The 144,179-nt window shown below is 39.1% G+C and overlaps 1 protein-coding gene across 1 annotated transcript in view; it reads right to left on the reverse strand.

Moving 5' to 3' along the window:
* Nucleotides 1-143,294: 143,294 nt before the first annotated feature.
* LOC127078504 (uncharacterized) overlaps nt 143,295-144,179 on the reverse strand; it is a 1,227-nt gene continuing 342 nt past the window's right edge. Inside the window, exon 1 of the mRNA XM_051018950.1 lies at nt 143,295-144,179. This exon is cut by the window's right edge and continues 342 nt beyond it. Coding sequence (XP_050874907.1) covers nt 143,295-144,179 — 885 coding nt within the window.

Below are 144,179 nucleotides of genomic sequence, written 5' to 3' on the forward strand. Positions count from 1 at the left end.
AATATCATTCATTCATTTTGGGAGATGGAATGTACATTCCATCAATCCCCTAAATCCAATGATATTAATTTGACAAAGTCAAATCAACCTTGACCAAGACCCAACAACAAGAGTCAAACATAAACAAAGTCATCACAATTGGTCAACAAATTCATTTGGCATTTATTCAATTTAAAAATACTAAAATAGTGCATTTAAATTAAATATGGTTTGTCCAAATCCTAAAATCTCATCAAAACACCAAAGAAATGGCCATGACATTTATCATAGGTCAAACAAGGTCAAAGGACCTTGGGGAAAAATTTTCATAATTTTTGGACATTTAAAAATATTTTTAAAAAACAAAAAACAAATGCAAAATCAATTAATTCATGAAAAATATTAATAATGATCCAAAAAATAATTTTAATTCAGAATATGAAAGAGAAAAATATTTGAAATTTTTTGGTGAAAGTCCCATATTTTTTTGGATGAATATTGTATTTAATATGAATTATTGAAAATAATGCAATTAAAATGAAAATTCAGAAAATCAAAAATACGTGGACCACTTGATCTCCCTCATTAATTGAGGTCGCAGATCAAGTGGCCAGGAGCGCGCTATCTACCATAGTCCTTAGTCAGCGCGTGGCAACTTTGGTAATTAAAACCAATGCCTAGGATTAAAACAAAATGAATGAATCATGTAGTTCAGAGTCTTGCCAATGCATTGCTGGAGCCAGAGCTCCGGTCATCTTCTCCGATGGACCTCACCGGACTGGTCCACCATCAATCGTCACCAAAATTAAAAACAAGGACATGATCTTAAAGAAAAAATGGCACTGAGCTCAAATATGGCCTCAATTCACTCTAACTCCAAGTATATTGAGAGATACATGGAGTTGAAATTTGAGGTACATGAACTGAGTTGCTTCGATTTGGCCTCAAAGCAACTCAATCTTCTTGCCTACATTAGTAGGACTTCAGACAACCAAAGAATCAATAGAATTGAGCAAGAATTTAAGAGAATCGAAGAGTTCAAAATTTCTGGAAAATACCTCCAATGGAGGTCTGGATTCAACTGATATTGATCTTACTTGTGCTTGGTCTCACTCCACTTGTTTGCAGAAGAAGGATTAGATGCTTGAAAGGTTATGGATTCCTGGAGATTTGAATTTCAAAATAGTGGAAATTCAATCTCAAATTCAAATGAGTTTCTCAGGATTATCCTTTGCAAAGTGAGGGTTTAAGATGGGGGATCAAAGCTGGCGCGAACGTGTGTTCATTTCTGAGCAATTGAAGCTCTATTTATAGCCAAAACAGTTGATAATCGCACACTTCAAATAACTTTCCAATTTTGGCAAATGGTGATGCAAGGGTGCATGGGCGTGCACAGACCCATGAAATCATTTCTTGAGGTCCACAAATGAATATTGGATTGTCTAAATTAAGCTTGGATTGCAAGGCAAGTGTGCATTGATGTTTGAAGTTTGATCTTTGCCAAGTGATATCACCATGTTCATGCCATGCGCAACCTATGGATTCCTTGTCCAAAATGTATGAATTTGAGCTCTTTGGAAAGGTGAGATCAAGAGGAACAACTTTAATGTTCAACACTTTTTCATTTGGATCTTGGAACTTGGAGAAATTTAAGGTGGGAGTTTGGAAATTTTTGACATATCAATTTTTTTCTAAGTGTCAAGCCATATGTCTCAATATTCCACCTTGCTTGACTTTTTATATGAGCTTCAAATGAGAAAAGTGTATTCATCAAAGTTTTATCTATCTCAAAGACCTTCAAAATGGTCACCAATTTCATGTCATTTGGATTTAAAGTGATAGAGTTATGCATTTTTGAAGTTTGGAAAAATCACTTTATCAATGGTATAAGTCAAAAGTGACCTATAATGTAACCTTATATCACATGCTCAAAAAAGTTGAATTATCTCCCACTCCAAACATCAAAGTTGAAGTAGGCACATTGAATTTGATTATTAAACTTGTAAATATTTCATATCATAAAAATTGATCAAGTTATGGTCTTGGGAAGTTGACTTTCAAATTAGGGTTTAGACAAAATGACCTATAATGTTTCAATATAGAAAATGATTTCCCAAGCAAAACTAGCTCTAGGTATAAACATGAAAGTTGTTTGGAATGTCATTTAGAGTAAGTTTTCTCTTGGAATCATTTTCTTATGGTGAAAATTGTAGGAGATAGGGTCTAGGGAGACCCAGTTTTGATTAGATGAATCCATCTGGCCAACCACCATCAACCAACTTGCTAACTTCCAATTCTCTTGACTTTCTTGGCTCATGGTAGATCATATATGCATAATATGATGAATTTTGAAGTGTACCTTGAGAAATTTGATCAATCGGTGAGATAGCTTGTTGGAGAAGTTACTTAAGATACCCAGTCAAACTAGGGTTTCCAAGGCAAATCACCCTCAAACTCTCGAAGAAAACTTGATCAATATAATATGTAGAGGATAATGGGAATAATATATGATGTTCATAACCATTATTGAATCAATTATTGGTTGTGCTCCTTGTTCATGAGGGTCTCAAACCCTAGATGTGAACTTGATGAATCAATGAGATCATGCCCTTCCTACAAAAGAGTTAGACAAATGCAAAGACATATTTTTGGTATTTTGGTTAGTGAAATGATAAAATACAAGTATGGTATAATCACAAAGTGCTTGGTGATCTCTCCCAAAACAAACCCAATGAAAGAGGGGTAAGGAGGATGCCAAGACATAATCCCAATGCTAATGCTTATGATGGAATTACATGAGGGATCTTAGGGTCAAAATTGGGGTCTTACACTTTTCCATTGAGAAGCAAAGTTCATTCTCCATGTTGATGTTGAAATGATGGAAAATCTTTGTCAAGAAGTGTGCATATGGCAAACCCTCAGCATATTCATCATGAGACATCATATGAGAAAGAATTGTATGCCCCTAATCAACACGAAAGTTATTTTTAATGGCATATATGAGCATCATTTCCGGATCTGTTATAGTGCAATGATTTGAGAATCTAGGCACAATAACATAAACTAGAAAATAGTGCAACATTTTATCATCAATAGAGAACTTAGTTGGGGACCAGTACATACGTTCTGGGTGATCTCCTCCAAAGCTCTTCTTCCTCTTGTTGTAAAACTAATGCTCAGACAAACGACTAAACCTATAGTAGAAGGCATGTTTGCTATAGTCTTCCCATAGAGCCTTTGTTCCAACAAACTTGTGACCACCGGTAGGAATTTCGAGGATAACACTTAACTCAGCAGCCGTCATGGAGATTGGAACTCCCTTCACCACAGATGTTAGTTTCCATTTCTTATTCACCATGTTGGAATATAATACTTTGATCAATTCGGGGTAAAAATTTGTATTATAACCGATGAGGTCACTCAATCCCAATTCCTCAAAAATAGTGGAAAAACTGAACACATCTTCAGGAAAAGAAACAAAAGAGCCATACTTTAGTTTCATGATTTTCTTTTGGAAGAAGTATTTCTCGTACCTTTCTTGTTGACTCTTGGTGGTGAAAAGCCTTGACAAATCTAAAGGGCCTCTAGAACTAGAAGCCTTGCCTTTGCCTTTAGATTGAAGTTGAGAGGCCATGAAGGTTGCTTGGAGAAAAACAAGGGATTGAAGGAGAAAGCACAAGCCTTTGAGTGTATGAGACAAATCGTGTAGCAATGCTGAAAACTTCTTGTAGAAAGGTGTGATTTTATGGTGATAAAGTGTAGTAATGATGGGAATATGAAGAATCAAGTGGTTGGACCAAGAAAATAAAAAGCAATGAATAGAAATAAAGTGACATAAAGACTATTAACAAGACTTGGTAAATAGCATGTACTTGAAAATAGGAAAAAGAGAAGGAATAGGAGAAAAAGTAGTAAAAGACAAAAATAAATAAATGATACACGGTATAGTGTATCAGTAGAAATAGCAGGAAGCACATGTAAAGGAATATTTGGAAAGAAATCATGCGCATGCTGAACAAATAAAATTAAAAAATTTAATGACCAATCGATTGACACTCGTGGACCAATCGATTGGTATAGTGAAAAAGTTGGAAAAAAAGAGAACCAGTCGATTGATGCTTGGAATCCAATCGATTGGTTGATGAAATGAATTTTTAAAAAATAAAAAATTTAAAGAACCAATCGATTGACAGTAGAATGTAATCGATTGAATGAACTTATTGTAAAACAAAAAATTGAGAAATAAAGAGGGACCAATCGATTGACACATGACCATTAATCGATTGACACCAAACAAATTTTGATAAATGCTTAAAATTAACACATCAGCAAACATACTTATTAAAATAAAAACATTTTCAATAACATTAAACAAGTAATAATTAATTACTAAATATTATGAGAAAGAGTTCATGTACCTTTTGTGAACCATTTGAGAGTCTTGATTCAATTAAATGTCATTTTTGCTTAAAATACCAAGATCCCTTCTGATTTTATAGAATGCATCTCTTGCCAATGGTTTAGTGAAGATATCTGCGAGTTAATTTTGTGTATCAATGAAGGATATCTCGATGTCTCCTTTGAGAACGTGATCCCTTAGGAAGTGGTGACGAATGTCTATATGCTTGGTTCTTGAATGCATTATCGGATTCTTTGAAATATTGATGGCACTTGTGTTATCGCATTTGTGAGCAATGCTTCCAAGGTTTATACCATAGTCGCGAAGTTGTTGCTTTAACCAAAGAATTTGAGAACAACAGCTACCAGCGGTGATGTATTCTGCTTCAGTGGTGCTGAGAGCCACACTCGCTTGCTTTTTACACGACCATGAGACTAGAGCATTTCCAAAAATGTGACATGTTCCACTCGTGCTTTTTCTGTCTGTTTTGCATCCTGCATAATCTGCATCATAAAAACCAACAAGACTACATATACTATCTCTGGGGTACCATAAACCAACATTGGATGTTCCTTTGAGATACTTCATTATTCTCTTTACAACAGAGAGATGAGATTCCCTTGGAGATGCTTGAAATCGAGCACATAAACAAACACTAAACATAATATCAGGTCGACTAGCATTTAGATATAACAAGGAACCAATCATACCTCGATATTTAGTTATGTCAATTGGTGTTCCGGATTCATCCTGATCAAGATATGTCCCTGATCCCATCGAAGTGGCTATATCTTTGCAAGCATCTATGTCGAATCTTTTGAGAAGTTCTTTGCAGTATTTAGATTGATTGATGAATATCCCATCCTTTATTTGTTTGATGTGCAACCAAAGGAAGTATTTCAACTTATCCATCATGGACATTTCAAATTCTCCTTGCATGATTGTTGAGAATTCTTCACATAAGGATTCATTTGGGGATCCAAATATGATGTCATCTACATAAATTTGCACTAAGATAGTATGATGGTTAATTCTTTTGATAAACAGAGCAGTATCAACTTTACTTTTTTCGAACCCGTGTTTGCAAAGAAAATTACTTAACTTATCATACCACGCCCTTGCTGCTTGCTTCAATATGTACAAGGCCTTTTTGAGTTTGTACACATGATTGGGATGTTTGAAATCTTCAAATCCTGGAGGTTGACATACATACACTTCTTCAAGTATGTATCCATTTAGGAATGCGCTTTTGACGTTCATTTGGTACAACTGAAAATTCAAAGAACAATCATATGCCAACAATAATCTAATTGCCTCTAATCTAGCAACCAGGGCAAAAGTTTCTTCAAAATCAATACCTTCTTCTTGATTATAGCCTTGGGCTACCAATCTTGTCTTGTTCCTTACAATGATACCATTTTCATCTAACTTGTTTTTAAAGATCCATCTAGTACCGATAACATGCTTACCTTTTGGTTTATGAACTAGATCCCATGCTTGATTTCTTTCAAACTGATTAAGTTCTTCTTGCATGGCTAGAATTCATTTATCATCATCTAAGGCCTTTGTGATTTTGGAAGGTTCAATTTGAGAAACAAACTCCATGTTGAGACATGCATCTTTAAGATTCAATCTTGTTGCAACACCTTGACTTATATCTCCAATGACTTTATCAATTGGGTGATCCCGATGAGTTCTCCATTCTTTAGGTAGATCATTATCATTTGACTTTTGTTGATCTTTCTCATCTTGATTTTTGGATGATCATCATTGTTTCCACTTGAAGTATCGTTTTGAGGAACTTCTACAAAATCATCATCATCATCGTCACATAAAACAATATCCTCCTTGGAGGGGTTAGATTCATCGAAAGTAACATGCATAGATTCTTCAATTTTTATATTTCTTTTATTATATATTCTATAGGCTTTACTAGTAAGAGAATATCCAAGAAATATACCTTCGTCGGACTTCTCGTCGAACTTACCTAGATTGTCTTTGTCATTGTTGAGGACAAAGCATTTGCATCCAAAAATATGAAAGTAAAAGATGTTTGGTTTCCTTCCTTTGAAGAGTTCATAAGGGGTCCTTTTCAATATAGGTCTAATAATAATTCTATTACTTACATAACATGTTGTGCTTACCGCATCCGCCCAAAAATACTTTGGAAGATTTGAGTCGCTCAACATCGTTCGTGCAAGTTCCACAAATAACCTATTTTTTCTCTCCACCACTCCATTTTGTTGAGGAGTCCTTGGTGCCGAGAAATTATAAAATATTTCATGTTCTTCGCAAAACTCTTCGAAGGAGGCATTTTGGGATTCTCCACCATGGTCGCTTCTTATGGAGGCAATAGTTAGCGATTTCTCATTTTGGATTTGCTTCGCATATTTCTTGAATGCCTTGAATGCATCATTTTTCTGCACTAAGAAGAAAGTCCAAGTGTATCTAGAGTGTAAGACCCCAATTTTGGGCCCTAAGATCCCTCATGGCCCACATCATATCATATCATGGCCTCAAGGATCATTGCATGCCCTAACTTCCCTCCTAGTGGGTAGGTTTGCCTTGTGAGTGTGGTTCTTGATCACCAAGCATGTCTTGCATTTGTATATCTTTGCTTTTCATGTGTTTACTGACCAAAAAGTACAAAAATATTGTCATTTAACATTGTTGCTTGCAGCTGAAGCAACCATCAGTCAATTAGGTCAAAATCAGTCAAAGTCAGTCATTGCAGTGGATGGTGGCCATTCTTGCAGAATTTGGGCACCATGATCAATAATCAAGAGTTCATATGACTTGGGACATCATTTGGAATCAAGTTCTCATGGAATTAGGGTTTGGAATTCATCAGAAGTGGTTCAATCATGCAAAACCCTAGAAAAGTCAACTGAAAGTCAAACTTGGTCAACTGTCCATTTAATCAGTGATTTGAGGATGGGATTTGGTCTGAGAGGTCTCATTCATGCCTATATAAGCTTCATATATCATGTCAAGCATCCACAGTGAAGAAAATAAAGTCAGACAAGAAATTTCCCAAAATAGAAAGTGGACCTGTAATTCTAACTGCCAAAAATGGAAACTTCTTGATCCTCAACTTGCATCATGATACAAGCTTCAAATGAATTTTTGCCCAACATGAAAGTTGAAGATCTTGTTCTCCCATTTCCAAAAAGTCCAAGAACTCTCAAATCCCATGTATGGTTGGCAAGATATGATCAATTCATTTTCACAATTTCATGAACTTCAAAGGGCCATATCTCATGAACCACTTGGCCAATTTTGGTGGGGTTTTTTCCTACAAGCTCCATTTGTTCCCCTCTTTCCAAAAATTCATTCATCATTCATCAAAACCACACCCTGCAAAATGGCATTTTTGGACTTGCTTAATTAATTTCAAGTGGTGCAAAAAGTTGACTTTTTAAATGAGGGATTTTTAAACAATTTGGCCATTTGGGAATTGTTTGGAATGACATTTGAAGTTTGTTCAGGGCCCAAACTCGGCCAGACTTCACACCCCATGTGCAAGTGGATGCAAAATTAGCAAAAGGCAAATTTGGTTCATTTGGGATAAACAAGCTTAGCACATCATTAACCAACCTTAAACAGTGATATATAACTTCATTTTCTGTGAATTGGAACCCTAGCAGCAGCCATCTATCAGACAAAAAACTCATTTTCTCAAAATCACTATTTTCTCATCTTTGCAATTTCTGCTCAAACTTCCAAAAGAACTCGAGCTGTCTTGTTAGTTTCCTCATGTGCTCACCATTTTGAGTTGATTGCAAGCTTCATTTTCCTACTGGAATAGCATTTCGAGCACTGTTTCATCCAAAGCTCCATCAATGGTGATTTTTGTTTTGAGCATCTTCAGAGACTGTTGAGCTATAAGTCGTTTTCCAGTCATCATTACCAACCACAAGCTCCATCTGTTTCGAGCATTGAAGGCCAAATAACCACTACAACTCAACTGTTCTTCAATCTTGGTAACATTTCGAACCTCTCTTTTTTCCAAATTGTGCCATGCTTTAGATAGTTTATGCCTTGCTGATTTTAATGAGCTATGGATTGCATGAAATGGTTGGATATTCACTGACTTACATGGATTTAAAGTTTCACTCATGAACTTGTTCTTGCTTCTTTCTCTTTTGTGAGCTCGAATTAATGATAATGGATGCTATATTATGAATGTACTTGGTTTGCTGTTTCGATTGCCATGCTTGTTGTTAATTTCTGGGAACAAATTTCTGCTGCGATTTTCTGGATATGATGATGAATACTGTAGCTTGAACCCTAAACACTGTTGTACTGTTGGAAACCCTAAAATTTCCCAGAACCGTTGAAACGCGCTTGGTCTGTTTGGTTAGTTTGTTTTGCATGCGCAGCATTGTTCCAAAGCCATACTACCTGTTACTGCTTGACACGTCTGGAAACCAAAACTCACCGTTTCATTTAAGTTGGCCAATATTTACCATACTGCCACCGTGCCTAATTTACTTAATTAATCATGTGTTAAATAATATTTATTCATTATTCATTTCATTTTGGTTCATCATCTTACAAAAATCACAATTCACTCATTTTAATTCCAAAATTCATGAAAATTTCAGCATTGTGTCCTGTTTGATGTCTACTATTTTATCATGATTTTTAATGATTTTTTGGTTGGCTGGATTTTTAATGGCACTAGGTTTCTTGACATGTATGCACATTTTGTACCTTTTGCCAATCCTTTTGTGAAATTGTGATGATGTACCCAATGCCCCTGAAATTTTTTGTGGTTAATCTACACTCATTCATGTTTGTTTTGATGTAGAGTTCTTGAATTTATCATATGTCGTTTGTGAGATATGAATTTTTGAAGTAGGGTGTGACAATTTGTGTCACGCCAATGATATGCAAGTTCATGATTTTTGTTGACATGCTTCCTGGCTTCCAATTAATGTGAAATTTTGCATGAACCTTCTCTTATATGTCTAGTTTATGTGTGAATTTTCCTGGAATTAATTATGCCATTTCCTAATTGTTTGAGATTTTTCTTCCCTGCCTAGTCAATTGTTGACTTTGTGTGATACATCTTGCCATTTCATTTGGGAAATTCTCATACCTTATTGGATGATCATGACATTTTACATGTGCATACTAGACATCTTGAGCTTTGCATTGGTGTTGATCCCATCCATTTCTCATCTGTTTTCATTTAGTTATGATTTTTTGAAATTGATACATGTATATTTGACTTCTTTGGGCATGATTGAAATTGTTTGGACTTCCTGATTTTAATTGACCATCTCCCCATGATTCAATTGAGCTGAAATTTTATATGCATGTTATGTTATGGATTGTGATTGAGCATGAATTATTTGGTGATTTTTGGAATTGACTATGTTTGGTTTTGAGCTAAGTCATGTATATTTGACTTCTTTGAGCATATTCAAATTTGCTTTGACTTCATGATTTTCATTGACTGCCTTCCACTTGTCCAATTGTGATGAAATTTCACATGCTTACCATGCTAGGTGTTAGGATTGATTATGAATTATTTGGTGATTTTTGAAAATGTTTGAGTTGACTTTTGATGCAAGTCTTTTTGTTGACTTTTATGTGCTCTCTTTTGCCATGCTTTGCCTTCTTTTGTTTGTGAAATGATGATGATGCATGATATGAACTTGAGACCAATTGGGCTTGCTTCTTAAATGTTTGAACTTGATTTTGGTTGACTTTCCTTTGCTGTTTTGACTTTCTCATTTGTTTTTGACCTTAGGCTTGTCCTAGTGGTCCTTTGGGCTTATGATTGAGTTCATGTTTCAGGTTAAGCTACAAGTGCTTCAAAGAAACCATTACAAATTTGATTGAGCTTGATTGTATATCATGAGCTAACCTTTGTTTTGTAGGTGTTGTGACTCATATGATTTGAGTCTTGTGCTTTGCACACCTGTCCCTCTGTGTTGACTGTTGTTTCCCAATTCCTTTTGATTTAAACTGTTGAACTGTGTACTGATCTGTTTGACTATTTTAGGTACCCTTAGTTGCTTAAGTTCTTTGAACTTGCTTTGCTTTGCTATTTAGCAATTTGCTTTGAGGTAATCCCTTGTTCTTCATGTAGTCTGGAAGACCTGGCCTGTTACTTGGCCAGGCAACTGTCTGAAGTCCTCCTTAAGAGGCAATGCTTGTGTGTGTTTATATTTGTCCCAAGCAGGAAAAGTCCTTCAAATAAGGCAATTGGTAGATCAAAGGGATAAGCAACCTATCCCCTACTATTCTGTGAGTCTTCTCCTTGCTCCCATTACATGGTTGTAGCATTGAGATCAAAGCCCAAGATCTATAGAGTCTAATATGTGGAGAGAGTTCCTACTTTCTGAACTCCCACACTCTCTGATATTCAAATGCTCTCCCTGGCCAGGGATAAGAGCAATGAGGCACACCCCTCATATCCTTTCATCTGCTTCACCTTAGCCCCTCAATGGCAAGGTTAAGAGCATCATTAACCTATTCCAGTTGGCTTCAATGCCTAACCCTTTGTATGAGCCTCATTGTGTGGTTATAGTGTGTGCTGAATGCTTTCATTGATTGATCACTTGCTTCATATACACATGCTTGCTTGTATGCTCTATGCATTTATCATCATTTATTGCTCATCAATGCATAATCATCTCATTTGTCTTTGTGACATTATCATTGTTGTTTGCCCATTGAGGACAATTGTAAGACCATTCATTGGCCATTGTTCCTATGATATGGAAGTGAGTATAAGACCATTTCATTGGCCACTCATCTTATCTTTGCTTGTTGAATTTGTTTGATTGTATGTGAGGATGCAATTATAAGTCCCTGTAAGTTGGCATTTGCTTTCCTGTGATCATATGTTGCTTCTGTTTGTTTGTGTGAGGATGCAATTATAAGTCCCTGTAAGTTGGCATTTGCTTTCCTGTGATCCAGTTGCTTTGTTTGTTTGTATGTGAGGATACAATTATAAGTCCCTGTAAGTTGGCATTTGTATTCCTAGGACCATACTGTGGAAGTTAGAGTAAGCCCAGATAAATTGGCATTTGACATCCATGTTTTGTTTCTGTTTGTCTATGTGAGGATGCAATTGTAAGTCCCTGTAAGTTGGCATTTGCTCTCCTGTGATCATAAGTTGGTTTGTTTGTTTATATGTGAGGTTGCAATTGTAAGTCCCTGTAAGTTGGCATTTGCTCTCCTGTGATCATAAGTTGGTTTGTTTGTTTATATGTGAGGTTGCAATTGTAAGTCCCTGTAAGTTGGCATTTGCTTTCCTATGATCATATGTTGGATATTGGTATAAGTCCAGACAGATTGGCATCCGGTATCCAAGTTTCATTTTGTTTTAGGAGATTAGTATAAGTCCATTGAGTGGCCTCTGATATCCATTTCTGTTTTAGGAGACTGGTGTAAATCCATCTATTGGTATCCGGTATCCACCTTTTATTTCTTTGTTTGAGGAGATTAGTGTAAGACCATTGAGTGGCCTCTGATATCCCGTTATGTTTTAGGAGATTGGTATAAGCCCAGTGATTGGCATCCGATATCCGCTTTTGTTGACTTTCTTGTTTGTTTGATATTATCCATTGCCTATTCCAAAGGACACACTTGAATCATCTTCTATATGATTTCAAGAAGTGAACCTTCTAAGAAGTTTTACAATCCATCTTCATCCATTCATCCTCATTATGTCCTAAACCTTTTCACACATTGATTTCAAACTTGACATAGATATTGTGCAAACATCTTCATGTTTTCAAACTAAAAACCTGGACCCCAAGTCCTTGACTTTTTTCAAACTCCATTTCATAATACTTCTTTGAATTAATCTTAATCATACTTTGACTTCACTTTCATAATCACAATCAATTAACTTCACCCATTCACTTGTTTTGGCTTTGTCCATTGTTAATCTTTTCATGCATTAGCCATAGGTTTCAATTATCTTTGTGGTTGATGTAAACCTCACCTTATCTTTAGTGAGTCGACAGTAAGACTTCCGTACTGAAAACAGGGTTAACCCCTCTAGTACGTCGAAGCTATCCTCGCATGGTGGATGTTGGTCTTGGTCGAGTTTTCTCCCATTGATAATGAAAAGCCTCAGTGCTATTGTTTAAAATTGAATCCACCAACTTTTGGAAATCTTTTAGCCGAACTACGGCGTTTTGATCCTTACCTTTGATGGAAGGTACGTAGGCAGCGGGTTCATCCGTTCAAACCCAATAATAAAATTGTATATTCTTTTCTCATCATCCCAATCATGTTTGCACAATATTTATGTCAAAAACAAATAACAATTTTATACAACAAGTGTGAAAAGGGCTCCCTAGGAGTACCTAGGACGTAGTGGGTGCCTAACACCTTCCCATTGCGTAATTTACCCCTTACCCAGACTCTTTGATCTTTTTATTAGTTTTCTACGTGTAAAACTTCTTAGGCTTTTGTTCGCTTTTTAGCCAGTCCTTTGGATAAATAAAAGTGTGGTGGCGACTCGAAAATTCATTGTATCTCTTGCTTATGGTTTAATCGATAAATCATATAGCGACGAATACACCGCTACATAGAGAAACCATCAACAATAACTAAAGCATATACATTACCTCCGAAGCTTCTTGTTCTTGATGGACCAAATAAGTCCATATGCAACAATTGTAGTGGCCTTGTAGTGGACACCACATTCTTTGATGTAAAAGTTGATTTGATTTGTTTCCCCTTTTGACAAGCATCACAAAGTCTATCTTTGACGAATTTTATCTTGGGCAAACCAATAACAAGATCATGCTTTATAAGCTTATTCAAGTGTTCCATATGGATATGTGCGAATCTTTTATGCCACAACCATGACTCATTATTGCTTACCATAAGACATTTTACCTTCAAAGAAACATCATCAAGGGAAATCATAAATATGTTATTAATTCTTGTACCTTTGAGTTTTACCTCATGAGAGACTTAATCTTCAATTAAGCATTCATCTTTGGTGAACTTGATTTTGAAGCCCTTGTCGCAAAGTTGGCTAATACTTAGAAGATTATGCTTTAGTCCTTAGACATAAAGGACATCTTCAATGAATGTGAAAGGTGGTGCTCCAACTTTGCCTAAGCCAAGAATTCTCCCTTTGTTGTCATTACCATATGTGACATAACCCTTGGCCTTCAATGCTAGATTTGAAAATTTGTTAATGTCTCCCGTCATATGCTTGGAACAACCACTGTCAAGATACCAAAGGTTTGAAGTAGTTTTCAAGCATACCTACAAAACAAAATTAAGTTTTGTTAGGTACCCAAATTTCTTTGGGTCCTTCATAATTAGTGCCTTTCTTTACCCATACATAATGCCCACTTGCTACGCTGAAATTTCTAACATAACACACATTTGGTGTATGGTCAATTATTCCGCAATAAAAATAAGTAGGTTCAAAGTTGCTTCTATATCTAGGAACATAAGATTTCTTTTTAGGAAATCTTTTATTTTTAGGATAGTGATGAACAACTTTAGGCTTGTTTAATTTCTCTTTGGATGATTGGTCATTAGCCTTAACAAAAACAATTTTACTGGTACTTGGTTTGGAAAATTTTGAGTAACCAAGACCACTTTTATCATTTGAATATCTTTGTTGGCTAAGGACTTATTCCAATCCAATTTGTCCTTTTTCATATCTTTCAAGAACTCTTTTTAATTATATGATTTGGAAAGAAAGTGACTCACAGTTTTTACATTCGAAATTCCATTTTTCACTAATCATCTTTTGTTTTTCATCGTTGACATCTTTTTCAATTGTCACGATTTTTTCCTTCTAAAGATAAAATTGTTTTCTTTTGAGATGATATAGTTTTATACAAAATTTTGAATTCTTCAATAAGTTCATTTATAGCACCTTGTGCATCACTATCGAAAAGAGAAAAGTTGCTACTAACCTCATATTTTTCATCGTCGGAGTGGTGTGAAGCCATTAATGCTAAATTTGCATATTTGTCGCTCTCCGACTCGAATGAAGAACTTATCTCATTATATTCCCATGAAAGATATGACTTTTTGTTCTTGAAATCCTTCTTTCCTTTAAAGCCCCATTTCTTTGAGAGTTTCGGACAATCTGGTTTTATATGACCTTGTTTTCCACATTCATAACATGTGACTTCTTGTGTGAAAGTGGAAGCCTCCCTTTTCCTGAAATGTTTATTTCTTTTAGCATGAAAAGGTTTGTCATTTTTACCAAAAAACAAGCCTTTTAACAAGGAGCATGAAATTTTCATCTTCCTCCAATGCGGCCTCATCTTTTTCTTCCTTTAATTCAACTTTTAAAGCAATTCCTTTGGATTTCTTATTCTAATTTTCATGCTTTTCAAGTCGTCCAAGTTCAAGTTCATGTACTTGGAGTTTTCTGAATAATGATGCGGACGCTATTGTAGAAAGACTTTTCTTCTCCGATATTGTAGCGGGAAATTCATGATCATCAAGCTATGGATAAGCTAGACATCAAATAACAAGAGTCACCACAGCGCTTTTATTGTTTCCAAGGGAAAAGGGAAAAAGTACGAACAAAACCCAAAAGTAAGAAGTTTTCAAATCAAAACTAATAAAATGTCAGAGATTACAGGTAAGGGGGTTGGTTACACAGAGGGAAGGTGTTAGCACCCAAAGTGTCCTAGGTACTCCTAGGGAGCCCTTTTTGTATACATATGTATTTTGTACAAAATGACGTTTACAAACAAATAGAATGGGGGAACGAGAAAAGAATTCATTAATTATATTTTTGTGTTTGACAAGCCCTTCGGACTTGTGCCTACGTACCAACATAAAAATGAGGGATCAAAACCTCGTAGTTCGTGATACAAATTTCAAAGTGGATGCATTGTTTTTAACAAAAATTAAGTTTGAAAGGCACAAAGGCCTTAAAATGGTTTGAATGAGTTAGTTCTTTTTGACTTTTTGAAAGTTTGAGTCAAGTATAGTTAAGTTTATTTACAAATTTGATTTAAGAAAAGAAGTTTGAAAATACAATGGCATAAGGCCAAAGTTTCTATCTTTTTGCAAAGTGGTCAAAGTTTAGAACAAAATAAGTTCAATCAAAGAAGATTCTGAAAAGGGAGGGAGATATTTTTAAATTTAAGAAATAGGGAGAAGATGGAGGGAATAATCCTATGCACAAAATTAAAAGTTAAGAGTTGAAAAGATCTTACCAAATGGGTAGCAATCCAATAGACAAGAGTGTCAATAGAAACCCAGAATTCCCTTGGACACTTAGAAACAAGCAACACACAAATGCATAATTATATTATCTTGAAGAGCAAAGGCATCAAATAAAGATATCCACATCCAAGCTTTATCCATTCCATGATCTTCTTCAAAATTAGCCCATGTAACAGATGAATTCCACAAGTCACAGGTTCAAAATAACAGCTTCACAATGATCATGTTGCAGATGAACTCAGAAGGATCTTGAATGATATATCAGATGAAGTTTCAAATTGCAAGCACTTGATTTCTCAATAAGTTGGCATTGGCCAAGTCCTTTAGCATAGGAATGTTGCCTAAGTTCTAAGTCCATTGGTCCAAGATCAAGCCAACAGTCCATCCATTTTTTTAGGGTTTTTGTTGTTATTATGTACATTAATGGTCAAAGACCACACAAACAAGCAAAGTATATACAAACAAGATATATCACACCATATGGTCCAAGTGGACAAAGTGAAAATTACATTAACATAAACAATTAGAATGATATGAACAATGGCAAATGAATAAAGGCTAAAATTAAATGACATTAAAGTAAATGACTTGAAATTAAAAGTTAGTTGTTAATGGGTTAGAAGTTAGTATTGTTTTTGCTTTGCTTTTCATTTTAAGACATTCTTTGGAGAACACTCAACCCACTTATCACAAGCATGGATCCTTGAGCCAAGACATCTTCCAAAGGAAGGAAAAAAGGTCAAGTTTCCATATAATACCATGAAAGAGGGGAGACTTACAATCTCACTAACTAGAATGCTATGCCTTTTATGTCACAAATTTAACGCTATGTTAAGCAATCGTCATTGACCAAGGCCCAACAAAAGGAGTCAAACACAAACAAGTCATCACAATTGGTCAACAAAATTATTTGACATTTAATCAAATTAAAAATACTAAAATAAGGCATTTAAATTAAATATGGTTTGTCAAATTCCTAAAACCTCATAAAAACACCAAATAAATGGCCATGAGATTTATCATAGGTCAAACAAGGTCAAAGGACCTTGGAGAAAAAATTTCAGAATTTTTGAAGACTTAAAAGTATTTTTAAACAATTAAAAACAAATGCAAAATCAATTTAATCATGAGAAATATTAATAATGATCCAAAAAATAATTTTAATTCAGAATATGAAAGAGGAAATTATTTGAAATTTTTTGGTGAAACTCTCATATTTTTTGGATCAATATTAAAATTAATACGAATTAATGAAAATCAAAGGAATAAAAATTAAAATAAGAAAATCAAAAAAACGTGGACCACTTGATTTGCCTCATTAATTGAGGTGGCAGATCAAATGGTTGAGCGGGCGCGTTCCATGATGCGCCTGAGTCAAACATCCACACGCTTGGTAATCAATATGTATGCTCGTGATTAAATCATTTTGAATCCATCTAATGGCTCTGGACCGTGCCACATCATTGTCGGAGCAAAGCGCCAGTCATCTTCTTAGGCGACCTTGGCCGGACTGGTCCATTCATCACCACATCATAAATGAAAAAGGAGGACATGATCCGAAAGAAAAAATGGCGTAGAGCACGAATATGACCTCAATTTTAACTAACTCCACATATATAGAAAGATATGAGGAGTTGGATTTTGAGGTATGTCAACTTAGTTGCTTCGATTTGACCTCTAAGCAACTCAATCTTCTTGCCTACATTGGTAGGACTTCAGACAGCCAAGGATCCAAGAGAATTTAGTGGAGTTGAGAGAGAATCGAAGAGATGAAATTTTCTGGAAAATACCTTCAATGCAGGTCTGGATTCACTTGTTCTTGCTTTGGCTCGTGCTTGATCTTGCTCAGTATGCTTGCAGAAGTAGCTTAGAATGCACAAAAAGTCTTGGATCCCTGGAGTTTTGAATCTCAAAATAGTGAGAATTCAACTAAATTTCCAAAGGAAATTCTCAGGATTATCCTCTCAAATGGAAAGGTTTAGTGTTTGGGATCAAAGCTAGCGCGAAGGGGTCCTCAATTTTGAGCATATGGAGCTCTATTTATAGCTGGATCATGTGATATTTGTACCTTCTAAATGAGTTTCCAAAATTGGCAATGAGTGATACATGTGTGCATGGGCGTATACAGGCCCATGAGATCATTCCATTCAATCCATAATTGAGTGTGAACAAGTCTGAAATCATATTGGAGTGCTAGGCAAATGTACATGGAAGCTTAAAGTTTGATCTTTGCCAAATGATGATGCAATGTTCCAGCCATGTGCAGCCCTAGCCATTCTTGTCCAAAATGGATGAAATTGAACTTTTTGGAAAGTTTAGATCAAGAGGAACAACTTTCATGTTCAAAACCTTTTCATTTGGAGCTCGGATCATGGAGAATTTTGAGGTAGAAGTTTGGAAATTTCAACATGTTGAAATTTTTTCTAAGTGTCAAGCCATATATCTCAATATTCCACCTTGCTTAACTTTTTATGTGAGACTCAAATGAGAAAAGCGTCTTCATAAAAGTTGTATCTCTTTCAAAGAAATTCAAAATCATCACCAATTTCATGTGATTTGAATTTGAAATGATAGAGTTATGCATTTTTGAAGTTTGGAAAAATCACTTGCTCAATGGTATAGGTCAAAAGTGACCTATAATGTTACCTCATATCACATGCTCAAAAAAGTTGAATTAGCTCGCACTCTAAACATAAACGTTGAAGTAGACGTCTTGAATTTGATTCTGCAACTTGGAAATATTTTATATCATAAAAATTGAGAAAGTTACGGTCTTAGGAAGTTGACTTTCAAATTAGGGTTTAGACAAAATGACCTATAATGTTTCAACATAGAAAATGATTTTCCAAGCAAACATAGCTCTAGGTCTCAAGATGAAAGTTGTTTGGAATGTCATTTAGAGTAACGTTTGTCTTGGAATAATTTGAATATGGTGAAAATTGTAGGAGATAGGGTCTAGGGAAACCCAATTTTGATAAGATGAATTCATCTGGCCAACCACCATCAACCAACTTGCTAACCTTCAATTATTTTGACTTTCTTGGCTCATGGTAGATCATATATGCATAAGATGATGAATTTTAAAGTGTCCCTTGAGAAATTTGATGAGTTGGTGAGATAGCTTGTTGGAGAAGTTACTCAAGATACCCAGTCAAACTAGGGTTTCCAAGGCAAATCACCCTCAAACTCTTGAAGAAAACTTGATCAATATAACATGTAGGAATCAATGGAACTCATATATGATGCTCATAACCATTATTGGATCAATTCATGGTTGTGATCTTTGTCATGAGGGTCTCAAACCCTAGATATGAACTTGATAGATCAATGGACACCATGCCCTACCTACAAAAGAGTTAGGCAAATTCAAAAACATATTTTTGTATTTTGGTTAGTAAAATGACAATATACAAGTATGATACAATCACATGGTGATTGGTGGTCTCTCCCAAAACAAATCCAATGAAAGATGGGTAAGGAGGATACCAAGGTATGATCCCAATGCTAATTCTTATGATGAAATTACATGAGGGATCTTAGGGTCAAAATTGGGGTCTTACAGATACGGCCGTAACTTTAGGTTGTCATTCTCTCGTCAAGGATCTTAGCACTTTAAGGTTGAGATCATCATTTGTGAAGGTCTTTCCAAGAGTAATTAAGTGATTCGTTAAGTGAACAAATCTTTTCTGCAAAGCAACAATGGATTCTCTGGGCTGCATTATGAATATTTCGTATTCTTGACTCAATGTGTTTAATCTGGATCTTTTAACTTCGGCAGTTCCTTCGTGAGTCTCCACCAAAGTATCCCATATTTCTTTCGCAGTTTTGCATTGAGATATGCAGAAGAACTCGTCCTTACTTAATGCACTTTGAAGAATATTGATGGCCTTCTTCTCATTAAGTATTCTCTTCTTATCGTCTTCATCATACGAGCTTTTGATCTTTGGGGTGCCAACACCATTGACCACACTTGTCAGATTATGCAGACCATTTTCTACGGTTTCCCAGATTCCATCTCCTTGTGCTTCTAAATATACTTTCATGCGAATTTTCTAGAAGTCGAAATATTCTCTAGAAAATAGAGGTGGTTTGTTGCTACTACCTCCATATTTAAACATCGGATTTGCGCTTGCGGAAGCCATCGCCTGGATTTATGGAGCAAGTTACCAAAACTTACTCTGATGCCAAATGTAAGTTAAGAATGAGCCTAAGAGGGGGGGGGGGTGAATTAGGACTTTAGAAAATTTATTCTGATTTAGTGGATAAAGGTTCTTTTCTTTTCTGGATTTGTGAGATGATGAAATCGGTAAAGAGCGGAAAGTAAGGAACACCAGGAAGTATACTGGTTCCCCTTACAATTTGAGAGTACTCCAGTCCCCTTACAATGTGTAAGAGATTTTATTATTGTTAGATCTCCTAAAGCAAGCCTCTAACTAAGTGATCAAGAACAATCCTCTTGAAAATTTAACTTACAAGAAAAGAAAACAATCATTCCTTTTCTTGACACTTATATCCAACAATCTTGGATAATAAGCAACACACCTAAAACCAAACAATCCTTGGTACTTAGGATTTTACAAAGTAATTTTGATTGAATATGAATAATTGTATTGGACAAGATTTTAATCAATTGATTAGAATCTTCTTCTCTTTCAATATGAAGGTTCAAGACAAAATAATCTATAAGTGCTCAAGAATACTTTTGAAGAAAATGATATGAAAATTTATTTCAAAAGTATATGAATATGAAAATATAGATGAAAATAAATGTATAGAGGTTTTGTAAATTGATTTGAAAAAGGTGAATTTGAAATGAAAATATAAAGAGTATTTATAGTATGAATGTATCCGTTCAATCATAACATGACAATGGTTAAAAGAGAAATCTGAGAATTGTTGATGAAAAGATGTAAGGTTTTGTCATGAAGAGTTATGATGAATTGGTGCAAGGAGTGGAGAAACAAAATTCAGATTTTTCAAAAATTTCCCAGCATCAATCGATTGACTCTCATGACCAATCGATTGACATAAACCAAAAACTGAAAAATACACCAAGATCAATTGATTGACATACATCACCAATCGATTGGTCCAACTTTGAAAACGAAAAATGCTAAAATAGAAAGTTTGATCAATCGATTGCAATATAGGATCAATCGATTGACACAGGCAAAACTTTGAAAATTTTCTAAGTTAATTTTTTTTTGAATATGCAATGTTTTAAACATCATTTTCAAACAAAAAATCATGATAGAAAAAGTTTTATAATGATCATATAATGTATGATAAAAAGTTTTGAGCACTAGGAGTATATTATCAAGAATTCCATATACCTTTACTAGATCCATGAAAAACTTGAGCATAGTTGATATAATCTTCTTTTTCCATTCTTTTGATATGGAGGGCTTGATATGTTATCTTCATCAAAAACTTGAAGGAAGCTTGTCTTCACAGGTATTTGGATGTTCTGATTGCAAACCATGTGGGAAAGACTCTATACCCGAGTCTAGAGTGAAAAAACATAAGATAGGACAATGGTTGAGTAGTACAGACTCCCGGGGTGAATACTTTGTAAGAGTAAGTATGAGAACCTCACTTAGAGTATATCCTTTTGCAAATATTATCCCCTGAGGTGTATACTTCACAAGCTTCAATATTTCAAAGGGATCCACGCTCTAAGGAACTTTTAGAACATCGAACCTATGGCCAACTAGGAATGATGGTTGCGTAGTATGGACTCCCGAGGTGAATACTTCATAAGAATCAATATGAAAACCTAACTCAGAATAGATTCTCTAGAGTGAGTTGAAGACCGAAAAGCATTTTTTGTAAGCGTCAAACATTCTTTTGAATCCATGACTCTGAGTACCCTGTCTAGAACCAAAGTCGATGGTTGCGTAGTACGGACTCCCGAGGTGAATGCCCCGTAAGGGTCGGTATGAGAAACTCACCCAAAATAGATTTCCTTGATGAAGTTAATGACCGGAAAACATTTTCCGTAAGCGTTAAACATTCTTGTGTATCAGTGACCCTAGGGGTCCTTTGTAACAAAACTCTAGATCATACCTGGTGAGAACCCTATTTTGGAAAGCAATAAGATTTATCCGTACCTCAGACCTTTGAACCTGTACCAAAAACATTGCATTCATCCATTCATTGCATATGAATAAAAAGTAAAACTCTTAGTTTGTTTCATATTGTTTCAGGAATTCAAGACTTGTTAGCAAAATGAATCCTGAGAGAAGAAGCACTTTTTAGTTCAAATACAAGAAAGTGGACCTAGCCAGCCTGCAGAAGTTGAATGCCAAAGTGACACCGATCAAACTCAACAGCTTTGTGCAAGACTGTGGAAGAATTTTGGACATCTTAGATGAGAAGATGGACACGATGACTGCGGTGACTATTGCTCAGTTCTATGATCCACCTCTATATTGTTTCACATTTTCTGATTTCCAATTGGTTCCTACCTTGGAAGAGTTCGAGAGGATTGTAGGCCAGAATTTGAAGGATCATAATCCATTTCCTAAGTTTGATGAAGGTATTCCTCCCAAGAGGATAACTTTAGCTTTGGGATTGAAGGTTTCTGAGGTTGTAGAAAATTGGGATGTGAAGGGAGCTTTCAATGGTTTTTCTAGAAAGTTCTTGGAAGATCAAGCTAAGAAGATAGAGAAAGAGGGGAATTGGAAAGCTTTATATGTCGTGTTAGTTGTGTTGGTATATGGGATAGTTCTCTTCCCAAATATTGACCATTTTGTGGACCATCTGGTTGTGAGGATCTTTCTCTATAGTAAACATGTACCATTCCTCATAGCAGACCTTCATTATGCTCTCCATGAGCATCATGAGAAGAAGGGAGGAACCATTTTATGTTGTGTGCAGCTGTTGCATGCTTGGTTTAGATCTCATATGCCTGAAGAAGGCCATTTTGTCTCAAAGGAACTCAAACCCTCTCAGAAGTTAGCTTCTCTCACCTCCAATCATGTTAAGTGGTATATCAGGGATTGGGAAACTAAGGATGTTATTATCAGCATTTGAGACTTCCCCAATGTACCTTTGATAGGAACCAAGGGTTGCATCAACTACAAACCTGTGTTATCCTTGAGGCAACACTATTACCCAATGAATGACCCTCCAAGAACTGAAGCTTTAGAGCCTTTCATCTTGCACAGTGCTAAAGCAGATCACCCCATGATGAAGAAGATCAAGAGGTCATGGTAAGCAATTATCAGAAAGGGTAAAGAATTAGGTAAAAGAAATGTCATCGCTCGAGAGCCTTATACCTGTTGGGTGAGAGAGAGGGTTCAAATGGTTAAGCTCCCTTTTCCATTTGATCCTTCTATCTATCCGTTGGTTCCTGAGCCAGAACCCATATTACCTGAAGATATGGAGAAGCTTAATGCCCGTATTAAGGAGCTGGAATTGGAGAATACTGACTTAAGGATTAAGCTCGACCGAGTCTCTGTGGAGAATGGAGATCTAAAAGATAGTCAGCAGAAGAAGGAAAAAGAACTTGAAGTTTCCAACAAAAGGGCTAGGGAGTTTGAGGCAAGGATAGAAAAGTTCGGACAAGCACTCCAAGGTACTAAATCTGTGTTCAAGACGAAGAATGAAGAGTTGGATCAAGCTGTACTCCAGATAAGCTCAACAAAACTCTGGAGTTGACTCTTGAAATGAAGAGGGAAGCACATTTGATTTTTGAGATCCGTGCTCGTGAACTTGAGAACATTATTCAGAGGTAAAAGGATGCTTTAGAATGTGAGAAGTTGAGGACTGAATAGTCAGAAAGAGTTTGTACACGTTGGAATTATCAGTTGGAGCAAGCCGATATCAGGATCCAGGCACTTGAGGGTATGGGTCAGGATGTTGCTTATCTAATGTTGCTGAATGAGTGCAGATACTAGAGAAACCTCTATAGAGACATAGAGGTGACCAAGGCTGGAGACTTGCGCATCATTCAAGACCTTCAAGGACTTTACACTGAGTGGAAGGGAAAATTTCTGAGGCTGTCCAGATTTGCAAATTCAATCATGCAAGAGTTACCTAGGAAATTGCAAGAAGATGATTAGTGCATGTGTCCTGAAAACACTAAGCATCAAGTCTTTAATTTCATTAAATTTTGTAAGATGATGTTAGAGGGGCTGACTACCGACCTTGCTACGGTTCAGAAGGCCTGTATGCCGTATGCATTTGCTTGTATTTGAAATTTGTTCTAAATTAATGAAAAATCGCTTTTGAGATTCATTTTATTGTGTTTTATTGCTTTATTGCTTTGAATACTTGCGAACAAATGTTTTGGTATTTCTGAAATGAATAATTGAAACTAACCAAGAGTTTTCCAAACAAGATGCATCAATACATGCATTCATACATTTTCAAAATAAAGTCTCACTTCGTCCTTTCTATCTCCAGTTTCACGCTGAATCTTCAACACTCGTACAATACTCACGCCCGAGCAAGACAAATGATGGCTGAACAAGAACAAGAAAGCGCTCGAGCTAGAGCTGAATTAGACAAGACCAAGGGAGCATGTCCTAGATGAGAGAAATTCTCCAAGCGTTGACTTTTAGATTTGAAGCTCCACAAGTGACCGTGATTTTAGAAATCACGGGCCCAGCAGTCGAAGTCCTGTAACACCCTTCTAAAATACCCCAAATATGTAATTAAAATAACAACAACAAATATCAGAGTAATTATGCACCAAGGGTGTCACACAACACTTAACAACATAATAACTGTCATGCTCATTATTTAATCAAAATAACATTTTTGCACAATTCGCAGCGGATATAAATCAACTCAACCATTCCACAAACATATAACGTATTACATGAAAAATGGTTCAACAACCGACAATAAACAATTAAAACATCCCGTCCCGATGTTACATCTATCAGAGCACGACCCACTAAGTAGACTACACTAGACTCCAAGCATTAGCTTCTACTCAACTCATTGCTCGTTACCTGAAAAATAGTTGTAAGGGTGAGTTCCTCAATCGATATAACAAACATTATAAATTATCATGTTATGTTAAGTAAATTTATACGTTAATCACCCTAATCGTATCATGCATTCAGTAACGGCACATCAACTCAAATATCATACTCAATAACAACGTAAAATGCAACTCAATAACGACATAAATTGCAACTCAACAACAACATAAAATGCAACTCAAATGAGACTCGACTCGTCATGCATGTGGTACCATTCGGAGTAAAACTCCCAACTTAAATCATTGCCATTTTAGTGGGCATCAAGGCATAAGCCTTCAACTTTCAACTTAAAATTTTGCCAATCCAGGCCAACGTGGTGTGAGCAAAGCTCCGACTTAATGCATATGAATGTACATGGCATACACGACTTTAAACTGTCAACAACATAATAATAATATCAACACAACAACGTTTTCAACAAAAAATCAACTTATAATCAACTTTGGCTCATCAAGCCTACAACTCAGTATTTTCAACAACTTTAACACAACTTATCAGCATAATTGTATCAACACTTCACAACGTAAATCCAACAAAATTACTCATCACGATTAACTATAATAAGCCAATCACCAATTAGGTTCACAACATTAAAATATCAAATTTTCTAATTTCCAACAGTGTTAACCGGTTAACGCCCTGGGTTAACCGGTTAACGCAGGACAAAAATACATTTTCTGGCAAAACGCAACAGTGTTAACCGGTTAACGCCCTGGGTTAACCGGTTAACGCAGGCAAAACAGCATATTTCCACAAAACATAACAGTGTTAACCGGTTAACGCCCTGGGTTAACCGGTTAACGCAGACAAAACAGCAGTTCCTGCGCTAACACAAGACAGAATGCAGAGTTTCCGCATTTTCCGCCGTTGGAGGACTTCCGGACCTCCGATTCAATTTCCGTAAAAAGCTACATTATCGGAAAATCACGACACATACAATTACGGACTCAATTACAGCTTAAACTCAGTTTATTCATCACAATCTTTCAGCATTCAACAATCCCAATTAGGGTCAATTCAACGGTTTCTCACTACCCATGACATGTTAATCTATAATACCCATTAAGCGACGATAAACCCCCCTTACCTGAGATAATCCGGCAATCTCTAAGCTTCAAGCTTTTCCGTTCTTCAACCTCTGCTTTTTCTCCACTTTTCACCTTTCAGCCGCTTCTCTGTTTCACGTGAAAACTCTTTACCAACAATGAACCCTTTTTCTCTTATTCCAACTTATATATTTTCCACTAATTATTATTCCAAATAATAATAATAATAATAATAATAATAATCCAATAATTCAATTTATTTAATTAAATTATTAAATATATTATTAACTTAATTAAATAATCCTCTTATTTAATTCGGGGTGTTACAACTCTCCCCTACTAAAAGAGTTTTCGTCCTCGAAAACATACCTCAAGCAAATAACTCTGGATAAGACTCCTTCATCTGACTCTCAAGTTCCCATGTCATGCTTTCGCCCGCAGCTCCCAACCAAACGACTTTAACCAACCCAATCTCTTTTCCTCGAAGAGTCTTTGTTTCACGATCTTCAACTCGCACAGGCTTTGTCTCTACTGTTAAATTATCTCGCACTTGCACATCATCCATACTAACCACATGAGACGGATCTGAGATATACTTCCGAAGCTGCGACACATGGAATACATCATGCAAATTCGAAAGATTAGGTGGTAATGCCATCCGATAAGCAACTCTTCCAACCCGTTCTAAGATTTGATACGGACCAATGAAGCGAGGAGTGAGCTTTTTAGACTTCAAAGCCCTCCCAACTCCGGTCACAGGCGTGACTCTCAAAAACACATGGTCACCAGCTTGAAATTCTAATTCCTTCTTCCGCTTGTCATGGTAACTCTTCTGCCTACTCTGAGAAGCTTTCATCTTCTCTCGGATAAACTTCACTTTCTCGGTAGTTTCTCGAACTAACTCTGGTCCAAGTACTACAATCTCACCAGATTCGTGCCAACACAACGGAGTTCTACATCTACGACCATATAATGCTTCAAAAGGCGCCATTCCGATACTAGAATGGTAACTATTATTGTATGTGAACTCGATCAATGGAAGATAAGTGTCCCACGAACCTCCTTGTTCAAGAACACAAGCTCTCAGTAAATCTTCCAATGACTGAATAGTTCTCTCTGTTTGGCCATCAGTTTGAGGATGATATGCCGAACTCAACCTCAACTTAGATCCCAACGAATCTTGCAGACTTTTCCAAAATCCCGATGTAAACCTCGGATCTCTGTCCGACACAATACACAGAGGAACACCATGCAACTTTACAACTACTCGGATGTAAACCTCTGCCAACTTCGCAATTGGGTAAGTGATGTTAATAGGTATGAAGTGAGCCGACTTCGTGAGCCTATCAACGATCACCCAAATCGAATCATGCCCTCGTAAGGTAGCAGGCAGCCCCGTTACAAAGTCCATAGAAATGCTATCCCATTTCCATTCTGGAACTTCCAACGGTTGCATCAACCCAGCAGGCTTCTGATGCTCAATCTTCGACTTCTGACAAGTTAAGCACGCATACACAAAACGAGCCACATCTTCTTTCATTTCGGGCCACCAAAATAATTTCTTTAAATCCTGATACATTTTAGTAGCTCCTGGATGAATACTCAAGCTGCTTCTATGACCCTCCTCTAGAATACTTCTCTTCAAAATTGCGTCGTTAGGAATACAAATTCTTTCCCCTAATTTCAACACACCTCTCGCATCAACCGTAAAGTCACTTTTCTCTGATTGACCACAACGATTAAGGATATCTACTAATTTCACATCCAATTTCTGTGCCTCTCGGATACTATCCATAAAATCATTATTAATCTTTAGCATTCCTAGCATCACACTCTGCGGTGTTACTTCGCAAACCAAACTCATATCCCGAAATTGCTCAATTAATTCCAACTCCTTAATCATCATTGCTGACACATGCAAGGTCTTTCTACTTAAAGCATCGGCCACAACATTTGCTTTTCCTGGATGATAATTCAAACCGAAATCATAATCCTTAAGCAATTCGAACCACCTACGTTGTCTCATGTTCAGCTCTTTCTGATCAAATAGATACTTTAAACTTTTATGATCGCTGAAAACTTCGAATCTGGAACCATAAAGGTAATGCCTCCAAAGTTTTAGCGCAAACACTACAGCAGCAAGTTCAAGATCATGCGTAGGATAGTTCTTTTCATGAATTCTCAACTGTCGCGACGCATAAGCAATTACTTTATTATTTTGCATGAGCACACCTCCCAAACCCATCAACGAAGCATCACAGTAAATTATAAACGGTTCCCCCGATTTGGCAAAGTCAAAACCGGCGCCGACGTCAACCTCCTCTTTAATTCATTAAAACTCTCTTCGCACTGAACATCCCACACGAAAGCTTTACCTTTGCAAGTTAATTTAGTCAACGGAAGTGCTAACTTAGAAAATCCTTCAATAAATCTTCTATAATATCCAGCTAATCCCAAAAAGCTTCTAATCTCGGTAACCGACTTAGGAGTTTCCCATTGCAATACAGCTTCTACCTTGGAAGGATCTACAGCAATACCTTTTCCTGAAATTACATGGCCGAGAAAACTGACTTCTCTTAACCAAAACTCACACTTGGACAACTTCGCATACAATTTCTTATCTTTCAAAACCTCCAATACTAATCTCAAATGTTCCTGGTGCTCTCCTTCGGACTTAGAGTAAATCAAAATATCATCAATAAATACTACCACAAAATGATCCAGATAAGTATGGAAAATACGATTCATGTATTCCATAAATACTCCCGGCGCATTAGTCACACCGAAAGGCATCACAGAATACTCATAATGTCCATACCGAGTTCTGAACGCTGTCTTCTGGATGTCTTCATCTTTCACTCTGATCTGATGATAGCCCGATCTCAAATCAATTTTACTGAACACACAAGCACCCACTAATTGGTCCATCAAATCATCTATCCTCGGTAGTGGATACTTATTCTTGATCGTTACTTTATTCAATTGTCTATAATCAATACAAAGCCTCATACTACCCTCTTTCTTCTTTACTAGTAACACTGGAGCTCCCCACGGTGACACACTTGGTCTTATAAACTTCTTCTCAAGTAAGTCTTCCAATTGCTTCTTTAATTCATACAATTCAGATGCCGACATTCTATACGGTGCCATCGAAACAGGCCTAGTACCAGGTACCAGATCAATAGTAAATTCAACTTCCCTCTCTGGCGGCACACTAGGAATTTCATCAGGAAAAACTTCAGGGAATTCTTTCACCACTAACAGTTCCTCTATCTTAGCTTTACTTTCAACCGACAATGTCGCCATCAAAGAAAACATCTGAGCTCCCTCTTTCATCAATTTTCGCAATTCTCTGAAAGGTAATAAGTCAACTCCTTCCTCTTCAGGAGTGGAAAACCTCACCGACTTATGATGACAATTTATATGAACATAATTATACTCCAACCAGTTCATACCAAGAATTACATCCATCCCATCCAACTGCAAACATACTAAATCAACATAGAAATCTTTATCGAAGATCGACAAAGGACATTTTAAACATACCAAAGAAGTAGTTACTGATCCCTTAGCTGGGGTCTCAACAATCAATTCGCCATCCAAAGCGGACAATTTTAAACCCAGTCTTCGAGCACAGTTAGCAGAAATAAAACAGTGGGTAGCACCGGTATCAATAATAGTAATTAAAGGAGTACCATATATGAAACATGTACCTCGGATAAGTCTGTCCTCACAGGAGGTTTGAGTTCCGGTCAATGCGAACACCTTCCCAGTCTGAGATTTCTTTGGCTTCTGACACTGACTTCCAATATGCCCTTCTTCGCCACAATTAAAACAAATCATTTCCTTGTGCTTGCAATCAGCCATTGCATGACCAGTCTTACCACAGCGAAAACACCTCTTTACTTTAGCAGTGCATACATTACTCTTATGACCAGCCTGACCACATTTGAAGCAAACTATACCAGCAGGAGCACCTCCCCTACTAGTCCTCTGAGCCGGAGCAGCTCCTTGTTTCCCTTTTCCCACTGGAGCATCATACGGCTTGCCACGGTTTTGATGCTGCTTTCCCTTGCGGTCACTGACCATCTTGTAATGAGCATTATTGTCCTCTTCAAATATCCTGCAGCTATCAACCAGTTCAGTAAAAATGCGTATCTTCTGATACCCAACAGCCTTCTTAATTTCAGAGCGCAATCCGTTCTCGAACTTGATGCACTTTGAAAATTCAGCACCAGCACCAGTGTAATGAGGATAAAATTTGGACAGCTCCACAAATTTCGCAGCATAATCAGTGACAGACATGTTTCCTTGCTTCAGCTCAAGGAACTCGATTTCCTTCTTACCACGGACATCTTCCGGATAATACTTTCTCAGAAATTCCCTACGGAATACATCCCAAGTAATGTCTTTACCTGCCACGGTCAACCTCTCGTGAGTCTCTAGCCACCAGTCATCAGCTTCGACTGCTAGCATGTGAGTACCATACCGAACCTTCTGAGCTGGAGTGCAATCCATAACACGGAAGATTCTCTCAATCTCTTTCAACCATCCCAAGGCTGCATCTGGATCATGCTTCCCTTTAAACACCGACGGGTTCTCTCTCTGAAAAGTCGCCAAGCTACGTGATCCAGCATCACCACCAGCATTTGGCAAGTTCTGCACAGCTTGTGCCATCGCTTGCATTGCGGCAGCCATTGCAGCGTCATTCCTTCCAGCCATTTCAACTTATCACTACAACACAACTTAAAAGTTAGACTAGTAACAATTACACAATTGTTAGACTGTAACGACACGACAACTGGCCGGACAGACCGACCTGCTCTGATACCACTAATGTAACACCCTTCTAAAATACCCCAAATATGTAATTAAAATAACAACAACAAATATCAGAGTAATTATGCACCAAGGGTGTCACACAACACTTAACAACATAATAACTGTCATGCTCATTATTTAATCAAAATAACATTTTTGCACAATTCGCAGCGGATATAAATCAACTCAACCATTCCACAAACATATAACGTATTACATGAAAAATGGTTCAACAACCGACAATAAACAATTAAAACATCCCGTCCCGATGTTACATCTATCAGAGCACGACCCACTAAGTAGACTACACTAGACTCCAAGCATTAGCTTCTACTCAACTCATTGCTCGTTACCTGAAAAATAGTTGTAAGGGTGAGTTCCTCAATCGATATAACAAACATTATAAATTATCATGTTATGTTAAGTAAATTTACACGTTAATCACCCTAATCGTATCATGCATTCAGTAACGGCACATCAACTCAAATATCATACTCAATAACAACGTAAAATGCAACTCAATAACGACATAAATTGCAACTCAACAACAACATAAAATGCAACTCAAATGAGACTCGACTCGTCATGCATGTGGTACCATTCGGAGTAAAACTCCCAACTTAAATCATTGCCATTTTAGTGGGCATCAAGGCATAAGCCTTCAACTTTCAACTTAAAATTTTGCCAATCCAGGCCAACGTGGTGTGAGCAAAGCTCCGACTTAATGCATATGAATGTACATGGCATACACGACTTTAAACTGTCAACAACATAATAATAATATCAACACAACAACGTTTTCAACAAAAAATCAACTTATAATCAACTTTGGCTCATCAAGCCTACAACTCAGTATTTTCAACAACTTTAACACAACTTATCAGCATAATTGTATCAACACTTCACAACGTAAATCCAACAAAATTACTCATCACGATTAACTATAATAAGCCAATCACCAATTAGGTTCACAACATTAAAATATCAATTTTTCTAATTTCCAACAGTGTTAACCGGTTAACGCCCTGGGTTAACCGGTTAACGCAGGACAAAAATACATTTTCTGGCAAAACGCAACAGTGTTAACCGGTTAACGCCCTGGGTTAACCGGTTAACGCAGGCAAAACAACACATTTCCACAAAACATAACAGTGTTAACCGGTTAACGCCCTGGGTTAACCGGTTAACGCAGACAAAACAGCAGTTCCTGCGCTAACACAAGACAGAATGCAGAGTTTCTGCATTTTCCGCCGTTGGAGGACTTCCGGACCTCCGATTCAATTTCCGTAAAAAGCTACATTATCGGAAAATCACGACACATACAATTACGGACTCAATTACAGCTTAAACTCAGTTTATTCATCACAATCTTTCAGCATTCAACAATCCCAATTAGGGTCAATTCAACGGTTTCTCACTACCCATGACATGTTAATCTATAATACCCATTAAGCGACGATAAACCCCCCTTACCTGAGATAATCCGGCAATCTCTAAGCTTCAAGCTTTTCCGTTCTTCAACCTCTGCTTTTTCTCCACTTTTCACCTTTCAGCCGCTTCTCTGTTTCACGTGAAAACTCTTTACCAACAATGAACCCTTTTTCTCTTATTCCAACTTATATATTTTCCACTAATTATTATTCCAAATAATAATAATAATAATAATAATAATAATCCAATAATTCAATTTATTTAATTAAATTATTAAATATATTATTAACTTAATTAAATAATCCTCTTATTTAATTCGGGGTGTTACAAGTCCAACTTCAGAGGTCTTTACCTTCAACCTTATCTCCATATGGGTTACCTTATGACTTCATTCCTCGAGCAGAGGTAGTGCATAACATGGGGCAATTTGTCCAACAAGCTGTGTCGTTTCCTGTTTATACCGATGCACGCCCAATCGTCCACACTATTGCTCCACCAGTTGCCTATGCTAGGCCTATTCCGCTTTTTGAAGATCAATATCACCTGTATCAGACCGCCGAATCAACTATGAGTGGTGATGAAGTAAGATTTAAAGATTTCAGAGAAGTGAAGGAGAACATGCAAATCCTTGAGAAGAAGTTTTGAGCGTTGGAAGGAGACCACGTCTTTGGTTCTGCTGCCAAAGAAATGTGCCTTGTATCGGGGTTGGTGATTCCGACTAAGTTTAAAACTCTGGATTTCGACAAATACAAGGGGCATACTTGCCCAAAAAGCCATCTCATAATGTATTACCGTAAAATGGCTGCTCACGTGGAAGATGACAAGCTGATGATCCACTGTTTCCAAGATAGGTTGAGTGGGGCTCCTTCCAAATGGTATTTGAGTCTGGATCAAAGTAGGATCAGATGCTTCCAAGACCTATCTAACGCGTTCATCAAACACTACAAATACAACATGGACATGGCGCCTGATAGAAGGCAACTACAAAGCATTTTCCAGCGCGATAAAAAGTCCTTCAAGGAATATGCATAGAGATGGAGAGAACTGGTTCTCAAGTTTAACCACCTCTTGCCGAAAAAGAGCTAGCTGAATTATTCATTGACACTATCCAACCCCAATTCTACGAGAAAATGGTTGGAAGTGCTTCCTTGGGTTTCTTCGAGCTTGTTGCTATAAGAACTCGCGTTGAATATGGTTTGAGAAATGGTAAACTTGTAGTTGTGGCTGGAACTTCAAGTGCTAATCCCAAGAAGTTCTATGGAGGGTTTCCCAAAAAGAAGGAAGGTGAGACCAATGTAGTGTCTAGTGGCTAAGGAAGAGCTCCTCCAAGAAGAAGACATCAACAACAATATTCACAACAGCAGTATGTTCAACAACCTTTTCCATATTAGCAACCTATAGATCCCGCTCAGTACACCCCACAACCGTACATAGTCGCTGTGACGCCCGCCTTCAATCAACAACCTGCTCAGGCTTATCAACCAGCTCCAGTTTATCGACCAGCTCCAGCTCAACAACGTGCTCCTTGTCACGGTGAGAATCGGAGACCAAGCTATTAGATTAACTTGACTCGTAAAACATTGTGTCATACCCCAAAATTTGCCCATTAATCTTGCAAAACATTTCTCGAAGCACTCTAACTTATTCTGCAAGGCACTGACCTTAAAGGAATAAAAGACCCAGCTCACAATGGCCAAATCCAGAAAAAGGCCCAAACTAGCTTGCTCGCTAGGCGAGCAACTCCTTCACCTAGCGAAGCTTGCGAATACCAGAATTATTGGGCCGCATTCTGAGCCCATTAGGTCACAGATGGCCTGCTCGCTAGGCGAGCATATCCTTCTCCTAGCGAACCCTTCGCTACACGCTCGCCTAGCGAAGCTTGCGAACACCAGAAATTCTGGGCTTCATTCTGAGCCCATTAGGTCACAACAAGAGCATTATAAATAGCCAAGCTTCAGTCAGAAAAAGGGAGAACGAAAACAGACGAAGACGGACCGAAACCCTGGCATAGAAACCCTGGAGACCAACTCAGAGAATTCAGAGTAAAGAAACCCTGAAGGCCGCTCATCCGCACCAAGGTTGCATCCGCCCAATTCGACCCGATTTGCCAATCCAAAGCTGCAATTCCATTGCAAACAGGTTTGCGCATCACTACTGTTTTATGCTTTTAATCGGTAATCGCTACATACATAAGGCATCATGATTAAATTTTCGGATATGTAATTTGATTTCACATGTGAATTTAAGTATGCCTGAATATCCTGAATGTTTGTCCATGCTATTCCTGTAATTAAATGCCATAAAGTTCAGGGTGCCGGAGATCATGCTGCTATCAAACTCAAAACCCGTAGCAGCTCGCTAGCACATCGCTAAGCGAGCCTGTAGCGAGCACTCGCTAAGCCTTCGCTAGGCGAAGCAGGAGCGAACGGGACAGTGGATGTTTTGTTTCTTTTCTGTTCTGCCTTATGTTTATCTAATCAAGATTTATTATAATTCTGCATTATTTGGCCTGACTGTTGTGTTTATTTTGTGGTGCAATTTTCAATTGTACTTTATCTCGATGTTCTAACCCGTGTGCTGAATTGTGTAAAGGCTTACACATTCCCGAAGAAACGGCCGGCTAAGTATTCCACTTTATTTGTGGGATACCCTTATGGAGATGGATTCTGAATTACTTAATTTTAATGTGGAGATACATCCTAAATTATCTAGCTGATTTTAATGTATTGATTTCATCGATTTTAATGTGGACCTAATTACTTAATCGATTACGGCTATCTAATTAATTGTAAAACTTTGCCTTTAAATATGTGATCTTGGACCTCTCTTTGTTGCCTTACGGTATTATGGTCATGTCCCGCGAACGTGGGGATACACTTAGCAAAGACCCTTCGGTTAAATCATCATGTCCCTATAAAATAAATCATAGCCCCTCGGATATTGCCTTCGAATATATGATTTTTGTCCCCCGATGACCCTTCGGTGTAGCCTACGGTTAAATGATGATAGTCCCTTCGAATGCTAAGGTATCCTCACAAATGTTGCCTTCAATGACCAATCGATGACCCTACGATGACCCTTTTACATCCAAAGGATAAAACTACTTACTTCTCAATAGTAAGGACAGTTTTACCCTCATAAGGATAGGAAATGCCCATAAAGACCTTGGGTAGGTATAACTCTTAATTGCTTACTCACAATTTAAAAATACTTTTCACACTTCACAAATACTAGAAAATCACCACTTGGTATACATTCATACTAGAATCATTACTGAGTTATATTTTTCTAAACCATTTTCAAAACTAAACAAGATAACCACTTTGTATACATTCATACGAGAATCATTACAAAGTTAAATTCTCTTTTTCAAAACATTTTCTAAACAATTCACGAACACTTTTTCAGACAAGAAAAATAATATAAGTGATCAAGCAATTAAGAGCCCATGGATAACCATGGATACAAAGGGTGCTAACACCTTCCCTTTGTATAATGTACCTCCCGAACCCAAAATCTAAATTAAGGTCTTTCCTGTTCTTTTCCACCTTTCCTTATTGGATAAAAGAAAAGTCGGTGGCGACTCTTGCTAACCGCGACATTTGCTTTCCAAAGCAAAACACATAAAAGTCAGTTCACCGTATGACAGAACTGGCGACTCTGCTGGGGAATAACTTAAAAAGAGAGGTTACCTTAAAAACAAGATCACTTATTCAAATTGTCTGATTTACTTTTAAGGGATTGCTTGGGTATTTTCGAGTGAAAGATCCTACACCCGGATCTAGTGTACCTTAGGTAAGTAGCAATAGATCATCGCGACTATCCGGCGTATACCGGAATGGTTAAAATGATGGCTACGGTTAATGTGACACTTTGGATGTCCTGATGTTCCTCATGTTTACTTGAGGAAAAATTTGGCTTCCGCGTGGTGTCATCAAAGCGTTAACCAGACCTTTAGAACCCTAATTGACTCATCCTAGCCATTAGAAAGTAGTGAGATAACTGACTTCGGTTCCGACTGGGGTTGGTTGAGACTCGATACTACACTCCTTGAGATTGGACTTTAAGGAAACTTCGGTCAACCACTTGGTGTTGCACTGAAGTGGACTTAAGGAAAGGTCGATGATTTGAGATCCTTCTAGAACCCGGTTACTATTCTAGGACAGGTTAAACCAACCAAACTTCAGTGGGGAGGGTACTTACCTATGGAACTCATGCAAGCCTTAAAACCTAGGAATGATTGTTGTGTGACTTGTTTGTGCTTGTTACTTACTTAACATCATAACATCATAACATCATAACATCATAACATCATAACATCATAACATCATGACATCGTGACATTGTACTAACCATTTCAAGGACTTTAAACCTTGAAAACATTTCATACATTGCATAGCATAACATCACATTGCATAACAGGTACTCTAAAGGGATCAGTGTTCTCACGGTTTTCCTCCAAACAGAAAAATGGACCTCAAACAAGCTGTTAAAGATCTCCAGGCTCAGAATGCTCAACTCCAGGAGATGATCTTGAACTTATCCAAGGGGCAGGAGGAACTGAAGGCTCTCTTGCTCGAGAAGGAAAAAGACAAGAAACCTGTGAGTTACATTAACCCAGGAAGAAGGCTTAAAGGACAGGCTGCGGGAGTCAAGATTAGACTTCCAAAGGATCAAGAAGAGGAAACAGAAAATGATTCGGAAGATGAGAATGCTAATCCTTTCAACCATGAGGACGATGATGAAGATTATGAAAATGAACTGTACTCTCCAAAAGAGGATAAGTATAACTTGCTGGAAGAACGCATGCTAGCTATGGAGGGTCAAAAGACGCCCAGTCTGGATTTCGAAAGCTTAGGTCTGGTCTCTGATGTGGTCATTCCCCGCAAATTCAAGGTCCCTGCTTTCACTAAGTATGATGGGGCATCTTGCCCTCAGGTGCATCTGAGAGCTTATGTGAGAAAGATTCAGCCATATACCACTAATAGGAAACTATGGATCCATTTCTTCCAAGAGAGTCTGTCTGGCACACAGTTAGAATGGTACTATCAGCTCGAGAGCTCTGACATCCACACCTGGACTGACTTAGCGACAACTTTTTACAAGCATTACCAGTATAATTCTGAATTAGCACATACTCGGTTACAGTTGCAGAATATGACTATGGGATCTAAAGAAAGCTTCAAAGAATATGCTCAAAAATGGAGAGATTTGGCTGGCAGCGTCAAACCTCCTCTGACTGACAGAGAGTTAGTGGACATGTTCATGGGCACACTGACTGGCCCATTCTACAGCCATCTATTGAGAAGTTCCTCATCGGGTTTCACTGAACTTATATTAACAGGTGAACATGTTGAAAGTGGCATTCGAAGTGGGAAGATACAGGCGACTACCTTTGATCCTCCGGGGACTCCTAATGACATCACTTCCCCTCTGCCTAACCTTGACGAGACTGTTAATGCTGTGGAAGATGCTGATAACGATTGTGACTTGGATAGCTGGATTTTCCCAACAATTGGTGACAGACTCAATAATTGGAAGGCTGAAGACACTATCACGATTTCCTTTAGTCAGGAGTAATTGTTATTGCTATTTTAGCATTTTAAAGCATTGTGTCTATGCCCGGGGCACAATAGCTAATTTTGCAAGGGTTTTGTCATTTTCATAAGCATATTCACATTCAATGAATCAATGGACTTTTCGCATTCAAATATTGCGCTCTTTATCTTTCTTGTCATTTTTCAAACAAACTATGTTTTCTTGCACACACTCACGTAACGAATTGCAGATCCATACCCGCTCTGGATCCTGTTGATAATAGTTCTACTACTGTTCATTATGACTTTGAAAATCCGATCTACCAAGCCGAGGATGGAAGCGAGGAAGATTGTGAAGTACCTGAGAACTTGCCAGACTGGTACTGCAAGAAGAAAAGACTATACAGCCGCATGAGGAGTCAAATGAAACCTAGGTACTGAAGTAGACAAGAAAATTACTGAGGAAAAATCAGGAGACAATATGGAATGATGAATGTCAAGAAGCTTTTGACAAAATCAAGAAGCCTTTCCATGAACCTCCAATTCTGATGCCACCAATTGAAGGAGGACCTCTAATCATGTATTTGACCGTGTTAGAAAATTCAATAGGGTGTGTGTTGGGGCAACATGACGAGTCTGGTCGAAAAGAGCATGCAATATACCACCTTAGCAAAAAGGTACGGACTGTGAAACAAGATACTCACAGCTCGAGAAAGCTTGTTGTGCTTTGGCCTGGGCTGCTCGCCGACTAAGACAGTATATGTTGAATCGTACCGCTTTATTGATTTCTAAGATGGATCTTATCAAATACACATTTGCGAAATCTGCTATCTCCTGAAAGAGCTATCACTGATAATGGTGCTAATTTGAACAACCAGATGATTACTGAACTCTGCACGCAGTTCAAAATAAAACACCATAATTCCGAAGTGGCGACTTGGTAATAAAGCGTATCATTCTACCACAAGGTGATTCTAGAGGCAAATGGACTCCCACATACGAAGGGTCATTTGTAGTTAAGAAGGTATTCTCTGGTGGAGCCATGATGCTTGTTACAGTGGATGACGAAGAGTCCCCGCATCCCGTGAACACGGACATAGTTAAAAAATACTATGCATGTACACCCGGCAAGTCGAAAACCTGAAAAGGCGGCTTGGGCAAAAAAGGGTATCCTGGTGGACTGAAAACCTGAAAAGGCGGTCCAGGCAAAAATTAGGGATTAAAGCGTATGACTATGTCCCGTTCTCGGTCAGCTTCACCCAAGTCAAAGGGACTGAACAAGCCAATCACTTCTATCCGACAGCAGAAGATGAGATGCTTGAAGACATAATGACAGTAGCAAAATTAGAATCAATAGGACTTTTTCTGCATAGCTTTCTCTTCGTTTTCTTGGCAATTTCCTCTTACTAGGATTTCTGTCTCCTTGTACACAAAATTGCCTGTCTATAGGCCCTCTTTCAAAATCAATACAATTTCATTTCCAAAAAGGTGTTTTGTTTACTTTCTCTGTTTTGCTTGCATAAACGTCCATTGATTTAATTTGAATTGATATGTGCATGTGAATATGATCGATGTTTACCAAAAATGCATGCATAAAATAGAAGTAGCAATTACGAAAGACTTCAGGATCAAGGAGAAGGTCTAACCATGCTTCCCAATAAATCCGTTGCTAATTCTATTCCTCAGCAAAGCCAATTATTCCCCGGACAAGTTAATCATCTCTTCCATCCCCAGCCAGGCTTCTGTTGAATATTTCTCCCATCAGACAGAAATCCAATACCCCCAGCTAAGAAAGGATCACCGATACCAGTATCTCCAACCAGAAGACTGAGATTTATTCCCCCAGCGGAGTCCTCGGGAAGAACTTTTCAGATGCATAATTCATTCATTACATCATTTCACAGCATACGCATGCATACATTGTTCGCATTTATTGCCAAAAGCATAAAACATCTCATGCATCATGACATGGCATGAAGCTAACTTTATTTTTCAGGTTAATTATCCTCCTAAGGATGGTATCTTTAAGCCCATCCCGGCCATTTATTGCAAATACAGCATCTACAAATACGATCAGATATAGCCTGGCATACGGTTCATTCTGATTCAGCTCAACATATGACTCCTTCAACTCAGATACGATCTAACGTACGATCCATTATGACCTTCAACTACTCAAATACGGTCTAATGTACGACCCAGTTAGACCTTCAAGTCCTCAGATGCTACCTAGCGTACGGTACATTTCTGAAGTGTAGTCTAGCGTACGACTACCCCTTTCATCATCAGATTCAGCCTAACGGACGGCTCATTCTGCTCAAATACGGTCTAATGTACGACCCAGTTAGACCTTCATCTCCTCAGATGCTACCTAGTGTACGGTACATTTCTGAAGTGTAGTCTAGCGTACGACTACCCCTTTCATCATCAGATTCAGCCTAATGGACGGCTCATTCTGCTCAAATACGGTCTAATGTACGACCCAGTTAGACCTTCATCTCCTCAGATACAGCCTAATGGACGGCTCATCTTGCAACTCAGATACGATCTAGCGTACGATCCATTCTGATCTTTCATCCCCAGCGAAGTCACCCGCCTAATGAACAACTCACTATGCTATTCAGATACGGTCTAGCGTGTGATCCATTCTGATCCCTTATCACCAACAGCGTATAACACACTCTGACTCCCCGGCGAAGTCGACAGCCTAATGGATGACTCACTATACGGTCTAACGTACGACCCGGTATGACACCCATGTCTTCAGATATCGTCTAACGTACGACACAATCTGAAGCCCTCACCATCAAACTTCCTGGATGGCATCTTTAAGCCCATCTCCATCAAGACTAATTGACAAGTGCAAATTTTTGGGGCATTCTAGTGTTCAATAATCTTCCACCTCCAGACCACGAATGGCATACTTGCCATCCTAACTCTCTCGGTTCAAGAATATTGAACAGGGGCAGCTGTCATACCCCAAAATTTGCCCATTAATCTTGCAAAACATTTCTCGAAGCACTCTAACTTATTATGCAAGGCACTGACCTTAAAGGAACAAAAGACCCAGCTCACAATGGCCAAATCCAGAAAAAGGCCCAAACTAGCTTGCTCGCTAGGCGAGCAACTCCTTCGCCTAGCGAAGCTTGCGAATACCAGAATTATTGGGCCGCATTCTGAGCCCATTAGGTCACAGATGGCCTGCTCGCTAGGCGAGCATATCCTTCGCCTAGCGAACCCTTCGCTACACGCTCCCCTAGCGAAGCTTGCGAACACCAGAAATTCTGGGCTTCATTCTGAGCCCATTAGGTCACAACAAGAGCATTATAAATAGCCAAGCTTCAGTCAGAAAAAGGGAGAACGAAAACAGACGAAGACGGACCGAAACCCTGACATAGAAACCCTGGAGACCAACTCAGAGAATTCCGAGTAAAGAAACCCTGAAGGCCGCTCATCCGCACCAAGGTTGCATCCGCCCAATTCGACCCGATTTGCCAATCCAAAGCTGCAATTCCATTGCAAACAGGTTTGCGCATCACTACTGTTTTATGCTTTTAATTGGTAATCGCTACATACATAAGGCATCATGATTAAATTTTCGGATATGTAATTTGATTTCACATGTGAATTTAAGTATGCCTGAATATCCTGAATGTTTGTCCATGCTATTCCTGTAATTAAATGCCATAAAGTTCAGGGTGCCGGAGATCATGCTGCTATCAAACTCAAAACCCGTAGCAGCTCGCTAGCACATCGCTAAGCGAGCCTGTAGCGAGCACTCGCTAAGCCTTCGCTAGGCGAAGCAGGAGCGAACGGGACAGTGGATGTTTTGTTTCTTTTATGTTCTGCCTTATGTTTATCTAATCAAGATTTATTATAATTCTGCATTATTTGGCCTGACTGTTGTGTTTATTTTGTGGTGCAATTTTCAATTGTACTTTATCTCGATGTTCTAACCCGTGTGCTGAATTGTGTAAAGGCTTACACATTCCCGAAGAAACGGCCGGCTAAGTATTCCACTTTATTTGTGGGATACCCTTATGGAGATGGATTCTGAATTACTTAATTTTAATGTGGAGATACATCCTAAATTATCTAGCTGATTTTAATGTATTGATTTCATCGATTTTAATGTGGACCTAATTACTTAATCGATTACGGCTATCTAATTAATTGTAAAACTTTGCCTTTAAATATGTGATCTTGGACCTCTCTTTGTTACCTTACGGTATTATGGTCATGTCCCGCGAACGTGGGGATACACTTAGCAAAGACCCTTCGGTTAAATCATCATGTCCCTATAAAATAAATCATAGCCCCTCGGATATTGCCTTCGAATATATGATTTTTGTCCCCCGATGACCCTTCGGTGTAGCCTACGGTTAAATGATGATAGTCCCTTCGAATGCTAAGGTATCCTCACAAATGTTGCCTTCAATGACCAATCGATGACCCTTTTACATCCAAAGGATAAAATTTCTTACTTCTCAATAGTAAGGACAGTTTTACCCTCATAAGGATAGGAAATGCCCATAAAGACCTTGGGTAGGTATAACTCTTAATTGCTTACTCACAATTTAAAAATACTTTTCACACTTCACAAATACTAGAAAATCACCACTTGGTATACATTCATACTAGAATCATTACTGAGTTATATTTTTCTAAACCATTTTCAAAACTAAACGAGATAACCACTTTGTATACATTCATACGAGAATCATTACAAAGTTAAATTCTCTTTTTCCAAACATTTTCTAAACAATTCACGAACACTTTTTCAGACAAGAAAAATAATATAAGTGATCAAGCAATTAAGAGCCCATGGATAACCATGGATACAAAGGGTGCTAACACCTTTCCTTTGTATAATGTACCTCTCGAACCCAAAATCTAAATTAAGGTCTTTCCTGTTCTTTTCCACCTTTCCTTATTGGATAAAATAAAAGTCGATGGCGACTCTTGCTAACCGCGACATTTGCTTTCCAAAGCAAAACACATAAAAGTCAGTTCACCGTATGACACATTGATATCACCACCGGACTTTTATTTTTCCAAAGGAAGGGAAAAGATTCAAAATAAACCCAAAATAGACATGCATAGCAAATAGTAAAACTAGGAGCAAAGCAAGTAGAGATCGAAGGTAAAGGGTTTGGTTATGCAAAGGGAAGGTATTAACACCCTAAACATCTATAGTACTCTACAGAAACCTTTTGATTTTATCTATGTTTTTAAGAGTTGTTTGCATTTTTTTTATGGGATAATAAAAGGGGTAAAAAATGTTTTTTTTGGAAAGTTTTACTTGACTAAAGGTAAGTCAAAGTTTGAGTTGATATGCTTCATGTGTACTAAAACATTTGTAATTGAAAGATCCATTGACTAAAAGCAAGTCGAAGGTTGTGTTTGAAATGCTTCATGTGTACTAACGTATTTTCAAGTGTAGTTGAAAGATCCATTGACTAAAGGTAATTCAAGGTTAAATGGGTGTTTTAGTTTGAAAAGGGGGTAGGGTTAATGCATGAATGGGAAAATAAAATCAACAAACAAACAGACAATATATGACTAAGAAGTCAACATAAGATCCTTTCCTTTGGATGTAGGTAAATAAAGATACATAAATTGGTAAGCCATGAACAAGCTACTTACATGTTTTTGAAGTATGATGATCATAAACAAGACATGACAAAGTTTTACATAACACCACAAGAGATATCACATGAACAAGTATGAGATACATATTCAATTATCATGGGAGTTTATAAAGGAAATACTTGGATGAAGTGATAAACAATTACAAGATATGGATATAACATCACAAATTAGGATAGAATTATAAGACATGATTTAAACAAGTGCACATTACTCAACACAAGGGTATCAAACCACATAAGACAAGTATCATAATCAAGATATTGGTTATCAAGTCAAGTTGTGACGAGAGAAGGATATTCAAAACATGGATCATATGAACATGGTATGTACAACATAAAATCTTAAATGGATCACTATGCATACAAGTTAAATAAGAGGCAAGAGCACGTTAGGGACAAGTTTCCACCTAAACCCTAATCATGGCATGAATAAGAAACAAGCAAGTGGAAACCCTAATCATCTCCTAACCATTCATTCAAACATGTTTTCAAGGTGAATCAATTTAGACATGATATGAAAATAATCAAGTTTAAACATGTTAAGTACAACAATCAACACTTTAAAGAGTATGTTATGATCATACAAACATTCAACAACAAGGTAAAACAAAAGATAAACCAAAGAGATTGATTAGGATCCTTAAAAATACCTTAAAAAGCACATGTTTTCTATCCAATAAAAAGTGGTAAAATAAATAATATTTTTTTGGATTTTTTGGTATCATCATAAAATATACATTCTTATGAACACATGGCAAAAATAATGGGTCAAAAAGGTTAAGGGATCATAAAGTTATGGGCTTTTGAAGTTATGAAGAAAAATGAACATTTAACAAGTGAGAAAAAATAAACATTACGCTGGCCAAGTTCGAACCCACGTCCTTGGGGTTCCATGGACTTTTTCCAATGCCAACTCAGCTTCATTTTCAACCCCTCTCTCTCATTTTCGTTTTCTTTTTCCCACTATTTTTCCAATCTTCCATCAATCATATCTCTCTCATATCTCAACCATTTTTCATGAAATAAAGATCAAAACCGCATAGAAAAATGCAAGGAACACAATGGTACCATATGTTTTGGCTAATACTCAAAGATGGAGATGCACGAAGGCAAAAACTAGAATTGAAACTTTAGGTTTCATGCAAGATAATTTCACATAAACAACAATATAAATGACATGTAAGCTAATGATCCTTCTTAACACAATAAATGCTACATATTTGCTTCAGAAATCAAAATGAAATGACATATGTATGATGAGTATCAAAGTGCAAGAATATACCTATTGGAGCAAGGTCTAATACCTCTTCAATACTACTTCCAGCTACTGTTTGATGCCTCTCCTAATGCTTATGAGTTCCCAGAAGATGATTGGAACCTTTGGTTTACAGAATGCACAAGCCAAATGAGAGAATGGTGGTTAAGGTTGAAAAGCTCTCAAGAATGGAGTTTTCCTTAGAAAGCTTGGTGTGTGGATAGATGAGGCTTTGTCCTCTATTTATAGGGATCCTTGAGGGTTCAAGAAGCCTTAAATATCATAAAATAACCATGGCTTGTATTGGTTTGCTTGCTTGGTTGGTTCTTGCACAAAACACCAAGTGGGAAGCATGGTAAAAGCATGGGGGACTTAGAGTGTTTTATTGAGATTTGTCTGAAGTGTAGGAGTGGACTTGATGTTTATAGTTGACATGTATCAGAGCCAAAGCCATTTGGGAGCTCAATGGTACTTAATGTTGGGTTAAAGCCACTTTACACAAATGGAAGTGTAACCTTTATGCCAAAAATGGAATGATTCATTGTGTAATGGCTTGGTTGCTTGGATAATGGCTCAAAAATGTGTGATTGTAGCGGGAAATTCATGACCATCAAGCTATTGACAAGCTAGAGATCAATTAACAAGAGTCGCCACCGCGCTTTTATTGTTTCTAAGGGAAAAGGGAAAAGGTACGAACGAAACCCAAATAATAAGAAGTTTTCAAATAAAAATTAGAGATCTCAGGTAAGGGGGTTGGTTACACAGAGGAAAGGTGTTAGCACCCAAAGTGTCCTAGGTACTCATAGGGAGCCCTTTTTGTGTGCATATGTATTTTGTACAAAGTGATGTTTACAAGCAAATAGAATGGGGGATGAGAAAAGAATTCATTAATTATATTTTTGTGTTTGACAAGACCTTCGATCTTGTGCCTACGTACCAACATAAAAATGAGGGATCAAGACCTCGTAGTTCTGCTATAAATTTCGAAGTGAGTGTGTTGATTTTAACAAAATTTAAGTTTGAAAGGCACAAAAGGCCTAAAATGATTTGAATGAGTTAGTTCTTTTTGGCTTTTTGAAAGTTTAAGTCAAGTATAGTTAAGTTTATTTACAAGCTTGATTTAAGAAAAAGAAGTTTGAAAATGCAATGGCATAAGGCCAAAGTTTCTATCTTTTGCAAAAGTGGTCAAAGTTTAGAACAAAAGTAGTTCACACAAAAAAGGTTTTGAAAAATGGAGGGAGAGATTTTGAAATTAAAGAAATAGGGAGAAGATGAAGAGACTACCCTATGCACAAAAATTTAAAAGTTTAGAGTTGAAAAGATCTGACTAAATGGGTAACAATCCAATAGACAAGTATGTCAATAGAAACCCAGAATTCCCTTTGGACTTTTAGAATCACACAACACACAAATGCACAATTATATAAATCTTGAAGAGCAAAGGCATCAAATAAAGATGACCTTATCCAAGCTTATCCACTTCATGATCTTCTTCAAAATAGCCCATGTAGCAGATGAATTCCACAAGTCACAAGTTCAATATAACAACTTAGCAATGATCAATGTTACAGATGAACTGGAGAGATCTTGAATGATGTATCAGATGAATTTCAAATTGCAAGCATTTGGTTCTTCCACAAATTGGCATTGGCCAAGTCCATTAGCAAAGGAATGTTGTCTAAGTTCTAAGTCCATTTGGATAAGATCAAACCAACAGTCCACTTTAAAGTTTTTTTTAGGGTTTTTGTTATTATTATGTGCATTAATGGTCAAAGACCAAAGCAAACAAGCAAAGTATACACAAACAAAACATATCACACAATATGGTCCAAACGGACAAAGTGAAAATTACATAAGCATAAACAATTAGAATGATATATACAATGGCAAATGATAATAGAGTGCTAAAAGTAAATTTCATTAAAAGTAAGAGCTTGAAATTAAAAATTAATAGTTAGTAAGTTAGAAGTTAGTTTTGTTTTGCTTTTGATTTCAAGACATTCTTTGGAGAACACTCAACCCACTTGCCACAAGCATGTATCCTTGAACCAAAACATCTTCCAAAGGAAGGAAAGAAGGCAAAGTTTCCACACAATACCATGGAAGAGGGGAGACTTACAATCTCACTAACTAGAATGCTTATGCCTTTTATGTCACAAATTTAGCGCTATGTTAAGCAATTGTAATTGGACTTATGTAGAAGTCACAACAGTTTGAGGTCGGCCAATAGAATTTTGGTGTTAATGCATGTTGGAAACATAATATAATGGACTATGCTCATAAAACATACCACACACAAAAATATGCAAAAGGTGTGGCCTAATCTCATCCATACTTATGTTAATCTTTCAATCAACTAGCATTCGGACTTTGAGATTTCATTGGCCAAATGAAAATGAATGGATAAAGAAGGGGAATTAGATGAAGAGGGAAAGGGATGAATGAGATCACAAATTGGTCAAAGGAGGACTTTTACCAAATTAATATCATTCATTCATTTTGGGAGATGGAATGTATATTCCATCAATCCCCTAAATCCAATGATATTAACTTGACAAAGTCAAATCAACCTTGACCAAGGCCCAACAATAAACAAGCAAGCTCAATTAAGTCAATACAAATGGTCAACACAATTAAAATGACATTTATTCAATTAAAAATAATAAAATAATGCATTAAATTCAAATATGTTGTGTCCAATTCCTAAAATCTCATCAAAACACTAAAGAAATGGCCATGAGATTTATCATAGGTCAAACAAGGTCAAAGGACCTTGGAGAAAAAAATTCATAATTTTTGGACATTTAAAAATATTTTTAAACAATTAAAAACAAAGTCAAAATCAATTAATTCATGAAAACTATTAATAATGATCCAAAAAATAATTTTAATTCAGAATATGAAAGAGAAAAATATTTGAATTTTTTGGTGAAAGTCCCATATTTTTTGGATCAATATTGAATTTAATATGAACTATTGAAGAAAATGCAATTAAAACAAAATTTCAGAAATTGTAAATTATGTGGATCATCAGATCTCCCTCATTAATTGAGGTGGCAGATCTGATGATCCAAAACGCGCGTTCCACATGCACCTCAGTCAACCGTGTGGCAAATGGGGTAATCACAAGGAACGATCCAGATTAGAACATGAGACTTGGATCCTATGGTTCAGAGGTAAGACACCTCATCATCGGAGCCAGAGCTCCGGTCATCTTCCCCGATGAGCTCCACCGGACTGGTCAAGATGAACCATCACCAAAATAAAAAACAAGGACATGATCTTGAAGAAAAAATGGTACCGATCTCGAATGTGACCTCTAATTATTCCAATTCCAAATATATTGAGAGATATGTGGATTTGAAAATTGAGGTACATGATCTGAGTTGCTTCGATTTGACCTCAAAGCAACTCAACTTTCTTGCCTACATTGGTAGGACTTCAGACAACCAAAGAATCAATGGAATTGAGCAAGAATTTAGGAGAATCGAAGAGTTTAAAATTTCTGCAAATTACCTTCAATGGAGGTCTGAACTTGATGGATCTTGAGCTTGCTTGCACTTGGACTCACTTCAATTACTTGCAGGAAGAGAATGGAAAGGTTTAGAAGCAATGGATTCCTGGAGAGTTGAATTCCAAAACAATGGAGATTCAAGCTCAAATTCAAATGAATTTATCAGGTTTATCCTATGAAAGTGAAGGTGTCGCCTACGCGAAAAACAACCGGCGAGAAAAGACATAGAGCCGCCACCGTGCGATTTATCCCAAAGGAGGGAAAGGAAACGCTCTAAGTAAACTTGAAAAATAGAAAGGAATGGTCTTACGACCAGAGATTGCTAGGATTGGGAGTCGGTTACGCAAGGGGAAGGTATTAGCACCCCCTCACGTCCGTTGTACTCGACGGGATCCACGCTCAAAAGAATAGAATAAGGTTGATGATAAACTGCTCAAAAACTGCACAAAAACTGGAATAAAACATAGGTGAAAGACGAAGGAAACGGGACTCGGCAGGATGTCGCATCCTGAGCTTACGTAGTTTGTCAGACACAAACATCAGAGTCGACGTAGTTCGGGGATATGGGGAACGTGCTCGCTAGGACATCGCATCCTATGCATACGTATCTTCTCTAACCAGAGTAAGAATCAGAGCACTCGTAGCTCGGCTAACGCACGCCGAAACAAAACGCTAAACCAAAGACGCTGAGACGTCAGAGCAAACACACAACTGGAAACAGACTGCCAATGGCTGGTCTTACATCTGACTCCGAACAACCAAACGCAAATAGGAAACGGAATACCAATAGATGGACTCACATCAGACTCCGAACAAACAACAAACAAACGCAAATAGGAAACGGACTGCCAATCGCTGGTCTTACATCCAACTCCACAAAAGAAACAGGAAACATATAGCCAATCAATGGTCTTACATCTGACTCCACAAACAAACAACAAAAGAAGAAGGGTCTCGATTGCAACTAGGCCAAGAGAAAAGGAAGGTCTCGATCGCAACGAGGGCGAGAGAAAAGAAGGATCAAAGTTAGTTGTCAGTTAAACTCGACAAGACATCACATCTCGTGCCTACGTATCTCATCTGAACATGAGAATCAGAGTTGCCGTAGTTCAGCTAAACTATTTCTATTTGTTTTGTGTTTTTAGGTGATCGACGTCACTACACAATCTACCGGACGCTCGACCTTGGGAGACTTACTCACCTGTAGTAGAAGGAGTCAACGTGTCCTTAAGAGGAGGTAAAGTTTGTTTGTGTTTTAGGAAAGCTCACGCAAGAAAGGAAGTCCTAGACGAAGGAACCGTGCTACCTAATTGACATGCAAACGAGAGACTATGCGAAGTCTAGCAATCCTATGGGGATACAATCACACCACACAAAAACATATAACATGAAGTAAACACACCAACAAGGGGGCTCAAACATCAAGGGTGAGGCTTTAGTCAAGGGGTCATATCAACCTCGACAAACAAGTCGGGCTTTAGTCAAAGGGTCATATCAACCTCGACAAACAAGCCAACTGGAAGGGTATCTGAGGGCTCTTAACCACTGACATTGACCGTCAGGGTGAGCAGATGAAAGGTGATGAGGGTAAGACCTCATAGCTCTTAACCCTGGCCTGGGTGAGCTTGAATCAAAGAAGGTGTGGGGGTCTAGAATGTGGGACCCTATTCCACACGACTGACTCTATATACAGGGATCTTGGGTTAGGTTCAAGAGCCTCAGCACGTGGTGCAAGCATAATGAACGACTCAAACGATTAGCAGGGGACTGACTGCTAGTCCCTTCTATCTGCCAATTGCCTCTTCACTTAGGAGGACTTAAGTAACATGGCACAATGAGTAAACAAACACAGTCATTGCCTCTTAAGGAGGACTTCAGCCAAATGCCTGCCAAAAGAAACGACAAGGCTTCCAGACTACATGGAGTTAGAGGATGATTACCTAGGTGGTATACCAACCACAAGCAAAGCACAGCTCAAGCAATGAGCTAAAGCAACTAAAGTACCTGTAAGAAAGTCAAACAAGTCAATATTCACATTCAGACAAACCAAATAGTCAATCAACGATGTTACAACCAATATGCACACAAGGCAAGTCAATAACTCAAGTGAGTTCAAAACCAAGGGACCTACAACACAATAAAGGTTAGTGGACAAAGCAAATTTGCATCTCAAGTCATAAGATTGCGTCAACCACTAGAGCTAATAGCTTGAACCTGAAATACAAAGCTAAAAAGATGAGTACGAACCACTAGTACCAAGACTAGGGTCAAAGGCAAAGCAAAAAGTCAAAACAGCAACCAATATTCAACATGAAGCACATTTATTCAATCAAGAACATGTCCTAAAAAGGACCAGACTCAAATCCTAAGGCAAATCCATCTAATTATCATGCTAAGGCAAAGGCATACAATGGTGTCAACAATTGAGCATCAAGAAGAGAAAATGCACATTAAATCAGAACACACATCCAATAATCATGAAACTTTTTGTGTGATATCAACATGTTAAACCCAATCATCATGCAAAAATCTAGAATTAGAGGAGCTCAATTGGTATGGCAATGAAAATGAACAAAATCAACATCAAAATGTGTAACACACATTGTCACACCATAAATTCATGTGTCTAAAACAGAAATGAAAAATGCTAAAAATGCACAACCAAGCCTCAAAAATCATGTAACCTGTTAGGAATCAGCATACCAAATTTCAAAGCAATTGGACAATGTATGATCATTTCACAAGAGAATTGGTGCAACATGTCAAATTTGCATACATGTTCAAATAACAGCTCACCATTAAAATTCCAGAAATGATAAAATCATGAAATCACAACCACAAAATACTAGACATCAAGATGAACAGGTGGCAAAAATTGGAAGTGAATTGGATGCATATTCTATTTTTTATGATTTTTTGAATTTTCATGAAAATAATGAAATAATATGGGAAAGTAATGGAAAGTGTTAATTGAAAATGAAATGAGAAAAAGCATCATGTGAGGATCGAACCCTGGGCACATCAAAACGCCGCGTTTAAGGCTAATGAAGGAAATCAAAAGTGAAAAACAAAATGCCATTCGCTGGGAATCGAAGCGAGGCACGCCACGCAAGCAAGCCCCAGCACACGTGAGCACAGTCAAACCAACGATGGCCAATGGTTTCGCTACGCAGGCGCCCGGTGGACGTACACCTGGCCAAACCCTAGCATTAATTGCAGGCGGCGGTTGCACTATTCACTAGCGGTGGTTTCCACCGCCTTCTTCGTTGAGACGGTGACGCTACAGTGCATGTTCATCATTTTTTTGCAGAATTTTGCAATATATACGTGGTTGGAAAGCTCTCGTTGAGAGGAACACAAATCTAACATCTATTTGGCCTAATTCTCAACAACAAGCATGGATCGAAGGAAATAAAATTGCACAACCAAACTTTAATCTCTCATAACTCACTCAATACTAATCCAAATTCTATAAACTTTATATCAAAATGATCAGTGACAAAAACTCTACACAACTAGGTCAATAGAATTAAGAAATATGATGATCGAATTCTAACCTCTTGAAGAACAGAATGTTGAAAACAGTGGATTCAAGCTCCCTCCAGCTCCAAATCTTCTCCTCCAACCTTGATATGAAGTCTGGTACACGAATTGGCTCTTGAATTGGCTTGGATCTTGATTAATTTTCAACTTCCATGTTCATCTTCATGAGCTTGATGTGCACAAATCTTGATGGAATTCTTCAAATCAATGCTCAATTCCTACTAAATGACACTCACTGAACCATATTATGCAATAAAAATGAGGTGTTGTGTGTAGAATTTTCAAGTTTGAGATGAGAGCAAAAATGGAGGGAAAAATGATTCTAGATCTAGAACTTGTTAGAATGAACAATTCTGTTATGATTAAGCCTTTATACCACATGCTAATTACTTTGCTAATGATACTTAGGCTTGGCTAATGAAAGTTTAATGCAAAATGAGGTGTATGACCAAATTGCAAAATTCACCTTATGCATGACTCAATCCCACGTGAACAGTAGCATGCATGGTCCAATTACACTTAAAATGAGCTTATGAACATGATAGAATTGGAATTAAACTCATATGATCAACCAAATTCAAATTCTTCATTTTCCCTCCAAAAAGTACATGCATGGCCAAATGATCATGTGACATTATTTCATGCAATGCAATGATGGATTTGGAAAATATAGGTCATGACATGCAATTTGCAAAAAGAGTGGCCTAAATTGGAGTTTTAGATCAAAAGTTATGGCACTTTGAAGTTTCATGCACACTTGGTGATCATTTGCTCATAACTCCTCAACCATTCATCATATACTCATGATCTTGGACTTTTTGGAAATGGGAGAGAAAGATATTCAACTTTCATGTTGACCAAGATTTCATTTGAAGCTTCTTTGATGTTGGAAAGTCAAGTTAAAAGTGGTCTAAAAACTTGCCATTTTTGGAAACTTGAAATTACAGGTCACTTTCCATTTTGGAAAACTTTTGATCTGGCTTCAAATTCTTCAAGGTAGATGTTTGACATGATGAATAAACCTCTTTTGGACATGAATGAAGTGTCTCAAACCATTTCTCCACCCCAAAGCCCTCAGCTGACTGCACAGTTGACTTTTATGGGCCCTAGATGACTTGGCAATGCACTGATGACTTTGAGCCTTTAGCACTTGGCAAAGTTGCTTAAAAATGAACCTTGGCTCATATAAGCTCTTTAGAATACTCATGTGGCCTTCAACTCAAGGAGAACCTTGCCTTTTTGCACAAATGAATTCTCTTTATGCCAATGCTTGTTGATAAGATGCAATGCAATGTGTAATGTTAATGACCTAAAAAATGAAATGAATGCATGGATGGGGGGTGCAAATTTGAGGTGCTACAGCCGCCCCTATTCAATCAACTGAGAACCTGAACGGATGAGAGCAACGACTATCAGACTTTCAAGGTACACCGGGATTGAATACCAAAAGAACCATAGAATTTGCACTCTGCGGGGGATGAATCAAAGAAACGAGGCTATCCGCCAATGGCGGCTTCCACTGGGGATTTGATATTTATCAAGGAAGGATACATGACCAGACATTTACCGATGACTGGGAAGAAACTCGACGTTGACCGACACTGAAAGATGATGTTCGGAAGTGAAACAAGACCAGACATTTACCGATGACTGGGAAGGACTCGATGTTTACCGACATCGAAAGATGATGTTTACCGACATCAAAAAAGGCACGACCAGACATTTACCGATGACTGGGAAGGAACTCGATGTTTACCGACATCGAAAGATGATGTTCGGAAGGGAAACAAGACCAGACATTTACCGATGACTGGGAAGGACTCGATGTTTACCGACATCGAAAGATGATGTTTACTGACATCAAAAAAGGTACGACCAGACATTTACCGATGACTGGGAAGGAACTCGATGTTTACTGACATCGAAAGAGGATATTTACCGACATCAAAAAAGTACGACCAGACATTTACCGATGACTGGGAAGGACTCGATGTTTACCGACATCGAAAGATGATGTTTACCGACATCAAAAAAAGTACGACCAAACATTTACCGATGACTGGGAAGGACTCGATGTTTACCGACATCGAAAGATGATGTTTACCGACATCAAAAAAAGTACGACCAGACATTTACCGATGACTGGGAAGGACTCGATGTTTACCGACATCGAAAGATGATGTTTACCGACATCAAAATAAAATAAAATACGACCAGACATTTACCGATGACTGGGAAGGACTCGATGTTTACCGACATCGAAAGATGATGTTTACCGACATCAAAAAAAGTACGACCAGACATTTACCGATGACTGGGAAAAATGAATCACAACCAGACATTTACCGATGACTGGGAAAAAGGAATCACGACCAGACGTCAACGGACGAATGGGAAGAAACTCGATGTTACGGACATCGAAAGATGATGTCTATTGACACCAAAAGAAAGGAGATAAGGAGACCCACGTGGGGATCAATACGACACCTATTGGTATCGTAAGGATGACATCTACATATGTCAAGATAAGGCAGACACTTGCCGGGGACTACGCTGGGGAGTCAAGCTTTCCTTTCACGGACGGGTGAGGAGATAAACCTCTCTGGGGATTATCAATCCTGAATGCTGTCAAGAGCAACTGCCGCAAATTACAGATGTTGAAAAACGGTCCACCTCTGTTGGGGATATGATCCAAACTGGTTTAACACATGTATGCATATGTTTGAGTTTTCTATGGCGTAATGCTCCATACTGAATGGAAATGCTACGCGATTAATGATGCAATATTCTATGCTTTTCTAAATGATGAATGCATAAAAATATATCCCCCTCCGGGGACTCTACTGGGGAGCTCGAGGAACTCTACTGAGGAACTCAATATCACTCCAGTCTCCACCCTGCTGGGGAATAACACTGCTGCTGGGGAAGGATAATCCTCACAGGGGGTGACCTTCACCGAACTCGGTCCGCTTGGGGACTTCGCTGGGGAAAACAACCAACGCCAACCTCCGCTGGGGAAACAGCAACGTACAGACTTGCTGGGGAACTATCATCAACCCTGCTGGGGAACTAACATCAACCCTGCTGGGGATTACAACAAACTCAACCTTGCTGGGGATTACAACACTTCAGGCACGGCTGCTGAGGAACAAATTACCCACAGACACTAATGTAACACCCTTCTAAAATACCCCTAATAAATAATTAAAACAACCAAACATAATTCAGAGTATATATGCAATTAAGGGTGTCACAACTTGACACTTCACACCGTGTTCCAAAATATCTGGTCATACTCATTTATTTATCAAAATAAACATTTGCATAATTCGCAGCGGATAGAAATTAACAACAACATGCAAGCCATGTAACACATTACAGGTAAGATCATTCAACAACCAACAATGAAATTAAGGTAAAACCTCCCGTCCCGATGTTACATCTACCAGAGCATGACCCACTAAGGAACTACACTAGACTCCAAGGACTAGCTTCTACTCAATCACTGCTCGTTACCTGAAAAATAGTTGTAAGGGTGAGTTCCTCAATCGATATAATAAGCATTATAAAATATCATGTAATGTTAAGTAATTTAACACATATCATCACCCTAATCAGATCACACATATTCAGCAACGGCAATATCAACTCATGATCATCATACTCAAACTCAACATAACCATAAAACACACGTATAATATTGGAATACATCCATTCATATTATACGCCATACATACATATATTATGCAATGAGACTCCATGCATGCGGTACCGACTATTCGTGAACATATAGTTCAACCTCACCGATCAAATCCAGATACGGCTACCAAGCTCACTAGTCCCACTCATTTGAGACCTAGTGACTCACTCACTAATTCCTCACCATGGGAATTAGCTACCACCCCAAGGGCTATGATATGCACGCTAATCACCTAACATGCAAACATCAACAACAATCCACAATACTAACTCACTAATTCCTCACCATGGGAATTAGCTACCACCATAAAGGCCACAATATGCAAGCTAAATCACTTAGTCATGCAAACATCAACGATCATCCACAATGGACGTATGCTCACACTCTAAGCCATAAACAGTCCATTAATAATTTCATACATGATAGATACATTCACAACATTATGCATATCATCATACATCATCAACATATTCACCACACAATTATATCATGTCATACCACATAATCAATCACAGTATTAGCACACTCTACTAATACCTATACTACTCAAAACAACGGGAAATGATCCCTACTCTATCATACATCAGCTAAATTACATTACTCAGCTGAACAACCAAAAACTGCACAACAACAGCACAGAAAAATCACAATCCTGCACATACGCGTACTGCCTAGTCCCATACGCGTATGGCCCAATTCTCAGCCAATCCCATACGCGTACCACCTATCTCATACGCGTATGCTACGCGTACCTCTTCCCCATACGCGTACCAACAGAAACCAACCCACGTTCAAAACATCATCTTCCTCATCCATACGCGTATTGCCTAGTGCCATACGCGTACCAGACCATCTCATACGCGTATTGCCTAGTGCCATACGCGTATGACCAGAAACCAGAATTTCAGATCTGCAATGGGTTTTCTCTGCTACGAGATTCCCCCAAATCCAACCTCCCACAGTCCAATTTTACACAATAATCGTTCATGTCATCTAACACGAATCATACCCTATTCGATTTCACAAATGCTAACATTATTCCATCTAATTCTTACGAATTTCTCCAATTAAAACCCATATTTCGTTCATCCAATATTTCACAATTTCCAGCATACATCATTCTAATCAGAGTCAAAACAATGGTTTATCACTACCCACTACATGTTATCCCATAATACCCATTAACGACGATAAACCCCCCTTACCTGAGTTAATCCGGCAATCCTTCAGCTTCAAGCTCTTCCTCTCTTCAACCCTTGTTCTCTGGCTCTTTTTCCACTTTTCTGTCTCTTTTCCTTTTCACGTGCAAATAACCCTTTTACCAAATGGGACCTTTTCTAATTCCAACTTTTATTCCAATAATAATAATAATAAAATAATCCAATAATAATAATTCCAATAAAAATATTCCAATTATTTAATTAAATTAATAAATATATTATTAACTTAAATTAAATAATTATCTTATTTTATCGGGGTGTTACAACAGACACCTCCGCTGGGGAAGTAGCAACCTTCAGACTCTCTGGGGAACTAACATTCTCAACCCTGCTGGGGAAAGGGCAACCTGCAGACCTGGCTGTTGAGGAAACACCGATCTCGAAACCGCTGGGGAGACAAGCCCTGAACTTGCTTTAGACGACCCAACCTCTCATACTACTGGACAGTGTTGAAAGACCTTTGAACAACCTGTGGCTCATCTGCTTCAGCCAGCAATCAAAGACAGTAACCTACAAAACAGCCAGACATACATGCCCCAGGAGATGGTATGGACAAGATACACCCAAGTGTACTCAACATTCAAAATGATTTTCAAATGTTTTATCTTTCTGCACGTTATTGTCTAGCCTTCATGTTTTTTAGATGCAATGTTTATCAAAAATTCGGACGTTTTTGCAAACAAAACAGCAAAATAAAAACAAGAGAGCAATTTGACTGAATAACGACTTTTATTGATTGAAAATGGGCCTGAAAAGGCAAATACATCAGGAAGCAATTCCTAGTAAGAGGTAATTGCGCCAAAAAAGGAAATAAACTATCCTATTGGCAATGTGAACACGGCATCCACTATTTTCCAATTCTGTTATGACTCATAGATCCTCAATTTCCCCCAAATTCCTTGCTTTCTGAGAATAACGATTGGACCGATCACATCCTTCGAGATGGTAGACACTGAAGCGCGATGAAGTACAGATAACTCAGACTGTAGTCTTCGCTTTAATCCCTCTTTTTCCTGGATCACCTTTTCAGGTTTTCAATCCACCGGGATACCCATTTTTGCCTAAGCCGCCTTTGCAGGTTTTCGACTTACCGGGTGTACATATTCTTTTTTGTTCTTTATCCCTAACTTTTGCCCGAACCTTTTTTCTTTTTTTTCTTGGTTCGCCGGGATGCCCTTTTTTGCCTGGACTCTTTTATTATTTTCATCCAGCGGGTCAATTTATGTGAATTATTTTTTGACTACATCTGAGTTCATAAGGGACGGAAAATCTTCACCATCCATAGTTGTCAGCATCAAGGCTCCACTGGAGAAAACCTTCTTGACAACATATGGACCTTCATAATTCGGAGTCCACTTGCCCCTGTTATCTGTACCGGGAGGAAGGATCCTCTTCAAAACCAAATCACCTGTCTGATAGCTTCGAGGACGCACTTTCTGATCAAAGGCCTTCTTCATCCTTCTCTGATACAGTTGCCCATGGCACACAACTGCTAACCGCTTTTCCTCAATAAGGCTCAACTCGTTGAACCTTGTCTGAATCCATTCAGCTTCGTCTAGCTTGACATCCAGCAGGACTCTCAGAGAAGGAATCTCCATTTCAACAGGTAGGACTGCTTCCATACCATACACAAGGGAGTAAGGGGTTGCCCCGGTCGACGTACATACTGAAGTACGGTACCCATGCAAAGCGAAAGGCAACATCTCATGCCAATCCTTGTACGTAACGACCATCTTTTGCACAATCTTCTTAATGTTCTTGTTTGCCGCCTCTACAACACCATTCATCTTTGGTCTGTAAGGAGAAGAATTGTGGTGTTCGATCTTGAAATTCTGCAAAGCTCTTTCATCATCTTGTTATTGAGATTCGAACCATTATCAGTGATGATTCTCTCAGGAACCCCATAACGACAGATAATCTCCTTCTTAAGGAATCGGGCAACCACTTGCTTGGTAACATTGGCATAGGAAGCTGCTTCCACCCACTTGGTGAAGTAATCAATCGCAACCAGGATGAAGCGATGTACATTAGAGGCAGTAGGTTCAATCTTCCCAATCATATCTATGCCCCACATCGCGAATGGCCAAGGAGAATTCATAACATTCAGAGGGCTTGGTGGTACATGCACCTTATCTACATAGATCTGACATTTGTGGCACCTCTGGGCGCACTTGAAACAGTCAGATTCCATGGTTATCCAGTAATAATCGGCTCTCAACAATTCTTTTGCCATTGCATGACCACCAGCATGGGTACCGAAAGATCCCTCGTGTACTTCTTGCATCAACATGTCTGCTTCGTGTCTATCCACGCATCTGAGCAGAACCATGTCAAAGTTCCTCTTGTACAACACATCATCCTGATTCAAATAAAAGCTTCCAGCTAGCCTTCTCAATGTCTTCTTGTCATTCTTTGACGCTCCTTCAGGATACTCCTGGCTTTTGAGGAAATTCTTAATATCAAAGAACCACGGCTTCTCATCAACAACAGACTCGGCTGCAAACACATACGTAGGCCTCTCGAGTCGATTCACAGCAACGTGTGGCACATGATTCCACCAATGGACTTTGATCATAGAAGACAAAGTAGCCAAGGCATCAGCCATCTGATTTTCATCCCGGGGTACATGATACAACTTCACTGTCTTGAAGAAAGTCAGGATTCTTCTGGTGTAATCTCGATAAGGAATCAAATGCGGCTGGTGAGTATTCCAGTCTCCATTGACTTGGTTAATCACTAGAGCGGAATCTCCATAGATGTCTAGAGTTTTGATCCTTAGATCGATGGCTTCCTCAATCCCCATGATACAAGCCTCGTACTCAGCTTCGTTGTTGGTTACTTCAAAAGTCAATCTGGCAGAAAAAGGTAAGTGTGCACCTTTAGGATTGATGAGTACTGCCCCAACACCATTTCCATTCACATTAACCACCCCATCAAACATCATTGTCCACTTGTCATCAGGATCCGGTCCTTCCTCGACAAGAGGCTCTTCACAGTCTTTCATTTTTAAGTACATGATGTCTTCATCAGGGAATTCAAACATCATCGGCTGATAATCATCAATTGGTTGCTCGGCAAGATAGTCAGACAGAATACTACCTTTGATGGCCTTTTGAGACGTGTACTAGATATCATACTCAGTTAAAATCATCTGCCAACTAGCCACACGTCCGGTGAGAGCCGGCTTTTCAAAGATGTACTTCACTGGATCCATCTTAGAAATCAGCAAAGTAGTATGGTTCAACATATACTGTCTTAGTCGGCGAGCAGCCCATGCCAAAGCACAACAAGTTTTCTCGAGCTGCGAATATCTTATTTCACAGTCGGTAAACTTTTTGCTAAGGTAGTATATAGCATGCTCTTTTCGACCAGACTCGTCATGCTGTCCCAATACACACCCCATCGAATTCTCAGTTACTGAAAGGTACATTATCAGAGGCCTCCCAGGCACTGGAGGTATGAGGATTGGAGGTTTCTGCAAATATTCTTTTATCTTATCAAAAGCTTTTTGACAGTCATTATTCCACCTGATTGCTTGATCTTTTCTTAGCAATTTGAATATCGGTCCGCACGTGGCTGTTAGGTGAGATACGAACCGTGCAATGTAGTTCAACCTCCCTAAGAATCCACGAACCTGCTTCTCCGTTCTTGGTTCAGGCATTTCTTGAATAGCTTTTACTTTCGCTGGATCAACCTCAATCCCTTTCTCACTGACAATGAAACCCAACAGTTTCCCGGATCTCACCCCAAACGTACACTTGTTTGGATTAAGCCTCAGTTTGAATTTTCTCAACCTTTCAAACAACTTCTGCAAGTTCACCAAGTGCTCCTCTTCTGTCTGAGACTTCGCAATCATATCATCCACGTACACTTCGATTTCTTTGTGCATCATGTCATGAAAGAGAGTCGTCATAGCCCTCTGATAGGTAGCACCGGCGTTCTTCAGCCCAAATGGCATCACCTTATAGCAGAACGTGCCCCAAGGTGTAATGAATGTCGTCTTTTCCATGTCTTCTGGCGCCATCTTGATCTGATTATAGCCAGAAAATCCATCCATGAAAGAGAAAACCGAGGATTGAGCAGTGTTATCAACCAATACATCAATGTGAGGTAATGGGAAGTCATCTTTCGGACTGGCTCTGTTTAAATCCCGGGTAATCGACACACATCCGGACTTTACCATCCTTCTTCGGCACGGGCACGATGTTGGCCACCCACGGGGGATAACTGGTAACTGCCAGAAAACCGACATCCAACTGCTTCTGAACCTCCTCTTTGATCTTGATAGCCATATCAGGACTAGTTCTGCGAAGCTTCTGCTTTACCGAGGGACAATCTTCTTTGAGAGGTAGCCTGTGCACCACAATATCTGTATTCAAACCAGGCATATCTTGATACGACCATGCGAATATCTCCATATATTCTCTCAGCATTCCAATCAGCCCTTTCTTGACATTTTCCTTCAAAGCAGCCCCGATCTTGATCTCTTTCCTGGCGTCCTCAGTACCAAGGTTAATGACTTCCAACTCTTCCTGATGAGGTTGGATGACCCTTTCCTCCTGCTTCAATAATCTGGCCAATTCTTTGGGGAGTTCACAATCCTCTTCACTCTCCTTTTCGGCTTGGTAAATGGGATTATCGAAATCATACTGAGCCATAACAGAACTGTTTCTAGTGGAGTCCACGAGATCGATTCTGCACGAATGATGTTTAATGCTTTATTTTAGAAAAGAGTTCAAGAAAGTCACAAAAACAAAAAACATTGCCATTTTATTGTTTTGAAAAATGAAAATAAAAACAGAAAGACAGTGAGCACAAGTTTGATTGCGAAGCGTCCTTTATTAATGATAATCATTGAAAATTCAAACATGATGTGGCCCTACAATGAACCACTACGCCCCGGGCAGAACGTAGGGTTTTTGTGCAGAATGAAAAACAAAAGAAAATTACTCTGTCTGTAGAGTAACTTGGACTATTTCTTCGGCTGCCCAATTGTTGACCATCTCCCCTGGAGCACACGGGCGCACCCAGTTGTCCAAATCACAATCACTGTCACCGTCTTCACTGCCTGCTGCAAAGACATCACCATGATTCATCAATCCAGCGCTGGTGAAGGTACACGGCCCTTTCTGAACACCCTGCTCTGACTGAAGAGGTTGGTAACCAATGCCAAATTTGTCTTCCTTCACGGGCATGTCAACCATCTTGCCCTGCCTTCTGCGTTGCCTGAATTAACAACCTCCAGAGCTTGCTTGTATGACGCGATTGAGGCTCCTGACTTCTTCTGCTCAACAAAAGCCACCTTCTCAATAGAAATAGTCTCGAAAGCTTGGCACAGAGTTTCATGAATCTCGCCATCCATCTCCACATACTTGAAAGAGGATAGATGGCTCACAAGAATGTCCTCCTCGCCACACACAGTCACCACCTGACCGTTCCACACATACTTCAGCTTTTGATGGAGAGTTGACGAAACTGCCCCAGCCCCATGTATCCAGGGACGCCCCAACAAACAACTATATGCTGGTTAAATATCCATCACATAGAAGATAATATCAAACACCTCCGAGCCGATCTTTATGGGCAACGTGACTTCGCCAAAAACTGATCGTTTGGATCCATCGAAAGCACGGACTACAAGATCACTTGGGGTGAGGACAACCCCTTCAACATCAAGCTTAATTAGAGCCTTCTTGGGCAACATGTTCAAAGAAGAGCCACTATCAACCAACACGTGCGACAACATCGCGCCTTTGCACTCCATAGTGATATGTAGGGCTCTGTTATGATTGCGACCCTCAGGTGTCAGATCCAGATCTGTGAACCCCAAACTGTGTCTCGTGCTTACATTTGCGATAACACCCTCGAGCTGGTTGACCGAAATCTCTTGAGGCACGTAAGCCAAATTCAACATTTTTAGCAAGGCGTTACGGTGTGCCTCAGAACACAACAACAGAGAAAGAATAGAGATTTTCGACGGTGTCTGGTTCAGTTGGTCCACAATCTTATAATCACTTTTCTTGATGATTTTCATGAACTCATCTACATCTTTCTCAAAAGACCCCTCAGGCACCTCCTTCTACACTGGTCCTTCCTCAACCACAGCTTGCTTCCCTTTTTCCTTTGCTAGAGCCTCGGCATTGCTATCCCTCAAAGTCTGTGGTGCAAATAAACAACCACTCCTTGTGAACCCTCCAGGTCCTCCCACACTGTCCACAGTCGGACCAACAGTTACAGGAGTTCTATTTGGCAAACCAATGGTCACTGGAGCCTGATTTACCGGTCTGATCTGATTCTCTGACCTTCTGTTATTGCGGAAAGCATTGTCATACTTCCAAGGAACTGCTCTACTGTTCTCAACAGGTCTTCCACCAGAAGCAGTAATGGTGGTAGGAGTACCAACAGTTACCGGTGCAGATATGGTCACAGGAGCACCGATAGTTACGGGCGCATTAACAGTTCTTGGAGCACGTCCAGGACCCTCAGACGGTTTGAAGTAAATGGTGACCGTTGATACCACCCCCCGATCTTTCACAACACGACCAAACTGCAAGCAACCCTCATCCATCAAACCCTGGATATCTCTTCTCAACTTTCCACAACCATCCTCTTGATTGTCACAATCTGAACAACTTTCATCACAACCTGGGAACACTCCCCTTTCAACAGACGTTCTTTTACCACCAACAACGAAGTTTGAACATCATCAACCTAGGCCCACCATGCTGAGGCATAGGATTATTCACAACATTTGGAACAGGAGCAAAGTTGATTGTCTTGGCATCAATCAAATCCTGGACCTTATGATGGAAAGCCCGACAATTCTCAATGTGATGCCCCGGCGCACCGGAATGAAAGTCACAACGGACATTGGCATCATACCTAGTAGGTATCTTCGTTAACGGAGCCATGGTGCGAAGTTCAACAAACCCCAACCTGAGCAGTTCAGGAAGCAATTCAGCATATGTCATCGGCAATGGGTCGAAACGACGATCCGACATTCTCTGTCTTGGCTGAAATGGGTGTTGCTGTTGTTGTGGTTGTCCTCTTGGTTGTTGTTGTTGAGGTTGTGTTGTTGGGATGGTCACAGCAGCAACCTGACGATACTGTTGTCCTCTGTTCATACCCCTCCGATGGTGGACAACATTTGTTTCACCCTCTCTTCTCCTGGGTGCACCTGAAAAAGGTTTCTTAGAATTCGAAGAGCTGGAGGAACCAGGATCTTGAATCTTCCCTGCTTTGATAAGACTCTCAGTCCTTTCTCCGCAGATAACAACATCAGAAAAGCTACCAAATGGGCAACTTCCCATACGGTCCATAAACACACCCTGTAGGGTCCCAATAAACATGTCAGTTAATTCCCTCTCCAACATCGGAGGTTGCACTCTTGCCGCTAATTCACGCCACCTCTGGGCGTACTCTTTGAAGCTTTCACCAGACTTCTGGAACAAGCTCTGCAGTTGGGTTCTGCTCGGAGCCATGTCCATATTGTGCTTATACTGTCTCAGGAAGGCTTCACCCAAATCCCTCCAGCTTCTAACAGATTCTCTTTTCAGGTCCATGTACCAGTCCAAAGACGCTCCCGACAAGCTGTCTTGGAAAAAGTATATCCACATCTTCTCATCATCAGTGTATGCGGATATCTTTCTGTAATAAGCCTGCACATGGGTGCAAGGACAAGAAGTGCCATTATATTTGTCAAAGGATGGCGCCTTGAATTTGTAAGGGATCCTCAGTCCATCAACCAAGCCCATATTCGTGACATCAAAGCCCAAAGAGTTCTGACACTCCATGGCACGGATTTTCTCGGCAAGGGCATCAACTTTTCTATCCCTCTCTTCAGTCCTTCCCACTTCATCGTCATCACTGAGGAGAGTGAACATATCCTCTTGTCTATCAACCAATGGAGCAGGATGGCGAGCTGGAGCACAGGTCCCTCAAATATTAGCAGTCTCTGGAGCGATAGGTTGTCCGTTGATTCTGATACCCCTCAATTCATCACCCACAACATAGTTATTGACGGGAATGGTAGCAGCAACATTGTCATTAATAGGGACTCCCTCTGGCGAATTACGGTTGACAGGTGGAATCACAGCTTCCTGTCTCTGGGCCAAGGCTCGCAGCTCCTCTTGCCCTTGTACAACCCCTTGCATCATATTCATGAACTGGGCCATGTTAGCCCTCATCTCTTCCAATTCAGCCTGAACTTGATCCATGCTTCTCTGTTGATTCAGTCTTGTCGCGTAGCGGTGCGGATGACGATCAGCAATCCTGCCTAAAACAGGAATCAAAATGAGAAAGCTCTTCAAGAATACCTGTAATGCAAGAATGATATGTGTATGATGCGTATGATGCGTATGCTATGTTCATTTCTCAGGCATTCAAGAGTCTCGTCCATCTTTTGGAAAATGGCAACCTGCAACATAGACATCAAAGAAGCACCCTACACTGGATGACGAGCAAAAGTGAAACATCAACAATCTCATCTAGCCATGAGCAATAAAGATCATACAAACATAGCTCAAGCAAAGATTCACATCATCAGAGTATAATAAGGAATCCCATCCAACAATCCTGGAGGTGATTCTCAAAATAAACAACAAGACAAACTAAGAACGTCGTCCTCCAGGAATGAGAGTCTTCAGGTACTGGCACTGATCTATCAACCGGTTACACTCTGAGCACTCAGGTAAAAGAGTGAGCTTCTCCTTCAGTTGCACTTTGAGTTCCACCACTTCTTCTCTGAGTTGGTTCTCTGATGCATGCCTTAGGTCTATCTCTTTCTTCAACTGAGCATCTTTATCCTTAAGCTGCCTTTCCAAGTCTCGTATCTTCCTTTGGTAATTGGCTTCCGCTTTTTGCAACCTCAAGCGCTCATGGTGTTCTTCATTCAACATTGTCTCTATCTCCTCATAGGACCTCTTCTTGTTTCTCAACTTACTAGCACTTTCACCTTGCACTCCTTTGAGTTTGTGAGCCAAATTCAACTTATCAGTTTTGGCTTTGTAAAGCTCCATCTGTATCTCTTGTTCCTTCTCTTTCAACTGGCGGTTCTCCATTAAGGCTCGTTTGTAATACTCAGCAGGGACATTCTCAGAATGTATCAAAGGTGGTTGCTCTTGCAATGGTTCCATCCTATCATAGGGTAGCAACAAGGTCTCAACTCTATCCTTGACCCACTCAATGTAGGCAGGCATAGCAATAGCAAACTTCTTCCCCAAAACAGATCCATCCTTGACACCAATACTCTTCCAAGCTTTTCCCAATTTCTCCAATCTAGCAGGGTCACTCCGTTTCTCAAAGTACACACTCTCAGCTATCTCAACATCTAGTGGCCTTTCATTCATGACAAAACCCAACTGACGAAGAGAAAGAACCGGGTTGTAGTTGATGCAACCCTTAGTTCCTATGAGTGGAACATTACGAAACCTTCCACAACTCGTAATGACATTGCGCACATTCATCCTGTAAGCTTGCCACTTGATATCATAGGAGGTGAGTGACATAATCCTCTGAGTCCATTTACGAGTATTCTGAGTATCCACAAAAGGTCCACTGGTTGGTAGAAAGGACAAGAACCATTTGAGTAGCAATGGGAGACAACACCTGATAGCTCCACCCTTACCATGCCTGTTGTGTATAGCATAGTAAGTGTCAGCTAACAAGGTAGGCACCGGGTTTCCTCCAATGAAAATAGTGATTGCTGCAAGGTCCACAAAGTTAGGCATGCTAGGGAACAGAACAACTCCATAAATCAAGACAGCCAACTGAGCGTTGAAAGCTTCCCAATTTCCTTTCTTTGCTTCTTTCTTAGCCATCCTTACCAGGTACTTCAAAGGCAAACCCACAACATCACCACTTGGTTTCCAATTATCACTCACTTCCTTGATGCTCAAGCAGAGAGCCTTAGCAACAACTCTGAAATCCACCTCCTTTGGCACATCCAGGAAGGGTACTTGGTATCTGATTCGGACATTCATGAGGATGGAATACTCTTCAAGAGTGGGCGCTAACTGGTAGTCCTGAAAGGTAAAGCAACGAAGCTCTGGATCATAGAACTGCAAGAGAGTCTGCAAAGGTACCGGATCAACCACCATCTTCAACAATGCCAGAATATCCCCATACTGATCCTCAAACACCTTTTGATTACAACCGGTCACAAGATTACTCAATTCTTCCAAAGATGTCAAAGGCTCACGGTAAAAGCTGTAGGTGCAAATCTTCCTCTTCAACTCTGGAATGGCTGCCATCTCTCAATGTGAACAGACTCCTGAATAAACCTGAGAAATGATATGCATGTGCAAGTTAGCTTTTTTATTTTTTTTTATTTTGCATTATTATTATTTTTTTTGAAAATAAACATGCTATGATGCAAATGATGAAACCATGATTGGTTGGCTGTGTATCACAAGGCACAGGATCAGAACTTCGGTATGAACTCGGAACCAAAAACCACAGATCAAGGTCATATGGAACCCATACTTCAGAACCAAGTCGCCAACAGGACCCAAACAGAAGTCACCAATAGGACACGGTCACCAACAGTCACCAACAGATCAAGTCACCAACAGTACCTATAATGATTCATTCCCTCCCCACTCACGGGTGTCATCTAGGCCAGGGTAAGGTCAAGAGAAACGTAGGATAAACGATCCTTTCAAGAATATCATCATATGCACACCAGATGTATGCAACGATAATACCCCATCAGAATCTGAACTACTCGTGATATCATGTTCTGCTAAGTGGCACCATACCATCCGCTTCCCATGAATCACTCTATTCCTAGGTGTCCTAAAGTTCACTCATAGCCTGGGTATTGGGCCTTTTACCTCTTGTGATCCCCACCCAACAGATAAACAGATACACAGCCAACATAATGATAATATGATGCATGCAAACATATATGCAAATATATACAATCACAACATAATAATCATAAATTCCATAAATAAAGCAGTAAAAGCAACCAAAGCTATCCTAGAGAGTGCTAGGATTGACTCGCTTAGGGAAGATGGACCAGTAAGAGGTCAACTTCTCAAGTATCCCCAGCAGAGTCGCCAGCTGTCGCCTACGTGAAAAACAACCGACGGGAAAAGACACAGAGCCGCCACCGTGCGTTATTTATCCCAAAGGAGGGAAAGGAAACACTCGAAGTAAACCTGAAAAGGGGAAAGGAATGGTCTTACGACCAAAGATTGCTAGGATCGGGAGTCGGTTACGCAAGGGGAAGGTATTAGCACCCCCTCACGTCCGTCGTACTCGACGGGATCCACGTTCAAAAGAATAGAATAAGGTTGCTGATAAACTGCTCAAAAACTGCACAAAAACTGGAATAAAACACAGGTGAAAGACGAAGGAAACGGGACTCGGCAGGATGTCGCATCCTGGGCCTACGTAGTTTGTCAGACACAAACATCAGAGTCGACATAGTTCGGGGATATGGGGAACGTGCTCGCTAGGACATCGCATCCTATGCATACGTATCTTCTCTAACCAGAGTAAGAATCAGAGCACTCGTAGCTCGGCTAACGCACGCCGAAACAAAACGCTAAACCAAAGACGCTGAGACGTCAGAGCAAACACACAACTGGAAACAGACTGCCAATGGCTGGTCTTACATCTGACTCCGAACAACCAAACGCAAATAGGAAACGGAATGCCAATAGATGGACTCACATCAGACTCCAAACAAACAACAAACAAACGCAAATAGGAAATGGACTGCCAATCGCTGGTCTTACATCCAACTCCACAAAAGAAACAGGAAACAGATAGCTAATCAATGGTCTTACATCTGACTCCACAAACAAACAACAAAAGAAGAAGGGTCTCGATTGCAACTAGGGCAAGAGAAAAGGAAGGTCTCGATCGCAACGAGGGCGAGAGAAAAGAAGGATCAAAGTTAGTTGTCAGTTAAACTCGACAAGACATCGCATCTCGTGCCTACGTATCTCATCTGAACATGAGAATCAGAGTTGCCGTAGTTCGGCTAAACTATTTCTATTTGTTTTGTGTTTTTTAGGTGATCGACGTCACTACACAATCTACCGGATGCTCGACCTTGGGAGACTTACTCACCTATAGTAGAAGGAGTCAACGTGTCCTTAAGAGGAGGTAAAGTTTGTTTGTGTTTTAGGAAAGCTCACGCAAGAAAGGAAGTCCTAGACGAAGGAACCGTGCTACCTTAATTGACATGCAAACGAGAGACTATGCGAAGTCTAGCAATCCTATGAGGATACAATCACACCACACAAAAACATATAACATGAAGTAAACACACCAACAAGGGGGCTCAAACATCAAGGGTGAGGCTTTAGTCAAGGGGTCATATCAACCTCGACAAACAAGCCGGGCTTTAGTCAAGGGGTCATATCAACCTCGACAAACAAGCCAACTGGAAGGGTATCTGAGGGCTCTTAACCACTGACATTGACCGTCAGGGTGAGCAGATGAAAGGTGATGAGGGTAAAACCTCATAGCTCTTAACCCTGGCCTGGGTGAGCTTGAATCAAAGAAGGTGTGGGGGTCCAGAATGTGGGACCCTATTCCACACGACTGACTCTATATACAGGGATCTTGGGTTAGGTTCAAGAGCCTTAGCACGTGGTGCGAGCATAATGAACGACTCAAACGATTAGCAGGGGACTGACTGCTAGTCCCTTCTATCTGCCAATTGCCTCTTCACTTAGAAGGACTTAAGTAACATGGCACAATGAGTAAACAAACACAATCATTGCCTCTTAAGGAGGACTTCAGCCAAATGCCTGCCAAAAGAAACGACAGGGCTTCCAGACTACATGGAGTTAGAGGATGATTACCTAGGTGGTATACCAACCACAAGCAAAGCACAACTCAAGCAATGAGCTAAAGCACCTAAAGTACCTGTAAGAAAGTCAAACAAGTCAATATTCACATTCAGACAAACCAAACAGTCAATCAACGATGTTACAACCAATATGCACACAAGGCAAGTCAACAACTCAAGTGAGTTCAACACCAAGGGACCTATAACATAACAAAGGTTAGTGGACAAAGCAAATTTGCATCTCAAGTCATAAGATTGCGTCAACCACTAGAGCTAATAGCTTAAACCTGAAATACAAAGCTCAAAAGATGAGTACGAACCACTAGTACCAAGACTAGGGTCAAAGGCAAATCAAAAAGTCAAAACAGCAACCAATATTCAACATGAAGCACATTTATTCAATCAAGAACATGTCCTAAAAAGGACCAAACTCAAATCCTAAGGCAAATCCATCTAATGATCATGCTAAGGCAAAGGCATACAATGGTGTCAACAATTGAGCATCAAGAAGAGAAAATGCACATTAAATCAGAAACACATCCAATAATCATGAAACTTTTTGTGTGATATCAACATGTTAAACCCAATCATCATGCAAAAATCTAGAATCAGATGAGCTCAATTGGTATGGCAATGAAAATGAACAAAATCAACATCAAAATGTGTGACACACATTGTCACACCATACATTCATGTGTCTAAAACAGAAATGAAAAATGCTAAAAATGCACAACCAAGCCTCACAAATCATGTAACCTGTTAGGAATCAGCGTACCAAATTTCAAAGCAATTGGACAATGTATGATCATTTCACAAGAGAATTGGTGCAACATGTCAAATTTGCATACATGTTCAAATAACAGCTCACCACTAAAATTCTAGAAATGATAAAATCATGAAATCACAACCACAAAATACTAGACATCAAGATGAACAGGTGGCAAAAAATTGGAAGTGAATTGGATGCATATTCTATTTTTTATGATTTTTTGAATTTGCATGAAAATAATGAAATAATGTGGGAAAGTAATGGAAAGTGTTAATTGAAAATGAAATGAGAAAAAGCATCATGTGAGGATCGAACCCTGGGCACATCAAAACGCCGCGTTTAAGGCTAATAAAGGAAATCAAAAGTGAAAAACAAAATGCCATTCGCTGGGAATCGAAGCGAGGTTTAGCCAAAACGCTGCACTTCACTTAATGGCGTGGCACGCCACGCAAGCAAGCCCTAGCACACGTGAGCACAGTCAAACCAACGATAGCCAATGGTTTCGCTACGCAGGCGCCCAGTGGACGTACACCTAGCCAAACCCTAGCGTTAATTGCAGGCGGCGGTTGCACTATTCACCAGCGGTGGTTTCCACTGTCTTCTTCGTTGAGACGGTGACGCTACAATGCATGTTCATCATTTTTTTGTAGAATTTTGCAATATATACGTGGTTGGAAAGCTCTCGTTGAGAGGAACACAAATCTAACATTTATTTGGCCTAATTCTCAACAACAAGTATGGATCGAAGGAAAGAAAATTGCACAACCAAACTTTAATCTCTCATAAGTCACTCAATACTAATCCAAACTCAATAAACTTTATATCAGAATGATCAGTGACAAAAACTCTACACAACTAGGTCAATAGAATCAAGAAATATGATGATCGAATTCTAACCTCTTGAAGAACAGAATGTTGAAAACAGTGGATTCAAGCTCCCTCCAGCTCCAAATCTTCTCCTCCAACCTTGATATGAAGTCTGGTACACGAATTGGCTCTTAAATTGGCTTGGATCTTGATTAATTTTCAACTTCCATGTTCATCTTCATGAGCTTGATGTGCACAAATCTTGATAGAATTCTTCAAATCAATGCTCAATTCCTACTAAATGACACTCACTAAACCAGATTATGCAATAAAAATGAGGTGTTATGTGTAGAATTTTCAAGTTTGAGATGAGAGCAAAAATGGAGGGAAAAATGATTCTAGACCTAGAACTTGTTAGAATGAACAATTTTGTTATGATTAAGCCTTTATACCACATGCTAATTACTTTGCTAATGATACTTAGGCTTGGCTAATGAAAGTTTAATGTCAAATGAGGTGTATGACCAAATTGCAAAATTCACCTTATGCATGACTCAATCCCACGTGAACAGTAGCATGCATGGTCCAATTACACTTAAAATGAGCTTATGAACATGATAGGATTGGAATTAAACTCATATGATCAACCAAATTCAAATTCTTCATTTTCCCTCCAAAAAGCACATGCATGGCCAAATGATCATGTGACATTATTTCATGCAATGCAATGATGGATTTGGAAAATATAGGTCATGACATGCAATTTGCAAAAAGAGTGGCCTAAATTGGAGTTTTAGATAAAAAGTTATGGCACTTTGAAGTTTCATGCACACTTGGTGATCATTTGCTCATAACTCCTCAACCATTCATCAGATGCTCATGATATTGGACTTTTTGGAAATGGGAGAGAAATATATTCAACTTTCATGTTGACCAAAATTTCATTTGAAGCTTCTTTGATATTGGAAAGTCAAGTTGAAAGTGGTCCAAAAACTTGCCATTTTTGGAAACTTGAAATTACAGGTCACTTTCCATTTTGGGAAACTTTTGATATGGCTTCAAATTCTTCAAGGTAGATGTTTGACATGATGAATAAACCTCTTTTGGACATGAATGAAGTGTCTCAAACCATTTCTCCACCCCAAAGCCCTCAACTGACTGCACAATTGACTTTTATGGGCCCCAGATGACTTGACAATGCACTAATGACTTTGAGCCTTTAGCACTTTGCAAAGTTGCTTCAAAATGAACCTTGGCTCATATAAGCTCTTTAGAATACTCATGTGGCCTTCAAATCAAGGAGAACCTTGCCTTTTTGCACAGATGAATTCTCTTGATGCCAATGCTTGTCGACAAGATGCAATGCAATGTGTAATGTTAATGACCTAAAAAATGAAATGAATGCATGAATGGGGGTGCAAATTTGAGGTGCTACAGAAGGGTTTGAAGAGGGGGATCAAAGTTGGCACAATGGTATCTGTAGTTCTGAGCATAAGGGCCTTAATTTATAGATGAATCCATGTGATATTTGCACACTCTCTCCACTTTCCAAAATTGGCAAATGATGATGGAATGGTGCATGGCCGCGCATAGGCCCACGAAATAATAGCTGAAGGTCTAATTTGAATGATCAGATGTGTTGAAGTTAGCTTAGATTGCAAGGCACACGTGGATTGTTGCTTGAAGATTGATCCATCCTAAATGATATCAGTCTGTTTAAGCCATGCGCAACTGTAATACCCCAAAATTTACCCTTCATTTTTCCTAAAAAAAAAAATTTAAAAAAAATTTAAAAAAAATTTAAAAAAAATTTAAAAAAAATTTAAAAAAATAAAAAAATAAATAAAAATAATAATAAAAAAATAAATAAAATATAACAAATTTTTTTTTTGGACTTGGGTCTCTCTCATTTGAGCCCACAAAGCCATGAAATTCAGTCTATAAATACCAAGGCTTCACTTGAGAAAAAGGAAGAGAAGCAAAATACTCTGGGGTTTCCTTGAAACAAAATCCTGGACAAAACCTGGAGAGAAACCTGACAGAGAACTCAGAGCAGCCTCCAAACCCTGAAGGGAACTCAACTGCACAGAATCACCTCTGCCTTCACATAAACCCTAAAGATTGTTTTGTAAACCTCACGGGTGCCACTCAATTTCAATCAAGCTCTCCAATCAGGTTTGCCCTTATTCCCATTACCTTTATGCTCTTAATTTGGATCATCTGAATGTTTGAGGTATGATGGATGAATTTCATTAGGTTTTTGCCCACGGGTCATAATTATGTATGAATGTATAAATAATGCCTTGAATGCTTAATCGTTTAATTTCTGAAGTGTATGCCACAGGGTTTGAGGTTTCTGAAACCATATTGTTATCCATGAAAAAAATGCTTATCGTGTTTCACTAACCCTTTTGTTGAGTTTTTGTGAGGGCTCACATGACTTTTGCAGGGATAACTTGCGTGGTTTTCCACTTTATTTGTGGGATACCCCCTGGAGGTTCATTCCGATTACCTGTACTGACCCACTTTCTTTAATGATGTTAGCTTGGAAGGATCTCAGGGTTTCCCATTCCTCTAATTGTTGTTACTTCGGATCTTTATCCGCGTGGTACTTTTACATTTTTCCCGCATTTTACTGCTTTCCTAGCTGGAAGACCTCGATAGGAGGCAATTTTTTTTGTTTTTTTTACAGGTTCCTTCGTCAAGGACTGCCTTTTTGCATGCGCGTTCCTACAATGCAAACAAACCCTTCATTGATTTTTCTTCTCCATAACACACGTTTACTCCTTCTACTACAGGTGAGTAAGTCTCCAAAGGTCGAGCATCCGGTAGATTGCGTAGTAACGTCGTTCGTCCAAAACCCAATCCATAACCCCGTAGTTAGCCGAACTACGGCTTGCTCTGATTCTCATTCCAGATGAGATACGTAGGCATAGGACGCGATGTCTTAGCGAGCACACATCCCCCAACCCATAGGTCAGCCGAGCTACGAAGACTTTGATTCTCATATTCAGATGAGATACGTATGCAGTGGATGCGACATCCGCGCGAGTCATTTCTCTTAACCTTTTTAGTAAATAAACACATTAGGTAAACCCACACCCTTTAGACAAAAACCACAAAAGTGGATCCCGTAGAGTACTATGGATGCGTAGGGGTGCTAATACCTTCCCTTCGCATAACCGACTCCCGAACCAAAGATTTGGTTGCGAGACCCCGTCTTGTCCTTTCCTTTTTCAGGTTTACTTCGAGCGTTTCCTTTCCCTCCTTTGGGATGAATAACGCACGGTGGCGACTCTTCTGTCATTTTCTTTCGCCGGTTGTTTTTTTCGCGCACTGTATTTTTCAGGTTGCGGCGGCTGGCGACTCCACTGGGGACATGAGAAGTTGACCTCTTGCTGGTCCATCTTCCCTAAGCGAGTCCCTCCTAGCTCGTGTGATTTCTTGTTTATTGGGTGTTCATGCTTTTGTACATTTATTTACTTACTTGCTTGCATGCATCTGTTGTATCTGTTGGATCTGTTTGTTTGTTTATTGGGATGGGGTGTTCTACGAGAGATAAGCCCATTACCCAGGCTTGAGTGTACACACAGGTTTTAGAGTGGATGATCATGAGGCTTGCGTGGCATGTTGCTACGTAAAGTCGTTCGTGAAGAACCACACCCAGACGAGGTTTCTTTTGGATATATTATGTCCTACGGATGTTCCGTAACGACATGATGTTCCTTTAGAAATCGTCGACTCTGGTGACCATTTCCCGAGAACTCAGTCGAGGCCTCTCCTCCTAGACGTGATTATGTTAGCTCTGGTGGGCGCATTCTCGCTGATCAATCCGAGGACCCCGAGACTGGGAACTTGCTTTAGGATGTCCTGTTGAGGGGAGTCAGTGGAGGTCTTTTATCCCGTAATAATGCCAAACCTTCAGTGGTAAACGTATTATTCGCGACTGAAGGGCTGAAGTTGACGAACTTCTGTTCTTAGAACCTACCAGTGAGGGGCGGGCTAAATTCAGGAAACCTTAACCTCCAACCAACCCGGTTTTCTAGAGCAGAGCTTTGATCTTGTATTATATTCCTCAGTGGTTTTCTCTTCAGACAGTGTAACCCGACAAATGTTCAAGCAGATACAGCAATCCTGATTGACATACCACTGCATTGCATTCACATCATCACATCATTTGCATTCATATCATTTAACACATGTTTATCCTTTTCAAGGGGGTTGAAATCTTCTTCTTGATTCTAGTCGGGGTTTTCTTCTTACACTGTTTATCAAACGAGAGACTGGAATCAAGGGGGTAGAATGCCTTTTGGAATTGATAAACATGTCATTGCATTCGCATAGTCATCCACATGTCTTGCATAACAGGTACCGCCACAGTGTTCTCAGTTTGTTTGGTGTCCCACTAGCAGGATAGCTGACTCAGGCATTCACCGATACGGTACCCGAAGGAATCAATAGAGAGCGATGGAGAGCCTACAAGCAGAGCTCGCCGAGATGAAGATTCGCATGAATCAATTCAGTGATTTAGTTCAAGGGGTGGCTCAAGGACAGCAGGAGCTTAGATTGTTGGTACAGAGGGATCCCCCTATTACTCAACCGGAGACGTTGGTTGATCCTCCAGCTGGAGAGGCTAATGGTCCCAATGGTCCGGGGCCTATCCCGATCCCGCATGTCAACCTAGATCAACAACCCATTCAGGATGGTCAGGATGATCAGTTCCCCTTGCTTCAGGAAGACTTTGGCATGGACCCCATGTTTAAAAGATTGGAAGAAAGGTTGAAAGCAGTGGAAGGACAAAATCTTCTGGGAGTAGATGTTGCTGACTTGGGGCTGGTCCCAGGTGTGAGAGTGCCACCGAAATTCAAGGTCCCGATATTTGACAAATACCATGGCAACTCTTGCCCCAAAACTCATGTGCAAGCCTATTTTCGTAAAATGGTTGCATACTCTGATGACGAGAAGCTGCTTATGTACTTCTTCCAGGACAGCCTGGCTGGGGCATCCTTGGAATGGTATATGAGGCTAGACAGAGCCCACATCCGTTGCTGGAGGGATTTGGCGGAGGCTTTCGTAAAGCAATATCAGTATAATGCAGACATGGCTCCGGACAGAACTCAACTTCAGAATCTGTCTCTTAAAAGCAATGAGTGCTTCAGGGAATACGCTCAACGCTGGAGGGATACAGCTTCCCGTGTTCAGCCTTCTATGTTGGAAAAGGAAATGGCCAACATGTTCATGAATACGCTGCCTGGACCTTATCTGGAGCGTCTGGTGGGGTGCAATGCTTCCAACTTTGCTGATGTGGTCTCTACTGGAGAAAGGGTGGAGAATTACCTAAAGACCTATAAGAGCCAGAGTGGAGGTGGATCCTCATCAGGGGTGAAGAAGCCGTTCATTCAGGGACAGAAGAGGGGAGAAGGGGATGCAAATGCCATATCTTCTTATCAGAACAGGGATAACCGGAGGAATAATTTTCAGAATTATCATCAACAACCGTATGTTGCGGCTGTGACCATTCCAGCTGCAGCGCCACTACAACAACAACAATCACAACGTCAACCAGCTCAGTATCAACAGCAGCAACAACCGGGTAACAGACCCGCCTATCAACAGAGGCAAAGGATGATGGACCGGCGTTTCGACACCCTTCCAATGTCGTACGCTCAGTTGCTTTCTAGTCTTCAACAACTACAACTTGTGCAATTGCGCACTCTGGCTCCTCCTGTTGGTAGACTTCCGGTGGGTTACGACGCCAACGCTAGGTGTAGCTTCCACTCTGGGGCACCTGGCCACAATATTGAGAACTGCAAAGCTTTTAAGCACGTAGTTCAAGACCTCATAGATTCAAAGGCCATCGACCTTGCACCGGCTCCGAATGTCGTTAACAATCCCATGCCCCAGCATGGTGGTGCGAACATTAACATGATAGAGGGAAAAGCCAAGTCCATTAAGGATGTGTTGAAGTTGAAGACTCCCTTGTTGGATATCAAAGGATGCTTGCTGAAGGCCAATGTTTTCCCCGGTTGTGGGAAGGGTTGTTTGGATTGTGCCACTCAGAGTGGAGGTTGTTTGAAGCTACAGCAGGGTATCCAGGCCTTGCTCGACAAAGGTATCCTCCAGGTTGAAGATTTGTCTGTCCAAGAGTTTGTGGAAAGGGTTGAGGAAGAAGGGTTTGAAGATGCTACTGATGAATTCGCAGATGTTGTTCCTGTTAATTTTGTGATTCCCAGTGAGGTCTCTGCGGTCAACGAAGAAGATGGGGATAGTGATTGTGACATTGACAACTGGGTGCGTCCGAGGATCCCGGGTGAAGTCATCAACAATTGGTCTTCTAAAGAGATTATCCAAGTCACTCTTCTTGAAGAGTAATTTTCTTTGTTTATTCATGCATATCCAAGTCTTACGTTCCGCCCAGGGCGTAATGACTTATTGTAGGGCCCGTCTATGTGACACTTGCATTTTTATCATAAATAAAGGACGTATTTTTGCATTCAAATCTTTCGTTCCCTGTCTTTCTATTTTTGCAGTTTTTCAAAATAAAAAAATGGCAATGTTTTGTTTAGTTTCCACTTTTTTCTTTCACACTCATAAGCACATACCATCACTCATGTAGATGCACATCACCGGATCCTATTGATAACGGTTCTGCTATGGCTCGCTTCGACTTTGAAAATCCAATCTTTCAAGCTGAAGAAGAGGGTGATGAAGACTGTGAACTCCCTGAAGAACTTGCCAGGTTCTTAAAACAGGAAGAAAGGGCCATTCAACCGTATCAAGAGCCTACTGAAGTGATTAATCTCGGCACCGAGGACGCCAAGAGAGAAATCAAGATAGGGGCTGCTTTGGGAGATGATGTGAAGAAAGGGCTGATTGAATTGCTGCAAGAATACGTTGACATCTTCGCCTGGTCTTATCAGGACATGCCCGGGCTGGACACAGACATCTTGGTACACCGCTTGCCTCTCAAAGAAGGTTGTCCTCCGGTTAAGCAGAAGCTCAGAAGAACAAGACCAGAGATGGCTGTCAAGATAAAGGAAGAAGTGCAAAAGCAGTTGGATGCAGGGTTTCTAGCAGTCACCAATTATCCGCCATGGGTTGCAAACATCGTCCCAGTACCTAAGAAGGATGGAAAGGTACGGATGTGTGTTGACTACCGGGATCTGAACAGAGCTAGCCCTAAAGATGATTTCCCATTACCTCACATCGATGTTTTGGTGGATAATACAGCTCAGTTCTCGGTATTCTCCTTCATGGATGGCTTTTCTGGCTATAACCAAATCAAGATGGCACCAGAGGACATGGAAAAGACAACTTTCATAACCCCATGGGGCACCTTCTGCTACAAGGTGATGCCGTTTGGTCTGAAAAATGCCGGAGCAACATATCAACGAGCTATGGTAACTCTGTTCCATGATATGATTCATCATGAAATCGAGGTTTATGTGGATGATATGATTGCCAAATCTCAGACAAAAGAAGAACATTTGGTGAATTTGCAGAAACTGTTTGAGCGTTTGAGGAAATTCAAACTAAGACTTAACCCGAACAAGTGCATTTTCGGGGTGAGATCGGGAAAATTGCTGGGTTTTATCGTTAGCGGAAAAGGGATTGAGGTGGATCCCGACAAAGTAAAAGCGATACAGGAAATGCCAGAGCCAAGAACAGAGAAGCAAGTCCGTAGTTTCTTAGGGAGGTTGAACTACATTGCAAGGTTCATCTCTCACCTAACAACCACGTGTGAGCCAATTTTCAAATTGCTGAAGAAAGATCAGGCTATCAGGTGGAATGAAGATTGTCAAAGGGCTTTCGAGAAGATAAAAGAGTATCTACAGAAACCTCCGATCCTTATACCTCCAGTTCCTGGGAGACCTCTGATAATGTACCTATCAGTGACTGAGAACTCGATGGGGTGTGTATTGGGACAGCATGACGAGTCTGGTCGAAAAGAGCATGCCATATACTACCTTAGCAAAAAGTTTACCGACTGTGAAGTCAAATATTCGCAGCTTGAGAAAACTTGTTGTGCTTTGGCCTGGGCTGCTCGTCGACTGAGGCAGTATATGTTGAACCATACTACCTTGTTGATTTCTAAGATGGATCCAGTGAAATACATATTCGAGAAGCCAGCTCTCACCGGAAGGGTCGCTCGTTGGCAAATGATTTTAACAGAGTATGATATTCAGTACACATCACAGAAGGCCATCAAAGGTAGTATTCTGTCAAACTACCTTGCCGAGCAGCCGATTGATGATTATGAGCCGATGAAGTTTGAATTCCCTGATGAAGACATCATGTTCCTCAAGATGAAAGACTGTGAAGAGCCAGTTGTTGAGGAGGGACCTGATCCAAACGAAAAGTGGACTTTGTTGTTTGATGGGGCTGTCAATGCTAGAGGAAGTGGAATTGGTGCTGTCATTACAACTCTGAAAGGTGTCCACATACCTTTCACCGCTCGTTTGACTTTTGAGTGCACAAATAATGAAGCTGAGTACGAGGCCTGTCTCTTGGGTATTGAGCAAGCCATTGATTTGAGAATCAAGACTTTGGACATCTTCGGAGATTCAACTCTGGTGATCAATCAAGTGAATGGTGATTGGAATACTCTCCAGCCCACTCTGGTCCCCTACAGAGGCTACACGAGAAGACTGTTGACTTTCTTCACAACAGTAAAATTGTATCATATACCTCGTGATGAGAACCAGATGGCAGACGCACTTGCTACTCTATCCTCCATGATCAAGGTAATTCGTTGGAACCATGCTCCCAGGATCGATGTTATGCGCCTTGATAGGGTCGCATATGTGTTTGCTGCTGAACTGGTAGTCAATGATAAGCCCTGGTATCATGATATCAAGTGTTTTCTGAAGAATCAAGAGTACCCTGCAGGGGCATCCAACAACGACAGAAAGACTTTGAGAAGATTGGCAGGCAGTTTCTTCTTGAACAAAGACGATGTGCTGTATAAGAGGAACTTCGACATGGTTTTGCTCAGATGCGTGGACAGACACGAGGCGAACATGTTAATGCAGGAAGTTCATGAAGGTTCCTTCGGTACTCATGCCGGCGGACATGCAATGGCTAAGAAATTGTTGAGAGCGGGTTATTATTGGATGACCATGGAATTAGATTGCTTCAAATATGCTCGGAAGTGTTATAAATGCCAGATTTATGCTGATAAGGTGCATGCGCCGCCAAATCCTTTGAATGTGATGACTTCACCGTGGCCGTTTGCTATGTGGGGCATTGACATGATTGGAAAGATTGAGCCGATTGCTTCCAATGGGCATCGCTTCATCCTTGTTGCCATCGACTATTTCACCAAGTGGGTCGAGGCAGCGTCGTTCGCGAATGTCACCAGACATGTGGTTGCCCGTTTCATCAAAAAAAGAAATCATTTGTCGCTATGGGATTCCCGAAAGAATCATTACTGATAATGGTTCTAATCTCAACAACAAAATAATGAAGGAGTTGTGTCAGAACTTCAACATTCAGCATCACAATTCTTCCCCTTACCGCCCTAAGATGAACGACGCTGTTGAGGCGGCAAATAAGAACATAAAGAAGATTGTGCAGAAGATGGTCGTCACGTACAGAGATTGGCATGAGATGCTACCTTTCGCCTTGCATGGGTACCGCACTTCAGTACATACATCGACCGGGGAAACCCCTTACTCCCTGGTGTATGGTATGGAAGCAGTCCTACCTGTTGAAGTGGAGATTCCTTCTCTAAGAGTCTTGTTGGATGTCAAGTTAGACGAAGCCGAATGGATTCGGACAAGGTTCAATGAGTTGAGTTTTATCAAAGAGAAGCGAATAACAGCCATTTATCATGGGCAGTTGTATCAGAGTCGGATGAAGAGAGCCTTTGATCAGAAAGTGCATCCTCGTTGTTTCCAAGTCGGAGATTTAGTGTTGAAAAGGATCCTTCCTCCTCAGACAGATCATAGGGGCAAGTGGACTCCTGACTATGATGGACCGTATATTGTCACCAAGGTTTTTGATGGTGGGGCCTTAATGCTTGCAACTATGGATGGTGAAAACTTCACTTCCCCTGTGAACTCAGACGCAGTTAAAAAATACTTCGCATAAAATAGACCCGCCGGACAGTAAAAAGAATAGTCCAGGCAAAAATGGGCATCCCGACGAACCAAGAAAATGAAAAGGTTCGGGCAAAAATTAGGGAATAAAAATGAAAAGATTGTACACCCGGTAAGTTGAAAACCTGAAAAGGCAACTTAGGCAAAAATGGGTATCCCGGTGGATTGAAAACCCGAAAAGGGCGATCCAGGAAAAAGTTAGGGATTAAGCGAATGACTGCGTTCTGAGTTAGTTCTGAATCTCATCTCATGTCGATGACTGGAAATTTTCGAAAGGTAGGAAACAGTCCAATCACCTTTTTAGAAGGCTGATCATCTGGAGGATCTTGAAGACGGGCAGGTCATAGCAGAATTGGAACCCAATAGAAATCCATTTCACATTGCCATTAGATTAATTTCTGTTTTTATCTTTTGTGCGATTACCTCTTTCCAGGGATTGCTTCCTGATGTAAATGCCTATTCAGAGGCCATTCAATCAATAAAATCATGTTATTCAGTATATCTCTGTTTTCATTTTACTGTTTTGTTTGCAAAAATGACGTCCGAATTTTTGATAAACATTGCATCATGACACATAAGGGCTTTACAGGTACATGCTCAATAAACATTTAAAATTGCTGTAAATTTTAAGTGCTTTGGATCGTCTATTCAGAACAGGTACCCTCGGGGCATTTCCTTAAAATCCCCTGCAGATGACCGTGAATATCTTCCCCAGTGAAGTCGCCAACAGACGAATCTGGTGTCTTATCCCTGCAGAGCTGATCAGAGTGTTGGATTCTTCAATCCCCAGCAGTTTCTCACCATCGTACTTCCCCAAGCGGTTGTTTCAGAATATACACTCCCCAGTAGAGTTGACAGTGCCAGATTGTATACCCCCAGCGGAGTTGACAGTGCCAGACTGTATCTTCCCAGCAGAAGTGGCTGCTCCTTAGAGTTCGAGGCCAGATCGATAATCCCAATGCCAGATCCATGGTTTCTTTCCTTGAAGCTGAACCTCGGTACCGTATCAGTGTTTGCTTCCCCTATTGAGTCATCTCTCGCAGATCGTGGTTGCCAGAACCACTATCGCTTTCCCCAACAACAGGTTTTCAGCGTCGTTCTCTCCCCAGTCTGAATCTCAGCATTTCGTCATTGCTAGAACACCGTGTGGCGGGTCATTTCCCCACATAATTCTTTGCGCTGTGCATCTCCAGCAGCCTTGCTAGGGTCCAGAAGATGGTGATCATTTCCCCAGCAGATCCCCTTGCCTCAGCTTGGCATTCTACCCAGCATTTCGCATCCCTGCATGTAGAATCATATTGCATTGCATCCTTCCAAATCGCGTAGCATCTCCATTTTCATGGAGCATTACGCCATTGAAAAATTCAAACATACGCATGTAAGCATAAAACATTCTCGGTATCCCAAGTGATAAGCTAGAAGTTGTTTCCAGTACTCAGACTGAAGATTGTTCATGACTTACCTTTGTTATCCCCAACAAGTGTCATTGGCCCATGCGCCGCCTCTATTATCTTTCCCTATTTCTGCCGATGCTGACAGGCATGAAGTTTTTCCGGTATTCAGACCAAAGTGGCATTCAGGCCAATTTTCCGGTATTCAGACCGAAGTGCCGTTCAGGCCAATTTCCGATATTCAGATCGAAGTGGCGTTCAGGCCAATTTCCGGTATTTAGACCGAAGTGGCGTTCAGGCCAATTTCCGATATTCAGATAGAAGTGGCGTTCAGGCCAATTTCCGATATTCAGATCGAAGTGGCGTTCAGGCCAATTTCTGATATTCAGACCGAAGTGGCGTTCAGGCCAGTTTTCCGATGTCTAGATCGAAGAAGATTCCGACGTTCAGGTCGATGCAACTTGTGGCATTCAGGCCAGTTTTCCGATGTCCAGATCGAAGAAGTTTCCGACGTTCAGGTCGATGCAACTTGTGGCATTCAGGCCAGTTTTCCGATGTTCAGATCGAAGAAGTTTCCGACGTCCAGGTCGATGCAACTTGTGGCGTTCAGGCCAATTTTCCGATGTTCAGATCGAAGAAGTTTCCGACGTTCAGGTCGACGCAACTTATGACATTCAGGCCAACCTCTCGATGTTCAGACCGATATTAATAATCTCATATCTCCCGATGTTCAGATCGAAGTCATTCCCAGTATTCAGACTGATGAGCGGCATCAGACCATGGTTATTTCTGTGTTACCATTTATTTTGGTATCCAAGTTAACATTCTTTTTCGGTATTCAGACTGACTCTCACCGTACAAGACAGATTCTTCTTTCAAGACCACCTCTTTGCCGATTCTGACAGACATTGTTACTTCACTTCACTTCAGTGCAAATTTTTGGGCTTTTATTGTATTCAATCCCTTGATGCCTCGAAAGTACGAAAGCAGCTGCCATCTTGTTTCCGGGTCTCTAGTTGATTGAATAGGGGCAGCTGTAATACCCCAAAATTTACCCTTCATTTTTCCTATAAAAAAAAAAACGAGAAAAAATAAATAAATAAATAAATAAATAAATAATAATAAAAAAAAAAAACAATTTTTTTTTTTGGACTTGGGTCTCTCTCATTTGAGCCCACAAAGCCATGAAATTCAGTCTATAAATATCAAGGCTTCACTTGAGAAAAAGGAAGAGAAGCAAAATACTCTGGGGTTTCCTTGAAACAAAACCCTGGACAAAACCTGGAGAGAAACCTGACAGAGAACTCAGAGCAGCCTCCAAACCCTGAAGGGAACTCAACTGCACATAATCACCTCTGCCTTCACATAAACCCTAAAGATTGTTTTGTAAACCTCACGGGTGCCACTCAATTTCAATCAAGCTCTCCAATCAGGTTTGCCCTTATTCCCATTACCTTTATGCTCTTAATTTGGATCATCTGAATGTTTGAGGTATGATGGATGAATTTCATTAGGTTTTTGCCCACGGGTCATAATTATGTATGAATGTATAAATAATGCCTTGAATGCTTAATCGTTTAATTTCTGAAGTGTATGCCACAGGGTTTGAGGTTTCTGAAACCATATTGTTATCCATGAAAAAAATGCTTATCGTGTTTCACTAACCCTTTTGTTGAGTTTTTGTGAGGGCTCACATGACTTTTGCAGGGATAACTTGCGTGGTTTTCCACTTTATTTGTGGGATACCCCCTGGAGGTTCATTCCGATTACCTGTACTGACCCACTTTCTTTAATGATGTTAGCTTGGAAGGATCTCAGGGTTTCCCATTCCTCTAATTGTTGTTACTTCGGATCTTTATCCGCGTGGTACTTTTACATTTTTCCCGCATTTTACTGCTTTCCTAGCTGGAAGACCTCGATAGGAGGCAATTTTTTTTGTTTTTTTTACAGGTTCCTTCGTCAAGGACTGCCTTTTTGCATGCGCGTTCCTACAATGCAAACAAACCCTTCATTGATTTTTCTTCTCCATAACACACGTTTACTCCTTCTACTACAGGTGAGTAAGTCTCCAAAGGTCGAGTATCCGGTAGATTGCGTAGTAACGTCGTTCGTCCAAAACCCAATCCATAACCCCGTAGTTAGCCGAACTACGGCTTGCTCTGATTCTCATTCCAGATGAGATACGTAGGCATAGGACGCGATGTCTTAGCGAGCACACATCCCCCAACCCATAGGTCAGCCGAGCTACGAAGACTCTGATTCTCATATTCAGATGAGATACGTATGCAGTGGATGCGACATCCGCGCGAGTCATTTCTCTTAACCTTTTTAGTAAATAAACACATTAGGTAAACCCACACCCTTTAGACAAAAACCACAAAAGTGGATCCCGTAGAGTACTATGGATGCGTAGGGGTGCTAATACCTTCCCTTCGCATAACCGACTCCCGAACCCAAGATTTGGTTGCGAGACCCCGTCTTGTCCTTTCCTTTTTCAGGTTTACTTCGAGCGTTTCCTTTCCCTCCTTTGGGATGAATAACGCACGGTGGCGACTCTTCTGTCATTTTCTTTCGCCGGTTGTTTTTTTCGCGCACTGTATTTTTCAGGTTGCGACAGCAACCTATGCATTTCTCATCCAAAATGGATGAATTTGAGCTCTTTGGAAAGGTGAGATCAAGAGGAACAAGTTTTGTGTTGAACACTTTTTCATTTGGATCTTGGAACTTGGAGAAATTTGAGGTGGAAGTTTGGAAAAATTTGACATATCAAAAATTTCTAAGTGTCAAGCCATATGTCTCAATATTCCACCTTGCTTAACTTTTTATAGGAGCTTCAAATCAGAAAAGTGTATTCATAAAAGTTGTAGCTCTCTCAAAGAACTTCAAAATGGTCACCAATTTAATGTCATTTGGATTTTAAATGATAGAGTTATGCATTTATGAAGTTTGGAAAAATCACTTGATCAATGGTATAGGTCAAAAGTGACCTATAATGTAGATTCATATCACATGCTCAAAAATGTTGAAGCATATCCCACTCCAAACATTAAAGTTTAAGTACACACATTGAATTTGATTATGCAACTTTTAAATCTTTCATCTCATAAAAATTGAGCAAGTTATGGCCTTGGGAAGTTGACTTTCAAATTAGGGTTTAGACAAAATGACCTATAATGTTTCAACATAGAAAATGATTTTCCAAGAAAAACTAGCTCTAGGTATAAACATGAAAGTTGTTTTCAATGTCATTTAGAGTAATGTTTCTCTTGGTATCATTTTCATATGGTGAAAGTTTTAGGAGATAGGGTCTAGGAAGACCCAATTTTGATCAGATGAACTCATATGGCCAACCACCATCAACCAACTTGCTAATTTCCAATTCTGTTGACTTTCGTGGCTCATGGTAGATCATATATGCATAAGATGATGAAATTTGAAGTGTCCCTTGAGAAATTTGATCAATTGGTGAGATAGCTTGTTGGAGAAGTTACTCAAGATACCCAGACAAACTAGGGTTTCCAAGGCAAATCACCCTCAAACTCTTGAAGCAAACTTGATCAATATAACATGTAGAGACAATTAGGACTCATATATGATACTCATAACCATTCTTTAATCAATTCTTGGTTATGCTCTTTGTTCATGAGAGTCTTAAACCCTAGATGTGATCTTGATGAATCAATGAGATCATGCCCTACCTACAAAAGAGTTAGGCAAATACAAAGACATATTTTTGGTACTTTGGTTTGTGAAATGATAAAATACAAGTATGATATAATCACAAAGTGCTTGGTGATATCTCTCAAAACAAACCCAATGGAAAGGGGTAAGGAGGATGCCAAGGTATCATCCCAATTCTAATGCTTAGATGAAATTACATGAGGGATCTTAGGGTCAAAATTGGGGTCTTACAACTGCCCTTATTTAAGGATATTCTAACTGAGGGGCGAAGGTTAAAATCTTCGGCTCGACTCAGTAGAATGGGCTTAAATAATAACATAGAGAAACAAATTTTGGTCCATAAGAGACCTCATGATGCATATGACATGAATGCAAAAGGTTAATGCTCTGTGGGGGAATATTGCCACAAAGGAAAAAGAAATCAGAGAGACCGAAAATTCGCAGGAGCATAATGCATTCCGTAAGGAAAACTCGCTAGGGAGACAGAGACTCTGAGGGGATAAAAAGGACTTATTCATAGATCGGGCTACGACTTAAAACTATTGGGGAACTTGACGAAATCCATATAAAAATAGATAGACTTAGCCAAGGAAAAACAACATCTACAGGGGATACGAATAAGTCAGGATAAAACTGAGGTACTCGAATCATGCAGGGGAAAAACGATTTCACTAAGGAAATGCGCACTCAACTCAACCGGGAAAGATAAACTTCAACACAAGAGGAGCAGAAATCTATTATCTACTACCTATTACTGGGTAATGAGATAATAAAGATCTGACAGAGAGGACACACGTCATCGGTTAAGATGAACATATCAAGGATGACTCGCTGAGGAAATGCCAGGAGGGAGTATTCATTATCGGTTACTGGGTAAGAATAACCTTGCTGGGGAAAACTGCAGAAAATAGGATTTACAACTATTAGTTACTGGGCAGAAGACCAAGGGTGAGAGTATCCGTCATCGGTTAGGATGAACATATCAAGGATAAACTCGACAGGGAAGAAAATCCGTCACCGGTTAATATGAACATATCAAGGATAGACTTTCCTAGGGATGTTAAGGAGGATACCCGTCATCGGTTAGGATGAACATATCAAGGATATACCAACAAAACAAAAAGGGAGGAATTACATCTATTGAAAATTGGATAGAAAACCGTCGGAGAGAAAATCCATCACCGATTAGGATGAACATATCAAGGATTAACTCTGCGAGGGGACAAAATAGGATTTACAACTACCGGTTACTGGGTAGAAGACCAATCAAAGAGAAAATCCGTCACCGGTTAAAGTGAACATATCAAGGATTGACTCTGAAAAGGGGAACGAAAATAGGGATTAAATCTATCAGTTACTGGATAGAATACCAACAAGGAGAAGAAAATTCGTCATTGGTTAAGATGAACATATCAATGATTGACTCTGCACAGGGAAAAAAGAAGTAGGATTTACGAATACCGGTTACTGGGTAGAAAACCAACAAGGAGAAGAGAACCCGTCATCAATTAAGATGAACATATCAAGCATTAACTCTCTGAGGAATAAAAAATAGGGATTATAACTACCTTTTTACTGGGTAGAATACCAACAATGAGAATATCTGTCACTAGTTAGAGTGAACATATCAAGGATAGACTCCTGCGGGGGAAGAAAAGATATCCGTCATCGGTTAAGATGAACGTATCAAGGATATACTTTTCTGGGAATAGATCCACTGAGGATTCTGTTGAGGAGAAAATGGTACTTTTGCCGGGTATTGGGCAAGAAGTAACAAACTGCAAACTAAGAAGAATATTACCAGTTACTGGGTAATGGACTCTTAGGGGACCAAGACATCTATCTAGGTAAGATCTAGAAAGAAAATGGTCAATCAAGACTCAAACCAATGAGGATATAACTCAAGGGGAGCAATTCCATCCAGAAAGTTTGCTGGAGAGGAAACTGAAATAACAATCATCTACGAGGAAACAAACTCAGTGGGGAAGCGGAAAAAGGTTAAAGTCTTTCTGCTTAAGGGGCTGACACTCTACAATTGAAGGAGGACATATACCAGATTTGGTATGGGGATAAAATACCGCCGTAATAGAGAATAAGAATCTTAAACAAATAAAATATGAAGATGTAGGATATCCAAATCATGAAATTATATGAATGTATATGAATATGTATATATGATGATTATGCTGACAAAACGATCACAAAAGATACAGAGGTGTCACACAGGAATTGAACCACCGATATAACCCTCGGTCAATCCACAAAATATGGAGACAAACTGTTGGAGAACAGAGAGATCAAAATCCCAAAGGCTTAACCATGGTTGGGGAAAGATGGAGGAGATCTGCTGAGGATGAAACATCCAATCTGTGGGGAATTTTAGGTCAACACCATAAAAATGGGAGACAACCCTACAGAGAAACAATCAACAAAATACTGATCAGAAACCAGGAGGAAACTCTGACTGGGAGAAAAGATACGACAATTGGTGGGGATACCAAAGCGATCTACTGGGGAAGATCAAACATCTTCGATGACGATCCACTAGGGAAGATCAAACATCTTCGATGACGATCCACCTGCTGAGGAAATACAAAACTCCGCTGGAGACCGAAACTCTGTTGGGGACAAGGACACGCCGCAACCAACTCATCTGGGGAATAAAGAAAGAAGCTCCACCAGGGATCAAACACTCCACCGAGGAACCGAATCAACACAAAAGTCCAGGGATACCCGAAGAGTTAACTGCTTGGGGAACCTCTGATGCTTCGCACTTAATGACTTACTTTTTACTGAAATGTTGCTGATATTCTTTTACTTGCTTTGGAAAAATTCTTGCTTTTATATTTTAAAGAAAACTTGATTTTGATTTTAAAAAAAATTAATTTCAAAATGATCATAATAAAATTTAAAACTATTGGCTGAAGTAAAAAAAACTAGAAATAATTGGACAAAAGCTTAACTTTATTTAATAGAATGGTAGTCTGTAAATGACAAGACTCCATAGATTTTACAAAGTTGAAAAATGGTAATTTATATGGAAAAGGGTTACATTGAATACAAATGATCCTTAATCCTTCTACCAAATCTTGATATCCATTGTGCTCTTGACCACTACTGAAGATGAACTAATGTCAACCTTCATGCTCAAACAAGTCTTCAAAATCACTGAAGATCAGCAGAATGCAATTACTTGCCATAATCCCTAATTTTTGCATAAGTTGCCCCAAGGTGGGGTACTCAACTTATCGGGAAATTATTTCTGTTTTTATGTCTCTAATTTTTGCCTGGATCGCCCTTTCGGGTTTTCAATCCACCGAGACACTCATTTTTGCCTAAGCCGCCCTTTCGGGGTTTCAACTTAGCGAGCTGTTCTTTTATTTTTTTAGGCGAAGTATTTCTTGACTGCATCTGCGTTCACAGGACGTGTGAACTCTTCACCATCCGTAGTTGTAAGAATTAATGCACCACCTGAAAAGGATCTCTTAACAACATATGGGCCTTCATAATTGGGAGTCCATTTTCCTCTGGAATCTGGCTTGAACGTCAAAATCTTCTTGAGCACAAGGTCACCTTCTCTAAACACTCGAGGTCTGACCTTGTTATCAAAAGCTTTCTCCATCCTTTGTTTATATAACTGACCATGACACATGGCAGTCAATCTTTTCTCTTCAATCAAATTCAACTGGTCAAACCTGGTATGTCACCATTCAGCCTCAGTCAACTTGGCTTCCATAAGCACACACTGTCATACCCCAATTTTGTCCGGTCCTTGATGACATCAAGTCTTCAATGACATTTTTCATCTGTTAGGATCCTTAAGAAAATATCTGCTGCATTTGTTTTTACTGAAGCATGGGATGGTATATGCATTTTTGGATAACAAATCCCATTGTGGTTTACCCGTGAGATCTTTTTGTTTCAAAGGCCCATTTGCATAAACGTGACCATAATTTAAAATGTGGTTTGAACCTTTTTACACTACTAATTCAAAATCCATTTGATTATTGGTAAGGTATTAAGAGCCATGGATGTTTTTATGATCACTCATCATTAAACCTATTTGCACGTCCCAAATAGATATGCCAAATCTTTAAACCATTCATAAAAATCCTTAAGCTAAGTGAGTATGTTGGTTTAAGATTAAAATATTACGTGCATGGGTATTTAATTAGTTTTCCATGATCAAAGTTTGAAAGTGCAATATTTTATGACATGTTCTTATCTTAGGCTTTTTGGCACATTTTATTTTTGATAATATTAATGTTTTTTTCGATAATATTAATGTGCTAAAATCAATCAAATTAAAAGTCCATTAAATTGCATTGTTGAGCCCAATTCATTTTTGGTTTGAATTATAGTTTAGATTTTCTTTTGGTTAATACAATTAATTTGTTAAGGCAAAGTTTAATTTCTTTTAAAAAAAAGGAGAGAGACTAATTATACAAAAAATGCTTCCAAAATAAATTCTGAATAATCCAAAAGGGCAATGCATAATACAAGGGGTGGGGTTACACGTTTAACCCAAATTCTCATAGTATAGGATATTCTAAATTCTTAATGTACCAAATATTTACATAATTATCACAATAAAATTTTTAAATTAAAAATATATAACATGTCCAAAAGTTCTGTTGCATCTAAATAAATTGAAAAAAGTTGGAATAAGCTGTAAATACAGCAATTTGAAGCAAGTTTCACAGGCTTTTCCAAAAGCTCTTTTGGAAGTTCCAGCGCCCCAATCCCAATTTCAAAAGTAACTATTCAAAACTTTTCCAAAACCTGTTGAATAGCAGCGCCCCTTTTTTAATCAATCAACATCACCATCACTTCACCTGCAAAACCAATTCAAAATTAAAAACAACTTATCAAATAAGCACTTAAAAAACTGGAAAATAATTAATAGAATGAGCAGATTAATATGTTACACGATGAATCAAAAAAAGCGCTTAGAAACACACTGCATTATCCAAATAAACAACTTTAAATCCATAGATTAATCATCCCACAAAATCAGGAAACAGGATCCAACAAGTTATCTCACAGAAACCAACATTCATGTATATAAACCACAAAATCAATTAACAGTAACACGTTTTTATAAAATCCAGAAGAAATTGTCAAAGTAGTTTGGCTCTGTTAACCCCAAAGGAACAGACGAAACGTTTTTTTGAAGTCCAAGAAAACAATCAAAAATATTTTTGCTGTTAAACTCAAACCAAAATAAAGAACATATTCTGAAAAATCCACGGAGCAACAATCAAAACATTAATTCATAAAGCATCCAAACCCTAAGATTCAAGCCAAGCAACAACAGCAATCCATACAATCATCAGAAATGGAAAGCAGATAGAGAAGAAGAAGACGAAAAGAAAGGGTGAGGAAAAACTTATCTGAGCCGTGACGGATCGCCGACGACGAACTCGGACCAAAAACGTTCCTTCTTCCATTTTCGCCTGAAATCGCTACTCCATCTCCTCCGCCGTGGTAAGTGGAACAAACCCCTGCTATTTTTCTCAAATCGTGACTGCAAAAGCTTTGATTTTGAAACTAGGGTTTAGGTTTAATTTGTTTTGGTGTCGTGCGGTTTAGATTTGTTGGTTGAGAGGAATTAGGGTTTGGTTTTGGTCGTGTGTTCGAGCTTTCATTTGATCAGGTTGTGATTTCGTTTTCGTCTCGATCGATTGAGGATGATTCAAGGGAAAGCAAGGCCGAATCTGTGATCTCGGGCCAAGAATAAGAAAGGGGGGTTTATTTAGTTGTTGTGGCCGAGGGTTCACCGGAGAAGAAGGCGGCGCTGCCGCCGTTGGCCGGCGACCGCCATCTTCTCCGTTAAGACGTGAACAAAGGGTATTGAGGGAGTTGCAGAGCAACTCTCAGTATTTTTTGAGAGAGAGAATTTTTCTGGACAAATGATGTGTGTAAACGTTGTTTTGATTTTTTTAAGCTCAGATGTTATGACTTTGGCACCCCATTTTTTTTTTCTTCTTTCTATGTGTTTTCGATTGGGCCTGAAGAAAAGCCCATCTTCCTTACAAAATTACCTTGTTTCTTTTATTATTATGTATGAATGTTTTGGTTTATTCAAATTAAGTAGATATTGTTAGGTTACATATTTAATTAATCTTTGATCAAATAATTTAAGTATATTTTATTGTTTGCATGATTAACCTTTTATTTCTTTTAATTATCATTATTTAATTTATCCTAGTGGTGGTTCGCTCATAGGAGTTGTTTATATTTCATTTGATCGATTAATTTATTCGCACTAATTATTCAAAAATTATGTCCTTCAAAGATGTATGATTGGTAATTCATCCAAGCATTATAATCGTACTAAATCACTTACTTCTCGATTCAATGTCAAGCCCATATTTCGAATACCTCTGTAAGTCGATTGCTTTTAGCATCACCATCGACCTCACTTAGCTTACTCTTGGGCTTTCGTACAATGAGACCTATTCGATTTTAATCGAGTAGATAATCGATACACTAAAATAAAATTCATTTCATTCATAAACACAAATTTAAAATCTCGATCCAACATCAAGTATTCCTTATTAAAATTAAATTAAAATACCTAATCACAATTAAATACTATTTCGTTTAGAAAATAAAAAGGAGATAGTTTTGAGTTTTCAACTCCTCTCCTCGATTATTTGAATACGAGTTCTTTTACTCGGTTAGTCGAATAATCGTCATTTCTAATCCACTTAAGCACAAACAAATTAAATACCATTTCATTTGGAAAATGAAAAGGGGGATGGTTTTGAGTTTTCAACTCCTTTCCTCGATTATTTAAACACGAACTCTTATACCCGATTAATCGAACAACTGTCATTCCATCCACCTAAGTACAATCAAATCAAATCATTTTATAAAACGAAAAGGGAGATGACTTCGAGTCTTCAATTTTTCTCCTCGATTATTTGGATACAAGTTCTCTTACTTGGTTAGCTAAATAATCGTCGTTCCTCTATAAACTTCAAAATCCGATTAAATCAAATTATTTTCATAATAAGCTAAATGAAAAGGGAGATGACTTTGAGTTTTCAACTTCTCTCCTCAATTGTTTGAATATGAGTTCTCTTACTCGGTCAGTCAAACAATTATCATTTTTCCGCAAATTAATAAATCAATCAAAACTGCAGAAAAAGGGAGATGGTTTTGAGTTTTCAATTCCTCTTCTCAAACGCTTGGATATGAGTTGTCTTACTCAGTCATTCAAGTACTTCTCGTTCATTCTAAAATACATCAACCATATACAACCTTATTTTCATAAATATTCAGATGAAACAGAAAACGGTCTAGAGTCTTCTATTCTTTTTCCCGATTATTAGGATACGAGTTGTCTTACTCGATTATCCGAGTATTCGTCATCCGTTCAAAACACTTTAACTATTATCAAATCCGTTCTATAATTAAGGATGAAAAAGAAAGTGGTCTAGAGTCTTCTACTCCCTTTCCCGACTGTTAGGATACGAGTTGTCTTACTCGACTATCCGAGTGATCGTCATCCAACCAAAGACATCTCAACCAATCAAAACATCCAACATATTAATTCAACTTGTCACCTCCGCGTGACCTAAACTCTTTTCAAAAAGAACACCATTTAATCCTTTCTAATGCGCATAACAAACCAATGCTTAAGCCTCCGCCGAGAGTAGACAAGCCAACGTTTAGCCTTTAGGATGCGATCTAAACAGTCGTTCATTAAAAAACACCAACTAACCGTAGTTCCCCGAACTACGAATGTTCTGATTTCCTTATTATACCATAAGGATACGTAGGCAGGAGATTGTTGTATCTTCGCGAGCACACTAATAAAAAATCTCCACTTTCCCTTTCTGAGGTTCTCATCCATTTCTATTTTCAATATATTTATAACCCGAAGATAACAAACAAACATAAATTAACACTCGAAACACAAATTAGAACTAAAAGGTTCCCGTTGAGTACAACAGACATAAGGGGTGCTAATACCTTCCCCTTACGTAATCCACTCCCGAACCTGAATATGGTTGCGACGACCATCATTCCATTTCCTAAAGGTTTTATCGATATTTTCCTATTCCTTCATTGGGATAAATAAAGTTTGGTGGCGACTCTGTTCGAACGTAAATTTTTCCGCGACCATCGCGAGGAATCGTATTTTTCGAGATGTGACACACGCAACAAAGGAATCTCAACCTCTACGGGGAGTACTACTTCCATACCATATACGAGGGAGAAAAGGGTTGCCCATGTTGAAGTGCTGACGGATGTACGATACCCATGCAAAGCAAATGGGAGCATCTCATGCCAATCCTTGTACGCGACAACCATCTTCTGAATAATTTTCTTGATGTTCTCATTCGCAGCTTCAACAACCCCATTTATCTTTGGTCTATAGGGAGAAGAATTATGATGTGCAATCTTGAAGTCTTTGCAAAGAGCTTCCACCATATTGTTATTCAAGTTCGATCCATTGTCGGTAATGATCTTACTTGGCACACCATAACGACATATAATCTGATTCTTGATAAACCTTACAACAACTTGCTTGGTTACATTCGCATATGATGCACTTCAACCCACTTTGTGAAGTAGTCAATTGCCACCAAAATGAAACGATGTCCATTCGAAGCTTTGGGCTCAATCATCCCAATCATATCAATTCCCCACATGGAGAAGGGCCATGGGGAAGAGATAACATTCAATAGTGTTGGAGGAACATGAATCTTATCAGCATAAATTTGACACTTGTGGCATTTCTTCACAAACTTGCAACAGTCAGATTCCATTGTCAGCCAATAATAACCTGCTCGCAACATCTTCTTCACCATTGCATGTCCATTAGAATGAGTACCAAAGGAACCTTCATGCACTTCAGTCATCAACAAGTCTGCTTCATGTCTATCCACACATTTGAGCAAAACCATGTCGAAGTTTCTCTTGTACAGTATATCACAATTCAAGTAGAAATTATCGGCTAATCTTCTCAAAGTCTTCTTATCTTTCAAAGATGCCCCAGGCGGGTAAATCTAACTTTGGAGGAAACATTTGATGTCGTAATACCACGACTTCTCGTCTTTGATCTCTTCAACAACAAACACATGAGCTGGCCTATCAAGACGCATCACAGATAAATTGGGAACTTCATTCTAATACTTCACTATGATCATTGATGCCAATGTCGCAAGAGCATCTGCCATCTGATTCTCATCTCGAGGGATATGATGAAATTCAACCTTTGTAAAGAAAGTTGAAATCCTCCTCGCATAATCTCTATATGGTATCAAACCGGGTTGATTCGTCTCCCATTCTCCTTTGATCTGATTCACAACCAAAGCCGAATCACCCAAGACATCCAAATATTTGATTCTAAGATTCATGGCCTCTTCAAGCCCCATAATGCAAGCTTCATATTCTGCCATGTTGTTTGTACACTATAAAGTCAATCTAGCTGTAAATGGTAGATGCGTGCCTTGAGGAGTAATGATCACTACCCCAATGCCATTTCCATATTGATTAACACCTCCATCAAATACCATGCCCCAACGGAAACCAGGTTCTGGCCCTTCTCCAAGCAATGGTTCATCACAATCTTTCATTTTCAAGTACAAAATCTCTTCATCAGGAAAGTCATACTACACTGACAGGTAATCTTCAATTGGTTGGTGAGCCAAATGGTCAACCAAGATACTACCTTTGATCGCTTTTTGAGATCAGTATTCGATATCATACTCTGATAGCGACATCTACCAACAGGAAATCCTCCCAGTTAAAGCAGGCTTCTCAAATATATACTTGATTAGATCCATTTTGGATATCAATCAAGTGGTATGATTCAACATATATTGGCGCAAACGCTTAGCATCCCAAACCAATGCGCAACAAGTCTTCTCAAGCATAGAATACCGAGTCTCACAGTCGGTGAATTTCTTACTGAGGTAGTAAATTGCAAATTTTTTCTTCCCAATCTCATCTTGCTGACACAGAATACAACCCATACTATCTTCGAGCACAGTCAAATACATGATCAACGGTCTTCCTTCAACAGGTGGAGACAAAATCGGAGGTTCAAGCAAATATTCCTTGATACTGTCAAATGCTTTCTGGAAGTCTTCGGTCCAATCACAAGACTGATCTTTCCGAAGAAGCTTGAACATAGGCGCACATGTGGCAGTCTGTGGGAAATGAATCTGGAAATATAATTCAAGCGACTGAGAAAACCTCTGACTTGCTTCTCAGTTTTGGGCGCAAACATCTCTTGTATTGCTTTGGCCTTGGCAGGATCAACTTCAATACCTTTCTCACTGACAATAAAGCCCAACAACTTACCAGAACGAACACCAAAAGTACACTTATTGGGATTCAAGCGGAGTTTATACTTCCTCAAATGCTGGAATAGCTTCAACAAATGCTCACCATGTTCTTATTCATCAATCGATTTAGCAATGATGTCATCGACATATACTTCAATCTCTTTATGCATCATATCATGAAAAAGAGTAATCATTGCTCTCTGCTAAGTTGCACCAGCATTCTTTAGACCGAAAGGCATCACTCTATAACAAAATGTTCCCCAGGGTGTAATGAACATGGTCTTCTCCATATCCTCGGGTGCCATCTTGATCTGATTATATCCGGAATATCTATCCATAAACGAAAAGACTTTGAATTTAGCAGTATTGTCTACCCACATATCAATGTGTGGCAGAGGGAAATCATCTTTCAGACTGGCTTTATTAAAATCTCGATAGTCGACACACATGCGGACTTTTCCATCTTTCTTTGGTACAAGAACAATATTGGCCACCCATTGCGGATACTCAGCGGTCACAAGGAAACCAACATCGATCTGCTTCTGCACTTCCTCTTTGATCTTCACATCCATATTAGGATGCGTTCTTCTCAACTTCTGCTTGACTGGCGAGCATTCTGGCTTCAATGGCAATCTATGCTCCACAATATCAGAATCCAACCCAGGCATGTCTTGATAGGACCAAGCAAACACATCTGAATACTCTCAAAGAAGATCAATCAACCCCTTCTTAGCATCTCGACACAATCGAGACCCAATCTTGACTTCCTTCACATCATCCTCGGAACCCAAGTTGACTAGCTTAATCTGTTCTTCAAATGGCTGAATAATCTTCTCATCTTGCTTAAGAAGATGATACAATTCCTCACTCGCTTCTACATCACTTTCCTCCTCGGCCTCAAACATAGGGAATTCAAAATTCGGAGAAGGAGAAGGATCATTGTATTCAATGGGGTTAGGAACCAACCTGCATAATGATTGGATATTTTGATTTTATAGAAGTGAATTTATGACCAAATATTATGCAGATGGACAATTATATTGTTTATTTATGTTTTTTTTATTACCATTTTCAGAAATAAGCAAAAAGTAAAAATAAACATCAAAGATGTGGATGAATAGAATTAATTTTATTGATGATCAATTTAAAATGCCCAAACAATGTTCACTTCTCCCTTAGGCATAAGAGAAGGATTTTAAAATATAAAAGCAATTACTTAGATCGATGCAAAATAAAGGAATATTAACGACAATCCAATTGTTGCATGTCCCTCCATGCGTTACAAAGTTGGCGCAGTCTTCCTCTTCGCTATCCTCTAGCACAACAGCTAAGTGTTGTTCATTCCCATGAATAAACCCTCCGCTAGGAAAGCTAAGTTGCATATCTTCAGATCTAACAGCTGACGAGCCCTTCTGGAACCCTAAACCAGTTCTTCCTTTGTTTTCGGAGACCTCTACCACACGCCCCCACGAATCAACAACACCTTCTTCAACAATCTTCTGTGCATCTTTTAGAGAGGACATATGTGCCCCAACTCTCTTCTCAGCAGCAATAGATAAGGCTTGGAATGGAGTTCCAACCTCATCCTCAGCTTCCACATATGAGAAAGATGACAAATGACTAACCAACAGTGCTTTCTCTCCTCCCACAATCACTAGCTTGCCATTTTGACAAATTTGAGCTTCTGATGCAGAGTGGAAGTAACAGCTCATGCCTCATGAATCCATGGCCTTCCCAATAAACAACTGTAGGCCTGGTGAATATTCATTACCTGGAAAGTAATATGAAAATCACTCAGACCTATCTTGACTAGAAGATCTACTTCTCCAATAACCATTTTGCGCGAGCCATAAAAGGCTTTGACAATCACCCCACTATACCTCATGGGCGCTCCTTGGTAAGATAACTTCGACAAAGTTGACTTCGGAAGCACATTGAGTGACGAACCAGTGTCAACTAGCACATTTGACAAAGCATCTTCCTTACAGTTCATTGAAATATGCAAAGCCAGGTTATGATTTATTCCCTCCTTAGGGAGTTCTTCATTGCAGAAGCTCAAGTTATTGCATGAAGTGATGTTAGCTACAATATGATCAAACTGATCCACAGTAACATCCTGCTCCACATATGCCTGTTCAAGAACTCTCTGGAGTGCTTCTTTGTGTGCTTTAGAATTCAAAAGCAGAGACAACACGAAAATCTTTGAGGGAGTCTGGAGCAACTGCTCAACCACATTAAACTCACTTCTCTTAATCAGCCAGAGTACCTTATCGTTATCATTGGCTTTCAAATTTCCGGATTCACCAGACTTATCCTTTGAACAACCAATAGGATCTACATTGGGCACTTTCGTTACATCAACAATGCTTACCACTGAACTGGTCGTAGGTAACGGGACCTCTTGACCATTCTCTATCATCGTAGCATTGTATTGATACGGTACATCCTTATCAGATACATACGGGACTGGACCCGCTAACCGTATTACTAACGGCGAAACTGATCTTTTGCTGACGTTGTTGTTGTTACTGCTATCATCTGAATTACTAACCGCTCTGGTTGCTTGAAAACGGGCACTATGACATTGACATCGTCATCTACATGACGGGATTGACAAATTTGGATCATGCCTTCATCCATCAGACGCTGGATGCCCCTTTTCACAATAACACACCCCCTTGGGTTCATGCTACAAATAACACAACCATCGTGATCATGTTCACAGTCACTCACCATACAGATGTCCTTGTGTATCTGCACCAAGGACCCATGGATAAAACGCACATAAAAAACTTTGTACTCACCAGGACAACCATCCACCATATTAACTGAAGAATTCCCATGCGCGGGCAAAGGATTAACTTTCACATTTGGCGCGCGGTCCTCGAAGGACACCATGCCACTCTTCATAAGTTTTTGCACCTCATACTTCAGTGGATAACAATTTTCAATATCATGCCCAGGTTCACCCTAGTGAAAAGCACAACGAAGCTCAGGTTTATACCACCAAGGAAGTGGTTCTGGGATCTGTGGTGGGTTCCTCGGTTGAATCAAGTTTTTGAGGACTAATGATGGGTACAGTTCTGTGTACGACATAGGAATCGGGTCGAAAGAGACATTCTTCCTCTCAAAATTCTGCTGCTAATAATGATTGTTGTTGGAATTGTTGTTGTTGTAGGTGTTCGTTCTTTGTTGCGATTGTTGTTGACGCTGATGTTGTTATTGTTGAATTGGTATTGTTTGCTGATTAGAGAACACTGGAATAACAGAAGATACTTGATGATGATGATGATGTTGATGGGGTGGTGGATTTCTTCTGATTTGAGGCCTCCTCTGCCTCCCACTGGAAATTGAATTTGTTTCATTATCCTTCTTCTTGCTGAAACTACTGCCATACCTCTTACTAGTTGACGCCTCATCTTTTGACAAACATCCTTCACGGACCCCCTCTTCAAGTTTCATTCCCATATTTACCATTTCGGTAAAATCACTGGGGGCACTGGCGATCATGCATTCGTAATAAAATGAACTCATGGTTTTCAGAAAGATTTTTGTCATCTCCTTCTCCTCTAAAGGAGGAGTGATCTGGGCAGTCAACTCCCTCCATCGCTGCACATACTCCTTGAAGGTCTCCTTATCTTTATGAGACATGGACCTCAGGTGGTCCCTATCTGGAGCCATATCCACGTTGTATTTGTACTGTTTCACAAAAGCCTCACCTAGGTCATTGAAAGTAAGGATGCTTGCACTATCCAAACCCATATACCAACGAAGTGCAGCACCTGTCAGGTTATCCTGGAAATAGTGAATCAGCAATTGGTCATTATCTATCTGAGTTGACATCTTGCGGGCATACATCACAAGATGACTGAGTGGACAAGAATTCCCCTTATACTTCTCAAAGTCAGGCACTTTAAATTTCATCGGGATTTTAACATTGGGCACCAAGCATAATTCAACAACACTCTTCCCAAACAGATCTTTACCCCTCAGTGTCTTCAATTCCTTGCACAACTCAAGAAATTGGTCCTTCATCTCGTCCATGTTCTCATAGACATCCGGACCCTCAGACGACTCAGAATGATAGATGGTGTCCTCTACACGAGGCAAAGTGTGCACAACGGGAGGTGGAATGGACATGACCGGGCTAGATGTCGGCATGGAAGCAAAGGTAGGAGTAAAACCTTCTGGCACAAAATTGGGCGGCATTCCCCACGGGAATCCGGCATGCAAGTTAGGCGCGAAGTGGGCGGTGGCAGCATGCGCGATTAGAGGTAACCACTTCTGAGATAACTGTCCTCGTGGGAAGAGTTGCAGGCGTTGGAGAAGCTTAGCTTTGAGCAGCAAGAACTGACTCCATCATGGTAGTCAGTCGGGCGATCTCGTCCTTCAGCTCTCTGTTCTCTTGCTCAAGGTGTTCCATGATTCTGAGATGATTGGCTCTGGTGTAGTACCGGTGAGTCAGCTTGGCTAAAGCACAGAAGAACACCAATCAGACACCTGGCAAAAACCTGCTTATGCAAATGATGCATGAAATGAAATGCAAGGAACTTACTATATCATTTGCAAATATATAATATTTAAATGTCAATTGCAACAACTTGATATGACCAAAAATTTCTTTTTATTTATATAAATTGGAAGGATTACACTGAGTACAATTTCAGAAACCAAATGGAAAATACAAGAGAAAAGGAGACTAGTCATCCTAAGGATCCCTAACAACAATGTCAGAAGATCTGGATGTAGGCGCGTACTTCCTTCGAATGCGACGGAACTCGGTCTCAAAAGAAGCCTTCATCTGATTCTTCTCGAGGACAAGCTGGTCAACAATCTTCTTCCAAGCAACGAAAGGCTAAGGCATGCTAGAAGATAAAACCTCTGGCTCTCTTTGTTTCTTCGTCACTCGGTCTTCAAGTAGCTCAATCAGTGCATCTTTGTCCTTAGACTCCAACTGCAACTCTTCATGCTTCTTGCTCAAAGCATGGAAACGCTCTTCCCACATGTCCTTCTCTTGCTTCATCTTGGCGAGCGCGTCTTCCAACTCCTCTACATCTTGGTTAGGGAGAGTTAATGGCTCAACCAAAACCATAGACGTAGGTCTTTCACAAGGATAAGGCATCTTCAACTCCATATTGTAAGACCCCAATTTTGACCCTAAGATCCCTCATGGCATCATATCATATCATTGCATTGCCTCAAGGATCATTAGACACCTGGCTTCCTTCCCTGTGGGTGGGTTATCTTTTTGAGAGTGATTCTTGATCACCAAGCATTCCTTGAATTTGTATATCATTGTTTTTCTTTTAATCACTAACCAAAAGTACAAAAATATGTCATTAACCCTTTGTCTTGCAGATGAAGTAATAACAGGTCAAGGCAATCAAAGGCATTCATTGAGCAATAGATGGTGGTCATTCTTGAGATTTGGACCCCACAATCATTCACAAGAGTTCATATGAGTTATGATGTCATTTTGAAACAAAATCCCAAGTGGTAGAGGCTTGAATTTCATCAGAACATTTTCAAGTCATCTGAAGACCTAGAAAGTCAATTGCAAAGTCAACTGTGGATTTGGAGGTGGGAAGTGATTGGAAATGCTTCATTCATGTTCAAACAAGTCTCATTTGACATTTCAAACACTCACATTGAAGAATTTGAAGTCAGGTCAAGACTTTCCCAAAATAGCAAGTGACCTATAATTTGAAATTTCCAAAAATGGAAAGGTTTTGGACCAACTTCAACTCAATATTACATCATCAAAAAAGCTTCGAATGAAATTTGTTGAACATGAAAGTTGTAGATCTTTCTCTCGCATTTCCAAAAAGTCCAAGATCATGAGCATATGATGTGTGGTTGAGGAGATATGATCCAATCATGGCAAAGTGTGCATGGGACTTCAAATGAGCATAACTTTTGAACCAAAGCTCCAATTTGGGTGGTTCTTTTTGCATTTTGTTCATCATAACATGTACTTTCCAAACATCTCATTAGATGGCATAAATTTCCCTTGCATGATCATGTGCTCACTTATGAAGATTTTTGAAGGAAATTTCATAAAATCATTTTGGTTGATCATGTGCATAAAATATCACTTCCAAAGCTTGCATGGAGTAATTTTAAGTGATTTTGGGCCTCATAGTGGTACTGTTCACGTATGCATGAAGTGCATGAGGTGAAAATACCAATTGATACATACACCTCATAAGTTGCTAATCTCAATTGCATTTGGCTTAAACATGATTTCAGCATCATTAGGAAGGGGTATATAAGGTTAATCTCAACTGTTTTCAGCATTAGCATTCATTTTCAGATCTAGATTCAAGAATCACCAAATTTTTTTCTCTCAAAATATTTTTCAAATTCTTCACACAAGAGCCATTTCTACTGATTGATTCATGATCCTGAAGCATTTTTGAGTGGATTTGAACGTGGAATTGGAAGCAATTGGTGCCATCTTGAACCATACTCGAAGCTTGAAGAATCCATGGAGTTTGTAAATTGAGCTGGAACCACACGTGCTGGAGCTCTAATCTTTTCATTAATCATCTCACCAAGCATTATAGGGGATTTCTGGACCATCACAAGCCTTGAAACAAGCCAAACTCGAATCTGCTCTTCAAGAGGTAGGATTTTTTATTCTCATAATTCTCAAATCCATGTGTATGTTTGTGTAGATCTCGTGTTGTTGAGAATTCTGGTGAAAAAATTGAGTGAAATGGAGTATTGTACGTGAAGTTATGCATGATTGAAGTTTTGATGTTAATTTTGATTTTCTTCGATTTGATCTTGTTATGGTGAATTATGTGTAAATGATTATTGATCTTGCATGAGCATGAAATAAGGAATCGATTGGTATAGGTTTTGTTGATTTATGGATACTTTTTGAATTTTCTGGAAAATTCACATGAAGATCATCATGATCTTCATCTTCAACCTATGAAGTTCATAGCATTTCCAGAATTGCTATGAGTTTGCTGCAAATTTGCTACGAAACATTCATGCATTTGCTACGATTCTGGAAAACGCGCTATGCTTAGGGTTAATTCAAAACGTCACCGTTTTGGTGAGGCGCGCTCCAATTTCAAATGTGGACCGTGTTCGAGTCTCACCGAGCGAGATTTTTTCAAATGCTTCATGTTTTCATACTTTTCCTCCCATTTTCATGCCTTGGCTCATTTTTGATTTCAAATTTTTCCATCAACTTCAAAAAATCATATAAAATAGAAAAATGAATCAATTTCATCCCAATTTTTTGCATGATGCTCCTTATCCTATCTAGTTTTTTATGAGCATAAATTGGAAAGTTGTGCTTGGCTGAAAAATAATTTGTGCTAGGATGTTTGAGTACATATGCATGTGTGACCTTGCCTTGCTTATCTCATTGTGAAATGCTTGTTTCTTATCCAATGAATGTGAAATTTTGCATGATGAATCTAGACACATTGCTGGGAATTTTGGTTTTAGTTTAGTATTTTTCCTATGCATCATTTCTGTTTTATGCTTGTGTTAACTTGGTGTGACAATTTGTGTCACACCTTTTGATGTTCAACTTGTACAATGTGATTTCCATGCCAAATGATCTCCAATGCTTCTGACTTTTTGTGTGATGGATCTTATAGATGTCTTGAATGTGCATGAAGTTTTCCAGATTTATTTGAATCATTTCTGTTTTGATTTGAATTTTTCATTCATGATGATCACATATGAGCTTTGAAATTGCCTTGAACGTCTTTTGATCATGAAATGCTTTTGGTGATTGATTTTGATGTGAGCCTTTTTAGGATTTGTCAATATGTGGTTGAAGTTACTTTGTGTTAAATTTCAGCTCCTGTTTTGAATTTTTTCTCCATCTTTGACCCTAGGCTTTGACCTAGTGGTTTGTTGCTTACATGTGAGTTTTGATTTCAGGTTTAAGCATCCAAGTTCCATAGTTGATGATGCTTCATCATGTGAATATTGATGTTTGCTTTTGATTACTAACATTTGTGTGTTTTGTAGGTTGATGCTGACTCATTTGAGTTTGCCTTTTGGCTTACACATTTTGTACATTGGGATTGTCTGTTGCTTATTGACTGTTGTCTGTTTGTCTGAGTATTGTACTGATTTGTTTAGTTGTTTCCACAGGTACTTAAGTTGCTTTAAGTTCATTGTGAACTTTGCTTTGCTTGGTTGCTTAACCACTTAGGTATAATCTCTAATCTTCATGTAGTCTGGAAGACCTACTGTTATTGGTAGGCACTTGTCTGAAGCCCTCCTTAAGAGGCCATGTTTTTGTTTGTTTAACTTTGTGCCAAGCAGGAAAAGTCCTCTCAAGAGGCAATTGGGAGATAAAAGAGATGTGTAATCCATCTCCTGCTACTCAGTGTGTCATTCACCTTGCTCACACCATGTGTTGATGCATTGTGAATAATAACCCAAGATCTTATAGAGTCAATCAGTTGTGGAGAAGAGTTCCAACTTTCTGAACTCCCACACTTTCCATTGATTAAAGCTTTCCCTGACCAGGGATAAGAGCTATGAGGCACACCCCTCATCTCCATTTCATCTGCTTCACCCTAACTCTCAATGTTAGGGTTAAGAGCTCAAAATACCCCATTCCAGTTGGCTGTAAAGCCTAACCTTGCTTGAGCCTAATTGATTGTGTATAGTGGGTGCTAATTGATTTGTTTGCTTACTTACTTGATTCATCTGTACATATTTGCTTATGTGTGATTTTGTGCATGTATCTTTATTACTTGTATATCATTCATAATCATTGTTCATTACTTTGTAACCTTTTGTTTTGTCCATTGAGGAGTCAATTGTAAGTCCAGCTATTGGCAGTTGTTTCCTATGATCTGGTGGGATTTGGAACTAAGACCATTCATTGGCATTCATTTCCTTGGAGTCGAGTGTAAGACCATTTATTGGCAACTTGTTTCCTCTTGCTTATTGCATTTGTTATTTGTTTCTTGTGAGGAGTCAATTGTAAGTCTAGCTCTTGGCATTTGTTTCCTATGATCATTCCTTGGAGACTAGTATAAGTCCATTGATTGACATCTGGTATCTATGTTTCATTTTGTTTTAGGAGATTGGTATAAGTCCATTGATTGGCATCCGGTATCCATGTTTCTCTTTGTTTTAGGAGATTGGAATAAGTCCATTGATTGGCATCCGATATCCATCTTGTTTTATTTGCTTATTGCATTGTTGCCTATTCCAAAGGAATCACTTGGATCATTTACATATGATCTCAAGAGGTGAACATCTAAGAAGTTTTACATCCTCACCTTCCACCTTTTGTTTCATTAAACCTCCATTTGCATGCTAACCCAAAACTTGAAAACTATTGTGCAAACATTTTCATTTGTTTTTTTTTAAATTAGAAACCTAGGCCTTAAGCCTCTGATTTTTCAAACTTCATTTTCATAATACTTCTTTTGAATTGAATTCTAATCATACTTTGACCATCTTTTGTGAATAAATTCTAATTGATTAATTCCACTCATTCAATTGTTTTGTGGCTCAAGTCCACTTTCTTGATAAGTTTTCATACATTAGCCATAGGTTTGATTTATCCTAGTTGGTTGATGTTAATCTCACCTTTTGTCCTTAGTGATTGAATTGTAAGACTTCCTTGCTTATTATAGGGTTAACCCCTCACTAGCAAGTTGAAGCTTTTCGCACATGGTGGACTTGTTGTTTGTATAGGTTGAGTTTTCTCCCGTGGATAACGAAAGACCTTAGGGCTTCTGTTTTAAAATCAATTCACTTACTTTTGGAAATCTTTTAGCCGAACTACGGCGTTTTGATCCTTACCTTCCATGGAAAGGTACGTAGGCAACAGGTTCATCCGTTCAAACACAAAAATAATAACTTGTACATTCTTTTCCCATCCCTTCAATCATGTTTGCACAATAAATATTTCATAAACAAATAACATTTCGTACAACAAGTTGTGAAAAGGGCTCCCTAGGAGTACCTAAGACGTTTTGGGTGCCTAACACCTTCCCATTGCGTAATTAACCCCTTACCCAGATCTCTGATCTTTTCATTAGTTTTCTATGTGTAAAACTTCTTAGGCTTTTGTTCGCTTTTTAGCCATTCCTTTGGATAAATAAAAGTGCGGTGGCGACTCGATTCTTTGTATGCTTTGCTTTTTATTTAATCAATAAATCATAAAGTGACGAATACACCGCTACACATATCTCTCTTCTTCACCCAAAGAGTGTAAGCTTCCAAAGCTACACAATTGCACGGACCAAGCTCGGATCTTCCTTTTCTATGCACATTATGCCAAGCATGCACAATCTTCTACTTCAAATGTTGGGGATCTTTACCCTCTTGATAGAAAAGACCTTCTAACAAAGTGTTACTAGGTTTGTCTCTCAAGGGGAACCCAAGTTGATGACGAGCCAAAGCAGGGTTATAGCTAATTCCTCCTTGTGTACCAATGAGAGGCACATTAGAGAATTCACCACAACTATCAATAATCTCCAAACTGCTTAAAGATGGGTCATACCAAACTATATCATCATTAGTGAGAGACATAAGTCTCTGAGACCACCTTAGACATTGTTTGTTCTCCACAAAAGCAGGCGTCTGAGGCAAGTGCGAAATAAACCACTTGTACAGAAGAGGAATGCAACAGAAAATCGTTCCACCACCCTTAGAATTCCTTAGATGCAAAGAGAAATACATATTACCCAATAAAGTAGGCTCAGGATTCCCAATCAAGAAAAGTCTAAGGGCGTTAACATCAACAAAACCGTCAATGTTAGGGAACAAAGCTAATCCATAGATGAGCAACACAAAGATAGCTTCAAAAATGTCCATACTACCAGCTTGAGCAAATGTGGTAGCTTCCTTGATGAGGAAAACAGATGGCAACCCAAATAACCCTCCTTTCTTCACCCAATGAGCCTCTATCTCAGACTTCTTCAAGTGAAGAGCTTCATCAATAATACTAGATCGGGGAATCTCCTCCAATCCACTAAAAGGAACTCTACTAGAAACAGGTATCCCCAAAAGATGAGAATACTCCTTCAATGTAGGCACAAGATGAAAATCGGGGAAAGTGAAACAATGGTAGAAAGGATCATAGAACTGCACTAGCACACTCAAGAGTCCTTCAACCACATCAGCAGACAATATGGACAGAGGCTTCCCATGACGTTGTTTGAAGTCCAAGGGATCTAATACAAAAGATGCTAGCTTCCTTAACTCTTTCAAGTCGGGACATCTAAAACTGTACTTCTTAGTGTTCCTTCGTCCATAATCCATGGTTTGAAAATATTTGCAAATGACACCTTAGTTCCTTGAAATTTTCATGTGATGAATGTTATGATGCGCATGAATGCATGAATGCAACAATCACAAATAAGGAATCACACACAAGGCAAACAGAGGCCAAGGAATGAATCAAGTCATTGTCAAGATCAATCATCCATTTTGGTGGATTATGGTTTACACCTTATCTACACCCAAGTTCCATTGATATTAACAAGACTTGATTGGATCAACCAAGAATCAAGGGTTTATTACAAGTCACGAGCATGGAGTCTAGGTAAGAACCATCCTAAAGGAGTGAACTAAGGATAAAAACCTATAGATCATGTTCTAAAAAGTTCCCAGAGTCTTAATTCCATCTATCAAATATTACAGGTTAAGATGACTGACTCATCGACCCATAATATTCTCAAGAGAAACTCGTCTGAGTGTAGTATCATGTAATAACTGTTATCAAGTCTACACCTGAACAGTTTCCGCACTACGTCCTAAATAGGCCAAAATGGGTTAGGTGTTCTAAGGTCCTCAGCTTCTCAGACCCAATTAGAAATAGTAATGCCTAACCACAAATACTTGTGTGACATTTCCAAATCCAAAGGAGTCTCCACTAAGAAGATGGATCTCAAGCCAACTTGTTAAGGACTACTTCACATAGTCGAACATGACTATACCATCCTCCTATCTTAATTGCACTCAAGTTCGGGTTAGAACTTATCTCACCACTCAGAGATCACCAAGCACAACAAGCAGATTATATCACACATACATATATACAAACATCACATATATACAAATATATTCACACAAAAAGTAGGCTAAACCCACTAGAGACTACTCCCCAGTAGAGTCACCACTTAATTTCTGTAGCGGGAAATTCATGACCATCAAGCTATTGACAAACTAGAGATCAATTAACAAGAGTCGCCACCAAACTTTTATTGTTTCCAAGGGAAAAGGGAAAAAGTACAAGCAAAACCCAAATAATAAGAATTTTTGAAATAAAAACTAATAAAAATCAGAGATCACAGGTAAGGGGGTTGGTTACACAGAGGGAAGGTGTTAGCACCCAAATAATAAGAAGTTTTGAAATAAAAACAGAGGGAAAAAGTACGAGCAAAACCCAAATAATAAGAAGTTTTGAAATAAAAACTAATAAAAATCAGAGATCACATGTAAGGGGGTTGGTTACACAGAGGGAAAGTGTTAGCACCCAAAGTGTCCTAGGTACTCCTAGGGAGCCCTTTTTATGTGCATATGTATTTTGTACAAAGTGATGTTTACAAGTAGATAGAATGGGGGGATGAGAAAAGAATTCATTAATTATACTTTTGTTTTTGACAAGACCTTCGGTCTTGTGCCTACGTACCAACATAATAATGAGGGATCAAAACCTCGTAGTTCGTGCTATAAATTTCAAAGTGAGTGTGTTGATTTAAACAAAATTTAAGTTTGAAAGGCACAAAAGGCCTAAAATGATTTGAATAAGTTAGTTCTTTTTGGATTTTTGAAAGTTTAAGTCAAGTATAGTTAAGTTTATTTACAAGCTTGATTTAAGAAAAATAAGTTTGAAAATGCAATAAAATAAGACCAAAGTTTCTATCTTTTGCAAAAGTGGTCAAAGTTTAGAACAAAAGTAGTTCACACAAAGAAGGTTTTGAAAAATGGAGGGAGAGATTTTGAAATTAAAGACATAGGGAGAAGATGAAGAGACTACCCTATGCACAAAAATTTAAAAGTTTAGAGTTGAAAAGATCTGACCAAATGGGTAACAGTCCAATAGACAAGTATGTCAATAGAAACCCAGAATTCCCTTTGGACTTTTAGAATCACACAACATACAAATGCACAATTATATAAATCTTGAAGAGCAAAGGCATCAAATAAAGATGACCTTATCCAAGCTTATCCACTTCATGATCTTCTTCAAAATAGCCCATGTAGTAGATGAATTCCACAAGTCACAGGTTCAACATAACAGCTTAGCAATGATCAATGTTACAGATGAACTGGAGAGATCTTGAATGATGTATCAGATGAATTTCAAATTGCAAGCATTTGGTTCTTCCATAAATTGGCATTGGCCAAGTCCATTAGCAAAGGAATGTTGCCTAAGTTCTAAGTCCATTTGGATAAGATCAAACCAACAGTCCACTCAAAAGTTTTTTTAGGGTTTTTGTTATTATTATGTGCATTAATGGTCAAAGACCAAAGCAAACAAGCAGAGTATACACAAACAAAACATATCACACAATATGGTCCAAACAGACAAAGTGAAAATTATATAAACATAAACAATTAGAATGATATGTACAATGGCAAATGATAATAGAGTGCTAAAAGTAAATTGCATTAAAAGTAAGAGCTTGAAATTAAAAATTAATAGTTAGTAAGTTAGAAGTTAGTTTTGCTTTGCTTTTGATTTCAAGACATGCTTTGGAGAACACTCAACCCACTTGCCACAAGCATGGATCCTTGAACCAAAACATCTTCCAAAGGAAGGAAAGAAGGCCAAGTTTCCACACAATACCATGGAAGAGGGGAGACTTACAATCTCACTAACTAGAATGCTTATGCCTTTTATGTCACAAATTTAGTGCTATGTTAAGCAATTGTAATTGGACTTATGTAGAAGTCACAACTATTTGAGATCGGACAATAGATTTTTTGTGTTAATACATGTTGGAGACATAGTATAATGAACTATGATCATAAAAAATACCACACACAAAAATATTCTGAAGGTGTGGCCTAATCTCATCCATACTCATGTTAATCTTTCAATCAACTAGTATTAGGACTTTGAGATGTCATTGGCCAAATGAAAATTAATGGATGAAGAAGGGGAATTAGATGAAGAGGGAAGGGGATGAATGAGATCACAAATTGGTCAAAGGAGGACTTTTACGAAATTAATATCATTCATTCATTTTGGGAGATGGAATGTACATTCCATCAATCCCCTAAATCCAATGATATTAACTTGACAAAGTCAAATCAACCTTGACCAAGGTCCAACAACAAACAAGCAAGCTCAATTAAGTCAATACAAATGGTCAACACAATTAAAATGACATTTATTCAATTAAAAATAATAAAATAATGCATTAAATTCAAATAAGTTTTGTCCAATTTCTAAAATCTTATTAAAACACTAAAGAAATGGCCATGAGATTTATCATATCTCAAACAAGGTCAAAGGACCTTGGAGAAAAAATTTCATAATTTTTGGACATTTAAAAATATTTTTAAACAATTAAAAACAAATGAAAAATCAATTAATTCATGAAAAATATTAATAATGATCCAAAAAATAATTTTAATTCAGAATATGAAAGAGAAAAATATTTGAATTTTTTTCGTGAAAGTCCCATATTTTTTGGATCAATATTGAATTTAATATGAATTATTGAAGAAAATGCAATTAAAACAAAATTTCAGAAATTGTAAATTACGTGGACCATCATATCTCCTTCATTAATTGAGGTGGCAGATCTGATGATCCAAAATGCGCGTTCGACATGCACCTGAGTTAACTGCATCGCAAATGGGGTAATCACAAGGAACGATCCAGATTAGAACATGAGACCTGGATCCTATGGTTCAGAGGTAAGACACCTCATCGCCGGAGCCAGAGCTCCGGTCATCTTCCCCGGTGAGTGTTAGATGTCAAAGTGTGTTTATTTGAGCTATCAAATGTGGGCATCTTTCACTCCTTTTTGTCGAAAAAGTGTTCGAAATCGCCCTTGCTTTTGTTGATTTGCAATACTATGTGAAATGATCTTGGTACCTTTAATTTGTGTGTTATTGTGCAGGAATTAGGCATGAAAGAGTAGAAAACGAAGGCACAAGAAAGATGGCAAAGGAACCAAGAAAGAATGCAAACATCAGCAAGCTCGCTAGGCGAGTGAGGTAGCGAGGTGCTCGCTAGGCGAGCAGGAAGCGAGATGCCAACGAACACTCCCAGAATTTTACAGTAGCAAAATGATCAAACTCGTTGTGGCGAGGGAAGTAGAGAACACTTCCAGTGGCAAATTCATCAACATTCGCTAGGCGAGCATCTAGCGAGATTCCAGCGAGCAATTCCAGTAGCAAAACATAAAACCTCGCTGGAGCGAAGGTGTGAAGCGTGGGCTTCGCCTAGCGAAGAAATGTTCGCCTAGCGAACAGATGCAAACAAGACTTGGATGATTTCTCTGGGCGCAGACTCTTCTGGTGGCCTATTTTAGGGCTCGCTAGGCGAACTATTCTGCTCGCCTAGCGAGCATGACAGCTCAGTAACCAGTACTATAAGTAGCAGGGGCTACTTTTTGGAAAGGACACAACTTTTACACTTAGATATTTTTCAGATCTTTTCATTTTTCTTGGGATCATATTTTTGTACCTTAGAAACCCATTTTCTCATTGTTCTTCTTCTCTTAACAATATTTCACAAAAAGAAGGTAGATTCCCATCCAATCTCGATTCTTCGACTCGGATGTTGATCAACCTTCGACCGAAACTTGTTGTACAAGCTACCATGAAAATGAGTAGCTAAGTCCTTCATTTTGTCAAGGTTAGATGTAGATGATCATAAGCTTTGTATGTATATGGGTTGATCTTCATTTGTAAACTCTTTGATGATGAATGTACGGTGAAAACCTTATTTTATTGATAACTCTTTGTGTTGGTTTACCATTGAAAGGTGTTTTCCAACTCTTGACCTAGGTTTTCATCCATCTTTGTTCTTTAGCTAGAGATAGTATTGAATGATTTTGTTCACTAAAAAGTTAAACCTAAAAGTTGTCATTTTGATAGATTGTTTGAGAGATCAACAATGGATCAAAATGGGAAAACCCACAATGTGTGTTAGAGATAAACACATTGGGAGGACTTTGTGGATGTGTTTATCATCTAATGGAGTTTATGAGTTTGTTTGATCGAACATATGCATGCAAAGTGATCATCGAACCCTAACTTTGACAATCTTTCTCAAATCATAAAACCAAAACTTTTACCGCAATTTCTTACTTTTTATGCAAGCTACCGTAACCAAACTAAAACCCTCTTGTTACTATAAGTTAAGAACTTAACAACTGTCGAACGGCGGCAATATCACATAATCCCTGTGGAGATGATAACAAACCCCGATACTCTAACACTGTATTCAACAACGTGGCGCTGTTGCCGGGGATTGTGAATTGATATTGCGAGCATCGTAATAGTTGCTTAATTTTTAACTTTTGAATTTTTGACTTGTGCTTGTTAATTTGTTTGGTTTAGTGTGCAACTTTCGTTTTATGCGAGGGCAGGTTCCTGAGGACCAACTTCTTTTTGATCCCGAGATCGAAAGAACCACAAGGAGACTGAATAGCAGAACGAGACGAAGGAGGCAACAAGATAGACAACGACAAGAACAAGGAGAAGGTTCTTCTACAACACACACACCACCGTTCATGCCTATCATGGATCCACCACAACCACCGCCCGCTTCCACACCATGTGTCAATAGTCCGAGGAATACAACTCAATTTGCCAACCACACGGGAAGGCAAGCCGAGATGAAGACGGGAACTCTTAACTTGCTATATGGAAGTCCATTCACCGGAATGGACCATGAAGACCGCTTTGCTTTTCTCACCAAATTTTATGAGATAGCATTGGTGGCCGGAGTTGATCAAGCTCAAGAGCTACCGTTATTCAAAAGACTATTTCCTCATGCTTTGCTCGGTAAAGCCAAAGATTGGTACTTGGATCAAACACCTGCAGTCATGACGGATTGGAACGTGTTGGAAGAGAAGTTCATTGAACGACTTTTCTCCCACAACCGGTTCATGGAATCCAAAACGACTATCTCCGTGTTTTTGCAAGGAACCAACGAATCATTGAATGAGGCATGGGAAAGATTTAAATCCATGCTTCGGAAGTGCAAAGGGCATGGTTTTGACGAATTGACGCAAATCCACATTTTCAAGAATAGCCTTCGACCTAATTGCAAGACTTTATTGGATGCTACCTCGGGTGGTTCTTTGTTGTCTAAAAGCACCGAAGAAGCTACTGATATCATTAACCGTATGGCTCTAAATGACCTCCAAAGTCAAAGTAGAGACAACTCTTTGAAGAAACCGTGAGTGCTTGAACTTGGGACAAATGATGCTATTCTTGCCCAAAATAAACTCATTTCACAACAACTTAAACTCTTAACTCAACAAATAAAAGAGTTGAAAGAGCCGTCAAGAGCTAAATAAATAGCTTGTTGTGAGCTTTGCAAGGGTGATCATGACACCGGGTTTTGTCCACCTCCCGGGTTCGAAGAAGTGAATTACATGGAGAACCAACGAGACTACCAACCGAGGCAACAACAACAACAACCGTATCAACAACATCCTCAAAATCAACAACAACACTTTCAAGGGAATCAAGGGTTCTAACCAAGGGCTAACTATCACCATAACCAAGGTTATGGGGGTGGTACTTCTAGCCGTCAAAATCCTTACCAACCTCAACAACCGCCGGTCGTGACCTCAAAGTTAGAAGAGACATTGACACAATTTATGCAATTGTCGATGGCTAATCAAAAGAGAAATGATGCGGCAATCAAAAATCTCGAAACTCAAGTCGGTCAACTTGCTAAACAACTAGCGGAACAACAACCAGGACCATATTTTTCGGCGAACACGCAAATGAATCTAAAAGAGCATTGTAAAGCGATAACGACGAGAAGTGGAAGGGAGTTAATTAGTGAGAGTAAAAAAAGAGATGAGAGTGAAAAAAGGGAGGATGAGAAAAAAGATGAGGAGAAAAAAATAGAGGATATCATTGATGGTGAAGTTGGGGAGTGGAGTGAGGAAGAAGTTGAAAAGAATGAAAAAATGGTGAAGTAGAAAATAAAGAAAGTGTGGAAGTCGAAAAAAATAAGAGTGATGAAGTGAAGGTGGAGGGAGTAAAAAAGAAAAGAGAGAGGAATTCTAGAGTTTCTAAAGGAAAGGAGGTAGTGGGCACTACTCCAATCCAAAACCTTCCGTATCCTCATGCTCCATCTAAGAGGGAGAATGAACGACATTACGCTCGGTTCATGGATATATTCAAACAACTTCAAGTGAACATTCCGTTTGCCGAAGCATTGGAGCAAATGCCTAAGTATGCGAAATTCATGAAAGACATACTTACTAAAAAGCGGAGGTACACGGAACCGAAGACAATTGTCCTAGATACTAGTTGTAGTGCAATCATTCAACGGACGCTTCCGAAAAAAGAGGTTGACCCGAGACAAGTTACTTTGCCGGTTAAAATTGGTGATGTCTATGTAGGAAAATGGCTAATTGATTTGGGGTCAAGCATTAATCTAATACCATTGTCTATTGTGAAGAGGCTTGGCAACATTGAAATGAAGGCCATCCGGATGACTTTGCAATTGGCCGATAAGTCGACTACCCATCCTCATGTGTTAGCCCAAGATGTATTGGTCAAAGTTGACAAATTCTTCTTCCCGGTTGATTTCATTGTGATTGATATGGAAGAGGATGACGATGCTCTGCTTATTCTTGGTCGACCGTTCATGAAAACCGCACGCATGATGATTGACGTTGATGACGGTTTGATGAAAGTAAGGGTCCAAAATGAAGAAGTTACTTTTGATCTATTCGAAGCCATGAAGCATTCAAAGGATAGAAGTGATAGCTTTCGCATTGATGTGATCGAAGAGGCAACTTTAGAAGTTTCTAAACATATTCATGAGATATCTCCTATGGAGTTAGCTCTTGATGACACCTTTGAAGTTTTCACAATTGAAGAAGAGCAAGCTCTTGACGAATGCCTAAGGGAACTTGATAGTCTAAAAGAGTTACATCCATGGGAAGTTGAGGAGTAAGTATTGAAGAAGGAGGTTAATAAAGAAAAATCGCCGATTGAATTGAAAACGTTACCTTCTAATTTGAAGTATGCATTCCTCGACGAGACCGAAGCAAAGCCGGTTATCATAAGCAATCTTTTGTTAAAGAATGAAGAAGCCCGTTTGATTAATGTTTTGAAAAAGAATCAAGAAGCCATGGGTTGGACTCTGTCCGATCTCAAGGGAATTAGTCCTTCCTATTGCATGCACAAGATCTTAATGGAAGAGGACTTTAAGCTGGTAGCTCAACCGCAACTCCGCATAAATCCTACTATGAAGGAAGTTGTTAGAAAGGAGGTTGTTAAGGTATTGGATGCGGGAATGATTTACCCTATTTCGGATAGCCCATGGGTTAGTCCTGTACATGTGGTTCCGAAGAAAGGTGGCATTACCGTGATTCGAAATGAAAAGGATGAGTTGATCCCGACAAAAGTGGCAACGGGGTGGCGTATGTGCATTGATTATAGGCGGTTGAATACCGCAACTCGAAAAGATCACTTTCCACTCCCGTTCATGGATCAAATGCTAGAAAGACTTTATGGGCAACAATACTATTGTTTCTTAGATGGCTATTCCGGGTATAACCAAATTGAGATTGACCCGGCCGATCATGAAAAGACGGCTTTCACATGTCCTTTTGGAATTTTTGCTTACCGTAAAATGCCCTTTGGGTTGTGCAATGCACCGACGACTTTCCAAAGATGTGTGCAAGCTATTTTTGCCGACCTTATCGAGAAAACAATGGAAGTCTTTATGGACGACTTCTCCGTATATGGTGGTTCCTTTGGTCTATGCTTGGACAACTTGGAAACGGTTCTTGAAAGATGTGTGAAGACAAATCTTGTTCTTAATTGGGAGAAGTGCCACTTCATGGTGACCGAGGGGATTGTGCTTGGCCATAAAGTCTCTTCAAGAGAGCTTGAAGTTGATCGTGCTAAAGTTGAAGTGATTGAAAAGTTACCTCCTCCGTTGAATTTGAAGGGAATCCGAAGCTTTCTGGGGCACACCGGTTTCTATCGGCACTTTATCAAAGACTTCTCAAAGGTGGCTAGGCCTTTGAGTAACTTGCTAGCTAAGGATCAGGTATTTCTTTTAATTGATGAGTGTTTACAAGCTTTTGAAAATTTAAAGGAAAAATTGGTTACCGCTCCAATTATAGTCGCTCCAAATTGGAATTTAAATTTTGAGCTCATGTGTGATGCGAGCGACTATGCAATCGGAGCGGTATTAGGCCAAAGAAAAGAGAAAATTTTTCATGTGATACACTACGCAAGTAAAGTTCTTAATGAGGCTCAAGTTAACTATGCCACCACTGAAAAAGAATTACTTGCGATAGTGTATGCGCTTGAAAAGTTTAGGTCCTATCTTATTGGGTCCAAGGTCGTAGTGTATACCGACCACTCACCGATTAAATATTTGCTCACCAAACCGGACTCGAAGCAAAGGCTCATCCGTTGGATCCTCTTGTTGCAAGAATTTGATGTTGAAATCAAAGACAAGAAAGGATCGGAAAATTTGGTGGCGGATCATTTATCTCGCTTAGTTAATGTGGAGGTTACCGCTTCCAAGAAGGAAATCCGGGAAGAGTTTCCTGATGAATTTTTTTTCAAAATTCAAGTTAGGCCGTGGTTTGCGGACTTTGCGAACCATAAGGCTAGTGGTTTGGTACCTCCCGACCTAACTTCGAACCAAAAAAGGAAATTTCTCTCGGATGCTAAGTACTACGTGTGGGACGACCCATACTTGTTTAAATTAGGTGGTGATAACCTTTTAAGGAGGTGTGTTACTGGTGATGAAGCGCAAAGCATTCTTTGGCATTGGCACAACTCGCTTTACGACGGACACTACAATGGGGTAAGAACGGCCACTAAAGTCCTTCAGTCAGGACTTTATTGGCCTACTATTTTCAAAGACGCAAATGCCGATGCTCAAAGTTATGATAGTTGCCAAAGAAGTGGGGGGATTGGTAAGAGAGACGAGATGCCTCTCCAAAACATCCAAGAGGTTGAAGTATTCGATTGTTGGGGTATCGACTTTGTTGGACCATTCCCACCCTCATATGGTAATGAATATATACTTGTGGCGGTTGACTATGTTTCTAAGTGGGTTGAGGCGATTGCCTCACCTCGGGCGGATGCTAAAACGGTAATAAATTTTTTGAAAAAAAACATCTTTTCCCGTTTTGGAACCCCCCGTGTGTTGATTAGTGATGGAGGGTCACACTTTTGTAATGCACCGTTAGAAAGCGTTTTGAAACATTACGGTGTATCACATAGAGTGGCGACTCCGTATCACCCACAAGAAAACGGTCAAGCCGAAGTCTCTAATCGTGAGATTAAGAGAATTCTTGATAAAACCGTGTCAAATTCTAAAAAAGAGTGGTCACAAAAGTTGGATGAAGCTTTATGGGCATACCGTACCGCTTTCAAAGCTCCAATTGGGCTAACTCCTTTTCAATTGGTATTTGGTAAGACTTTCCATTTGCCGGTCGAATTGGAGCACAAAGCTTTGTGGGCTCTGAAATTATTGAACTTTGATAAGGATTTGGCCGGTGAAAAAAGAAAAGTGCAATTGCTTGAGTTGGAAGAAATGCGCAATGCCGCATACCACTCGAGTTGGTTGTACAAAGAAAAGGTGAAAAAGTATCATGACAAAAAACTTAGGAAGAAGGAATTTGTGCCCGGACAGTTGGTCCTATTGTTCAATTCTAGGTTGAAGCTATTCCTTGGAAAATTGAAATCTAAATGGTCCGGGCCATTTCGTGTCAAAGAAGTCAAAGAGTATGGAGCTGTTGTCATTGAGGACTTGGAGAAGAAAGAAAGTTGGACGATTAACGACCAACGTTTGAAGGTTTATCTTGGCGGTCTTATGGATCGTGAGAGCTGTGCTATCTCCTTGGATGCTCCTTTGTGAGCATCTAGAACCGTCAAGCTTATCCGACGTTAAACAAGCGCTTGTTGGGAGGCACCCCAACATTGTAAGTATTTTCAGCTTTCTGTTGTGTGGTATTGGTGTTCAAATTGATGGAACCTTGCTGAAATGTGTTTTGCATGCTATTTTGAAAAAAACAAAATACTGTCATGTTCGCTAGCAAGCTCGCTAGGCGAAGCAGTAGCGAGCTGATTCGCTAGATGCTCGTTAGGCGAAGCAGTGACGAGCGTGGCAGAAAACCCATTTAATTTTCAGAGGCCCACTCATTTGGGCCCAAAACCATTTTAAATTATTTTAGTCTGAACCTCACGAACTCACAACTACTCTCACACTTTTCACTTCCATCTCACACAAACCCTAACTATTGCATTGCAAACCCTAACCGTTGCATTTCAAATTCAATCGACCTCTCCAATCAGGTTTGTTCTATCTCATTACTTTATGCTTTCAAGTTTTAAATTCTGAAGTATGAGACGTTAAGGGTGAATTTGGGAGAGTGGGTATCATTAGGTTTTGCATGTGTGTTTAGGTTTGCATGAATGTTTAGAACGATTCCTTGCATGTTAAATCACTTTGTTTCTGAAATGGGTTCCATTAGACTTATGGTTTTCTGAAATTTGATTGTTAACAATGAAGAACTCAGAATCCCGTCACATTCGCTGGCATCTTCTCTAGGCGAATCGGTGGCGAGCATTCGCTGCCACTTCGCTAAGCGAACCCGTAGCGAATCTTCGCTGGGTCCTCGCTAAGCGAAGCAGTAGCGACCATGACAGCAGTTGGTTTTTCTGTTTTGATCTCTAATCTATTTTATGGTTGTGTGCTGTTTCTTTTCTATGATTTTACAGATGGCATCCAGGTCAAGCTCTGCAAAAAAAAGAAAGGTCGGGAGCACTTCCCGCACTGTGCCAATACAATTTGACACAGATAAGTTCGTTGGGCCAAAGCAAGCCGCACGTTATGTGGCTTTGGAAAAAAGAATTTTTTTACCTGAAAAGAGGTTTGTGATCAACGAACAAGGTGAGTATAGGACTTTTGCAGGGTTGATTCATAGCAAGAAATGGGACCGATTGATCTATCCACTTGAAAGCTATGACATCGAGATAGTGCGTGAGTTCTATGCGAATGCACTGCCAAATGACGACGAGCCTTTCACTTGGACTACTAGAGTGTCAGGACGTCAGGTCGCTTTCGATAGGGATGCTATCAACCGTGTGTTGGGTGAACCGCTCCATCTGAGAGCTAATGAGAGGGACACATACCACAGGGATCTGAGGCCCCACAGGGAAACCGAATCTATATCTGCAGCCCTGTTGTTTGAGGGAAAGTCAGTTGAGGTGAACCCATCTGGGGTTCCTATGAGGTACCATAGGGAGGATATGATTTCCTTGGCTCAACTGATCCTAATGCTGGTTCTGACCAATATTAAACCCAAGTCCCACACGTCGACCGTGCCGATCCCAGTGGCACACTTGGTCCACTGTATTCTCACTAATATTCAGATCGATGTGGCGAGAATCATTGCTTTAGAGATGAAGTCCGTGGTTGAGAGCGGGCTGAAGTCGGGGGCACGAGTTAACTGCCCCCTTGCTTTTCCTTGTCTCATTATGGCTTTGTGCCAACAGTCGAGGGTGAAGCTACCCTCCCGCAGTCAAGTGAGGATTCCGTCCGCCATCGATGATAGATATGTGGCCAAGTACTGTAAGCCAAAGAACTTCAGGAGTAGTACAAGTGCTGGTGAGACCGGGGCTGCTGATGGTCCTGGTACTTTTGCTCAGGGATTTGATCCTTTCCAACAAGCTGTCTGTAATTATAATTGGGATTGGATGGTGGCGACTCAGTGCGCCATGATTGATATTCACGATTTTATGCAGTTGTTACAGTTGCAGGTACGTGACCCTTCTGGAGAGCATCCTCTGATGACACGTGAGCAGTTCCTGCAACATGCTGGCTGGCCTGAGGAGAGGCCTGTTTTTGGAGAAGGGGCGGGTGCTGGTGCTTTTGGTGCTTCTGGTTTTGGTGATGCTGATGATGCTGGTGCTGATGATAGTGATGATGGTTTCGGTTTTGAGGCCGGTAGTGAAGAGGGTTCTGAGTCCTATGAGGACTAAGTTTTTATTTATGTTATGCTTTACTTTCTTGTATTTTTAGATATTTGGTTATGTACTTTTGGGGTGTTTTGTCCCCCACGCACATTTTTAACATTTTAAAGTGATGATTGTGTTTATGTTTTAAATTATTGTGTTTGGTTTGAATTTCTTTTGTTTAATAAATTTTTGGTTGTTGAGGGTCAAACCTTCTAGATTGGTTGCTCCTCAAAGAAGTATCCAATGAAGGTGCATCCGAGCTTGGATGGCGATGATAAAAATAAACAAGCGAATAATGCTAAGGTACATAGTTACCTCCGGTTAGAATTTTAGAATGCATTAAGAACTTTACTCTTTTCGTAATTGAATATTGTTCTTTTTGCAACATAATTGAATGAATGATTCACATAGGACTTAGAACCACAAATTGTGAGGAAACCTCCATTGTACACTAAAATGTTGGATTCTAATAAACTGTGTTGATTCATTTGATTCATGCTTTGTCTTTTATTATTGTGAATTTGTGGAAGCAATTAGAAATGATCAAGGCGCTTATTTTCTTTCGAGCACAACCAGTTCCAAATACAACTTACCCGTGAGCAGAGAGTATTCGTGAACCCCTTTTAGCTTAAACAGTTGAATCTCAGCTTGAAATAAGGCGAGATGTCAAAATCTTTTTTCTTGAAACCCTGAAATTTTTGATAATTGTTCTTTTGTCGAAAAAAGTCAAGAGCATTCACTTGGGGTGAGTAAAAGATAAGTTAGGGAGAACGAAAATGAGAATCGGTAGGTGCCACAACTCTTGAATAACCGAGCAAACATTGAAAAAAGAATTAGAAAAGAGAAACATCTGTTTTGTGAATACGAAGTGAAAAAAATAGAGAAAATGAAAATGAATGCTTGCTTGGAAGAAAAATAGTGAAAAACAAAATTGAGTTGTGAAATAAGAGTTGTGAAGGTTTCAAATGAGAAATAAGTGGAATGAAGTTGAGATGTGTGAATAGCTTGTACAGTGAATGTCTCTTTTGCATCGGCAAGTTCGTTTTCAATGGCCTTAGATATGACCCTTGTTTGTAAACCTGACCAAGCTACAACCGGAAAAGACCTTAGTGATCTTCGTGCTTCCGCATTTTCATTTATAATTGTTAGACATTGTATGAATTGAATTGACTTGTGCATTGTTTGTTGGAGAGTGAAATTGTTCACGCGGTTGCAAACGCGTAATTTCTTCAATCCTTAGTCGAAGAGGAGAGATAGGGTGATTCATTCAGGATAACATTGTTGTGGATTGTTACATGTTTTGCATTGCTATAAAGCTTTAGTTCTTGTGTATTATGTTATTCTAACCATTGGGAACTTGTGTCTGGTTGATTCTCTTGTGTTTGAGCCATTTTATCCGATTTCGGAGAAACCTTTTTCTTTAAGCAAATCCTCTTGTCCTTCAAGAGGCATACTTTGCTTGAGGACAAACAACAATCTAGTTGGGGAGAGTTGTTAGATGCCAAAGTGTGTTTATTTGAGCTATCAAATGTGGGCATCTTTCACTCCTTTTTATCGAAAAAGTGTTCGAAACCGCCCTTGCTTTTGTTGATTTGCAATACTATGTGAAATGATCTTGGTACCTTTAATTTGTGTGTTATTGTGCAGGAATTAGGCATGAAAGAGTAGAAAACGAAGGCACAAGAAAGATGGCAAAGGAACCAAGAAAGAATGCAAACATCAACAAGCTCGCTAGGCGAGTGAGGTAGCGAGGTGCTCGCTAGGCGAGCAGGAAGCGAGATGCCAGCGAACACTCCCAGAATTTTACAGTAGCAAAATGATCAAACTCGCTGTGGCAAGGGAAGTAGCGAACACTTCCAGTGGCAAATTCATCAACATTCGCTAGGCGAGCATCTAGCGAGATTCCAGCGAGCAATTCCAGTAGTAAAACATCAAACCTCGCTGGAGCGAAGGTGTGAAGCGTGGACTTCGCCTAGCGAACAGATGAAAACAGGACTTGGATGATTTCTCTGGGCGCAGGCTCTTCTGGTGTCCTATTTTGGGGCTCGCTAGGCGAACCATTCTGCTCGCCTAGCGAGCATGACAGCTCAGTAACCAGTACTATAAGTAGCAGGGGCTACTTTTTGGAAAGGACACAACTTTTACACTTAGATATTTTTCAGATCTTTTCATTTTTCTTGGGATCATATTTTTGTACCTTAGAAACCCATTTTCTCATTGTTCTTATTCTCTTAACAATATTTCACAAAAAGAAGGTGGATTCCCATCCAATCTCGATTCTTCGACTCGGATGTTGATCAACCTTCGACCGAAACTTGTTGTACAAGCTACCATGAAAATGAGTAGCTAAGTCCTTCATTTTGTCAAGGTTAGATGTAGATGATCATAAGCTTTGTATGTATATGGGTTGATCTTCATTTGTAAACTCTTTGATGATGAATGTACGGTGAAAAGCTTGTTTTATTGATAACTCTTTGTGTTGGTTTATCATTGAAAGGTGTTTTCCAACTCTTGACATAGGTTTTCATCCATCTTTGTTCTTTAGCTAGAGATAGTATTGAATGATTTTGTTCACTAAAAAGTTAAACCTAAAAGTTGTCATTTTGATAGATTGTTTGAGAGATCAACAATGGATCAAAATGGGAAAACCCACAATGTGTGTTAGAGATAAACACATTGGGAGGACTTTGTGGATGTGTTTATCATCTAATGGAGTTTATGACTTTGTTTGATCGAACATATGTATGCAAAGTGATCGTCGAACCCTAACTTTGACAATCTTTCTCAAATCATAAAACCAAAACTTTTATCGCAATTTCTTACTTTTTATGCAAGCTACTGTAACCAAACTAAAACCCCCTTGTTACTATAAGTTAAGAACTTAATAACTGTTGAACGGCGGCAATATCACATAATCCCTGTGGAGACGATAACAAACCCCGATACTCTAACCCTCTATCCAATAGTGAGCTCCACCGGACTGGTCAAGATGAACCATCACCAAAATAAAAAACAGGGACATGATCTTGAAGAAAAAATGGCACTGAGCTCGAATCTGACCTTCAATTATTCCAATTCCAAATATATTGAGAGATATGTGGATTTGAAAATTGAGGTACATGATATGAGTTTCTTCGATTTGACCTCAAAGCAACTCAATCTTCTTGCCTACATTGGTAGGACTTCAGACAACCAAAGAAACAATGGAATTGAGCAAGAATTTAGGAGAATCGAAGAGTTTAAAATTTCTGCAAATTACCTTCAATAGAGGTCTGAACTTGATGGATTTTGAGCTTGCTTGCACCTGGACTCACTTCAATCACTTACAGGAAGAGAATGGAAATGTTTAGAAACAATGGATTCCTGGAGAATTGAATTCCAAAACAATGGAGATTCAAGCTCAAATTCAAATGAATTTATCAGGTTTATCCTATGAAAGTGAAGGGTTTGAAGAGGGGGATCAAAGATGGCGCAATGGTGTCTGTAATTCTGAGCATAAGGGCCTCAATTTATAGATGAATCCATGTGATATTTGCAGACTCTCTCCACTTTCCAAAATTGGCAAATGATGATGGAATGGTGCATGGGCGCGCATATGCCCATGAAATGATAGCTGAAGGTCCAATTTGAATGATCAGATGTGTTGAAGTTAGCTTAGATTGCAAGGCACATGTGCATTGTTGCTTGAAGATTGATCTAATCCAAATGATATCAGTCTGTTTAAGCCATGTGCAGCCTATGCATTTCTCATCCAAAATGAATGAATTTGAGCTCTTTGGAAATGTGAGATCAAGAGGAACAAGTTTGATGTTGAACACTTTTTCATTTGGAACTTGGAACTTGGATAAATTTGAGGTGGAAGTTTGGAAAAATTTGACATATCAAAATTTTTCTAAGTGTCAAGCCATATGTCTCAATATTCCACCTTGCTTAACCTTTTATAGGAGCTTCAAATGAGAACAGTGACTTTATAAAAGTTGTAGCTCTATCAAAGACCTTCAAAATGGTCACCAATTTCATGTAATTTGGATTTGAAATGATAGAGTTATGCATTTTTGAAGTTTGGAAAAATCACTTGATCAATGGTATAGGTCAAAAGTGACCTACAATGTAGCTTCATATCACATGCTCAAAAACATTGAATTAACTCCTACTCCAAACATCAAAGTGGAATTAGACATATTTAATTTGATTTTTCAACTTGGAAATCTTTCATCTCATAAAAATTGAGCAAGTTATGGCCTTGGGAAGTTGACTTTGAAATTAGGGTTTAGACAAAATGACCTATAATGTTTCAACATAGAAAATGATTTTCCAAACAAAACTAGCTCTAGGTCTCAACATGAAAGTTGTTTGGAATGTCATTTAGAGTAAGTTTGCGCTTGTAATCATTTTCATATGGTGAAAATTGTAGGAGATAGGGTCTAGGAAGACCCGGTTTTGATCAGATGAATTCATCTGGCCAACCACCATCAACCAACTTGCTAATTTCCAATTCTCTTGACTTTTTTGGCTCATGGTAGATCATATATTCATAATATGATGAAATTTGAAGTGTCCCTTGATAAATTTGATCAATTGGTGAGATAGCTTGTTGGAGAAGTTACTTAAGATACCCAGTCAAACTAGGGTTTCCAAGGCAAATCACCCTCAAACTCTTGAAGAAAACTTGATCAATATAACATGTAGAGACCATTGGGACTCATATATGATACTCATAATCATTCTCGAATCAATTCTTGGTTGTGCTCTTTGTTCATGAGGGTCTTAAAACCCTAGATGTGATCTTGATGAATCAATGAGATCATGCCCTACCTACAAAAGAGTTAGGCAAATACAAAGACATATTTTTGGTATTTTGGTTAGTGAAATGATAAAATACAAGTATGATATAATCACAAAATGCTTGGTGATCTCTCCCAAAACAAACCCAATGGAAAGGGGTAAGGAGGATGCCAAGGTATGATCCCAATGCTAATGCTTATGATGAAATTGCATGAGGGATCTTAGGGTCAAAATTGGGGTCTTACAGTGATCTTATGATTAGAGTGAGATTTAGAATCAAGAAGTACATGTACTTGTGGATTTGTTTGGATTTGTAGTGTACTTTGGCTTGGGATTTGACTTATGAACCATTCCATGAGGCTGTCTTACCAAATTTGATTCTCTTAGATCGAGCATGGGAATTTCTTGATCTTGGACGTTTTAGGAAGATGGAATCATGATCTACAAATTTCATGTTGATCATTTTGCTTGAATCAGTCGGGATCTTGGTGAAAAATTGGCATAAAGATGGTCACTTGACTAGGTCAGCATGCTGAAAATTTCACCAAGTGTTTTACCACTTGACAAACAAATGAATCATCCACTTCATGGCCCCATATCTCCTTATCCGTGCATTTTTGAGGTTTTATCACCTCGGACAAAGTTGAAGTATGAAGCAAGGTCTTTAATCGGATCGTTGGAGCAAAGAAAATGGTGGCTTGGATCATAAGTTATGGCCTTGGAAAGTTGGGTACTTAAACATGTTTTTTTAGGGACTTAGTAAATATTTCAAATTTCAAATTCTCCATCTTTGCCTTTTTTGCAAGTAACCTTGATTTTCTTGACTAAACTTGATCAAATGACTTCAATGATCATATTTTCATAATCCTTGACTTGAAAAGTCCATAGTTGACCAAAAATCTTAAAAGTCAAACTTTAACTTTAAGCATCTGTTGACTTTTTCATCAATTGTGTTCAAACTTTCATCTGCTTATGAACCTAACCTCTTGACACATATGAATTGTATGAGTGGGTTATGAGTGAAAATTTGAATACCTTGGATCATGCCTCAAGCCATATAATCATGCTTTGGTCAAAGAGCCAACATTAAGCTTACTTTGACCAAAACCCTAATTTTGAGTGTTAGATGAATTGTGGCTTGATGAACTTGAACTGAGGTGAGTACAAACTTTAATTGTTGATGGAGGGAGACTCTTAATCACCTTGATATATCTATGATCCCACTAAGCCTTGATTGATCCTTCCCTTGTTCTTCTTGATGCCAAAACCCTAACTTGCAAACAAAGCAAAGCAAGACATATATATTTTTTTTTTGTATTTTTGTGGGGTTAGCAATGCATAAGGACATACCCAAAAGTATTTGATGATCTTGATGTTATGAAAATTATACAAATGATAAGGGATCTTAGGGGTGAAAATTAGGATATTACAGCTGCCCCTATTTAAGTTTCCTCCATCCGGAGATATGAAGGTTGAAATTTTCGTCTTGACGAGATTGGAGGGACTTAAATATTAAAATACACAATTTTTGATCCTAAGATACCGTAATGATGCTTATGATATGATGTGAATGCAAGACTCTGAATTCCATGGGTTATGATGCCATAGGAGACAGGCTACTGCTGGAGAAACCAAGCAGAGAAAAGGGACTAACACTAGGGAATAACACCAAATGTTACCAAACTAGGGAAAGTGTTAAAATTTCTAGGGGTAAAATTAACACTCCACTGGGGAACGAGAATGTAAGTTCTGATAATTGAATGAGAACCAGCTTCCAATATGTGAAAAAGGATCCAGGTTCCTCTTTAATAGACTTTCATTTGAGAAAAGGGTGATCATTAAATGGGAGATGGGAACCAATGACTCCACCGGGGACCTTCAAAACAAATTTCTCCAGTAAAGAGAAAATAACAACATCTGAAAGGAATCTCGTCAAACTTCTCTATCAGGAATTTTCCGGAGAGATAACCATTTGAATGAGGATGATTTTTGATAACGGGCTTACTGGGGAAATTGCCATTAGTTGTTTTTAACTTCACTCTAGGGAAGCAAAAGTGATAACTTCGACAAACTTCTCTAACGGGATTCTTCCGGAGATATAGCCATTTGACGGAAGAGTAATTGATATGTTGATAAACTTCAACTGGGGAATGGACAAACTTCTCGGAGAAGAGTCTGCCATCTGTCGTTGGATAATAAATTTCAACCATGATTCGGGTTGTAGGCCAGAAAATGGGTTTACATTTCTTCTTTAATCAAGTATTTCACTTGAAAAGGATAAATAAACTTCAACAAACTATTCGGGTTGTATGCCTCGAATGAGTCTGAGTTTCTTCTTTAATCAAGACTTCCTCTTGAAAAAGGTGAAAGAGCTCCAACAAACTTCTCTGACAGGAATTTTTGGGAGAGATAACCATTTGGTGAAAGGACCTCACCGGGGATAGACAAACTTATCGAAAAAGACTTCTATTTTTCATCCAAAACGAAACAAGCTTCTCAAGTAAAGAGACCGCCACTTGTTGTCGAATAAATTTCCACACGATTCGGGTTGTATGCCACGAATGGGTTTCAATTTCTTCTTTAATCAAGTATTCCACTTGACAAGAGCGAAAGAGTTCCAACAAACTTCTCTGACAAGAATTTTTTGCAGAGATAACCATTTGATGGAAGAATAAGGAAGTTGATATGTGTGCTAACTTCACTGGGGAATGGACAAACTTCTCGAAAAAGAGACTATCATTTGTCATTCGAAACAAAAATCTGGGAACAAAACAAGCTTCTCAAATAAAGAGACTGCCACTTGTTGTTAGGTAGGGATTTCAAAGAAAGTGTTACAAGAACACTGATGGGGAACAAAATTCGTCTTTGATGGGAAACCATAAACCAGTTTTCTTCACGGGGGATCGAAGTATTTGAAGGTATAAAATAAATGTACCATCAATCTAGGTTTTTACAGCCTAGAGAGATTCAAAATCAGACGTATTAGATTTCAAGTTCTATCCAGGAATAAGCTAGAGAGGAATAGTCAAACAAACTCTTCTCAGTGAGGAATGATCTTAAACTGATGATTTATCCTATCCAAGTATGGAAAGGAGAGCTAAAGCAAAATCTTCCACGAGGAATAAACTCAGTGGGGTTTAGAAAGGGTATAATTTCTACTTAAGGTTGATGACTCTACTGAAAAGAGGAAATATATATCACTTGCGGGATAAACGCAAGCAAGTTAAGTAAAGTAACACAGGGGATGAAATATGAATATGAGCTATGAATTTAATTATGTATGACGTATATGCATGCGTGAACGCGTGTCATGTTTATGCTGACAAAACAAGCAATAATAGAGGAACTGGAGATGAAATAAACATCTCAGTACAACTGAACACCCGACTAATCTCAACAGGAAGGAAGCCTCACTAGAGATAAAACAAGAAGTCGTCAATGAAGTAAAGTTGCCTTCAAGCCCAATCTGAAGGTTGAGAAAAACAAGAAAGGGGGTTTGAATTGTTTTGGAAATAAAAAAAACTTTTTCAAAAATCAGACACACACAGAATAAAAAGGAAATGACACATAATTTTATACTGGTTAGCTTAAAATTCAAAGCTACTCCAGTCCACCCGACCAAGGTGACTTCCCCTTCAAAAAGGACTTAATCCACTAATCTTGAAAGATTACACAACCAAACGTCTAAGAGAATAATCTCTCAACCCTCTCAAGTATTCAGACTGCGCAGAGTCACTTGAGGAAGTAGTTCAAGCAAGAGTATAAATTGTAATGTAAAGTGCTTCTAACAAAAAGAAAATATTACAGAACTATAAGAACAATAGCTTTTCACGTAAGAGTAGCAACTCGTGAAACATGAGAGAGGACAAATGAGATTTCTTGTGTGTCTTAGGTGTGTTCTCTTGTGAAGTATTCCGTCCTGTATATAGTCGTTGTGAAGGACCATTGGAGTAATGACATAATCTTGGTCATTGAAGAATGATTAATGTCATTACTCTCCTTGTTTCTTTCTAAAACAGTTTTGCACGCCTCATTATTCCCTTCTTGAAATACTTTCTTTCCATATTAAGATTCTTTTCGGTTACGCATTCTGGACTGGCGAGTCTACGTTGGAGTCTTGATGTATCAGACTTTGTATTCATAGGATGATTATGTATAACCCTATCAGAGCTTCTCAATGCTCTAGACTTCTTTAGTATCAGAGTCTGAATTCAATAGTATTTTATCGGATTCTTCTGACTTCTTAATGTTGCGCTGGTATATGCATTGATCAGAATCAGAACCTTCTGGATGCATCCTTTCTGAGTAGCATCTGATCATCGAATATTTTATATCTGATGTAATTTTCTATCTGATGTATGGTCAGAGTCCTGCTTAAATGGTCAGAGTCCTACACACTAAGAAAAAATCTTCGTTAGAGTACCATTTTTGTTTCATCCTTTGTTATCATCAAAATCTTAGAGATATATTGTAGAACCAACTTTGTTCTTACAATCTCCCCTTTTTTGATGATGACAAAGCAGTTCAGAGTAATGATGAAACATTTAAAGAAAATCTTAGATCAGATAGTACAGTGGGCTCCCCCTGAGTTAGATCTTTGGATAACTCAGAAGTTCTTATCGGACCTTCCTTGGTTTGGTGCTTTTAGCTACTTTCCTGCATATCTTTAGTCATTGATTTAGTAATGGTTTATTGAAAATGTTTGCAGTGCTTGAGAGGAATTAGTTATGTTTTCATCAGAGTTGTTTTAGTTCTCCCCCTTTTTGTCAAAAATCAAAAAGACATAGCAGCAAAAAAATTGATATTGATAGAGAAACATTTATAGATAAACACATATGTCAAAAAGCAGAAAGCAAGAAGCAAAAAACAAAACATAGAAAGCAACAAGCAAATAGCCTAGGTGCCTAAGGGTTTAGAGGCGGAGGCATCCTTTGGAGCAGCTGGGACAACATGTTCTAAATGTTAACGTTGACAGAGTCCTGTTGATCCAGTCTGGCTCGAACTATCTATTGTTCTTTCTACAATTCCTCTAGAGTCTTCAAGACCAGAGGTATGAACCCAGAGTTAGAGTGCTCCCCCTGAGTTAGTTCATCAGCGTTGGCTTTGGCAACAACTTCTTCAACAATGTGAGCTACTTCTTCAGCGTCGGCTTTAGCTTTTACCTCAAACTCAGCAGCAGCAACATCAGCAATAGCCTTTGCTTCAACTTCTCTGATTCTCTAAAGTTCTTCTTGACGCGCTTTCTCTTCAGCTTCCTTCCTTGCATGTTCCTCAGCTTTTCTGGCTAGGCGCTCTTGGGGTTTGATCCCAGCGTCTCTAATGAAGTCGTTACGGACTTGTTCAGAGAGGCCTTTTAGCTTGAAGGCTTTAGAGGTCATCCAACTTATCACTCTGTTCCAGTGGATCCTTACAGCAGAGGGATCATCACTGATACCATAGTTGATGGTCAGAGACTTGACTTTCTCAACTGAAGACTCTGCAAAAACCTGGATTGCTTGTTCAAGGGTAGGAAGGGTAGTTTCTGGTTTAGTGGCAGAGGCTGGGAAGGGCGAGGAGGGTGAGATGGGGGCACTTAGATTAAGTGTGGGAGTTTTGGGGTCAGTGGAAGTGATGAGTGGTGGTATGTCAGAGTGGGTTGGTTCAGATGGTTGTGGTTCAGAGTGGGTTGGTTGTGGTTCAGATGTGGTTGGATTTGGATGTTCCGGAGGTGGGGAAGTGACTTCAAGTTCAGATTCAGGATGTGATGGTTGTTGAGAGGCCAGAGCACAAGCTTAGAGCTGAGCCAGAGTGGGGGATTGAGGGTCAAATGGTTCAGTATCACAAGAGAGTTCGTAGTAAGGTGGGGATCGAGGAGATGGTGATGATGATGGTGAGGTGGTTTCATTCAGCATTTCTGCTTATGAAACTGGTAATGTTGTGGTGGTGAGGTTGAATTTCAGAGAAGGTGGGTTAGAAGATCTGGTGGTTGAGGGAGGAGTTTCAGCAGAGGTGTATATGGGAGTTGTTTGGGGAATAGAAGAAGCAATTGGTTTAATTTTGATAGAGGGGGGGAGAGATACAGACTTACCTGGATAGCCAACCAGAGGAACTGGAGGTCTTGATCCAGAGGATTCTCCCAGCTTAGCTTTCTTCACCTTCTTGGACTTCTCAGAGGGCTCTCGCATCCTTTTCATGAAGTTTGGTGGATTCTCAGGTAGCAAGTCCACTGTGAATTCAGAGATATCCACCCCTTGATTGGCAAGGTCCTGTAGATAGTACGCTACTACCTCTGGAGGGTCAATCTTGGAGAACAGGTAGAGTCCATTGGGAATCTCCCTCTGATCTCTGAGTGCTTCCCAGGAGGTATCAAGTGTTGGTTTGGCTCTGACTTGATCAATGATTCTCATACTCTTCAGATTCCGAGCATTTAGAGGTCTTCCAGTGTCAATGGTGATATCTTCCATGAGTCTGAGCTGAATCAGGTGGTCCACGAGGCCACTCTCGATCAATACATCAGATATCAGTCTCCCCAGAGGGATGTAGTTCCTTGTCTTCATGTTGTTTCTGGTGTCTTTAACTGAAGCTCTGAGGTACTTGAAGAGGAGTGCAGGTAGACATAGTTTCAGACCCTTGTGAATGCAGTACAAGATGCACTTCTGATCTGTGTTGATGTAGTCAGTAGAGTTTGAAGCAGGACGATGATGGATGGTGCCTAAGATGATCTTCATCCAGAACCAGAGGTTCTTATGTAGTTTCTTGTTCTTGGAATGCTTGCCTTCAACACTCTGTCTGAAGATGGTAGGGTTTATTTCTTGGGACAAGTACTTTTCCCTAGGGTTTATGTTGTAGATGCGTCTTCCTCCTGTCTTCTCCATGTTCAAAAAGGAGGCAATTGATTTTTAGTGATGACTATCTTGACTCCCAGAATGTAGGAGACAATGTAGTGATCATCTGAGTCTGCGAAACGCCAGAACTCCTTCACCAGATTCGTGTACACATGGCCATAGAGGCGTTGAAAGTAGGTTTCTCACCCTTGCATTTTTCAATTCTTCAGTGAGGTCGACGCCATTACGCTTCATGTTTTTGAAATCAACCAAAGTTTCACATAGAACTTCAAGCTTATCAAAGGGAGTTTCTAGATGAATGTGGGGCTCACGATCAATGATGTGAGGTTCCCTGTAGATTGGAGTTGAGACGACACCGGTGGTTGCAGTAGTTTGTTGGCTAGAACTGGGTGCTTGCTCTGTTGAGTTCATCTGTTGGGAGAAGTTGTAAACTGATTGTTGTTGAGAATCCATGAAGAACAGTTGAAGATGATGATGAATGTTTGAAGAAACTTGTAGAAGACTGCAAAAATCCTTTGAAGGAGATGAAGAACTGAGAGAGAGGGTTTTGTGAGGTCATGAGTGTTAAAGTGTGCAAGTGTAGTTTGTGAAATGAATATATACACATTTAGGGTGCATGCAAAACGACAATAGAAAGTGAGTTTAACAGTTAAGAAATTGAATGCAGCATGTTAACCAAGTAAGCACGTTTGAAGGAGAATGATTACAGCCCATGATGGAGGTCTAATCCCCAAATCAGCACACTGCTCGAGGAGATATTAGGAGTTTGTTTCTTGATTTCTGCTAGACAACTGTCTAGAAGTTCCAAGGTCAGACGCAAGATGTACCACGTGTTACTTTATCTGACCTTCAGGAATACCAAAGGGTTGGATCCTGAAGATTTCTAACTAAGATGACTTCTAATTGGTAGTAGCATCAGAGTCAGATGCATAATCCAGGTGTTTACTTCAGAGTCTTATTTTTCTATTTCAGAGGCACATTTCATTCTGAACAATTTTGAATGTTTAGATTTTTCAAGATAAAAGAGAATCTATCTTCAGCCAGGGGTTTGGTAAAAATATCCGCCCATTGATGGTCTGTATCAATAAATTTTAATGTTATTACCCCTTTCTGAACATAGTCTCTAATGAAATGATGTTTTATTTCTATGTGCTTAGCTCTAGAATGCAAAATAGGATTCTTACTTAAATAGATGGCGGCAGTATTGTCATAAAAGATAGAAATGTTACTCTCAAAGATCTGAAGATCTTCTAGTTGATTCTTCATCCAGAGCATCTGAGTAGTGCATAGTGATGCTGAAATATATTCTGCTTCTGCAGTGGATAGAGTTATGGTTGACTGCCTTTTGCTGGCCCATAATATCAGATTCTTTCCCAAGAACTGACAGTTCCCAGATGTACTTTTACGTTCCATGCTGTCCCCTGCGTAATCTGCATCACAGTAACCAGAAAGTCTATACTCTGATGTTTTCTCATACATCAGGCCCATGTTATGGGTTCCTTTCAGATACCTGAGTATTCTTTTAACAGCTGTTAAATGAGATTCTCTAAGGTCTGTTTGGAATCTGGCACAGAGACATACACTAAACAGAATATCAGGACGTGTAGCAGTCAAATAGAGAAGAGAGCCTATCATACCACGATGGAGCTTCTGACAAACCTTCTGGCTAACTTCTTTTTTTCCAGAATGCAAGTTGGATGCATAGGTGTCTTAGCAAGTTTGCATTCTGCCATTTCGAATTTCTTCAGAATGTCTTTTATGTATTTACTTTGATAAACGTAGGTAGCTTATGAAGCTTGATTGATTTGAATTCCTAGAAAGAACTTTAGTTCTTGCATTAAGCTCATTTCAAATTCTGCCTGCATTAGCTCAGAGAATTCTTGACATACAGAAGGGTTAGCTGAACCAAAAATAATGTCATCAACATATATCTGGCATATCATGAGGTCATTACTAATGTTTTTACAGAAGAGTGTAGAGTCAACTTTTCCTTTAATAAAGTCATGTTCCAGAAGAAAATTTCTTAGTCTTTCATACCAAGCTCTAGGAGCTTGTTTTAAACCCGTATAATGATTTTTTAAGTTTAAAAACATGTTTTAGACATTTGGAGTTTTCAAAACCTGGAGGTTGATTGACATACACTTCTTCTGATATATAACCATTAAGAAATGCACTTTTGACATCCATTTGATATAGTTTGATATAATGATTTACAACAAATGAAACAAGTAAATGAATAGATTCTAACATGGCGTATGGGGCAAATGTTTCGTTGTAGTCAATGCCTTCTTGTTGGCTGTACCCTTGTGCCACCAATCGAGCTTTATTTCCGACAACTTCTCCTTTTTCGTTCAGTTTGTTTCTGAACACCCATCTAGTTCCAATAATGTGAGTTCCTTTAGGCTTTGGAACAAGATCCCATACGTCATTCTTTGAGAATTGATTTAGCTCTTCTTGCATAGCTAGAACCCAGTCATTGTCTTGAAGTGCCTCATCATAGGAAGTAGTCTCAATCAGAGATACTAGTCCTAGAGGGATTTCTTCAGTTATCTTGAATGTTGACCTAGTTCGGACAGGTTCATCCTTGTTTCCAAGAATCAATTCTTCAGAGATGTTGGGGCGGCTTCTTGATTTCTTCTGGATAGTTGAGGCTTTAGTTGCATATGGACTTGATTTATCAGGTACTTCTGGTACTCGGGTCTTTTCGTCAGAACCTGCAAGAGTAATCTCCAGATCTGCAAGTTTCTCAACTAGCTTTGACTTTTCAGGGTCAAGCTTATCGTCAAATTTAACATGAATTGATTCTTCCATAATTTTGGTTTCTGTGTTGTATACTCTGTAGCCTTTAGAGCGTTTTGAGTATCCTAACATAATACCTTTTGTGCTTTTGAATCGAACTTGTTCAGATGTTCTTTAGTATTCAGAATAAAGCAAGAGCATCCAAAAGGATGAAAATAAGAAATGTTGGGTTTTCTTCCCTTACACAGTTCATAGGGAGTCTTCTCTAGAATAGGTCTTATAGAGATTATATTCTGAATATAACACGTTGTATTGACTGCTTCGGCCCAAAAATGCTTAGCCACATTTGTTTCATTGATCATGGTTCTGGCCATCTCTTGGAGTGTCATATTCTTCCTTTCTACAATCCCATTTTGTTGTGGAGTTCTAGGACAGGAGAAATCATGAGATATTCCATTAGAATTGAATAGTTCTTCAAAAAATTTATTTTCAAATTCTCCACCATGATCACTTCTGACTCTGATGATTTTGGAGTCAAATTCATTTTGCACTTTGGAACAGAAGCTAGTGAATACAGAGTGAGACTCACTCTTGTGCTTTAGGAATTTTACCCATGTCCAGCGACTAAAATCATCAACAATAACTAGTCCATATTTCTTTCCATTGACTGATGTTGTTTTAACAGGTCCAAACAGGTTAATGTGAAGAAGTTCCAGAGGCTTAGAGGTGGAAATAATATTTTTCTTTTTAAAAGATGTTTTGGAAAATTTCCCTTTCTGACATGCCTCACATAAAGCATCTGAACAATACTTCAGCTTGGGTAGACCTCTGACTAACTCGAGTTTATTTAGATGAGAGAGTTTTCTCATGCTAATATGGCCCAAGCGTCTATGCCATACCCATTGCTCTTCATGAACAAACATCAGACATTTTACATTTTGTTCTTTTAAGTCTGAAAGATTTATTTAGTAAATATTGTTTTTCCTCTTGTCAGTGAATATGACTGTTCCATTGATCTGATTAATTGCTTTACATGTTTTTTGATTGAAGATTACATCATAGCCGTTATCACTTAATTGAATTATTGATAACAGGTTATGCATTAATCCTTCTACATAGAGAACATCAGATATAGAGGGAAGAGTTCCATTACCAATAGTTATGGAGCCTCTAATCCTTCCTTTTTGATTTCCTCTGAAACCTACAAAGCCAACATCTTTAAGTTCCAGGCTTTGGAACATATACTTTCTTCCCGTCATGTGTCGCGAGCATCCAGAGTCCAGGTACCATGACTGGTGTCTTAAGTCCACTGCATAAGATATCTGCAACATAAATAATCTTATCCCTTGGTACCTAGAATCTTTTGGGTCCTTTATGATTAGTTTTCCTAGAGTTTCTTAGAACTTTGGGTTTTCTAGCATTATCAAAACGTTGTGCTTGTGTATGTGTGTAGTGATAAGAAAACGGAGATTTAGGTTTGTCATTTATGGAAGATTTATCTTCACTGGGGTCATACCCTATTCCTCTTTTATTATTCTGACTTACTCCATAAGTCATGGATGCCATTCTGCTTCTCTCTATCCCATTTTTTAGAAACTTTTGAAAAGATTTTTCATATTCATAAATTACTGTGTACGAAGTTTGTGGAGCTTGAGATAACACTTCTTCAAGTTTTAAACATTGTTTATTTGTGGAGTCTCTTTCTAATATCAAAGTTCGATTTTCATCTTTTAGTTCTGAAACTGTCATCTCAAGTTTACCACATTCTTCGATGGTTTCTTCAAGAACCTCTTTTACAACTTTAAATTTTTGTTTAAGTTTTTGATATGAGTTTAGAGTTTCAGAAAGGCATGATTCAAGGTCAGAGTGAGAAAGATCAGAAAATACCTCTTCAGATTCAGATTCTCCATCTGATGTATTTCTGGAGGTGGTAGCCATGAGTGCAACATTTGCCTGTTCTTCAGAGTCTGATTCTAAGGAATCAAATCCACTGTCGTGCCAGGTGGCCATCAGTCCCTTTTTAGTTCTGAATGAATTTTTCTTGAAATTCTCTCTTCTAGAGCTTTCTTTCTTCAACTTGGGACATTCATTTCTGTAATGACCTATTTCTTTACATTCATAGCATGTTATATCTTTGTTTGACTTACCTCTGGAAGTTGACTCTGATCGATCCCCCTTGGGTCTTGGTCTTCTGAAGTTATTATTCCTTTTTCTCCAGAGTTGTTTTACTCTTCTGGTTAAAAGGGATAATTCTTCTTCGTCGTCAGAGTCTTCCTTCTCAGAGTCATCATTTTCTTCTTCTTCTTCAGCCTGGAAGGCTTTTTTTCTATCTGGTTTGCGTCTTTCAGATCTGGACTTTAGTGCTACAGACTTGATCTTCTTTTGAGGTTCATCTTCCTCAAGTTCTATCTCGTGGCTTCTGAGTGAACTGACGAGTTCCTCAAGGCTGATATTGTTCATATCTTTTGATAACTTTATAGTTTTGACCATGGGTCTCCATTTCTTTGGCAAGATTCTAACAATCTTTTTGACATGATCTGCAGTTGTGTATCCTTTATCCAACACTTTGAGTCCTACGTTTAAAGTTTGAAATCTAGAAAACATTACCTCTGCACCTTCATCGTCCTCCATTTTGAAGGCTTCATATTTCTGGATTAGAGCCAGAGCCTTTGTTTCTTTGACTTGAGAATTTCCTTCGTGAGTCATCCTCAGGGAGTAAAGTATTTCTTTAGCTATTTCCCTATTGGTGATCTTTTCATATTCATTGTAGGAAATAGCATTGAGTAATATCATTCTGGCTTTGTGATGGTTTTTGAATTCACGCTTCTGATCATCTGACATTCTACTTCTGGGAATAGCAACGCCAACATCTGTCACAGGTGGTGTGTAGCCAATTGTGACAATATCCCATAGATCAACATTGTAGCACAGAAAGAAACTTTCAATTCTGTCTTTCCAATAATCAAATTTTTCTCCATCAGATATTGGAGGTTTAGCATTGTAACTATCTCTTTCATTGGTGTTGGCCATAGGTTTTCTCACGCTCGATCTCTCTACACTGTTAAGTGTTTGAGTAGAAAATCAATAACATAGCCGAAGCTCTGATACCAATTGAAGGTTGAGAAAAACAAGAAAGGGGGTTTGAATTGTTTTGGAAATAATTTTTTTCTTCAGAAATCAGACACACATAGAATAAAAAGGAAATGACACAGAATGTTATACTGGTTCGCTTGAAATTCAAAGCTACTCCAGTCCACCCGATCAAGGTGTCTTCACCTTCAAAAAAGACTTAATCCACTAATCTTGAAAGATTACACAACCAAACGTCTAAGAGAATAATCTCTCAGCCCTCTCAAGTATTCAGACTACGTAGAGTCACTTGAGGAAGTAGTTCAAGAAAGAGTATAAATTGTAATGTAAGGTTCTTCTAACAAAAAGCAAATATTACAGAATTATAAGAACAATAGCTTTTCACGTAAGAGCAGCAACTCGTGAAAAATGAGAGAGGATAAATGAGATTTCTTGTGTGTCTCAGGTGTGTTCTCTTGTGAAGTATTATGTCCTTTATATAGTCGTTGTGAAGGACCGTTGGAGTGATGATAGAATCTTGGTCATTGAAGAATGATTAATGTCATTACTCTCCTTGTTTCTTTCTAAAACAGTTTTGCACGCCTCATTATTCCCTTCTGAAATACTTTCTTTCCATATTAAGATTCTTTTGGGTTACGCGTTCTGGACTGGTGAGTCTACGTTGGAGTCTTGATTTATTAGAGTTTGTCTTTAGAGGATGATTATGTATAACCCCATCAAAGCTTCTCAATGCTCTAGACTTCTTTAGTATCAGAGTATGGATTAAGTAGTCTTTTAGCAGAGCTTCTGACTTCTTAATGTTGTGCTGGTATCTGCGTTGATCAGAATTAGAACCTTCTGGACGCATCCTTTCTGAGTAGCATCTGATCATCAAATATTTTATATTTGATGTAATTTTCTATCTGATGTATGGTCAGAGTCCTGCATAAATGGTTAGAGTCCTGCACACTAAGAAAAAATCTTCGTTAGAGTACCATTTTTGTTTCATCCTTTGTTACCATCAAAATCTTAGAGATATATTATAGAACCAACTTTGTTCTTACACAATCTTCTATGGGGATACCAACATAATGGGGCCAAAGGGAGGGAAGGTCTCCTAAAGAAGCAAGAATCATCCACTGCTGCAATTCCATTAGGGATAATGAAGACATTATTTTAAGAAGGCATTGAGCTCCACACATTAGGATCCAACCTTTTATGGGATTACTGTTGACATTCCTTATTGTATTCATAAGTTAAAAGAAACACACGCACACTTCTTAAAAGCAAGAACAAAAATATTTTAAGCTTTTGTTTCAAGAATTTTCTCATCAAAAGTAAAATAAGAGTTGCAAACAAATGGATAAAGTCTCAAATTTTATTGAAGGAATGGTAGTCCGCAAATGGCGGGACCCCATAGATCATTTACAAAGATGAAAAAAATGGTAAATACAAGAAAAGGCTACATTAAAATGCAATGGCCATTATTCTCCCTATCAACTTTGAAATCCAATGTGTTCGAGTTTCTGGAAAGAGTAATTTGATTGAGAAGACTTTGATGGGCGAGGTCACTTTAAGTTGATCACGTCTGGCCTGATGCAGTTACTTGCTATAATCCCTAACTTTTGCCTAGATTGTCCCTTACGGGGTTCAATCTACCGGGGTAATTATTTTCTGTTTATGTCTCTAACTTTTGCCTGGACCGCCCTTTCAGGTTTTCGACCCACCGAGACGCTCTTTTTTTGCCTAAGCTCCCCTTTCGGGTTTTCAACTTAGTGATCTTATATTTTTTTAGGCGAAGTATTTCTTAACTGCATCAGCATTCACAGGACGAGGGAGCTCCTCACCATCCATAGTTGCAAGGATTAAAGCACCACCAGAGAAAGCTCTCTTAACAACATACGGTCCTTCATAATTAGGAGTCCACTTTCCCCTAGAATCAGTAATGAAAGACAAGATCTTCTTGAGCACGAGGTCGCCTTCTCTGAACACATGGGGTCGAACCTTCTTATCAAAATCTTTCTTCATCCTTTGTTGATACAATTGACCATGGCATAAAGCCTTCATCCTCTTTTCTTCAATTAAATTCAACTGATCAAATCTACTTTTACACCATTCAGCCTCAGACAAATCTGCTTCTATCAAGACTCTCTTTGATGGGATCTCAACTTCCACGGGGAGCACTGCTTCCATGCCATATATAAGAGAGAAAGGGGTTGCCCTAGTTGAAGTACGGATGGATGTATGATACTCATGTAAAGCAAAAGGGAGCATCTCATTCCAGTCCTTGTAAGTCACAACCATTTTCTGGATGATCTTCTTTATAATCTTGTTCGCAGCTTCAACGACCCCATTCATCTTGGATCTGTAAGGAGATGAGTTATGGTGTTCAATCTTGAATTCTGCATACATTTCCTTCATCATCTTGTTGTTCAGGTTTGATCCATTATCAATAATGATCTTGCTTGGAACACCATAACGACAAATTAGTTGATTCTTGATAAATCGGACCACCACTTGCTTTGTCACATTGGCGTACGATGTAGCTTTGACCCACTTGGTAAAGTAATGAATGGCCACTAGAATGAAGTGATGTCCGTTCGAAGCTTTAGGTTCTATCATACCAATCATGTCAATTCCCCACATAGAGAAAGGCCAAGGAGAGGAGATAATGTTGAGGAGAGTTGGAGGCACATGAATCTTATCAACATAAACCTGACATTTATGGCACTTCTTCACATATTTACAGCAGTCAGATTCCATTATCAGCCAATAGTAACCTGCCTTTAACATCCTTTTAGCCATTGCATATCCATTGGCATGGGTACCAAAGGATCCTTCATGAATTTCCGTCATCAGCATGTCTGCTTCGTGTCTATCCACGCATCTGAGCAAGATCATGTCAAAGTTTCTTTTGTACAACACATCTTCATTCAGAAAGAAGGTACCAACCAACCTTCTAAGACTCTTCTTATCTTTGTTTGATGCTCCAGGTGGGTACTCTTGTCTTTGAATAAAGCATTTAATATCATGATACCATGGTTTTCCATCAATGAACTCTTCTGCGACGAACACATGAGTAGGTCTGTCAAGGCGCATAACATTTATTGTAGGCACATCATTCCACCAATTCAGAATAATCATGGAGGATAAAGTTGCCAAAGCATTTGCTATCTGATTCTCCTCACGAGGTATATGATGAAATTCAATTTGGTTGAATAATGTTGACAGCCTCCTCGCATAATCTTTGTAAGGAATCAAGCCAGGCTGACGGGTTTCCCATTCTCCTTTGATCTGATTAATCACCAAAGCTGAATCTCCATATACGTCAAGAAATTTTATTCTCAAGTCGATAGCCTCTTCCAGACCCATAATGCACACTTCATATTCTGCCACGTTGTTCGTACAAGTGAATGTCAATCTTGCAGTAAGTGGAATATGAGAACCTTGAGGAATGACAATGACTGCCCCAATTCCATTACCATAAGCATTAACAACTCCATCAAATATCAAACCCCAATGGGATTCTGGATCTAGCCTTTCACTTGGCAACGATTCATCACAATCTTTTGCTTTCAAGTACATTACATCCTCATCAGGGAAGTCAAATTGAATGGATTGATAGTCGTCAATTGGCTGGTGAGCTAAATGGTCAGCCAAGATACTTCCTTTTATTTCCTTCTGGGTATGGTACTTAATATCGTATTCTGACAACAACATCTGCCAACGAGCAATTCTTCCAGTTAAAGCAGGCTTTTCAAAGATGTACTTGATCAGATCCATTTTGGAGATCAACCAAGTAGTATGATTGAGCATATATTGACGGAGACGACGGGAAGCCCAAGCTAAAACACAATAAGTTTTTTCGAGCATAGAGTACCGAGACTCACAATCTTTGAATTTCTTACTCAAATAGTAAATGACATGCTCCTTTCTTCCAGTTTCATCTTGTTGACCGAGCACACAACCCATGGAATCTTCTAATATGGTCAAATACATAATCAAAGGTATTCCTTCCACCGGAGGAATCAGAATAGGAGGCTCCAACAGGTACTCCTCGATACTATCAAAAACTTTCTGGCAGTCTTCAGTCCACACACAACCTTGATCTTTACGAAGAAGCTTGAAAATTGGCCCACAAGTCGCAGTCATGTGAGATATAAATCAGGAGATGTAATTCAAACGTCTGAGGAATCCTCTGACTTCTTTCTCTGTTATTGGTGCATGCATTTCTTGAATGGCTCTGGCTTTATCAAGGTCTACCTCAATACCTTGCTGGCTGACAATGAAGCCTAGTAGCTTTCCTGAACGGACACCGAAAGTACATTTGTTGGGGTTCAAGAGGAGTTTGTACTTCCTCAGACGTTGGAACAACTTTAATAAATACTCAACATGCTCTTCTTCGGTCTTGGACTTAGCAATCATGTCGTCCACGTAGACCTCAATTTCTTTGTGCATCATGTCATGGAAGAGCGTTGTCATGGCTCGCTGATAGGTTGCACCAGTGTTCTTCAAACCGAAAGGCATTACTCTGTAGCAGAATGTTCCCTAAGGTGTAATAAATGATGTTTTCTCCCTATCTTCGGGCGTCATTCTGATCTGATTGTAACCAGAGAATCCATCCATGAAATAAAATACCTTGAATTTTGCAGTGTTGTCGACCAACATATCAATATGAGGTAAAGGAAAATCATCCTTTGGACTGGCTTTGTTCAAATATCTATAGTCAACACACATTCGAACTTTACCATCATTCTTTGGAATGGGCACTATGTTGGCCAACCATTGAGGATACTCAGATGTAACAAGAAAACTAGCATCAATCTGCTTTTGAACCTCTTCTTTATTTTTGAGAGCCATGTCTGAGCGTGTTCTTCTTAATTTCTGTTTGATCGGTGGACATTCTGATTTCAACGACAAATGATGCTCCACAATATTAGTATCAAGACCTGGCATGTCCTGATAAGACCAAGCAAATACATCTGTATACTCTCTAAGAAGATCTATCATCCTTTTCTTGACATCCGGGACGAGCGATGCCCCAATCTTGACCTCCTTTCTATCTTCTTCGGAACCCAAGTTAATCACTTCTATTGGCTCTTCGTGGGGCTGAATGGCCTTTTCTTCTTGTTCAAGTAGCCAGGATATCTCATATGGAATCTCTTCGTCACTTTCTTCCTCGGCCTCAAATACAAGGGAATAAAAGTTGGGAGAGGGCATAAGGTCATTGCTTTCAATGGGTGTGGCATTGATTAATCTGCACACATGATTTATGCTTGTTTTTTAGGATAAAAATAAATGGAATTTGCATGAATATATTGAAAGTGATTTTTATTTGTTTGTTTTAGGTTACCATTTTTCGAAAGGCAAAAAATAAAACGAAATGGAACACAAAATGAACATTTTTATTAATGATAAGGGGAACTTGAAACAAAGCCCAACAAAATACTCTTTCGTCTTGAGCAGAACGAAAGGAATTTTTTTTAAATGACAATAAAATATTACTTAGAAACATGAACAATCGTAGGAACGTCAACATCTATCCAATTTTGGCAGACCATCCCGTGCGTCACGAAGCTTTATGCATCCTCCTCAGGGTCTTCTTCAATGACAACATTTGTTTCAGATTGAGTAGGATTGATGAATCCTCCACTTCGGAAAGTTTCTTGAATAGGATGAAGAACTGCGTCTTGTTTAGAAAACTTTGAAAATGTAGGTGAGAAGCCAAGGCCTTCACGAAATTTGTTTTTAGGGAGACTCACAACTTGTCCCCATCCACTTGTTGAGCCATCTTCGACTAACTGTCGTGCATCATTGAAGGAACAAAGGGAAGCTCCATTCTCTTGTACATTCTTGTCAGCAACAGATAGAGTTTGAAATTGGGTTCCAATCTCGTCCTGAGCATCAACGGAAGAAAAATACGATAAGTGACTTACAACTAAAGCTTCTTCTCCACATACTGTGACTAGCTTCCCTTTTCTTACAAACTTGAGCCTCTGGTGAAGAGTTGAAGTGACAACCACGACCTCATGGATCCAAGGGCGACCCAACAAAAAACTGTAAGAAGCATGGATATCCATCACTTGAAAGGTGATTTGAAAAGTATGCGGGCCAATGGTCATGGGGAGATCCACTTCTTCGATGACAGTCTTTCTAGAACCGTCAAAAGCTTTGACAATAACCCCACTAGATCTTATAGGAGCTCCTTGAAAAGTCAATCTAGACAAAGTTGATTTTGGAACGACGTTGAGTGAAGAACCTGTGTCCACCAATACACCAGATAGAGAATCAGTAAGGCAATTCATGGAAATATGCAAAGCCATGTTGTGATCCTTGCCTTCTATTGGGAGTTCTTCATGACTGAAGCTCAAATTGTTACAGGCAGTTATGTTGGCGATGATGCTATCAAATTGGTTAATCGTTACATCATGGTCGACATAAGCTTGCTCGAGCACCTTTTGTAG

The sequence above is a fragment of the Lathyrus oleraceus genome, chromosome 5, assembly GCF_024323335.1.
Source record: "Lathyrus oleraceus cultivar Zhongwan6 chromosome 5, CAAS_Psat_ZW6_1.0, whole genome shotgun sequence".
Lineage (NCBI taxonomy): Eukaryota > Viridiplantae > Streptophyta > Magnoliopsida > Fabales > Fabaceae > Lathyrus > Lathyrus oleraceus.